Here is a 144179-nt window from a genome sequence, read left to right as displayed (position 1 = left end):
TGAAAATCCTCGATTGTTGTTTTAGTACAACAAGCCACGTTAAGCTTTATTTTTTACGTTAAGCATTGTTCGAACTGTCGAGTCGCTTTTACTCCATCATATTAAACAGTTTGTCTCATTGGAGGCACTTTAAAAATATCAGTGGCAAACTGGCTCAACATTTATTCAGGTGAACTTTAAAAGATGGAAGTGCAGCGTCAAGCTCCATAGGAAACAACAGCACAACAGAGCAAAAGCGGTTTTGCTGGTTCTCATGTGAAAGCACCCAAACCTCTACAACTTGACACGCCAACAAATGACATAGTATTCTGTGGTGCCCACTTCGCAGTTTGGAACCCTTTTTGTGGTGGAAACACACTGTACTGGTTCAAAATCAGGTTCACAAACCAGAACGGAGCCTGTTCCGCATCTGTGGAATAGGGGTACAATTAAAAATGTGCATCATGAATAGGACAATCAGACAGTGACAGTGGATTGTTGAACAGCTTAAGTCTTGTATCAAGCAAGAATGGGCAAGAGTACCAAAAAATTCAGCAATTAGTATCCTCAGTTCCCAAGTAATTAAAAAGTGTAACTTTTTACTTTTATTCCCCTGGAAAGAGAGTAAAATAGTTTTGTAAGGACCTTATTACACACACAAAAAAAGAAAACCTAAAGAAACATCAGAGACCTGCCATTGTGACTTTTTTACACCCACTCAGTCTGACATGGGTCAAGAACACCCAGCTCTTGCTGATTTTTAAAAGATTGTTGAGTGGTGCTTATTACACTAGGGGAAGAGAAGTCACACCTGCTGTACTCCTCAGCAGGACATGCCACAGGTGGGTTCAGATGTGGAGAATAGTCCAGCTCTAATTGGTATCAGACCTTTTTTCCCTTTCTCATAAAACGTCACCTGGAAAGCTCAAACAAGTAGCCTTATTCATTCTCTGCAACCAGACAGCATCACATGTCGCAGTGCTCTCACTATCAGTGTGTGTTGGTCTCAATCACATCATTAAAAGTGGGCCACACAAAGGCTAGAGGTCCAGTACTTTGAAAACATGCAGTAGAATAGAGAGCAGTGACTGGTTTATAAAGTCGGAACCACTGAAACTGAGCAGACACAAAGAACAGACAGACAACAAAATAAAGGACAAAAAGACAGACACTATGGAGCTACAATAATAATAGTTTAGCACCTACAGATATTGCTACCATTTGTCACTGCTTTTGGGGGTCCTTCTTCCAGCTGCTGTGTCTACTTCCAAACAGCACAGCAACAAATCATGCGACCAAATTAATCCATTAAGGCCCTATTTATACCTCCCTGCTGTGTGCCACTGTCTGTAGGGAGGCATGAAGCTATTCTTCGAATAACACAAAGTTAGAATTAAACAGATTAGCTCATTAAATTTATGTGCACGTCCCCTCTCCAAAAGCATTAAAATGTTAGAATACAGGCAGAAGCATTATGTTACTGCACTCGAGAGAACAATATGTATATTTCCTATATGTATATTTATTTAAAATATTTTGGCCGTATTGATGACATTCTATGGTAAGCCTAGTTTGGTTGATTGTAATTTATTTACAGTTAAAAATAGCTAAAATAACTTTCACAAATCACTTCAGCCCTGTCACAGGTGCAGTGGGTCTATTGCCACCCAAAAACATTAAGCACACAGAAGAAATGCACCATGGGCAATTAATTAACTCACACCTAGTGGTAATTAAGAATGGCCGTCTGCATATCTTAAGGCATTTGCTAGAAACCATTCTACCACAGGGAATAGGGCCATGAATTAAATTCAGGTTCAGAGAACCCATGTTGCTGTGCAGCACCCACTCTAGCAGTTGCATCAAAATAAAGGATGTAACAAAATTCCAAAAGAGTTGGGACAGTGGATAAACTTCAAGTAAAAATGAAAACAGTAAACAAAAACAAGATGTTAAATATTGTGTTATCAACTTCATTCATTTTTATTTTAGGCTATTTTCAGCTTTGATGCCTAGATTCTGTAATGCTGTAAATAAAATACATTTCTAAAACAGTTTAAAAGAAAAGTCTTTGCTACACAAAGTGGAAATTGGAAATGCTGCTGACTTTGCTGGACCCAACCTTATCAAAAATATATTTATATATTTTAGATAAGGTCACACTTTATTGTGTAGTAGATTTGATTATGAAGAAATATTTATACCAATCCAATCCATTGTATAAATACAATACTTTGTAGAGGCCCCTTTAGTAGCAACTACTGCCACTAAGTTTATCCCATTTTTCATCATCTTTAGTTCTCATCCCAGATGTGATAGGATTTAAGTTACATCTAAGTTCATCACATTTAAGTAGATCAAGCATTGGCTGGCCACACAAAGACATTCAGAAACTTGGCCCAAATCATCTCCAGTGTCATTTTGTCTTTGTTTTACAGAAAGGTGAACCATTATGCAAAATCAAAGCAAACTGGTTGCAACTGACCTCAAATATGACAGCAAAAGACATGAATGTTGTACTCTTGTGAATAGCAGATTCAGTTTTTAGTAAAATGATTTATGTCAATTCAAAACCAATTCCACAATACTATGTTGGCACTATGAAATGTTACCAGATCTGAATACCTTTTGTCACTGAAAACAATGGAAATCTATTTTAACTGGCTGGCTGACTGACTGGCGATAACATTGATATTTAAAACTCAGATCTTAGTGGTGCTGGGCTTGAAATAAAGATTTATAATATTATTATTTTATAATAAGAATAATAATAAAACTTCAAAACAGCAACACTATAGTTCTATAGTGAATTTGCACTTAATGTGAACAAGCTTCACAGATGAAAGATTTGTCCTATCTGGCCACAGTATTTTGTTAAGCTCAGCTTATCTAGTGTACTAGGGCATGCAAGGACAGCTTTGGGTATTAAAGGATTAATTAATTCAACTAATTAAATGTTTGTGATTGGATGTGAAGCTAGACAAAGGTTCTGATCTGACCATAAAACATTTTGCCACATGGCATTAGAATCCTCCCAGCCTTCCAGCATGTCAGTTTTTCAGGATTGGCTTCTTTCTTGCCACACTTCCAAACAGGCCAGCTTTATGTAAAGCTTGTGAGATTGTTTTCATGTGCACAAATGGACCAATCTCAGCCATACAGACTTGTAAGTTCTTTAAAGTAGGCAGTGATCTCTTGATTTTCCTGATCAATATTCTCCTGGCTTGGTTATCCAGTATGAAGGGACAGCCAGATCTTGGCAAGAAGTTGGTGGTGTCATACACTTCCCCCTTCTGCCCAGGCTTCCCCATGCCTTTCCACAAATTTAGAAGTGTGTATTGATAAGTAATCAAAACCACTACAATTTATGTTATGTGTGGGCCAATTATCCTGGTGTGTCATCTGGAAGCAAGTTAATAATGGTTACTCCAAGGGGCTAGTTACTTCTCCAAAACAGGGTATTCAACTAATAAAATAATATAATTTATCAGATATTGTAAAAGTGTAATTTTAAAATATTATGCTTCATAATGTATAAATACAGCTGGGAAAAATATAATTAATTTACACTGCTCAAAAAATAAGGGGACACTTAATCTTCACAGTATAACACCAAGTCAGTTAAACTTCAGGGATATCTGCCCAGTTAGGAAGCATAAGCGATTGTCTATCAGTTTCATCTACTTTGGCACAAACAAAAGTGACAACAGGTGCACTGAGCCAACAGCAACGCAACCCACAAAAAGAGAATGGATTTACAGGTGGTGATTACAGTTACTCTCTTCTAATCCCTTCTAAATGATTCTTCTCTAGTTCTAGTCTCCCTGTATCTGCAGCCCATTCATCTTGCTTGGCCCAGCTCCTCCAGTTGGGCACATCCATACTTGCTGTCACGAATAGATACCAGGACATGGGCCGTTACACAAGGAGAACTAGACAGGGCCGAAGAAGGGCATTAAGCCAGCAGCAGGACATGTTTCTGCTATTTTGTGTGAGGAGAAACAAGAGTGGCACTGCCAAAGCCCTAAAAATTAGCTCCAGTAGGCTACTGGTATGCATATTTCTGACCAAACTGTCAGAAACAGACCCCATGCGTGTTCATAGCCCAACACAGTGCAGCATGATCGGCATTTTCCAGAGATTATCGGAATTGCCAGGTCCGCTGTTGGCACCCCGTTCTCTTCACAGATGAGAGCAGCACCAAGCACATGACAGATGTGATGGACTCTAGAGATGCTGTGGTGAATGTTATGCTGCCTGCAACATCATCCTGGGTTCTGGCCAGTTGGACAGTGGGTCAGTAATATCCTTACCCGAAAACCTGACTGCTGTTAGTTACCAGGATAAGGTCCTTAGAGCCATTGTCGACCTTACGCTGAAGCAGTAGGCCCTAAGTTCCGCCTGGTGCAGGACAGTGCCCAGCCTCATGTGGCCAGTGTGTGTAGGAGGTTCATGGATGACAAAGGCATTGTTGCAATTCGCTGGCCCTTATGTACCCTGGACCTGAATGCAATTTTGAATCTCTGAGAAGTTATGTATCAGTGCATCTGACGCCACCAAGTAGCGCCATCGACTGTCCAGGTGCTCACTGAATGCCCGATCCAGGTCAAAGAGAAAATCCCCCAGGACACCATCTGCCATCTCACCAGCATGCCTAGATGTTGTCAGGAATGAGTACAGACACAGAGGAGGGGGGGCATTCAAACTAATGAGTCATATTGTGAGTTCTTGTGATTAAATTTATGCAAATTGGTTCATCCTGTGATTTTAAATACTTTACTTTGATTTTTGATGTGATTTAGAATTTTTATTTTTTAAGAAATAATGTGACAGATACAAGGATTTCAATAGGGTATGAAGATTTTTGTAGGAACTGTATCATGTAATCACATTTACAATTAATGTCAAAACTTTACATACACTAGTAGGGAACATGTATATAACTGTAGTCTTGGGATCTCCGTCATTTTGCAACTGTTCTTTTTCTGTAACGAAATGATTGTAACATATACAACGAGCAGGCATAACATTATGAGCACTGACAGGTGAAGTGAATAACACTAATTATCTCTTCATCACGGCATCTTTTAGTGGGTGGGATGTATTAGGCAGCAAGTGAACCTTTCTTTAGTGGTTAGTATCTATCAAAAGTGGTCCAAGGAAGGAACAGTGGTAAACCGACGACAGGGTCATGGGCGGCCAAGGCACATTGATGCACGTGGGGAGCGAAGGCTGGCCCGTGTGGTCTGATCCAACAGACGAGCTACTGTAGCTCAAATTGCTGAAGAAGTTAATGCTGGTTCTGATAGAAAGGTGTCAGAATGCACAGTGCATCACAGTTTGTTGTGTATAGGGCTGCATAGCCGCAGACCAGTCAGGGTGCCCATGCTGACCCCTGTCCATCGCCGAAAGCGCTAACAATAAGCATGTGAGCATCGGAACTGGAAGAAGGTGGCCTGGTCTGATAAATCACATTTTCTTTTACATCATGTGGGTGGCTGGGTGCGTGTGCGGCGCTTGGCCTCCAGATTCCCCAGATCTCAATCCAATCGAGCATCTGTGGGATGTGCTGGACAAACAAGTCCGATCCGTGGAGGCCCCACCTCGCAACTTACAGAAATTAAAGAATCTGCTGCTAACATCTTGGTGCCAGATACCACAGCACACCTTCAGGGGTCTAGTGGAGTCCATGCCTTGCTGGGTCAGGGCTGTTTTGGCAGCAAAAGAGGGACCAACACAATATGAGGAAGGTGGTCATAATGTTATGCTTCAACAGTGTACATGTTTTGTTCAAAATAAATATCCCACACTCAAAACTTTTTATTATGTGTTATGTGGATTTTCTCAATTAAGAGTATACACACAACATTTTCTACCTTTTTATGTTATTAAACTCACAATTACACATTTTTACATTTGTATAGGAAAGCCACAAAAGGAAGAAATTAAAATATAATAAATTTAATTAAAAAATTTAAATTAAATCTCACAAAAGCCTTCAATTTCACACTAAAAGATGCTCCTTGTTAAACAGATTATTGCAAATATCATTGTTACACAGCAGAAAATAATGAAGCTGATACAATTATATCTCGTAAGGAGAAATGGTCAGTAATGGCACATAAAGTCAGTAAAAGAGTACTGGAATTTAAAGCGAATTCCAAACTAAAAACATAAGAGGCTATGGACAAAGCCACAGCAGTCAGTGTTGACTAGCAGCATCATTAAAACTACGTGTCTGACCAGAACTCTAGACAATTAAGCCGTATTTATTTTTAAGATTGGACTCTGTAAAGTCTCACTCAAAATTGTAAGTAGTGCATTGATTTTTATATTTTAGTTGAGAAATTTGGCCTTGTGTCATTCTGAAAGGGCAGCTTTTATTTAGAGCTCTAGACAGAAGGTCACTGCACAGCAGCATGGCTCTACAGCCAATCTGTTTTTCTGCTTTCACAGCTGGACTCCAAAACTGAGATACAGGGAGTGGGAGCAGAGGGACTCAATCTAGGGACTCAATCACCCTGCATCTGACCTTTGGGCCATTGTGATCTCAGGATGCTATATTGATTTTTCTGTTTCGACTTCACACATAAATGGGGAAAGTGTAAAAAGCTTTTTCTCTATCTAAACTTTTTTTTTCAAGAACCTGTTAGAAGATTTCAGAGGCTGATAGCTTGAAAGATTCTGTTAAAATTGTGTGTAAAAGTGTAAAGAAATCCAAAGTGTTTACAGTGATTATAACTGTGTGTCAGGTACACAATATAAAATTCACTGGTTTCACAAAAAAATATTGTAGATTTACATTTAAGATTAGCAGCATTTTACAGTTACACAAGTCACGAGTGAAGTCACGAGTCTGTAGGCTAGAGTCCGCGTCAAGTCACGAGTCAATATAATAAACACAAAACATACTTCGTATAAATGTCAGATTGTAGGTTAAAATTTCTCCATCAGCAAACATTGTGAGTGTGTTTTGACCCTTTGGGGCTTCCATAGTGCATGGAATAGCATGCTTGGCTAACGGTATGACTCTAGCTGTTTGCTATTCGGTACCGTAACAGAAGAAGTAATAAAGTGTTCTGCTCCCGACAATTTGTGAATATAGCGTGTATTTATTTCTTTATTAAGCAAGTGCATCACTACAATGCTCGGTTACATTATGTTAACAAACCACAAATGAAACAAACGGTGGCAAGTCCGACGTTAAAACGTTGGTGCACGGTCAAGTCTCAACATGAACTACGGATGACTCGCAGGGCCAAATAGAATTTGCGTTAACGGCACAATTTTTTTTAATCGCGTTAAATTGAGATTGCGTTAATGCGTTATTATCGCGTTAACTTCGACAGCCCTAATATATATATATATATATATCAGTGGCGGCTGCTGGTCTTTCAAAGAGGGGAAGCTCATTGTCGGCTTACATCATAAAATTTGTCAATTTATTTACACATAAATTCTGCCCTCTGTTCCTTTTATAAGAAAATGGCCTGAAATGGGTTGCAGTTTGTCTTTCGACTTCACTCGCAAAATCCGCGATGGGACTGAAGCTCCTAGTGATTAAGTGACTAATGAAGTGTATTGCTTTGGCAATACGAATGTCCCTATTTGTCATGCCAATAAAGCTTCTTTTGAGTTTGAGTTTGAGAAGTGACGGTGTAGCGCTCAAACGAGCTGTCAATCAAAACGGGATTCAGCCTTTCCACTGACCCTCCAATCATCTTGCAGAAGCTCAGCGTCTACACAAAATCGAGGCATTTATTCAATGACCGGCGAGTTTCGGAGCATTAAAAAAAAAAAACTCAACGCAGTCCCATAGAAGTGAAGAGACGCTCAGCTTCTGCAGGCAAATGCATTGACGCTACGGGAATGTATAAGTTAAGTTAAGAAAATCGAGTCGATTTGTGATAATTAGCTGATTCTGAACGAACTCGTCTTCGAGATATACGTGTTCTAACGCATTTGTAGTCAATGAAATGTTAACACAACTGTACATATTTGACCATTTAATTTTGGACATTTTAGGGGAAGCTGAGCTTCCCTTGCAGTCTTAGAGAAATCGCCACTGATATATATACAGTGTATCACAAAAGTGAGTACACCCCTCACATTTCTGCAAATATTTTATTATATCTTTTCATGGGAAAACACTATAGAAATAAAACTTGGATATAACTTAGAGGAGTCAGTGTACAACTTGTATAGCAGTGTAGATTTACTGTCTTCTGAAAATAACTCAACACACAGCCATTAATGTCTAAATGGCTGGCAACATAAGTGAGTACACCCCACAGTGAACATGTCCAAATTGTGCCCAAAGTGTCAATATTTTGTGTGACCACCATTATTATCCAGCACTGCCTTAACCCTCCTGGGCATGGAATTCACCAGAGCTGCACAGGTTGCTACTGGAATCCTCTTCCACTCCTCCATGATGACATCACGGAGCTGGTGGATGTTAGACACCTTGAACTCCTCCACCTTCCACTTGAGGATGCGCCACAGGTGCTCAATTGGGTTTAGTCCATCACCTTTACCTTCAGCTTCCTCAGCGAGGCAGTTGTCATCTTGGAGGTTGTGTTTGGGGTCGTTATCCTGTTGGAAAACTGCCATGAGGCCCAGTTTTCGAAGGGAGGGGATCATGCTTGTCACAGTACATGTTGGAATTCATGTTTCCCTCAATGAACTGCAGCTCTCCAGTGCCAGCAACACTCATGCAGCCCAAGACCATGATGCTACCACCACCATGCTTGACTGTAGGCAAGATACAGTTGTCTTGGTACTTCTCACCAGGGCGCCGCCACACATGCTGGACACCATCTGAGCCAAACAAGTTTATCTTGGTCTCGTCAGACCACAGGGCATTCCAGTAATCCATGTTCTTGGACTGCTTGTCTTCAGCAAACTGTTTGCGGGCTTTCTTGTGCGTCAGCTTCCTTCTGGGAGACCGAGTTGATGTAGTGTGCGGCGTATGGTCTGAGCACTGACAGGCTGACCTCCCACATCTTCAAACTCTGCAGCAATGCTGGCAGCACTCATGTGTCTATTTTTTAAAGCCAACCTCTGGATATGACGCCGAACACGTGGACTCAACTTCTTTGGTCGACCCTGGCGAAGCCTGTTCCGAGTGAAACCTGTCCTGGAAAACTGCTGTATGACCTTGGCCACCATGCTGTAGCTCAGTTTCAGGGTGTTAGCAATCTTCTTATAGCCCAGGCCATCTTTGTGGAGAGCAACAATTCTATTTCTCACATCCTCAGAGAGTTCTTTGCCATGAGGTGCCATGTTGAATATCCAGTGGCCAGTATGAGAGAATTGTACCCAAAACACCAAATTTAACAGCCCTGCTCCCCATTTACACCTGGGACCTTGACACATGACACCAGGGAGGGACAACGACACATTTGGGCACAATTTGGACATGTTCACTGTGGGGTGTACTCACTTATGTTGCCAGCTATTTAGACATTAATGGCTGTGTGTTGAGTTATTTTCAGAAGACAGTAAATCTACACTGCTATACAAGCTGTACACTGACTACTCTAAGTTATATCCAAGTTTCATGTCTATAGTGTTGTCCCATGAAAAGATATAATGAAATATTTGCAGAAATGTGAGGGGTGTACTCACTTTTGTGATACACTGTATAATTGTCACACGTAACTAATGTTGCTGACTTTTGTTGTCCATGAGTCATTTTTTGCGAGTCACGAGTCGAGTCCGAGTCATTTGAAATGAGTCCGAGTTGCGTCTGAAGTCGCTGTGTGTGCGACTCGAGTCCCCATCTCTGGTATAGACGCATGCCAGGGACGCTGTCCATCTATAAGGGCACCTGTATGGCATCCCTTTAACACATCAAACCCCTCTCCTAATGCAATAGTTAGACTTACCTACCTGTAGAGGAGGGGTAAATACAAAGATTAGCTAACAAAATAGCAGCTGCCAGAAAATATTTCAAAAAGGCTGAAAACCCTCTGGTGCCCAGATAAAAACAAAGAATAAGACAAAAGATGAAAAAAGACAGAGGTAATGTAATGTGATGAATGAATAGTTTATCTGTTACATAATATTAGTTACGGTCAGATGCTTAGAGCAAAGTTACTAGCTAGCTAGCTAATGTTAGCTAATGTAATGAATACCTACACAGACAGCATCAGAAAGTCGCAACTGTTGCAGATCATATTTCAAAGAAGATTCAAAGAAAGATCCTCACACTGTATAAACATTAATAATGCCTGGTTGCAGCCTACTGTGTTTTTGTGTCTGGCATTTACTGGTCAGACATCCTTCAGAGTCAAGACTCAAATATAAACTGCATGTAAAGTTCATACTACAAAATGAGTGTTTTTGGTGGCAGAGAATGTCGGTCATATGGTTTGGTTGTACTTGGTATGGAGAGGGGAAATTTAACTAAATCAAAATTCCACATGGACATGTACTCTGATCAGCCATAACATTAAAACCACCTCCTTGTTTCTACACTCACTGTCCATTTTATCAGCTCCACTTACCATATAGAAGCACTTTAAAGTTCCACAATTACTGGCTGTAGTCCATCTGTTACTCTGCATGCTTTTGTAGCCTGCTTTTACCCTATTCTTTAATAATCAGGACCCCCACAGGACCACCACAGAGCAGGTATTATTTAGGTGGTGGATCATTCTCAGCACTGCAGTGACACTGACATGGTGGTGGTGTGTTAGTGTGTGTTGTGTTGGTATGAGTGGATCAGACACAGCAATGCTGATGGAGTTTTTAAACACCTCACTGTTACTGCTGGACTGAGAATAGTCCACCAACCAAAAATATCCAGCCAACAGCGCCCCGTGGGCGGTGTCCTGTGACCACTAATGAAGGTCTAGAAGATGACCAACTCAAACAGCAGCAATAGAGGAGTGATCGTCTCTGACTTACAAAGTCAATGACCTTTACCATTAACAACTTTAATGAATTAACATTCATGACTCAGATGTCATTTGTGGGATACACTATGCCATTAAGCACAATCGAGCTAAATGAAAAATGAATAGAGGCTAATGCTAACTCGTGACGCAGTGTTTTTATAATACCTCCATTAAGAGCACTCTATTCATATACCCATGCATATTTCCTGATTTTTTGCAACCTTATTGCTTCAGCAACATATATTTCATAAACAAAATTGCTAATGATAAGATTAAATTTTTTCTTTCAGTCACAGTACTTCCAATAAAGGGGAGCTTTTGTTAATATTTTGAATGAAAGATAAGTAGGAAAAGCAACCAATGCTGTTTTTGAGGGGTCCCAATATTTCTGAATTGGACCAAACGTGGTTTTTTGCGTCAGGAGCATATTATAGCCGCAGATTGGTCAACACTACACCGATCAGCCATAACATTAAAACCACCTCCTTTTTTTCTACACTCACTGTCCATTTTATCAGCTCCACTTACCATATAGAAGCACTTTATAGTTCTACAATTACTGAATGTAGTCCATTTGTTTCTCTGCATGCTTTGTTAGCCCCCTTTCATGCTGTTCTTTAATGGTCAGAACTCTCACAGGACCACCACAGAGTAGGTATTATTTAGGTAGTGGATAATTCTCAGCACTGCTTTGACACTGACATGGTGTTGCTGTGTTAGTGTGTGTTGTGCTGGTATGAGTGGATCAGACACAGCAATGCTGATGGAGTTTTTAAACACCTCACTGTTACTGCTGGACTGAGAATAGTCCACCAACCAAAAATATCCAGCCAACAGCGCCCCGTGGGCGGTGTCCTGTGACCACTAATGAAGGTCTAGAAGATGACCAACTCAAACAGCAGCAATAGAGGAGTGATCGTCTCTGACTTTACATCTACAGGGTGGACCAACTAGGTAGGAGTGTCTAACAGAGTGGACAGTGAGTAGACATGGTATTTAAAAACTCCAGCAGCGCTGCTGTGTCGGATCTACTCGTACCAGCACAACACACACAAACACACCACCACCATGTCAGTGTCACTGCAGTGCTGAGAATGATCCACCACCTAAATAATACCTGCTCTGTGGTGGTCCTGTGGGGGTCCTGACCATTGAAGAACAGGGTGAAAGCAGGCTAAAAGGTATGTAGAGAAATAGATGGACTACGGTCAGTAATTGTAGAACTACAAAGTGCTTCTATATGGTAAGTGGAGCTGTTAATACAGACAGTGAGTGTAGAAACAAGGAGGTGGTTTTAATGTTATGGCTAATCGGTGTATTTTAATAGCCATGGTTTAGTAATCAGGTGTCCATCCACCTCATGGGCAATTGCAACTTAACATGGGCAACTTAAGTGTACACACTTTTGTATATATAGTGTACATCTGTTGTGTTATGTTTTTATTTTTTACTTTTATTTTATTTTTTACTTCCTAATATTAATGTATTTTTTAATGCTGACATGTCAGTACCAAGAAAAAAAAATGATATGCATATCTTTATTTTCAGTTTGATTTACACATTATTTACAGCTAAAGCGATCGTCAGGTCCACTGTGATCCTCTGTCGCCCTCTGGTGTATGATTTGAAAATTGCAAATATTGGTAAATCTCTTTTTTCACAATTTTAAAGGCGAGTGCAGTAGATACATTGAGCTTACAAGGTCTTAATTTGCTAACAGTAAATAGTTGTGTGGTGTAAAGAGCTTTGAAGAGAGATTTTGTGTCTATAACAGAATTGACAACAGAAATGTCAACAGGCAGCGCAGACCCGTGTTTTCAATGCACCTTAAATCCACCTCCTTGACATCTCCACCTCCTTGATGACACTGCACAAGTAAGTGAACTGCTCTACTTCCTTCAGTCGTGGCATTGACGTGTATGATATTTGACTTCTTGGCACTTAGCATCTTCCTCGAGCAGGGCGATGTCATCAGCAAAGTCCAAGTAACCGAGGCAGTCTCAGTCAGACTCTGTCATAGAAGTCATTGAAGATGTTAATAAAGCCCTACAACTTGAGTGTTCTTTAAAGAGACTCCTTGAATGCCTTCTTGAAGTAAACAGAGTTGATGGATAGTGGTTGCTGATATTTGAAGCACTGCTCTATGATTTTATAGTACGAAAAGATTTGTTTAAAAAATAAGAAAAATACTTTATCAATGATGCAGAGAAACGTATCCATGCATTTCTAACTTTAAGGTTATACACCGATTAGGCATAACATTATGACCACCTTCCTAATATTGTGTTGTTCCCCCTTTCGCTGTCCCATACGCAACAAACTGTGATGCACTGTGTATTCTGACACCTTTCTATCAGAACCAGCATTAACTTCTTCAGCAATTTGAGCTACAGTAGCTCGTCTGTTGGATCGGACCACACGGGCCAGCCTTCACTCCCCACGTGCATCAATGAGCCTTGGCCGCCCATGACCCTGTCACCAGTTTACCACTGTTCCTATCTTGGACCAATTTTGATAAGATACTGAACACTGACCACTTTTCCACACATCAACTTTGTGGATAGAATGTTCACTTGCTGCCTAATATATCCTACTCACTAACAGGTGCCGTGATGAAGGGATAATCAGTGTTATTCACTTCACCGGTCAGTGGTCATAATGTTATGCCTAGTCGGTGTATTATTGTAGTAGATGCTCTGGTAGTCCCACAAACAAGCTCCAACTGGTTCAAAATGCAGCAGTATGAGTGCTAACTAGAACTACGTAGACGAGTCGCTGGCTAAAAGCACTGCGAACCTGAATTCCAGCAGCGTTGGGGAAGTATAATAGATTGCTGCTCCACCTGAGCACCCGACCACAAACTTATGAAAGTTTTGAAACTTCTTCAAGACAGTTGAAGAAATCATTGAAATCCAAATAGTACATTAAGATTGTGGAGCTTAAGATGACATTCACATGGACACTTTTGGCATCTTTTAGAAAACTCATTGGTGTGTTTTGCTGGTGAGTTTATTCTCCCACCTTACAAGGAAACTGGTGACTCAGACCACCTACAGCATTAACACAGTAAGAACAGAGTGCTCAGAGGGCGCAGTGGTCAAACACACTAGCACACCACTGTGGACATTTACACTCAGACGTATGAATCTTAACAGAGCTAACAGCCTGGCCCGGGAGTACAAAAGTAAATGGCCGTTTAAGGGAGAGAAGGTCGGCTGGGATCTCTTCCCACTGCCACTGCGATATGCGATCTCTGGGGCCAATTCAGGCCCCTGCGCAAGTGGGAGGGGAGTCACACAAAGCTTAGCAAGGCTCTTCGTATGTGCTACAGCTCCGTAAGGGAACCTAAAATGCTGCAGCAGATTGGACACGTGTCAGAGGGTGTGTGTGGTTATTTGGCGATCCTTGCTCAAATTAGGGGTTGTGTAAACAGCAGCGGATTCACAGTCGGAAACAGGAAATAACCAAATTGGCTGATGAAGGGGGAAAAAATCCAGAAAAAGACAATCAGAAAGCTAATGGTGCTGTACTAATTTGCCCTGTATTTTTTTTAACAAATTAATTAAGACATTAATGCTTGTAAGCAGATGTTCTAATCAAGTTTGGTTTGCACATACTGTAGATGTGAGTTTGTTTATTACGATTTTAACGTCATGTGTTACACTTTGGTTACATTCATGACAGAAACGGTAGTTACTCGATACACAAAGTACATCAGTTCACATGTTTTAACGCCAAACACAGTCATGGACAATTTTGTATCTCCAATTCATCTCACTTGCATGTCTTTGGACTGTGGGAGGAAACCGGAGCTCCCGGAGGAAACCCACACAGACACTGGGAGATGCAAACTCCACACCCAGACAGCCCCACCTGGGGATCGAACCCAGGACCTTCTTGCTGTGAGGCGACACTGAGCTACCCACTGAGCCACCATGCCGTAGATGTGAGTGTGTGTGTGTTTATGTGACACCCTGTCCAGAGTGTGTTCCTGTCTTGTGCCTAGTTTTTTAAAGGTGGTCTGGACTGCAGTCTAAATGAAACCGATCTGTTCAAGGTCTCACCCAAATAACAGAATTACCAAAAAGGTGCTGATTCAGAAATTTAATCTTGTATCTGCAGAAGATTTAGAAATTAAATGCAGTTTTTCTAAATATCTTAAATAAACTTTTTTTTAGACTGTTTAGACTGTAATGTACATAGGCAATAACTTCAACATCAACAAGTGTTTTGAACATAAATTCTGGTTGTCCATGGGAAAACTCCATTTATTTGGTAACTAGTTCTAAAAGTGCAACGTCTTGAAAAGAAAACTCAAGTAAATCAAAGAAAAAGTATTTAAGATGTTTACTGAACACAAAGAGTCACTATTCATCCCTTCAGGTCTTTCTCCAAGTGAGTGCGCCGGTGCACTTTAAGCACATACGCCTGTCTAAATTTTTTGCCACACTCGGCGCACTCGTGAGGCTTGTAATCAGTATGGATCTGCATGTGCCGCTTGAGTCGGCACGAAGTGAAGAAGCTTTTGCTGCACTGCGGGCACATGTAGGGCCGCACTCCCGTGTGGTACCTGGTGTGCAGCTGCAGATAGCAGGCCTGTGTAAAGCTCTTGTCACAGTATGAGCACTGAAACGGTTTTTCTCCGGTGTGAAAGCGCTGGTGCTTCATCAGCTCCCCGAATGAAAAGAAGGTTTTCCCGCAGTCCGAGCAGAGATACGGCCTCTCGCCAGTGTGTGTCAGCACGTGCCTGGCCCAGCTGGCTTTATACGCGAACGTTTTGTCGCATACGGAGCACTTGAAGATTTTTTCCTCGGTGTGGCCTGCTACATGCGCACGGAGGATCCTCTCTCTTTTAAAACTCTTGCCGCAGTGTGGACAGAGGTACGGCTTCTCCTGCGAGTGCGTCCTCTCGTGCTTTCTCAGCTCTCCGGGGTAGAAAAAGCATTTGTTGCAGTGAGAACACTGGTAAGACTTTTCGGCTGTGTGAATGCGCTGGTGCGACAGCAGTGCGCCTTTATAAGTGAAGCCCTTCCCGCAGCTGCAGCGGTACGGCCTCTCGGGCTGATGTGTGAGCGCATGGCGCTTGAAACTGGTGGTGCACGAGAAACTGGAGTTGCACAGTGGGCATATGTGTGGCTGCTCAATTTGGGTCGGCTCATTATGCCCTCGCTTGTGCCTGATCAGAGCCGCCTGGCAGCTAAGGATCTTCCCGCAGTCACTGCAGCGCTTCAGCTCCTCCTCAGGGTGGGATTTGTAGTGCTCGCAGCGGGCTGTGAGTGAGCTGAAGCTCTCACTGCAGTACAGGCAGTTGTAAACCCGGGGCTCGTTGTTCTGAGGCCGCTCCTTCGTTTCGAGCTCAGCCTGCTGAAGGGCTTCGTCAGGTTTTTTCCTCAACGATTTCTTGGGATTGTGAACCAGGCGATGGCGGCGCAGTGCCTGCATGTAGGAAAAGCGCCGGCCGCAGCGGGAGGCCATACACTGGAACGGCTGCTCACCGGTATGTCTGCGCTGGTGTGACTTCAACATGCCTGGGTAGCGGAAGCCTTTGCCACACACCTTGCACACGTGAGGCTCGTTGTCACTCGGCTCTACTACAGGGTGGATCTTTTTTAAGTGACTTTTTACATAGCGCTCTTGAACGTGCGTGAATGAGCACTGGGGGCAGGAGAATTTTTTTGAGGAGGTATCTGGAAAACAGCAAAACAGTAGGGATGGTATACATTAGTGATGCTTAAATAGGGATTCTAGATCCTCATAAGGTTTATTAACATGCTATATTATATATTACACTGATCAGCCATAACATTAAAACCACCTCCTTGTTTCTACATTTACTGTCCATTTTATCAGCTTCACTTACCATATAGAAGCACTTTGTAGATCTACAATTACTGACTGTAGTCCATCTGTTCTCTGCATGCTTTTTTAACCTGCTTTCACCCTGTTCTTTAATGGTCAGGACCCCCACAGGACCACCACAGAGCAGGTATTATTTGGGTGGTGGATCATTCTCAGCACTGCAGTAACACTGACATGGTGGTGTGTTAGTGTGTGTTGTGCTGGTATGAGTGGATAAGACACAGCAATGCTGATGGAGTCTTTAAACACCTCACTGTCACTGAGAATAGTCCACCAACCAAATATATCCAGCCAACAGGTATTTAAAAACTGTGCTGTGTCTGATCCACTCATACCAGCACAACACAACACCAACATGTCATTGTCACTGCAGTGCTGAGAATGATCCCAAATAATACCTGCTCTGTGGTGGTCCTGATCTTTGAAGAACAGCATGCAAGGGGGCAAAAAAAGTATGTAAAGAAACAGATGGACTACAGTCAGTAATTGTAGAACTACAAACACGGAGGTGGTTTTAATGTTATGGCTGATCGGTGTATATATACACATGTATATTACTATATACTATATACTGTATATAGCTATTATTATTATGACAGTTTCAAAACTAATGTAAGTAACTGTCGCCCTACATACTAACACATCAAATTATTCCCTCATTTTTATTAAGTGCCCTAAAAAAGAAATAAAATACGATCACACATTTAGTTCTGTAGCTAAATAGCTTTGTGAACCTCTGTTCTAGATGATAATTACAATGAATTAAATATAAAATGAAACATTTTATTAGCAGAATAAAACTGGTACCTGCATTTCCATCACTTGTGAGAATACTAGGAGATGCAGACAGTTCTGAGGAATCCCTTTAAAACAAAAAACACATAAGAACACAAACAGTTATGGACAACAAGTAAATTACTTTTGTTGATTGTGTTGTAGTTATGATCTTAATATGAAATCTCTTATTCACAAAAGTTTATAGACCCTTTTCTGTGCCACTTCATATAGTGGCTGGTACATCCTGTTAACTATCCTTGAGATATGTCTAAAACTCACTTGTCGTTCACCTGTTGACATCTGAATTGAGTGAACATACTTTGGAAATGCACACACCTCTGTCTATAAGAATAACTATTTACACACATTGTCCAGACAAAAAACAAGCAATGACATCCAGAAAACTGTCTGTGAATCCCTGCAATAACATGTGACAGGGCATAGATCAGGGCAAGGATATGAAACAATATTCAAGGCCAGGATAAAATTTGCCAAGACCACACTGCCCTTAATCATTTTAAAAGGCCCTAGTCAGGGAGGTAAGGCAAAACTCAAACATCACTCTAAAAGTGCTGCACAAATCCTGCGCAGAGATAAGAGAGTCTGTTGGACAGACAACCATCTCTGCAGCCCTTCATAAATCAGGTGGTGGGAGCATCATGCTATGTGCGTACTTCAGTGGCAGCAACAGACAGGCTGGTAATAATTGAGGGACGGATGAATGCAGCCAAACACAGGAACATTCTTGAAAAATGTTCTCCCCCTTGTGCCAAAAGTTCACCTATCAATGGCCAACACAATACTGATACACCGCCATGCCATCACAGATGATGTTTTTTGCACTTTTCATTGATAACAGTGCGGATGGTCCTCTTCAACTTTGGCAATTGGCATTTAGAATCCTTTTTCACTTTTTCCCAAAAATGTGGACTCGTCTGACCACATTTGAGATGACTTCGAGCCAGCAATGAGTTTTGTCAGTTAAAACGTCAAAAAAATTCTCTGTACTTTAATCAGTTAATTAAGAGTTTAACCAAATTAAGTTTAAAAATACATTTTTATTTTTATTGCATTTAAGAGTCCTAAATTTTAAATTCCAAAACAAATGTGATTTCCCACAACTCTGAATAAATCTCCTGAATTAGGGATGTCCCGATCCGATCTCACAGATCGGGATCGGGCCGATCAAGGCATTTTTAACTGATCGGAAATCGGCTTTACTAATGCCGATCATAACCCGATCTTTTGTTTTACGTCAGCATGTCCGCTGTCCAACAGCGGTGTAATGTCTGCAATGCGAGTGTGAGGCGGTAGGAGCAGAGCTGCGTTCATTACTGTAGAATTTTACTGTTTATATGGTGTGTGAGTCGAGGATCACTACGGTTTACAAAACAATAACTTTTAATCCGAGTATGAAAACTTCAGGACCATAACATACAGCTTTTACGAGTTTACGTGTTACAAGACTGAACGACATCTCAGTATCAAGCACTCTGATTGGCTTAGTTATGTAACCGAGCGTCGTAGTGATGCACTCGCTTAATAAAGAAATAAAATACACGGTATATTCACAAATTGTCGGGAGCAAAACACTTTATTAACTTATTCTGTTCCGAATAGCGGACAGCCAGAGCCGAGCACGCTATCCCATGCACTATGGAAGCCCCAAAGGGTCAAAACACACTCACTTTGCATAGACCCGTCCATCAAACCATTGTCACAATACAAGCACTTTAAGAACTGGCTTTCCTTCATAACAAAAGAGTGACTTTCCATTTTATTTTGGTATTCAGGTTTTACTGTAATGCTGTTAAGTAACTTATTTGTTTTTTTATATTCAAGTTAAGCTGCTACACCACTTGTGAGTGGAGATTTTTGTTCATTTTTAGTGTATCACTGCATTAAACAGAATGATGTTCTTTGAATATAAAGTTCAAAGTGAAACTGTAATTATCTCACTTCATTTTTACTACAATGCTGCACTAGGTTTGTTTACTTTTATTTTGTAAAAGAACATTAAGCAATAGCTTGGATGCAGGCAATTTTTTTCCTACAGCACTGCAGAGCTATTCAGTTGTTAAACATGTACATTGGATTAATTTGAATAACTGTAATGTACTTGAAGTGTGCACTGTGTAAACAGTGTTATCTAGTTCTTATCTAGACAATATCTAGAAAATACAAGTATCGGTTTGAGAATCGGTATCGGATCGGGATCAAAATTAAAGATCGGGATCGGGATCGGGAACCAAAAAACGTGATCGGGACATCCCTATCCTGAATAAGTACTCAAGGAAAAAAATCATTGTGTATACCTTTCATTTAAAGTAAGAGCTTCTTCATCTTCATCTGTGATAGTTCCCGAATTTCTGGTTGGTGCAATAGGCCCTCTTTCCCGTTTCTGGCTGTTCCCCACTTTAGACGCAACAGTTTTTCTTTTCTGCTTCTGGAGGTTTACCAATTTGATCTTCCATGTCTTCTTAGATTTTCGAGCTGATCTGCGGGTTGCAATAGGAATAGCAATATTTGCAGGTTCCTTAGCAGCACCAGCAGAAACAATGAGTTTAGACCGAGTGGACGAATTGTTGGGGGCATGTCTCTTCTCTTGATGACAATAAAGCTGTTTAGGTTCTGCAATCTCAGGACACAGATTCTCATCTTCCCTGGATTGTTTCGAGTCATCACTGGGGTGATCGTCTTCTTTATGGTTCAGTGGCGATTCCTCCAAATAACCCTCCATATTACTGTCCTTGTCACTCCTGAGTTGACTTTTCTCAATGCTTTCACTAGACTGGGACTCCTTCTGTTCAGATTCAGAAAGATGTGGAGGGTTACCACTATCCTCACTAGGTTCCTCTACAACATGGTTGCTTTCTAATTCAATCTCCGACCATTCGGACATGACCACTACAGTCTCGACGTCAGTGCCGTCCATAACACAAACAGGGATCTCGGTGGAAACTGAGTTTTCAGGTGGATCGAGTTCATCTGTGCTCATCTGATCCACTTTGTCTTTGTTGCCAGACAGTGCGGACAGGATGCAGTCACCAGTGCTTAGTGACATTGATGAGGCTGAGAAGAAAAGTTAGAAAGAGTCAGAGTTTTGCATTTTTAAAATCTGCCAAAACAGTTAATTGACATTCTCATTTTAAACCATTCACCAGATTTTAGTACCCCAACAGAGAGCTAATTATTGCGCACCACAATTGTTGAGATGTCCAAGGCACTTATGGTGATGGAGCAGTGATCTCAAATTATCCGGGTTACTGATGGATTCCTCACAGTCTTTTAAAGCAGAAGAATCAGAGGTTAGCCAACCCACAGTCTGAAACCAAAAAGGGTACAGAGAAATTTAATTAATGTTTAATCCGTTTTGGCAGTTCAGAATTGAACAAAAGGGCCAAAATGACAAAAAATACCGAATTAAATATGACGGTTCTTCAAAAAGTTTCCGCACTTTTTTAAACTCTATTTATTAAGAATGTTAAAAACAAATGACATCACTTTTCTACACAGTCACCTTCCAATGCATTTTTCCCAGCATCATACCATTTAATGCCATCAGCAAAAAACATTTTTGGTTGAGCACGTAGTCACTGATGCACCACTGCTTTCACATCATCATCACATGAAAATCTTCTTCCCTTTAAAGCTTCTTTGAGCGGTCCAAAAAGGTGGAAATCAGATGGCACTAAATCCAGACTATAAGGTCTCTCTCAGTCTCTCAGACACGACCAATTACTACTCCTCCCGCCCTCACCGTTTCCTACCAAAATATAAGTGCTGCAACTTTTTGAAAATCCCTTGTACATACAACTAAAGTTGGTTGCTAATATTGAATGAAGCCAGAGTCCAGATGACAAAATGCTTTAAGATCCTCACCTGCAGGAGATCAGGGACTGGCAAGAACTGCTCGAGTCTAAACAAGAAGTCCCACATGAGTGTCTGAATAGAAGAATCAAAACTGGGACCAAACTCCACTGGAAAAACATTCTACAGAAAGACAAACAGAGCATGCACACTCAACATGTGATTGGGTAGAAAAAAAACTATATGCCAGTTTTCTAGTTATTTTTTTATTTTAGTTTTTATGAACAGTGACAAAAATACTGACCTAAAATACTGTTAAAATGTCATCATAAGGTTTTGAAAATATTTAGCAATTTTAGGGTGTTTGGGTGGTGCTGCATTCTAATGCAAAAACCCAGGCTTACTCAACCGAGGTTTATATTCTTATGTTATTGACAAAATTAAATACATAAAAATTCCAAAAAATAGTGTGGCCAAGATGTTGAACTTGAGTTTGAATCTCTGATATCGGCCAGCCGGATGCCTACACAGACATGATTAGGTAATTGGATATGACTAGATAGGGAGAAAAAAAGAAAAATGTTAAAATAGAATAAAAAATTACCAAATATGGATAGTTAAAAAAATTGCCGTCAAAATTTGTTATATGTTTCTTTTTTCTCCATATTACAATGTAAGCACTGGGGTCTGCATATGACTATGTAAAGGCTGACATAAATAGCCAAACACTGTATTTTATTCCACAAACACAACAGTGAAGGACTAGAAAAGTAAGAATTTTGTTGTACAATGTTTGGGAAAAAGAATAATCAGTATGAAATTCAGGACTTTGTTTCCTTTATTTTTCTTCTATTTGTAAAAAAAAAAAAAAAAAAACTGTTGTATACAAGCAATAGAACACTCAATGTTTGTGTATGATCTATAGGGTTTAGTTCAAATATGCATCAAGAAAAGTAGAAAATTGGCACAATGCATTTTAAAGATGTTGTATTTACAAAAATTGGAATCACTGTCATTTCAATCAAGACGCTGTGTCTGACCTGGTGGAAGTGCTCTCTCTGATTAGTGTCTTTCATGAGTGTATGGACCAGCTCAGCAAAGTGAACTCCTGTCTCTTCAACCTCCATGTTGTCCCCCTGTATGACCACAAGCACATTTGTAAAGAAAAGATCTACCAGCATATGTGTACAATTATAGTTCTAATGATTTACATGACTTACATATTTCACAAGAGGAAGAGACAGCTGAATGCTGTTGAGATGGGGCTGGATTGCTTGTATATCCACTGGATCATTGCTGCGGCACAATTCCAAAATTAGCTGAGGAAAGAAAATTAAAGGTTTAAATTTAATCGAATACAAACAGGACTTTCAGGTGATGCAGCAGCATAACATGTTAGCCCACCACTGCAGAAAGTTTGAGCTCTTAAGATCGCCAGGCTGTGCAAGAATATGTTATTTACAAAATATTTGTTTAATTGTGATTAGCAGACTGTACCACACTGCTGGGATACCATCACTAGGGCAGTGATAGCTCAATGGTTAAGGTAGTGGACTAGTAATCAAGAGGTTGCCGGTTTAAGCCCCACCACTGCCAAGTTGCCACTGTTGGGCCCCTGAGCAAGGCCCTCAACCCTGATCAGAACAGCATCTGACATTGTCTCATCTTTTTTAAGGATTTTCTTTCAGTTGAAAGAGAGAGAAATAAAATTTCCCCTTTTTAAAAGACATTATCAGATTTAGAATATGGACTTAAGTACTGTTTATGAAGATTAAACAGGGTCAATCTATTTTGTGTCCAGGGCCTCACCTTCGCTCGCAGTCCTAGAATAAGCTTGACTCCACACGAAGAGCTAAAGAGCTCTGGAACAGCTTCAGTAACCAGTGACACAAAGTCCGCCAGCATCCCGTACTGCAACACATCTCGATGCTGTATGATACGCCACATCACAGCAGACATGACTCGTATTGGTGGGACCAGCAGACGCAGAGAAGGCCAAAGCAAAGAATCTGAAACAGATTTAAAGTGGTGCACATGCCTCAATGAATAAAAAGATATGACATTGATTTTATTTTTGTGATACAATACTTAACAATGTAGAAAATAACATTTTTCATTCATTTCATTTTAATCATTCATTTAATCAAGCTCAGGGTTGTGGCAGGTCTGAACAGAAGCAGAGAATCCTGGGCAGGGGCCCAATCTATCACAAAGCTTTGACTAGACAGAAGATTAAAACTAAAACCTCTGTTTTTCACATATACATTATACACAGGCACTGTACTAAAGAACATTTATGCTGACCCAACTGTACAGTTTTTTACCTTCAATTATAAATGCATTACAGAAAACTAGTTTGTTAGTGTAAAATTTATGTTTATTGTGCAGTTTATATATCACATAATACTGTCTTTCCATTGAACACATTACATTGTTCATTTTGTATTTTTAGGATTCAAATGTTGTAACCTTGTAGCTCACAGGGCCCCCACTCAGTGGATCTTATTTAGGTAGTGGATCATTCTCAACACTGCAATGGCAATAACGCAAAAATGATATGGTAGTGTTGTAACTGAATAAATGTAGGAAGTGCAGTAGTGTTTTGTGTGAGATTATCGAACACATCAAATTCAATGCTGAGAGAATATTGCTCCAACCAAAAATATAAGAGCAACAGGGTCCTGTGATCAGAAAATGTCCACTGAAAATGACAGGAGAACAATTAACACACCATGCATTAAATAAAGAAAATAACCTGTAAACCTATGATTAAGTTAAGTTAAAAGTGTGTTTACAAATCCTAACAACATTGCCGATCTTACCAAAACAGCACACTACCCTGTCATTACCATGTTAGTGTCATTGCAGTGCTGAGAAAATACTTTCTGGTAAATGAGGGTCCTATGTGGTGCCTCTTAAAAAATGGGGGGGCACTGTCGCCTCACAGCAAGAAGGTCCTGGGTTCGATCCCCAGCTTGGGTGGTCCAGGTCCTTTCTGTGTGGAGTTTGCATGTTCTCCCCGTGTCTGCGTGGGTTTCCTCCGGAAGCTCCAGTTTCCTCCCACGGTCCAAAGACATGCAAGTGAGGTGAATTGGAGATACTAAATTGTCAATGACTGTGTTCGATATAACCTTGTGAACTGATGAATCTTGTGTAATGAATAACTACCGTTCCTGTCATAAATGTAACCAAAGTGTAAAACATGACGTTAAAATCCTAATAAACAAACAAACAAAAAATGGGGTACATGTCTATTGACCTAAAATGCCTTCAAGTAAAATCCCAAGACGCCATAACTCTAATCATACCCAAGTATATTTAAACCTTTGCCCCTAATATATCCTCGGATAAGTACAAATTAAAATAATCTGATACACTGATTATGGCTCTGTCCAAATCTGTAAACTACGTTAAACAGTGTGCCTACATAGTGAATGTAGGTGATTTGGGCTCAGCCCATAAACAACTGTAGTTTCCACCTCAGGTTGTAGTGATACATTTCAGAAGTCCTGTAAACCTGAACACTGTAAACCTCCTGCATTAATAACGCTACTTATATAGTTATAAATAAAAGGTTGGAGCTATTATACATTGGATGCATATTAAGTGTAAGTCTGTACATTTCAAAAGTGCGCTTGTGTTTATTCAAAGACAACATTTACCCGCGTCATCCTGCTTTGAGCCTTCCATCATTATTGCTCTGCTAGCTGTTAGCCGATTAGCTGAATAGTCCCCAAACAAACTTGAAGCTTTATTTTAAGGCTCGTCCTTACAGAACGGCAGGTCCGTGTTTAAACAAGGCATAAAAATAATAAATAGATTTACAATGTGAGTTTCAAGTCAAGTTGGATATTTAAACAACATCCTCAAGTGAACCGAAGCAGCAGAAATGTACGGAGCTGTTGAACAGAGCAAAAGCCCGGAACCCTCTAGACCTTTCTCACAGTTTCTCACAGCGCCACTACACGTAAAGATGACCAAACTACTGCTTCTGCTTTATTTTCTTTATTGCTTTTTGCGCACTACGTTTTAATTCTCATTTTAAGTATATATTAAATATACTAAGTCAACTTTAATATTAAATGTTTTATATATTTGATTGTACTAAAACAAATAAAAATAGACCTAAAATAGGGCCAGTGATAGCTCAGTGGTTAAGGTACTGGACTAGTAAACAGAAGGTTGCCACTGTTGGGTCCCTGAGCAAGGCCCTTAACTCTCAGTTGAAAATGTAAATGTACCTGAGTACTAACAGTTACTATTTATTTGAGCAATTAATCTATCTTTGACAGTGTTGTGTAAACTGGGGCGGCACAGTGGCTAAGTGGGTAGCACTGTCGCCTCACAGCAAGAAGGTCATGGGTTTGATCCCCAGGTGGGGCGGTCCGGGTCCTTTCTGTGCAGAGTTTGCATGTTCTCCCCGTGTCCACGTTGATTTCCTCCGGGTGCTCCGGTTTCCTCCCACAGTCCAAAAACATGCCACCAGGCTAACTGGAAACACTGAATTGTCCTATAGATACCTAGCTGCTAGATGCACAAACCAGTGCATTGTCGTGCCCGTCCCAAGCCCGGATAAATAGGGAGGGTTGTGTCAGGAAGGGCATCCGGCTTAAAAACTTTGCCAAATCCCGCCGGCGACCCCTAACAGGAAGAAGCCGGAAATGCCGACCCCATAATCGAAAAACGGGATAATGGCTGAGGAACAAGAAGACAGTGTTGTGTAAACTAAGATCTTGCAAATTTCACTCACCAGTTTATAATTCTAAAGAGAAGATTATTATACTTATTTAAATTAAAATGCTTTCTGGTAAATGAGGGTCCTATGTGGTGCCTCTCAATAAATGGGTGGGGGGGGGGGGGGGGGCGTTATGGTGGCTAAGTGGGTAGCACTGTCGCCTCTCAGCAAGAAGGTCCGGGGTCCTTTCTGTGTGGAGTTTGCATGTTCTCTCCGTGTCTGCGTGGGTTTCCTCCGGGTGCTCCAGTTTCCTCCCACAGTCCAAAGACATGCAAGTGAGGTGAATTGGAGATACAAAATTGTCCATGACTGTGTTCGATATAACCTTGTGAACTAATGAACCATGTAAAGATGACCAAACTACTGCTTCTTTATTTTCTTTATTGCTTTTGGCACACTACGTTTTAATTCTCCTTTTAAGTATATATTAAATATACTAAATGAAACATTAAACAAACTAATTTAAATTAAACATACACGCTTCCCTCTGAACTCATTTTCCCAGCTCACCTAAAATCTTCTCCATTCGCTAGTTTTCATGTCTAGGTTTTATTTATTTGGAGCCGCCATGTTTATGCAAAAGCTCAGGAACGTTAATGTAGGTGTAACATTAATGTTTTGAGTTGGGGGAAAGAAGATTGGGAGCATTTTAGATTTGTTTTATGAGATAGCGACACAGAGTTCAAAAAGTTCAAGCAGTTTTTTAAACATGCTTAATAGCGGGCCAGTTTTATCTCGAAAATACCTCGCAAGGCATTAAAAAACTGGTAACGGGACACACATGGCCTGCGGGCCGTAGTTTGGACATTCGTTTCACATAATTCAGTACCAGGAACCTACCTAGTACTAGTTTGGATCCACTGCTGAACTGATCCTCCTGTGATTCTGTGTTACCTCTTAAGCATTCAACATTTTTAAGAGAATCTGCACTAATAAGAAAATGCTGTTGTGTGTTTAATCTCAGACAAACACATTTTTTGCACCAAGGATGAGTTTTAAAACTTTATTTGATGAAATATACAAAAAATAAATGAAGCAGATTACTGCCTGAAAACCAGTGAGATCATTCTCTGGCTGGCACTCTGAAACACATCTGGTACAACCAAGTGCTTGGTAATGTGGCTTGTGAATATAATCATTTTAACACCTCTAGCTAGATTATTAAAATGGACATAACTTGGTGAGATTTTTCAGAGAAGCAGGTATGGTCTTCCTGAGTCTTCTTGGTGTTTTTCTCCAGAATAGTCACCATGGAATTCTGCAGATGTTCTGGGATGTTAGAGGATTTTCTCGCCCCTTTTGAAGGTAAATGAATTCTCTAGAACAACAGTGCTGTTAACAATGCTGAACAGGTACATGTTATGTTATTTTACTCTTCAGCAACCAACAGTACTCGGAAAGACCAGGAACCACAGAGGCTGGTACAGTAAATAGTACCAAGCCAAGATGATATCAAGTAAGACTAAAAAACAACAGAAGTACCATATACGTAGCTCTTTCCTGAAAGCCAAAGTGGAGAAAAGAACAAGACTGACCACTCCTGTTAATCAAAAGTGACCAACATGGCCGGATAAAAGTTGGATGGCAAAGTAGGAAGGCAGCCTTATACTGACAAAAGCCTAACAACAGTGTCTTCATGGTGGAAAGTGGCTCCCCAAGGTTCTCTGAAAGTTGACCCAAGAAATGTCTCTGATAATGACCTACCTAAGAAGTGTATAACCTTGCTCAGCTTGGGTGGTGTTACAATAAATGATGGAAAATGAGCCTTTTAGCATGTTTTGTTTGGAAACAGTGAGGGCAGGAGAAGTAGTAATTGGTTGTGTCTAAGAAACTGAGAGAGCGCTCATAGTCCGAATTTAGCGCCATCTGATTTCCACCTTTTTGGCCGCTCAAAGAAGCTTCAAGGGGAAGAAGATGATGTGAAAGCAACGGTGCATCAGAGATGGGGACTCGAGTCTCGAGCACACACAGCAACTTTAGACTCGACTCTGACTCGTTTCAAATGACTCAGACTCGACTTGTGACTCGCAAAAACTGACTTGTGGACAACAAAAGTCAGCAACATTAGTTACGTGTGACAATTTTATATATATATATATACAGTGTATCACAAAAGTGAGTACACCCCTCACATTTCTGCAAATATTTCATTATATCTTTTCATGGGACAACACTATAGACATGAAACTTGGATATAACTTAGAGTAGTCAGTGTACAACTTGTATAGCAGTGTAGATTTACTGTCTTCTGAAAATAACTCAACACACAGCCATTAATGTCTAAATAGCTGGCAACATAAGTGAGTACACCCCACAGTGAACATGTCCAAATTGTGCCCAAATGTGTCGTTGTCCCTCCCTGGTGTCATGTGTCAAGGTCTCAGGTGTAAATGGGGAGCAGGGCTGTTAAATTTGGTGTTTTGGGTACAATTCTCTCATACTGGCCACTGGATATTCAACATGGCACCTCATGGCAAATAACTCTCTGAGGATGTGAGAAATAGAATTGTTGCTCTCCACAAAGATGGCCTGGGCTATAAGAAGATTGCTAACACCCTGAAACTGAGCTACAGCATGGTGGCCAAATTTCATACAGCGGTTTTCCAGGACAGGTTCCACTCGGAACAGGCTTCGCCAGGGTCGACCAAAGAAGTTGAGTCCACGTGTTCGGCGTCATATCCAGAGGTTGGCTTTAAAAAATAGACACATGAGTGCTGCCAGCATTGCTGCAGAGGTTGAAGACGTGGGAGGTCAGCCTGTCAGTGCTCAGACCATACGCCGCACACTGCATCAACTCGGTCTGCATGGTCGTCATCCCAGAAGGAAGCTGACGCACAAGAAAGCCCGCAAACAGTTTGCTGAAGACAAGCAGTCCAAGAACATGGATTACTGGAATGCCCTGTGGTCTGACGAGACCAAGATAAACTTGTTTGGCTCAGATGGTGTCCAGCATGTGTGGCGGCGCCCTGGTGAGAAGTACCAAGACAACTGTATCTTGCCTACAGTCAAGCATGGTGGTGGTAGCATCATGGTCTTGGGCTGCATGAGTGTTGCTGGCACTGGGGAGCTGCAGTTCATTGAGGGAAACATGAATTCCAACATGTACTGTGACATTTTGAAACAGAGCATGATCCCCTCCTTTCGAAAACCCTATCCAACAGGATAACGACCCCAAACACAACCTCCAAGATGACAACTGCCTTGCTGAGGAAGCTGAAGGTAAAGGTGATGGACTAAACCCAATTGAGCACCTGTGGCGCATCCTCAAGTGGAAGGTGGAGGAGTTCAAGGTGTCTAACATCCACCAGCTCCGTGATGTCATCATGGAGGAGTGGAAGAGGATTCCAGTAGCAACCTGTGCAGCTCTGGTGAATTCCATGCCCAGGAGGGTTAAGGCAGTGCTGGATAATAATGGTGGTCACACAACATATTGACACTTTGGGCACAATTTGGACATGTTCACTGTGGGGTGTACTCACTTATGTTGCCAGCCATTTAGACATTAATGGCTGTGTGTTGAGTTATTTTCAGAAGACAGTAAATCTACACTGCTATACAAGTTGTACACTGACTAAGTTATATCCAAGTTTTATTTCTATAGTGTTATCCCATGAAAAGATATAATAAAATATTTGCAGAAATGTGAGGGGTGTACTCACTTTTGTGATACACTGTATATATGTGTGTGTGTGTGTGATTCAACATCATTCTGATCGTGTCATTTTCTGCTCTCTAATAACACTCCGGCCGTCTTAACCCGCAACGCACGCAACGTTCCAGCCAGCTTCCAGTGTAGTGATGAAGCGTCGCTCCCTACTCCCTACTTTGAATATAAATCTCACTTAAAATGGTGGAATATGTAACAGATAATGTGAATGGAACGCTCCTACAGAATTGGCGCTAATGATTGTACAAAACGCTTTCTGAACCAATCAGACCTTCTGTTTTTAATTTTTAGTAAGAAATGCTGTTATTTGCATGTATTTAGTTTGCAGCGTCGCACAGATGATCGTCAATGAAACGCTTGATTGGCTTTCTAACTAATTCGTGTTTTACTTCACAACCGGGAAAAGTTTGAAGGTTTTTAATTATAAGCACATTTGCAAAATAATGGATTATATTCCTAATGGGACACACGGTTATAAATTTAATAGCATCTGGAAGAACATAAGCTAAGGTAAGCCGTGGTTATGGATATTTTGCTGTGTTTTGGATTTTGGTCGCCGTGCCGTAATTTGCAATGAAAACAAAACATCAGTTTAAGCTTTTAACTGGTACCTAGGAAAGTAAAGGCACTAAGTAAAACAGCAAAATACAGTCGCTAATCTGTTGTTTTTTATCTGAACTTACAGATTATTTGTTTATTTCTACGCTACATTTGCAATATATGTTTTGTGTATATTATATTGACTCGTGACTTGACTCGGACTCTAGCCTACAGACTCGTGACTTGACTCGGACTCGTATTTTGTGACTTGTGAACATCTACGGTGCATCAGTGGCTACACGCTCAACCAAAAATGTTTTTTTTGCTGATGGCATTAAAAAGTTGGAAAAAATGCATTGAAAAGTCACTTTGTAGAAAAGTGATGTAATTTATTTTTGAAATTCTTAATAAACAGAGTTTTACAAAGTGCGGAAACGTTTTGAAGAACCCTCGTACAAACTAATCTGGTTTTTTTTTCTTTTGGATTACTCATGCAACTAAGAATCACACATCACAACCAGCCCACTCATCTTTATTTACAACTCTGCAGCCAAAATAAATGAATTAGAAAATACATCATTTGTAAGTAAGGAAACAACTCATTGTATATTCCACAAAAATGTTAATGAACAGATGAGGACTATCAGTATGAGTAGTAACGCTTCAACAATGCCCACATGTAGGTTTGTCATGACAAGCTTAGAGTTATTTCTCCTTCACTCAGTGTGGAAGCTGGCACTTCTACTACATGACTAATCTCAACAGGGCACTTGGAGCAGTCCTCCCCTGTGTGGATTAGCAAATGTTTTTTTAGTTTGTATGTGGTTGTGTATGTTTTGGGACAGAAACTGCAGCTGTATGCTTTTCGCTGGCCATGTGTGAGCCTGTGACGGCCCAGTTCTGAGGAACTCCGAAACTTACAATGGCACTCTGAGCAGCTATAGGGCCGCTCACCTGTGTGCACACGTTCGTGCAAGGCCAGCTCCGCCGACGTCAGGAAGGTCTTCTCGCAGTACGAGCATGAAAAAGGCCTTTCACCCGTATGCAGCAAGTGGTGTCTGTGTAAGGGAAAAAGCTTAGTGAACATCTTGCCGCAGTATTTGCACGAATATGGACGTAGGCCACTGTGGCTGACGGTGTGCACTTGGAGCGCCTGCTTGGACTTGAAGCTCTTATGACACTGACTGCATGAGTGCGGCTTGACGTCCGTGTGCAGCTTGTCGTGCTTGGCGAGTTCGCCCAGCGACAGGAAGCGCTTGCCGCACTGCGAACACAGGTAGGGCCGCTCGCCCGTGTGCATACGCTCGTGCCGTCGAAAGATCGAGAGCAGGTTGAAATTCTTTGGACAGTGCTGGCACTGAAAAGGTTTCTCGCCTGTGTGGATGAGCTGGTGCTTCTGAAGGCTGGAGCGAAGTGTGAACCTTTTCCCACAAAGGCTGCACTGATGTGGCCGCTCGCCCGTATGGCTCAGCATATGCCGCTTGACGTCAGACCGCCGGGAGTATGTCTTGTCACACTGTGGGCATGTAAACTTGCCCTGAATGCGATGGCTCTGTCGGTGGATTGAGCGCTGTAGCAGGGTGTCAAAACCCTCACCGCATTGTTCACAGCGGTACTGATGAGTAACGCTGTGCATTTTTCGGTGCTCTATCAGTGCGGCTAGGTTGGGACTGGCCTGGCCACAGATGGAGCAGTAATGGGGCAGATCACTAGCATGGTTTTTTTTGTGGTGAGCAGTCAGGGCCCGCAGGTTGATAAATTGGCCGGAACAAAGGCTGCAAGAGAACGTAGCCTCGCCATGGAACTTGCGACAGTGCTTGGTCAGATCCCAAGAGTGCTGAAACGTCTTCTCGCAGTGAGTACAGCGAAACGGCCTCTCGCCAGTGTGAGTAAGCTGGTGGCGGCGCACGTCAGATGTGCGAGTGAACTTGCGGCCACACGTGTTGCACAGGTAGCGGGCGCGAGGATTGTCTGAAGTTTCATGCTTGAAGGTTAATGGTGGGCTTGTATCACGAGCAGAAGGCATTGAGTCCACATCAGTCTGTTCTGTCTCAAGATTTTTGGCCTCCTTGTCTAAACAGAGAAGCACAGTGCATAGTACAGATAAGGTAAATTTATACTTTATAAGACATGAAGTATATTACACAAGACATTTATAAGACAAATCTTGGAATTTTTTTTATTTCCAGAAATTGTGTTTTTATTTTTTTCCCCATTTCATTTTTACGTTTCCCACCACTTTATCTTGGTCAGGATTGTGGTGGGTCCGCCTTCCTTGGAATTACTGGGTGCAATCCATTGCGAAGCTGCCCTTGACATAGCCAATTATGTCTGTGTGTAGATGTTTGTTTGTTTATTAGGATTTTAACGTCATGTTTTACACTTTGGTTACATTCATGACAGGAACGGTAGTTACTCATTACACAAGGTTCATCATTCCACAAGGTTATTTTGAACACAGTCATGTACAATTTAGTGTCTCCAATTCACCTCACTTGCATGTCTTTGGACTGTGGGAGGAAACCGGAGCACCCGGAGGAAACCCACGCGGACACGGGGAGAACATGCAAATTCCATACAGAAAGGACCCGGACCGCCCCACCTGGGGATCGAACCCAGGACCTTCTTGCTGTGAGGCGACAGTGCTACCCACTTAGCCACCGTGCCGCCCTTGTGGTGGGTCAAGCTTCTGTGGAATTACTGGGTGCAATCCATTGCAAAGCTGCCCTTGACATAGCCGATCATGTCTGTATCTAGATGCCCAGCCAGCCGATAGCACCAGTGGGGATTCGAACCCTAGATCCCAGCAGTAGTGGCTGTCTTTTTGGCTTGCCTGGTATAAAATTACAGTCTAATCTTACACCTTAATTGTATTCTCACACACAAACAAATGCTATATTTATATGTAAAAAAAATGTATGCAAATTTTAAACTGATTTGACAGCTTTACACCACATCATAATGCTAAACAGACAAATGCCAAAACAGAACTCCTGTTAGTTGGGTCAAAAAATCTCATTAAGAAAATGCATAATTTTGTCATTGACATTGACAATGTCCCGAGAAAGCCCTCACCCACTGTTAGGAACCTCTGAGTTATGTTTGATTCCCATCTCTCCTTTAAATCTCACATCAGTTCCTTAACCAAATCTAAATTATTTAATCTCTTGTATCATCTAAAATCATCAACAAGCTGCAATACATTCAAAACTCTGTGGCGAGAGTTCTCACCCAGAACAAAAAATTCGTGCACATCACCCCCATTCCAATCACATCACGCATTAAATTCAAAATTCTGCTTTTTACTTTTAAAGCTCGCCATGAGAGCTCCTACACCCTTACATTCCCTCTCGCTCCTTAATGTTCTCCGGTGGAAGGTTTCTCTCTACGTCTCGGACTAAACTGTCTTAATGGGTGGCAGATCTTTTAGTGTAGTTGCTTCTAAGCTCCGGAACTCTCTGCCTCAATCCCTGCGAGACTGCTGTTCTATTTCTTCTTTTAAGTCCCTACTGAAGACTTATCTTTTCGAAAAGTAGTTTTGTTCCCTCTCTCCTGTAAAGCGACCTTGAGACTGTGAAAGGTGCTATATAAATAAAACTTATTATTATTACCTCCAGCATGATTTACAAATAGAATAAATTGCTTATTTTATTTAAATGAAATGTGTTTTTTGAATAAAATGTTACATTTAACATTTATATTAACCATTGGTTTATTTATTAACGTTAATTATTTTGTTTATTTTTGAAAATTATTGCACACAGTGCAGCAACATTTAAAAAAAAAGTAAGTAGCAAGTTCTAGAGATTTCTGTAGGTCTTTTGAATTTTCCACATTTTCAGCATTACATGTGATCTAGATTTGATATCAGGACGCCGACTCCTAAGGACACTACATTTGTAGACAATATGTATTATTGTGAATTGAACATGAACAAGTGTTTATATTCAATAAATTATGAGCTAACCACTTTTATGGAAAAATCAACATAGGAATAAATATAATTCAGGGTTTACAAAATTTCTTGAAAATGTATGCTAGCAATTTATTTTGGTATGTACCTGTTTTTTCTCCAGTGTCTTCAGTTGTCCTGTAAAACAACAAAGAACAGAAAGCAACATGTTAAACTCTTATTTATTCTGACATCTTTACTTTATAAATTATTTATAAATTATAACAAAGAAACACGATATGCATCGGCAATTAAACAACGGCAATGAAACCTTGTTGACCACCCTCCTTCTGACACAGTCAGTTGTGTCTCTTGGATGTCTGGACATGTTGACGGAGCAGCTGAGATTTATTACGTTACATTATCAGCATTTAGCAGACAATTTTATCCAACAGTATACAGTCTAAGCAATTGAGGGTTAAGGTCCTTGCTCAAGGGCCCAACAGTGACAATCTGGCAGTGGTGGGGTTTGAACCAGCAACCTTCTGATTACTAGTCCAGTACCTTAACCGCTAGGCTACAACTGCCCAGTCATACATCTACATTTTCAGCATTTAGCAGATGCTTTTATCCAAAGCGACTTACAGTTTACAGTCTAAGCAATTCAGGATTAAGGGCCTTGCTCAAGGTCCCAACAGTGGCAACCTGGCAGTGGTGGGGCTTGAACCAGCAACCTTCTGATTACTAGTCAGTACCTTAACCGCCCAGTCATACATTTACATTTTCAGCATTTAGCAGACACTTTTATCCAAAGTGACTTACAGTATACAGTCTAAGCAAATCAGGATTAAGGGCCTTTCTCAAGGGCTCAACAATGGCAACCAGTACCCTAAGTAGTCCAGTACCCTAACCGCTAGGCAACAACTGCTTCAAACAAGATTCAAACCTGCAAGTTCGAGATCTCATCAGTGGTTAGCTAGCATATTAGACCGCTGTGCCATTTAAGTGCCAGGCGAATATTTTTGGGTGAAAAAGTATTGGCTCCTTGAATCCAAATCTGCAATAACAGAAGGGTTAAATATTCATAGCACTGTATGGACGAACATTTCTTACTCTTTCTCTGCATCATTGTCCACTTGGAGTGACGGAGGCCGCCCCCTTTGTCTTCCATTTTGCACCACCTTTCGTGCTACAGCAGTTTTCCTCGGCCTTCCACGTCTCCGTCTTATCGGTGCTACCTGGTACTCTTCTGCTGCAGTTAAGCTGTTAGCTTCCACTGGAGAAAACTCAGGTTGGTTATCATCCTTCTGACTGACAGAATGGGTGATTTCATCTTCCTCTTTCTGCTCTAAAACCACATTCTCACTTTCTTCATCAGGTTCATTTTCATTCATGTTTGCTGTTTTATCAACGGCTGGAGCTCTTTGATCGTTATGGCTTGTTAATCCAGGTTCATCTCTGATGTCACACTGTGTAGCTTTCTCACTAAAACTCTTCTCTTCCTCACTGTTCGTGTTGCCCTCTGGGGCTTTGTGAAGTTCAACATGCTCGCTCATGGTAATAATGTCCTCCTCTTCTCCAGCACTGTCATCAGTTAGGACTGGTATGACTGAGCTGCTCTTGTTGTTCACACCCCTTTCCACCGACTCTTCAGCCACTTCATTACTGCTCAGCTCCACCTCTGTGTAGTCGGTCACAATGATGGCCTCGGAGCTCAACTGACCTGGAGCATGCTGGCTCAGGATGGTCACGGTGGTCGGCTGGATGTGGTAGACCAAGGGCTCAGTGGTGATTGCCATGTGCGTTGATGGAGGGATGGAAAGGGAGGAAAGGATACGGTCACCTGAGGTGGTGGATCGATTCCCTGCAGATTTAAGTAAAAAAAAAAGACCACATTTGACTGAATTGTGTCCTACAGTATACATTGTTCAACATTTCCACACAAATCGATGTTTACATTGCAGCATAATATGAAATTTTCAATTAATCAATCTCACCTAATGGGAAACCTTTGATCCCATACTGAATGTCCACACTGCTGATGACTTTATGGTGTTGTAAAAGTAGTTGGAAGAATTTTGGTTCAGAGATGTATTCTTCCAGGCCAGGAGGGGCTGGTGTGAGCCAAGACAATGTCTGTAAAACAATTACCTTGATCTTTCTATTGGTATTAAATAGACTTAAAAACCCTCTGTTTTAAGAAAAACCTTCAAAACCTTCAAAACAACCTACAAAACAAACAATTTATGTAGTGCAGTAGTAGTTAGTAGACAACACTACATATTTTTTACATATCTTTTGTACTACATTTTTTTTTTTTTACTATTTATTTATGCATTTACTCCTTTTTGCTCCCGATCTAGCGTAGCCAATTAGTCTTACACTGCTGGGAACCCTGATTGCGTCCGAGGAGGGTATATTTGCCTGCTCCACGCCCCTTCCGACGCGTGTGCAGTCTCTTAACCCCTTCTTTTTCACCTGTGCTTTCGGTGGATTCACACACGAGGCTCATTCACTTCTGCAGATGCCTCGGTCTGCTAGCCAGGGTCCTTGCACAACGTTTTGAAGACCCCACCCACTTAATCCAACTTTTTCCCACACAGCAGACTTGGTGGCCAATTTTGTCTTCTGCAGGCACTGCCAATTGTGCCCGCCTGATCGCGCCCAGCCAACCGGTAGCAGAGCCAAGTTTCAAACCGCGGTGTCCAGAATCTCAGCACTGGTGTGCTAGCGGAATATCCCACTGCCCCACCTGGGCGCCATCTTCTATCAATTTTATGTCAAATGTCAAAATCATTTGTAAGGATTAAAAAGTGCAGGGCACTTAAGTGGCGCAGCGGTCTGGCCAATCGTCCACACAATAATGAACTCACAGGAAAATAAATACATTAAAGGTAATAGACAGATGATTATTCCTGCTGACTCAGAACTGTGCCACATGTTTGGTGTTTCCTATGTTTGTAAATGTGTATTTTATTTATTTTGCTTAGATTTTCTATATTTTTATTGTACAGTGTCCTTGGGTGTCATGAAAGGCGCTTTTCAAATAAAATTTTTATTATTTTTTTTTTTTTTTTTATTATTATGCATTGATTGACCATGCAATTTTCTTCGGGATTAATAAAGTATCTATCTATCTGATAGTGTATATCTTTTAACTGAGCATTTTCTAATTATGCCAGGTTTAAAGAGTCTGAATAGTGAAAGCAAAGACTAAACACACTTAAATATATAATCAAATAACTTATATTGCTAACAAATCAGTAACACCATACTAAGCATGCCAACTGTGTCACCAATATTACACCCCTTAGCCTGCTTTTTAAAACAGTAAGGTTGAGAAGTGTTCTAACCATGCTATATTTGTGATAAAAGTACCACTTTTTGCACACCAAAACTGTATCACAGAAGGCATGTGCTGTAGATCATCACATTATTCACAATAACACCTCTATTGCTTAATTACAAAATCTTAAAAACAAAATTACAAAAGACACACCACCACGCATGTACCTTTTTAAAGTCTGGAACAGGAAACAACTTTTCCAGAGAGGACAACAGCTCCCACATGAGCTCCTTTAATGCTGTGTCATACTGTGTGCCATACTGCACAGGAAACACCGCCTTCAAAAGAAACACAATTAAATCCATTTACATTTAGCTCTTGATTACACTAGGGATGTAAATGATTAATCGAAAAACCAACAAAGAAGTCATTGTTTGATAAATGTTTTCATTTACATTTATTTATTTTGACCTGAGCTACATGAGCACTAAAGGGTGCTAAAATCTGACCTGCCTTAACCCACCCTCAGTACGCATTTACATGTTCTGTTTACAGTAGTGAGTGTGCTGCAGTTCTAACCTGGATAGGGCAATCCTGAACAACAGAACTACTACGCATTTTGGTCACCAGCTAAGACATGTGGTAAAAAAGTTCTTCGAAGTACACACGGAAAAAGTGGTGTTGAATCAGGATGAAACTTTATTACAATTAACAAAACTGAGATGTGGTCCATGGAGCAACTCCCACCCAACCAAAGTATAGACATTTTTAAGCTTCTTGTCAGAGTACACCATCTACTTATGTAAATAAACTATACACTTTAGCAGTCTGTCACTATTCATTCATACAACATGTTTCACCACATATTTGTACACCATCTAAACCATTTCTGGCACAAAGGGTGTATGTCTCTGCTTAAAAGGCTGAAGATGAAGAGGAATGTTACCTTTCAGCACAACAACAACCCAAAGCATACATCCGCATCAAAAAATTAATGGCTTCATCAAAAGAATATCAAAGTTTTGAAATGACCCAGCTAGGGCCCAAATTGAAAATCAGTGGGGTGACCTGAAGAGGGCTGTGAACAGGAGATGCCCTCACAATCTGGCATATTTGGAGCATTTTTAATAATTTACTATAATTACTTGTCACACTGAAGGTAAAAAAGGGCTGAAATGATGAATCTTGGTTTGATTTTTTTTACATCACAAAAACTGACATTTTAACAGGGGTGTGTAAACTTTTTATATCTACTGCACAATTTTCTCAATAGATGCTGTTTTGCATCTGTGGGTCGGTGTCTTATTTTGTTCACAAAAATGATTTGAATATTTTGCATCATGCCCCAAAATATACATAAAAATCTAATGTAAAACTCTAATTACAAAGAGCTGTAATATACTGGCAGAACCTTAATTTATTATTAAAGTAACTGCCAAGTACACTAGGCTTTGGCTGTTGTTTTATTTAATAAGCTGTAAAGCCCTGGTTATATGAAACTATGTGAAGTGTTTTAATATTGTGATGAGGCGCTATAAGCTTGATGGTTGGATTTAACCACAAAGTAATGACAATTAAAAGAAATTTGCATATCTAGTTCACACTAAATATGACAAAGGAAACCAGACAAAATGTGTTTATACCTTACCTGAAAGAAATAGGCTTTTTCTGCTGGGTCCTTTAACAGTGCAAGGACAAGTGCTTTGAAGTTCGACACAGCCACCTCCAAATCTGAGTCTATGTCCTGAGTAGATTAACAAAGATGAATGTTATTTATTTATTTTGATTACAATCATGACAGGGCAGGTAATTACTGGTTACACAAGATTCATCAGTTTTTTTTTCCAATGTCAAACACAGTCATGAACAATTTTGTATCTCCAATTCGCCTCACTTGCATGTCTTTGGACTGTGGGAGGAAACCAGAGCTCCCAGAGGAAACCCACACAGACACAGAGAGAACATGCAAATTCCACACAGAAAGGACCTGGACCGCTCCACCGCCCGGACCGCTCCTTCTTGCTGTGAGGCTACAGTGCTACCCACCAAGCCCCAAGATGAATGTTAATTACAAGCAATAATGGGTCGTGTTTGAGGAAGGGAAGGTCAGACTGGATCTCTTCCCACTGCAATATGTGATTACTGTGACTTGTCCGTGTACTTTTTATGCCAATCCTGCCCACATGAGATGTTTGACCACACCATCCACATCCCATCACAATCATCCGATACTAGATAGGGTGATGCAGGGCTCGAGCCTAAACCTACTACATTATTGGCATCAATTGCATTTATAAAACATTTACTTACCACTGGACATCCAACTGGAATAGCAGGAAGTAACATTTTGTCCAAGTGTCTCTTGATTATTTTCACATCCGTTGAGCCTTGTAAAAATTCTAGAACCATCTTAGACAAAAACAAGCAATGTACAATCAAAAGTATGCTTTTATATTTAAAGTTTTGTAACATGCATTTTTTTCAGTGTACTGTACATGTAGAAATGCAAATACTACACTGCAAAATAGTAATAGAACAAAATGACCAAAAGAAAGAAGAGTTTTTTGCTTGTATACAACTGTTTTTTGTAGTCTGGCTAAATTTTTCATAGGTCAGTGAACAGTGCTAAACAATATGATATGACTTCTTAGAAGTGAGCAAATATGGTTGTTGAATAGTTGAATCTGCAGAGCGTAGAATTGTTTTTCTATTGCTCAAAGATCCAGATTTTTTCACTTTACTGGTGAACACGTAATTCAAACACACACTATATGGCCTCTTTGTAATTTTATTAATTTCCTCATGTTGCTTCAAAATAAAAATAAAAAAATCAATAAAGCTTGAAAACATCTGTCAGCACATTTTATTCGGATGTTTACTGTGTTTATAGCTGTGATTTTGTCCCCTTTTGTTCACCTCTATGAGGTGCCTATAAAAGCATACTTACCCTTGCTTTCAGCCCCAAAATGAGCTGTGCTCTTTGTCTGTATCTAAGCAGGTGTGGAACAGTCTCTGTCACTAAAGAGACAAACTCTTCCAGTTTCCCATAGTGCACCACATTCTTTTGCTGCAGCACCTGCCACATAAAGGCAGACATCAAGTGCATAGGAGGAACCAGCAGGCGCAAAGAGGACAAAGGAAGTTTAAATCCTGCAACAGAAAAACACAGCAATAGCATATTCTATTAATAAACAAATAAATACAGCAAGTACATTTCCCTACATTTCAACATATCAATTATATGGTAAATATCCTAACGAAGAAAAAGAGTCTTTATTAGAGAAACAGTCGATATTAGACAAACAGACAGACAGATTGATTCAACTTTGTCATTGCTTAGTACAAGTACAAGGCAACAAAATGCATTTGGCATTTACCATGTATATCTATGATTAATATGATAATTAAATTTATATACAAATGGTATTATGTCTATATTCATATAAGCATATATACACCGATCAGCAAAACATTAAAACCACCTCCTTGTTTCTACACACATTGTGCATTTTATCGGCTTCCCTTACCATATACAAGCACTTTGTAGTTCTACAATTACTGACTGTAGTCCATCTGTTTCTCTGCATACTTTGTTAGCACCCTTTCATGCTTTTCTTCAATGGTCAGGACTCTACCAGGACCACCACAGAGCAGGTATTATTTGGGTGGTGGATCATTCTCAGCACTGCTTTGACACTGACATGGTGGTGGTGTGTTAGTGTGTGTTGTGCTGATATGAGTGGATAAGACACAGCAGCTCTGCTGGAGTTTTTAAACACCTCACTGTCACTGATGGACAGAGAATAGTCCACCAACTAAAAATATATCCAGCCAACAGCATCCTGTGGGCAGCGTCCTGAAGGTCTAGAAGATGACCAACTCAAACAGCAGCAATAGATGAGCGATCGTCTCTGACTTTACATCTACAGGGTGGACCAACTAGGTAGGAGTGTCTAATAGAGTGGACAGTGAGTGGACACGATATTTTAAAAACTCCAGCAGCGCTGCTGTGTCTGATCCACTCATACCGGCACAACACACACTAACACACCACCACCAGGTAATTGCCACTGCAGTGCTGAGAATGCTCCAACACCTAAATAATACCTGCTCTGTGGTGGTCCTGTGGGGGTCCTAGCCATTGAAGAACAAGGTGAAAGCAGGCTAAAAAGGTATGTAGAGAAACAGATGGACTACAGTCAGTAACTACAAAGTGCTTCTATATGGTAAGTGTAAATAAGTATAGCTAGAAATGGATAATACAAAAATAGTACTTCTATTATTAAATGTAAATATATACAAATTTTTGTTTAGTGTATATAATGTTTAGTGGGAATAATATGTGCAAATATATATGAGGTGTATACGTTTTATGTAAAGTGCAGATGCATATGTTAAATAAAAAAATGAGTCCAAAGTGTAGTCATTGGTGTTAATGTTGTAGTGTGGAGTTCAGCAAAGTGACTGACACAGAAAAAGTACTACAGTTACCCTGACAGCCCTAGTGGAAGGATGATGATTTGGGTATGTTTTGTAAAAAACAAGATCTTGACATGAAGGTAACCATACACTCATTGTTAAAGCAAATCATTCTGGGACTGTCTGTCCCAACAGTAATGTAGACCTACTAGATCATGCAGCAGAACAATGATTACACGAACGCAACCAAATATACAAATATATGCTGTAGCAGGACTTAAACAGATTTATGCATAGAGAAATGTTCTAAAGCATTAGACGTTAGTTATAAATAATTATATAAATATTATTTTGAGAACAAGCCAACAGGAAACAGCTTCAGCCTTTTAAGAGTTCTTCCTTTAAAGCCACTGCATCCACACAAAACAGTATAAAATTGATTGAATAGACAGAGATAGTCAGTTATATTTGTTGTTTTTATCCTTCTGGCTCTATATATATTTTTGAGGTTGGGTTGTTTTTCCCTGACCATATATTGTAAGTTTTGAGTAGGTAACAACTTTGTCAGACATTTAATAAGAATATAAGAATAAGAGCATTATGAGTCGTTAAGATTCAAAGAGTTATACAGTTATGCACAAAATATTTCTATTGCTGAAAGAATTTTTCGTGTTAAATGGTGTTCTAAAGGCTACAAAACTGTGTTTTACATACTAATTAATATTAATAAACAAATAATAACTCGATGGAATCTGTTATGTAACATATTAAAAAAGTAGATAAAGGTAGCACTTGCTGTTCCCATCACTGCATTTAACATTCATTTACTGTTTATTAAGGCTGCAGTCTGCCTCTCGTGTATCTCATTTTACGAAAAAATGACTGATCAACTACCATTGTAAAATAAGAAAACAGCTGCTTTACTTTATTGTTAGTATTTAATCCGTTTAAAAAATAAGCCTGCCAGGTTCTTCTCTTTCTAACAGCAGCTCAACTCCAGATGCCTAGCTAACATGATTCAAATGTAAAAATGAAAGAATCTACACTGATTAAAAGCAATAAATGACATATATACCGTGTCCTTCTGTTCTTGGTAATTGTAGTTTACTCATTGCAGCGGTTCTAATTCCTCAGTAAGTGAATTGTGACATTTGTGTTAAACATTTAGCAGTTAGCACAGTTTACTGCAGTGCAGTGCAACAACATTAACTTCCTGTGTGCACGTTTCAAAATACTAGCACCACATTCATCTGTCACCACTGTTATTGGTACTGCTGATCACGGTTCAGTCCTCTTCGATTTCAGGTGGTTGACATACTATTCTAAACATACATTTTTAATGTCATTTTTTTAATTACATTTTTTATTTCATTTTTAAATCACGCCTGTTTGTTTTACTACTATAAACATGAATTTAGGTATTATATGTTTTATATGTTTATAGTTCAAATTTGCTACAAAAAGTGTTTCCAAATCTTACACAATCAGGTATTTTAAAAACATGATAAGTCTGTGGGTCATATTAACAAACAATGAGTTAAACAGATTAGATATTATTTTTCAGTTGCATTTTCATGTTAATACAAATTGATCAATTATTTACACTAAAAACACTAAAAGAAGTATGCAATTCAATCAATTTCCTCAGCTTCTTCCCGTTAGGACTCGCCGGCGGATCATAATCCGCATTATTGATTTGGCACAGTTTTTACGCCGGGCTTGGGACCGGCACTACAATGCACTGGTTTGTGCATTTAAACGGCTAGGTAACTATAGGTCAATTCAGTGTCTCCTATTATTCTAGCTGCATGTTTTTGGACTGTGGAAACCAGAGCACCCAGAGGAAACCCACGTAGACATGGGGAGAACATCCAAACTCCAAAAGAAGTATGCAATTATTTGGTTATTTTTAAAAGTCAGATGTTCCACAGTATGAGACTTAAGATGTGTGGCTTCAGGTTCATAAAAATAGCATGTATTACCGAGACAAAGACCTAAGTGACCTTGAGTTGTTATGACCAGATAACTGGGTTGAATTATCTCTGAAACAGCAAACACTATAATGTATTTTGTTGTTGTTTTTAATGTAAACAAAAATATCTTTATGAGCATAAATAAGGACATAGTCTGAAAAACTAAACTGCTATGAAAATGTTTTAAATCTTTAAACAAAAAAACATTCTATATTAAATACAGCACTGGACCTTAGTTCTATCCCAGTGGCGGTTCTGACAACCAGCTAATTTTTGTGTTTTCACCAGGTACTTTTGTGACCTCCTACACTTAAAACATTTAAAAAGTGGACTAGCTAAATTACCTTGATGTGAACAACAATAAACAGTAAAGTGGTGTCTTCCTGGGTGTGTTCCTGCTTTTTGCTTATTGTTTCAAGGTGGTGCTGCCCACCGTCCCAGCTAACACAGAACGTTCCCGTAACGTTAGATTTTGGTTCCCCTATGGTTATTTTTAGGGAACCATCCCATAACGTTATGGGAACGTTCTATTTTCGTTAGAAAAATCAGCGCTGTTCCCGGAACGTTCCGGGAACTATGAAACCTAACGTTCTCTCATGGTTTTATGAAAACTAACAGAGAACGTTATCTAAAAGTTGCCTTAAGGTTTTCTTTCTTATGTGTTTAAAGTAACGTTCCAGTAACGTTCCCGGAAGGTTTTCTTATGAGCAGCCTTTTGCTTGAGACGGTCCATGTAGATCAACCTTTACTTACAAGTACCAACTATAAAACTATGAAACCTAACGTTCTCTCATGGTTTTATGAGAACTAACAGAGAACGTTAGTTAAAGCTTGTATAAGGTTTTATTTCTTATGTGTATAAAGTATCGTTCCAGTAACGTTCCCGGAAGGTTTTCTCATGATCCAGTGAGAGAAATTAGCTCTACACTGCAAAAAAGGATTTTTTGACTTAGTAAATAGAGTGAAGATTTTTAAAGTACTTTATACAAGAATATATTCTTGTATAAAGTACTTTAAAAATCTTCACTCTATTTACTAAGTCAAAAAATCCTTTTTTGCAGTGTAGAGCTAAAATTTACTAATGTATTTGATAACAAATAATTACAAAGAAACACCAAGTAACACACTAAATTATATGTGACATTCTTAAGTAGCAAGACTGTACTAGAATATATTCTAGTACAGTCTTGCTACTTAAGAATGTCACATATAATTTAGTGTGTTACTTGGTGTTTCTTTGTAATTATTTGTTATCAAATACATTAGTAAATTTTATTCTAAATACCAAGTAAAATTAACTATGTTTTTTATTTCTTGGATTGAAGCAAAGCAAAACTCTGGTAAATATTACTTTATGTTCCACGCATGCGCATTGTCTGGCAAGTTCGGAGTGCAAAACGAGCTGCCGAGACTTTTGAATCTTCTCAAGTCTTCTCACCACAAAGTTTTTCGGTTGTTGAGGACATACTTTGGCCAAAGGGGACTGTTTTATGGTAAGTTGTCATTTTTTAAGAAATTATATTACCGTGCCAGTTAATATTATAAATATTTAAAATTTGTTTAACTTTCTACACTATTGACTCCAAATTAGCATCCGTTAGCATGGCAGAATGAATGTTATGTAGTTATATTAATCGGGATAACTTGTTCCGTTTAATGTATGTGGGCTTAAAACGTTGGTTCTAAAATAGTTCTTTTGTCTAATGATTATGAAAGCCTGTTTTGCTACTTAAAAATAAATCTGTCTGAGGCTGTATAGTCCCGGGTCTTTCAAATACAAATGTGCATTATTAGGCGACCTGTGAGCAAACCTTGACAAAGTAAAATTGAATTATAATATGTAACATAACATTTTTGAGGTCTACATAAACTTTATAATTACTAACTTATGTTATTTTTTTAATCTTTGTCTTAGTTGAAAGATGAGTTCAGGAGGATAACTACAGTCAGTCCACCTGGAGCGAGTGTTTCTGACAAACTTTTACTTGCATCTGTTTTTATTTTTTACTGCAAGTTTTCAGAAAAATGTTTGAAAGATTGATATCATTTATTTTGTCCTTACACTGTGACACTTTTATAGTTTGTTTTCCATTTACAGTTTTTACTTTTGTGTAGTGAGTGAGACTTTAGAAAACACGCTGTTTGAAAGACATTTTGTCCACTGAACTGTAAGTAAAAAATGCATTTCCATTAATTGAGCAAAACAAATAAAGTTTGACAAAAAATTTTGTCTGCTGTAGTGGTTTTTGTATATGGTAATCATTGATGTTGAATTGAATAATGTAAAATTATTTTGCATTTTATAATATAGCATTTTAATAATATATAGCATTTTAATAATATATAATATAGCATTTTAATAATATATAGCATTTTAATAATATATAATATAGCATTTTAATAATATATAGCATTTTAATAATATATAATATAGCATTTTATAAGCCATGTTTTAATGCTTTTAGTGCTGCAATGTTTAAGTAAAATCTACTAAGATACAGCTATTAAAATATACTTGAAGCAGTGTGTAGCAAAGTAACTTTTACTGAAGAATTTCTGGTAAAATCCAGATAGAATTGTGAGTAACTTTTACTTGAATATATGGTCTGTTAAATTTACTAGCAGTTTGTACGTGGAAAAACGTTCCTAAGTTTTTTTAAGTAAATCTTACTCCACATTTTTTTTGCAGTGCACGTTCTGTATATAGCAAGCAGAACTCTCCATTAGCACAACTAGAAAGTGAGGTTTTCTTGTCTAAAGTTTTCAATAATTTAAAGGTTAGTACAAGGTTCCCTTAAAGGTTTCAATAATTTTAAGGTTACGGGAACGTTAGGGGAACGTTCCCAGAACTATAATGCACAACCAAACGGAAACGTTCTATTTCCGTAAAGAAAACTTTCCTGGGGAACCAAAGGGCAACCAAAATGATCCGTTCCCAGAACGTTCTGGGAACCAAAAACTAACATTCCCAGAACATTCTGGGAACCAAAAATTGTTAGCTGGGGTGACACTAATAATGTATTTATTTATTCACATGTATTGTTAAGTGGAATAGTAGAGTAAGATTTTATTAAACAGTCGCATTTAAAAAAAACCGATGAGATGGTCAAGGATCAGGGTCCAAATATCGCTGATTGAAGCTGCTGAACAATGAATCGTTTGGTAGCTGAATGAGTCGGCTCCTACATGTGAGTCGAACTATTTGAACTGACCAACTGAAAATGAGCTCGGAATCAGATTAGATTACCAAATGAACAATTTTTCTGTCCAAAATAACATAAACTGAGTTTGTTACGTTTTTTTTCTCCTTGCTCAGTAATTGTAATAGCGATGTTGAATTAAATTATTTTATCACTCGTGTCTTGTAGTTTAGACATATTGACAGATATAAATCAGATTTACAAAGCAGCAGATTGCACAACACAAGCACTAAATTTGTCTGACTGAACTGGTGCGGTTTATGAAATGTAAGATTAGAAGGACGCTGCTGGATTACTTTTACATCTAAAATATTTTCATAATCTGCACACGCAAACATTAATATTTCCAGGTCTACTGGTGTAAAATATGACGCTCTACTCCCACTTTCCGTGGTAACATACACAGGTTACCATTTGAGAACGTGTAAAACACAAAAGCGCTAAGCGGAACGCTTTCCTTCGCGTATGAGCATGGAAACTGAATCACTGAGTTAATGAGTCAGAAACGACTCTTTTCAGACGAATTATTCATTGGAATCGAATCAGAAAACTGTGCTCTTATCTATGGTAAAGATTCATTCGTTTTGCTCACTCTGTGGGCAAAACAACTCCGGTTCAAGAGATTCAGATTTATAAAACGGATAGTTCCGGTCCTAAAATCTGATTGGCTGAGCCGCGTTCGAAGCCGTTGTATAATTAAGCAATAGAACATGAGAGGGAGTGTGTTATCGCGAATAACATCATGGCTGTGATTCGGTCGCAGGCACGAGCCGAAGGCAGGTTATATAGTAACCTGTGCCCAGCTAACAATTTTTGATTCTGGGAACGTTAGTGTTTGGTTCCCAGAACGTTCTGGTAACAGATCATTTTGGTTGCCCTTTGGTTCCCCAGGAAAGTTTTCTTTACGGAAATAGAACGTTCCCGTTTGGTTGTGCATTATAGTTCTGGGAACGTTCCCCTAACGTTCCCGTAACCTTAAAATTATTGAAACCTTTAAGGGAACCTTGTACTAACCTTTAAATTATTGAAAACTTTGGACAAGAAAACCTCACTTTCTAGTTGTGCTAATGGAGAGTTCTGCTTGCTATATACGAGCTAATTTCTCTCACTGGATCATGAGAAAACCTTCCAGGAACGTTACTGGAACACTACTTTATACACATAAGAAATAAAACCTTATACAAGCTTTAACTAACGTTCTCTGTTAGTTCTCATAAAACCATGAGAGAACGTTAGGTTTCATAGTTTTATAGTTGGTACTTGTAAGTAAAGGTTGATCTACATGGACCGTCTCAAGCAAAAGGCTGTTTCTTTGGTAAATTCCTACTAAAAAACTTTAAAGATCATAAGAAAACCTTCCGGGAACGTTACGTTAAACACATAAGAAAGAAAACCTTAAGGCAACTTTTAGATAACGTTCTCTGTTAGTTTTCATAAAAACATGAGAGAACGTTAGGTTTCATAGTTCCCGGAACGTTCCGGGAACAGCGCTAATTTTTTTAACAAAAATAGAACGTTACCGTAACGTTATGGGATGGTTCCCTAAAAATAACCATAGGGGAACCAAAATCTAACGTTACGGGAACGTTCTGTGTTAGCTGGGTGATTACTATATAAAAACTTCTCTTTTTGTACAGTGTATGTGGTATACTAAATGTATTGTTTATGTTAGATGTAGATAAAAAGAAAGAAAAAGACTGTGATTACTATTTAAAAACTTCTCTTTTTGTACAGTGTATGTGGTATACTAAATGTATTGTTTGTTAGATGTAGATAAAGAGAAAGAAAAAGACTGTGATTACTATTTAAAAACTTCTCTTTTTGTACAGTGTATGTGGTATACTAAATGTATTGTTTGTTAGATGTAGATAAAGAGAAAGAAAAAGACTGTGATTACTATTGAAAAACTTCTCTTTTTGTACAGTGTATGTGGTATACTAAATGTATTGTTTATGTTAGATGTAGATAAAGAAAAAGACTGGGTTGCACCGTCTTGCCCAGGCTGCACTGCAGCGTCTATTCACAGGCGCGATCCCACTACTGATCGGCACGGGGGCTTTGACCTGCTCTGTTCCCAGCCTGGACCGGTTGACCCCTCCTTAGGCGACCTGGTGGTCCCGAGCTCCCTCAGGAGCACCATATCGATACCGAACTTAGTGCGGACACCCGATCGACATAGTCCACTGCAGCCCAGAACCCCTGAACTCAAGCACTCCGCCAGCCTAAGCCTCCCAGTAACTTGGATTACAGGCGCGCGCCACCGCGCCCGGCGAGAACAGCGAGGAGTTTAAGTGCAGTTCAACATAAAGCCTGTGTGAGTGAAACAGCGACATCTAGTGTCTGAAATCACAAACACTCACAAAACACATCCGTTTCATTCACGCAGTATTAGAACGGCTTTTAAAAATATTACACTTTGACACTTGGTGTTACTTCATTAGATCCATTACTTTAACATATCATAAGACACTATCCTGGCTTCCATTAGTTACAAATGACTGTCCAGTAACAGGCGAAGCCACGACTTGACTGACTGCCAGTCGTTTTTCTTCGTCGTGATATTAGACAGACGGACAAATGCATTTAGGATTTACCTCATATATCTATAATTAACATAATTACATTTATATACAAATGTGGTATTATGTCTATATTCATATAAACATATATAAATGAGAATAGCTAGATTTGTATTTTACAAAAATAGTACTACTTAAATTTAATATTAATATATACAAATAAATACATTTGTGTTTAGTGTAAGTAGGTATTACATGTGCAAATATGTATGAGGCATATAAGTTTGATGTAAAATGCGAATGTTAAATAAATAATTCCAAAGTGTAGTTATTGGTGTTAACAGTGTGGAGTTCAGCAAAGTGACTGAAGCAGGAAAGTACTAATGTTACTCTGACAGTCCTAGTGGAAGGATGAGGATTTAGGCATCTTTTGTAAATAACAAGATCTTGACATGAAGGTAACCATACACTAATTGTTGGAGCTAATTATTCTGAGGGCAGTCTGTCCCAACAGTCAAATGTTGAGAATGCAGAAATCAGGTTTGTGAAACAGCCAAACTAAATGCATCAGGCTGCTGTAGCATGAAATAAACAGATTTATGCATAGAGAAATGTTCTAAAACATAATAATAATGTTAGTTATTTTAGGAGGAATTTAGAGTGTAATTTTTATCTGCTTCTGATAGGAGGCATGCAAAACCACTAATCACTTGACGTATAACCACTGACTGAATGAACGACAGATTTTAAAAATAATTAAAACAGCAAAAAATACAAATGCAATATTTTCAAACAAATACAACAGAGATTTAAATGCACTGTCAGTTTGTTAATTAGTGTTATAATAGTTATCTAATTAAAATTTAAGTTTTAAGTCTTATAATGCATTTATGACAAAATACTGTGATGTTAAATGCTTAAGAGGACATGTACATAAAAAATTAAATTATACAAATAATAATAATGTTGATATAAAGTATATGATCACATTTATTGTATAGCCACAAATCAACATGTAATTTGACATGATTATGAACTTAAATTGATTTTTGTAATAGTAACACTCTTAACTGTAAAAAAAAACCCTGTGATTACTATTTATAAACGTCTCTGCTTTATGTTAGCTGTATATAAAAAGAAAGAAAAAGACTGTGATTACTATTTAAAAACTTCTCTTTTTGTACAGTGTATGTGGTATACTAAATGTATTGTTTATGTTAGATGTAGATAAAGAGAAAGAAAAAGACTGTGATTACTATTGAAAAACTTCTCTTTTTGTACAGTGTATGTGGTATACTAAATGTATTGTTTATGTTAGATGTAGATAAAGAGAAAGAAAAAGACTGTGATTACTATTGAAAAACTTCTCTTTTTGTACAGTGTATGTGGTATACTAAATGTATTGTTTGTTAGATGTAGATAAAGAGAAAGAAAAAGACTGTGATTACTATTGAAAAACTTCTCTTTTTGTACAGTGTATGTGGTATACTAAATGTATTGTTTATGTTAGATGTAGAGAAAGAAAAAGACTGGGTCTTGCCCAGGCTGCACTGCAGCGTCTATTCACAGGCGCGATCCCACTACTGATCGGCACGGGGGCTTTGACCTGCTCTGTTCCCAGCCTGGACCGGTTGACCCCTCCTTAGGCGACCTGGTGGTCCCGAGCTCCCTCAGGAGCACCATATCGATACCGAACTTAGTGCGGACACCCGATCGACATAGTCCACTGCAGCCCAGAACCCCTGAGCTCAAGCACTCCGCCAGCCTAAGCCTCCCAGTAACTTGGATTACAGGCGCGCGCCACCGCGCCCGGCGAGAACAGCGAGGAGTTTAAGTGCAGTTCAACATAAAGCCTGTGTGAGTGAAACAGCGACATCTAGTGTCTGAAATCACAAACACTCACAAAACACATCCGTTTTATTCACGCAGTCCAAGCATGCATAAAGCTCTATTAGAACGGCTTTTAAAAATATTACACTTTGACACTTGGTGTTACTTCATTAGATCCATTACTTTAACATATCATAAGACACTATCCTGGCTTCCATTAGTTACAAATGACTGTCCAGTAACAGGCGAAGCCACGACTTGACTGACTGCCAGTCGTTTTTCTTCGTCGTGATATTAGACAGACGGACAAATGCATTTAGGATTTACCTCATATATCTATAATTAACATAATTACATTTATATACAAATGTGGTATTATGTCTATATTCATATAAACATATATAAATGAGAATAGCTAGATTTGTAGTTTACAAAAATAGTACTACTTAAATTTAATATTAATATATACAAATAAATACATTTGTGTTTAGTGTAAGTAGGTATTACATGTGCAAATATGTATGAGGCATATAAGTTTGATGTAAAATGCAAATGTTAAATAAATAATTCCAAAGTGTAGTTATTGGTGTTAACAGTGTGGAGTTCAGCAAAGTGACTGAAGCAGGAAAGTACTAATGTTACCCTGACAGTCCTAGTGGAAGGATGAGGATTTAGGCATCTTTTGTAAATAACAAGATCTTGACATGAAGGTAACCATACACTAATTGTTGGAGCTAATTATTCTGAGGGCAGTCTGTCCCAACAGTCAAATGTTGAGAATGCAGAAATCAGGTTTGTGAAACAGCCAAACTAAATGCATCAGGCTGCTGTAGCATGAAATAAACAGATTTATGCATAGAGAAAGGTTCTAAAACATAATAATAATGTTAGTTATTTTAGGAGGAATTTAGAGTGTAATTTTTATCTGCTTCTGATAGGAGGCATGCAAAACCACTAATCACTTGACGTATAACCACTGACTGAATGAACGACAGATTTTAAAAATAATTAAAACAGCAAAAAATACAAATGCAATATTTTCAAACAAATACAACAGAGATTTAAATGCACTGTCAGTTTGTTAATTAGTGTTATAATAGTTATCTAATTAAAATTTTAGTTTTAAGTCTTATAATGCATTTATGACAAAATACTGTGATGTTAAATGCTTAAGAGAACATGTACATAAAAAATTAAATTATACAAATAATAATAATGTTGATATAAAGTATATGATCACATTTATTGTATAGCCACAAATCAACATGTAATTTGACATGATTATGAACTTAAATTGATTTTTGTAATAGTAACACTCTTAACTGTAAAAAAAACCCCTGTGATTACTATTTATAAACGTCTCTGCTTTATGTTAGCTGTATATAAAAAGAAAGAAAAAGACTGTGATTACTATTGAAAAACTTCTCTTTTTGTACAGTGTATGTGGTATACTAAATGTATTGTTTATGTTAGATGTAGATAAAGAGAAAGAAAAAGACTGTGATTACTATTGAAAAACTTCTCTTTTTGTACAGTGTATGTGGTATACTAAATGTATTGTTTATGTTAGATGTAGATAAAGAGAAAGAAAAAGACTGTGATTACTATTGAAAAACTTCTCTTTTTGTACAGTGTATGTGGTATACTAAATGTATTGTTTATGTTAGCTGTAGAGAAAGAAAAAGACTGGGTTGCACCGTCTTGCCCAGGCTGCACTGCAGCGTCTATTCACAGGCGCGATCCCACTGCTGATCGGCACGGGGGCTTTGACCTGCTCTGTTCCCAGCCTGGACCGGTTGACCCCTCCTTAGGCGACCTGGTGGTCCCGAGCTCCCTCAGGAGCACCATATCGATACCGAACTTAGTGCGGACACCCGATCGACATAGTCCACTGCAGCCCAGAACCCCTGAACTCAAGCACTCCGCCAGCCTAAGCCTCCCAGTAACTTGGATTACAGGCGCGCGCCACCGCGCCCGGCGAGAACAGCGAGGAGTTTAAGTGCAGTTCAACATAAAGCCTGTGTGAGTGAAACAGCGACATCTAGTGTCTGAAATCACAAACACTCACAAAACACATCCGTTTTATTCACGCAGTCCAAGCATGCATAAAGCTCTATTAGAACGGCTTTTAAAAATATTACACTTTGACACTTGGTGTTACTTCATTAGATCCATTACTTTAACATATCATAAGACACTATCCTGGCTTCCATTAGTTACAAATGACTGTCCAGTAACAGGCGAAGCCACGACTTGACTGACTGCCAGTCGTTTTTCTTCGTCGTGATATTAGACAGACGGACAAATGCATTTAGGATTTACCTCATATATCTATAATTAACATAATTACATTTATATACAAATGTGGTATTATGTCTATATTCATATAAACATATATAAATGAGAATAGCTAGATTTGTAGTTTACAAAAATAGTACTACTTAAATTTAATATTAATATATACAAATAAATACATTTGTGTTTAGTGTAAGTAGGTATTACATGTGCAAATATGTATGAGGCATATAAGTTTGATGTAAAATGCAAATGTTAAATAAATAATTCCAAAGTGTAGTTATTGGTGTTAACAGTGTGGAGTTCAGCAAAGTGACTGAAGCAGGAAAGTACTAATGTTACCCTGACAGTCCTAGTGGAAGGATGAGGATTTAGGCATCTTTTGTAAATAACAAGATCTTGACATGAAGGTAACCATACACTAATTGTTGGAGCTAATTATTCTGAGGGCAGTCTGTCCCAACAGTCAAATGTTGAGAATGCAGAAATCAGGTTTGTGAAACAGCCAAACTAAATGCATCAGGCTGCTGTAGCATGAAATAAACAGATTTATGCATAGAGAAAGGTTCTAAAACATAATAATAATGTTAGTTATTTTAGGAGGAATTTAGAGTGTAATTTTTATCTGCTTCTGATAGGAGGCATGCAAAACCACTAATCACTTGACGTATAACCACTGACTGAATGAACGACAGATTTTAAAAATAATTAAAACAGCAAAAAATACAAATGCAATATTTTCAAACAAATACAACAGAGATTTAAATGCACTGTCAGTTTGTTAATTAGTGTTATAATAGTTATCTAATTAAAATTTAAGTTTTAAGTCTTATAATGCATTTATGACAAAATACTGTGATGTTAAATGCTTAAGAGAACATGTACATAAAAAATTAAATTATACAAATAATAATAATGTTGATATAAAGTATATGATCACATTTATTGTATAGCCACAAATCAACATGTAATTTGACATGATTATGAACTTAAATTGATTTTTGTAATAGTAACACTCTTAACTGTAAAAAAAACCCCTGTGATTACTATTTATAAACGTCTCTGCTTTATGTTAGCTGTATATAAAAAGAAAGAAAAAGACTGTGATTACTATTTAAAAACTTCTCTTTTTGTACAGTGTATGTGGTATACTAAATGTATTGTTTATGTTAGATGTAGATAAAGAGAAAGAAAAAGACTGTGATTACTATTTAAAAACTTCTCTTTTTGTACAGTGTATGTGGTATACTAAATGTATTGTTTATGTTAGATGTAGATAAAGAGAAAGAAAAAGACTGTGATTACTATTTAAAAACTTCTCTTTTTGTACAGTGTATGTGGTATACTAAATGTATTGTTTATGTTAGATGTAGATAAAGAGAAAGAAAAAGACTGTGATTACTATTTAAAAACTTCTCTTTTTGTACAGTGTATGTGGTATACTAAATGTATTGTTTATGTTAGATGTAGATAAAGAGAAAGAAAAAGACTGTGATAACTATTGAAAAACTTCTCTTTTTGTACAGTGTATGTGGTATACTAAATGTATTGTTTATGTTAGATGTAGATAAAGAAAAAGACTGTGATTACTATTGAAAAACTTCTCTTTTTGTACAGTGTATGTGGTATACTAAATGTATTGTTTGTTAGATGTAGATAAAGAGAAAGAAAAAGACTGTGATTACTATTTAAAAACTTCTCTTTTTGTACAGTGTATGTGGTATACTAAATGTATTGTTTGTTAGATGTAGATAAAGAGAAAGAAAAAGACTGTGATTACTATTTAAAAACTTCTCTTTTTGTACAGTGTATGTGGTATACTAAATGTATTGTTTATGTTAGATGTAGATAAAGAGAAAGAAAAAGACTGTGATTACTATTTAAAAACTTCTCTTTTTGTACAGTGTATGTGGTATACTAAATGTATTGTTTATGTTAGATGTAGATAAAGAGAAAGAAAAAGACTGTGATAACTATTGAAAAACTTCTCTTTTTGTACAGTGTATGTGGTATACTAAATGTATTGTTTATGTTAGATGTAGATAAAGAAAAAGACTGTGATTACTATTGAAAAACTTCTCTTTTTGTACAGTGTATGTGGTATACTAAATGTATTGTTTATGTTAGATGTAGATAAAGAGAAAGAAAAAGACTGGGTTGCACCATCTTGCCCAGGCTGCACTGCAGCGTCTATTCACAGGCGCGATCCCACTACTGATCGGCACGGGGGCTTTGACCTGCTCTGTTCCCAGCCTGGACCGGTTGACCCCTCCTTAGGTGACCTGATAGTCCCGAGCTCCCTCAGGAGCACCATATCGATACCGAACTTAGTGCGGACACCCGATCGACATAGTCCACTGCAGCCCAGAACCCCTGAACTCAAGCACTCCGCCAGCCTAAGCCTCCCAGTAACTTGGATTACAGGCGCGCGCCACCGCGCCCCGCGAAAACAGCGAGGAGTTTAAGTGCAGTTCAACATAAAGCCTGTGTGAGTGAAACAGCGACATCTAGTGTCTGAAATCACAAACACTCACAAATCACATCCGTTTCATTCACGCAGTCCAAGCATGCATAAAGCTCTATTAGAACGGCTTTTAAAAATATTACACTTTGACACTCGGTGTTACTTCATTACATCCATTACTTTAACATATCATAAGACACTATCCTGGCTTCCATTAGTTACAAATGACTGTCCAGTAACAGGCGAAGCCACGACTTGACTGACTGCCAGTCGTTTTTCTTCGTCGTGATATTAGACAGACGGACAAATGCATTTAGGATTTACCTCATATATCTATAATTAACATAATTACATTTATATACAAATGTGGTATTATGTCTATATTCATATAAGCATATATAAATGAGAATAGCTAGATTTGTATTTTACAAAAATAGTACTACTTAAATTTAATATTAATATATACAAATAAATACATTTGTGTTTAGTGTAAGTAGGTATTACATGTGCAAATATGTATGAGGCATATAAGTTTGATGTAAAATGCAAATGTTAAATAAATAATTCCAAAGTGTAGTTATTGGTGTTAACAGTGTGGAGTTCAGCAAAGTGACTGAAGCAGGAAAGTACTAATGTTACCCTGACAGTCCTAGTGGAAGGATGAGGATTTAGGCATCTTTTGTAAATAACAAGATCTTGACATGAAGGTAACCATACACTAATTGTTGGAGCTAATTATTCTGAGGGCAGTCTGTCCCAACAGTCAAATGTTGAGAATGCAGAAATCAGGTTTGTGAAACAGCCAAACTAAATGCATCAGGCTGCTGTAGCATGAAATAAACAGATTTATGCATAGAGAAATGTTCTAAAACATAATAATAATGTTAGTTATTTTAGGAGGAATTTAGAGTGTAATTTTTATCTGCTTCTGATAGGAGGCATGCAAAACCACTAATCACTTGACGTATAACCACTGACTGAATGAACGACAGATTTTAAAAATAATTAAAACAGCAAAAAATACAAATGCAATATTTTCAAACAAATACAACAGAGATTTAAATGCACTGTCAGTTTGTTAATTAGTGTTATAATAGTTATCTAATTAAAATTTAAGTTTTAAGTCTTATAATGCATTTATGACAAAATACTGTGATGTTAAATGCTTAAGAGAACATGTACATAAAAAATTAAATTATACAAATAATAATAATGTTGATATAAAGTATATGATCACATTTATTGTATAGCCACAAATCAACATGTAATTTGACATGATTATGAACTTAAATTGATTTTTGTAATAGTAACACTCTTAACTGTAAAAAAAACCCCTGTGATTACTATTTATAAACGTCTCTGCTTTATGTTAGCTGTATATAAAAAGAAAGAAAAAGACTGTGATTACTATTTAAAAACTTCTCTTTTTGTACAGTGTATGTGGTATACTAAATGTATTGTTTATGTTAGATGTAGATAAAGAGAAAGAAAAAGACTGTGATTACTATTGAAAAACTTCTCTTTTTGTACAGTGTATGTGGTATACTAAATGTATTGTTTATGTTAGATGTAGATAAAGAGAAAGAAAAAGACTGTGATTACTATTTAAAAACTTCTCTTTTTGTACAGTGTATGTGGTATACTAAATGTATTGTTTATGTTAGATGTAGATAAAGAGAAAGAAAAAGACTGTGATTACTATTTAAAAACTTCTCTTTTTGTACAGTGTATGTGGTATACTAAATGTATTGTTTGTTAGATGTAGATAAAGAGAAAGAAAAAGACTGTGATTACTATTTAAAAACTTCTCTTTTTGTACAGTGTATGTGGTATACTAAATGTATTGTTTGTTAGATGTAGATAAAGAGAAAGAAAAAGACTGTGATTACTATTTAAAAACTTCTCTTTTTGTACAGTGTATGTGGTATACTAAATGTATTGTTTATGTTAGATGTAGATAAAGAGAAAGAAAAAGACTGTGATTACTATTTAAAAACTTCTCTTTTTGTACAGTGTATGTGGTATACTAAATGTATTGTTTATGTTAGATGTAGATAAAGAGAAAGAAAAAGACTGTGATAACTATTGAAAAACTTCTCTTTTTGTACAGTGTATGTGGTATACTAAATGTATTGTTTATGTTAGATGTAGATAAAGAAAAAGACTGTGATTACTATTGAAAAACTTCTCTTTTTGTACAGTGTATGTGGTATACTAAATGTATTGTTTATGTTAGATGTAGATAAAGAAAAAGACTGTGATTACTATTGAAAAACTTCTCTTTTTGTACAGTGTATGTGGTATACTAAATGTATTGTTTATGTTAGATGTAGATAAAGAAAAAGACTGTGATTACTATTGAAAAACTTCTCTTTTTGTACAGTGTATGTGGTATACTAAATGTATTGTTTATGTTAGATGTAGATAAAGAAAAAGACTGTGATTACTATTGAAAAACTTCTCTTTTTGTACAGTGTATGTGGTATACTAAATGTATTGTTTATGTTAGATGTAGATAAAGAAAAAGACTGTGATTACTATTGAAAAACTTCTCTTTTTGTACAGTGTATGTGGTATACTAAATGTATTGTTTATGTTAGATGTAGATAAAGAAAAAGACTGTGATTACTATTGAAAAACTTCTCTTTTTGTACAGTGTATGTGGTATACTAAATGTATTGTTTATGTTAGATGTAGATAAAGAGAAAGAAAAAGACTGGGTTGCACCGTCTTGCCCAGGCTGCACTGCAGCGTCTATTCACAGGCGCGATCCCACTACTGATCGGCACGGGGGCTTTGACCTGCTCTGTTCCCAGCCTGGACCGGTTGACCCCTCCTTAGGCGACCTGGTGGTCCCGAGCTCCCTCAGGAGCACCATATCGATATCGAACTTAGTGCGGACACCCGATCGACATAGTCCACTGCAGCCCAGAACCCCTGAGCTCAAGCACTCCGCCAGCCTAAGCCTCCCAGTAACTTGGATTACAGGCGCGCGCCACCGCGCCCGGCGAGAACAGCGAGGAGTTTAAGTGCAGTTCAACATAAAGCCTGTGTGAGTGAAACAGCGACATCTAGTGTCTGAAATCACAAACACTCACAAAACACATCCGTTTCATTCACGCAGTCCAAGCATGCATAAAGCTCTATTAGAACGGCTTTTAAAAATATTACACTTTGACACTCGGTGTTACTTCATTAGATCCATTACTTTAACATATCATAAGACACTATCCTGGCTTCCATTAGTTACAAATGACTGTCCAGTAACAGGCGAAGCCACGACTTGACTGACTGCCAGTCGTTTTTCTTCGTCGTGATATTAGACAGACGGACAAATGCATTTAGGATTTACCTCATATATCTATAATTAACATAATTACATTTATATACAAATGTGGTATTATGTCTATATTCATATAAGCATATATAAATGAGAATAGCTAGATTTGTATTTTACAAAAATAGTACTACTTAAATTTAATATTAATATATACAAATAAATACATTTGTGTTTAGTGTAAGTAGGTATTACATGTGCAAATATGTATGAGGCATATAAGTTTGATGTAAAATGCAAATGTTAAATAAATAATTCCAAAGTGTAGTTATTGGTGTTAACAGTGTGGAGTTCAGCAAAGTGACTGAAGCAGGAAAGTACTAATGTTACCCTGACAGTCCTAGTGGAAGGATAAGGATTTAGGCATCTTTTGTAAATAACAAGATCTTGACATGAAGGTAACCATACACTAATTGTTGGAGCTAATTATTCTGAGGGCAGTCTGTCCCAACAGTCAAATGTTGAGAATGCAGAAATCAGGTTTGTGAAACAGCCAAACTAAATGCATCAGGCTGCTGTAGCATGAAATAAACAGATTTATGCATAGAGAAATGTTCTAAAACATAATAATAATGTTAGTTATTTTAGGAGGAATTTAGAGTGTAATTTTTATCTGCTTCTGATAGGAGGCATGCAAAACCACTAATCACTTGACGTATAACCACTGACTGAATGAACGACAGATTTTAAAAATAATTAAAACAGCAAAAAATACAAATGCAATATTTTCAAACAAATACAACAGAGATTTAAATGCACTGTCAGTTTGTTAATTAGTGTTATAATAGTTATCTAATTAAAATTTAAGTTTTAAGTCTTATAATGCATTTATGACAAAATACTGTGATGTTAAATGCTTAAGAGAACATGTACATAAAAAATTAAATTATACAAATAATAATAATGTTGATATAAAGTATATGATCACATTTATTGTATAGCCACAAATCAACATGTAATTTGACATGATTATGAACTTAAATTGATTTTTGTAATAGTAACACTCTTAACTGTAAAAAAAAAAACCCCTGTGATTACTATTTATAAACGTCTCTGCTTTATGTTAGCTGTATATAAAAAGAAAGAAAAAGACTGTGATTACTATTGAAAAACTTCTCTTTTTGTACAGTGTATGTGGTATACTAAATGTATTGTTTATGTTAGATGTAGATAAAGAGAAAGAAAAAGACTGTGATTACTATTTAAAAACTTCTCTTTTTGTACAGTGTATGTGGTATACTAAATGTATTGTTTATGTTAGATGTAGATAAAGAGAAAGAAAAAGACTGTGATTACTATTTAAAAACTTATCTTTTTGTACAGTGTATGTGGTATACTAAATGTATTGTTTGTTAGATGTAGATAAAGAGAAAGAAAAAGACTGTGATTACTATTTAAAAACTTCTCTTTTTGTACAGTGTATGTGGTATACTAAATGTATTGTTTATGTTAGATGTAGATAAAGAGAAAGAAAAAGACTGATTACTATTTAAAAACTTCTCTTTTTGTACAGTGTATGTGGTATACTAAATGTATTGTTTATGTTAGATGTAGATAAAGAGAAAGAAAAAGACTGTGATTACTATTTAAAAACTTCTCTTTTTGTACAGTGTATGTGGTATACTAAATGTATTGTTTATGTTAGATGTAGATAAAGAGAAAGAAAAAGACTGTGATTACTATTTAAAAACTTCTCTTTTTGTACAGTGTATGTGGTATACTAAATGTATTGTTTATGTTAGATGTAGATAAAGAGAAAGAAAAAGACTGTGATTACTATTTAAAAACTTCTCTTTTTGTACAGTGTATGTGGTATACTAAATGTATTGTTTATGTTAGATGTAGATAAAGAGAAAGAAAAAGACTGTGATTACTATTTAAAAACTTCTCTTTTTGTACAGTGTATGTGGTATACTAAATGTATTGTTTATGTTAGATGTAGATAAAGAAAAAGACTGTGATTACTATTTAAAAACTTCTCTTTTTGTACAGTGTATGTGGTATACTAAATGTATTGTTTATGTTAGATGTAGATAAAGAAAAAGATTGTGATTACTATTGAAAAACTTCTCTTTTTGTACAGTGTATGTGGTATACTAAATGTATTGTTTATGTTAGATGTAGATAAAGAGAAAGAAAAAGACTGTGATTACTATTGAAAAACTTCTCTTTTTGTACAGTGTATGTGGTATACTAAATGTATTGTTTATGTTAGATGTAGATAAAGAAAAAGACTGTGATTACTATTTAAAAACTTCTCTTTTTGTACAGTGTATGTGGTATACTAAATGTATTGTTTATGTTAGATGTAGATAAAGAAAAAGACTGTGATTACTATTTAAAAACTTCTCTTTTTGTACAGTGTATGTGGTATACTAAATGTATTGTTTATGTTAGATGTAGATAAAGAAAAAGACTGTGATTACTATTGAAAAACTTCTCTTTTTGTACAGTGTATGTGGTATACTAAATGTATTGCTTATGTTAGATGTAGATAAAGAGAAAGAAAAAGACTGGGTTGCACCGTCTTGCCCAGGCTGCACTGCAGCGTCTATTCACAGGCGCGATCCCACTACTGATCGGCACGGGGGCTTTGACCTGCTCTGTTCCCAGCCTGGACCGGTTGACCCCTCCTTAGGCGACCTGGTGGTCCCGAGCTCCCTCAGGAGCACCATATCGATACCGAACTTAGTGCGGACACCCGATCGACATAGTCCACTGCAGCCCAGAATCCCTGAGCTCAAGCACTCCGCCAGCCTAAGCCTCCCAGTAACTTGGATTACAGGCGCGCGCCACCGCGCCCGGCGAGAACAGCGAGGAGTTTAAGTGCAGTTCAACATAAAGCCTGTGTGAGTGAAACAGCGACATCTAGTGTCTGAAATCACAAACACTCTAACAGAAAACACCAGTTTTATTCACACTGTCCATGCTTACATAGAGCTCATTTAGAACGGCTTTTAATAAATATTACACTTTAACACTTTACCACTTGGTGTTACTTCGTTAGAGCCATTACTTTAACATAACATAATCCACTATCCTGGCTTCCATCACTGCTGAACATGAACATGGTTAAAATGAAGCCCCACAACCACACATTTCAGGGTTTTAAATCCAATTTGTGTTTAATGAACATTCTCTGTATTCTTGATCATTTAGGTTACAGCAATAAAACGCGTTCTAATATAACAATTATTTTTTTTGTCTTTAAACTAACTAATTGTGGTAATGTACAGGGCAGTACAATTATCTGTGGGTTTTTAAAAGATAAAATTTATCAAAAGTAAAAAAATATATATTTTTGTAAACCTTTAAATATGTATATTAAGAAATCAAACGTTTTTAAATCATTTTAATTCAACCATTTTTAATTGATTGTGATTGGATCTCCTGCAATAGATTGTTTCTAAGTATGCCAATTCCATTGCAACCCTGACCAGAATGAAGTGGTTACTAAACACAACCCCATTTTAAAAATAATAATTCTGCTTTTTAGGAGGTTTATTGTGTAGTGTTCATGCATGTGGTTCAGTGACTGTTAAACAAAAAGAGAGATAGATGGACAGAGAGACAGATGGATAGAAAGACAGACAGATACCGTAGATAGATAGTTCTGTATACTTTATAAACAACATTAACTAACAACATTACTTAATGATTACTTAATGGAGTTTTAAGTAATGCTTTATTTTTTTTACTGCTTGATGAATTAAACTAAATGCTTTTGCTGCGCAAATTCAGAATTATAGTTAATAGTTTCACTGGTCTTGTATTTCTTTATATTTGTTGGCTCGGCGACTGGTCAGCGCTAGATTTGCCAGCTCAGGAGCAACTCGGCGTTCGCTTGGTGATCGAAACTCGGCTCTCAATCGCTATGTGTGACCTACTCAACAACTCAATCCGAGTGGCTCCGGACCGAAGAGAGAAATCTAGCTTGTCAAATATCTGGATCTGAGTCGCACAACTGGCAATGAGTGCTATGTCGAACAGCCAATGAGAACGCAAGATACGGTGTGAGGGGAAACGCAGGGGAGGCGTTGTAAAAAAGTGGGACGGAGGCATAATATAGTCTATATGAGAATACATCGGTACACACACAATTCTTACAGTATTTCTGACCTTATCGTTCACTACAAAACATAACACCAACGTTGCATTGCAAAAAATATTTATTAACCTCCAACTCACTATAGAACAAACAATCCATGCTGGTTGCGTAGCCAAATCCACTCAGATTCATTTATTTTTTCTCCTTGATTTTACGCTGCACATCAGCGCACAAAGCCTACCTTAATAGTTAATTGTAAACTAGAACATCCAGCAATGGTCTCAAATACAAACATTCTCGTCTGTGTTTTGATACACCCCCACAGAATTCGTTGGGAGTTTTCCAAACGTAGTTACCCGAGTAGTGTTTTTAGCTGCTTTAGACATCGACATGTTGGACATTTGGACTTTAATCCATTGCTAACTAAATTGCCGTACAATTGCTAGTGTAACAGACCTTTCTGCGGTGTAGTGTGCTGCTATATATATATATATATATATATATATATATATATATATATATATATATATATATATATATATACAGTGTATCACAAAAGTGAGTACACCCCTCACATTTCTGCAGATATTTAAGTATATCTTTTCATGGGACAACACTGACAAAATGACACTTTGACACAATGAAAAGTAGTCTGTGTGCAGCTTATATAACAGTGTAAATTTATTCTTCCCTCAAAATAACTCAATATACAGCCATTAATGTCTAAACCACTGGCAACAAAAGTGAGTACACCCCTAAGAGACTACACCCCTAAATGTCCAAATTGAGCACTGCTTGTCATTTTCCCTCCAAAATGTCATGTGATTTGTTAGTGTTACTAGGTCTCAGGTGTGCATAGGGAGCAGGTGTGTTCAATTTAGTAGTACAGCTCTCACACTCTCTCATACTGGTCACTGAAAGTTCCAACATGGCACCTCATGGCAAAGAACTCTCTGAGGATCTTAAAAGACGAATTGTTGCGCTACATGAAGATGGCCAAGGCTACAAGAAGATTGCCAACACCCTGAAACTGAGCTGCAGCACAGTGGCCAAGATCATCCAGCGTTTTAAAAGAGCAGGGTCCACTCAGAACAGACCTCGCGTCGGTCGTCCAAAGAAGCTGAGTGCACGTGCTCAGCGTCACATCTAACTGCTGTCTTTGAAAGATAGGCGCAGGAGTGCTGTCAGCATTGCTGCAGAGATTGAAAAGGTGGGGGGTCAGCCTGTCAGTGCTCAGACCATACGCCGCACACTACATCAAATTGGTCTGCATGGCTGTCACCCCAGAAGGAAGCCTCTTCTGAAGTCTCTACACAAGAAAGCCCGCAAACAGTTTGCTGAAGACATGTCAACAAAGGACATGGATTACTGGAACCATGTCCTATGGTCTGATGAGACCAAGATTAATTTGTTTGGTTCAGATGGTCTCAAGCATGTGTGGCGGCAATCAGGTGAGGAGTACAAAGATAAGTGTGTCATGCCTACAGTCAAGCATGGTGGTGGGAATGCCATGGTCTGGGGCTTCATGAGTGCAGCAGGTGTTGGGGAGTTACATTTCATTGAGGGACACATGAACTCCAATATGTACTGTGAAATACTGAAGCAGAGCATGATCCCCTCCCTCCGGAAACTGGGTCGCAGGGCAGTGTTCCAGCATGATAATGACCCCAAACACACCTCTAAGACGACCACTGCTTTATTGAAGAGGCTGAGGGTAAAGGTGATGGACTGGCCAAGCATGTCTCCAGACCTAAACCCAATAGAACATCTTTGGGGCATCCTCAAGCGGAAGGTGGAGGAGTGCAAAGTCTCGAATATCCGCCAGCTCCGTGATGTCGTCATGGAGGAGTGGAAAAGCATTCCAGTGGCAACCTGTGAAGCTCTGGTAAACTCCATGCCCAGGAGAGTTAAGGCAGTTCTGGGAAATAATGGTGGCCACACAAAATATTGACACTTCAGGAACTTTCACTAAGGGGTGTACTCACTTTTGTTGCCGGTGGTTTAGACATTAATGGCTGTATATTGAGTTATTTTGAGGGAAGAATAAATTTACACTGTTATTTAAGCTGCACACAGACTACTTTTCATTGTGTCAAAGTGTCATTTTGTCAGTGTTGTCCCATGAAAAGATATACTTAAATATCTGCAGAAATGTGAGGGGTGTACTCACTTTTGTGATACACTGTATATATATACTTATAAATAATTTTAAACAGCCCTTAAAATTCCAATAGTCATGACATGCATTACCCTTACAAGTGTGTAACCAGTATTTGCTTAATTTTAAGATAAATAAGATTTTTGAATATTAAATACTTTTTTTGAATATTATAGTATGTATGTTTGACACCTTTTTCTTACAGTAGTCACACAGTGTGTGGCATGTGGGGTAGCCTTCAGATTAACCCATGATAAGAATGGGGTTTGAGCATGTTTACTCACATTTACAAATGTTCCTCTGTCTGTGTGATGCTTGCAATAACTTTCTTGTCACAAATCTTTTAAACCGACTGGTTTAATTCAATCTAAAATATACATTATCCAAACTAAAAAGTACACTCAAAAACCTATGAATAAACTCATTTATAAAAACAGTTATTTCAAAACAGAAGAAGGGCACTACACCAAAGGCAACACAATCACACCTAAGGGAAATTTACAGCTGAACCCAAGGTGAAATGGTAAGAATATGACAAACACCTTAAAGACAATGACTGGCACTGGTGCTGTACAACACCCAGACAGCCAAATGCACCACTGTGCCACCCCATAGGGTTTTACTGCCTCTCAAAGTTATACACCTCATAAACAAATACAAATACAAACATTTCCTCTGCTTAAATACTGTACCTCATTTTAATAATTACAAAAGAATTCACATTATTCAAATAATTTTACAACATTTACATGATGTGGTGGTCTTGCAGGTCTCAACACCACATCAGGTATTATACACTGATCAGCCATAACATTAAAACCACCTCCATGTTTCTACACTCACTGTCCATTTTATCAGCTCCACTTACCATATAGAAGCACTTTGTAGTTCTACAATTACTGACTGTAGTCCATCTGTTTCTCTACATACATTTTTAGCCTGCTTTTACCCTGTTCTTCAATGGTTAGGACCCCCACAGGACCACCACAGAGCAGGTATTATTTGTGTGGTGGATCATTCTCAGCACTGCAGTGACAATGACATAGTGGTGGTGTGTTAGTGTGTAATATAATACCCACTCTGTAGTGGTCCTGTGGGGGTCCTGATCATTAAAGAACAGCATGAAAGGAGGCTAACAAAGCATACAGAAAAACTGCATGAGATGGACTACCGTCAGTAATTGTAAAAGTACAAAGTGCTTCTATATGGTAAGGAGCTGATAAAGAAAAGTGAGTGTAGAAACAAGGAGGTGGTTTTAATGTTATGGCTGATCGGTGTATGTATAGTTAGCTTAACATATTACAGTTACAGGCAAATTATACTTCCTTTTTTAAACCATCAGAAATTAATTGTCTGATAATTAGTGAATTTAGTACTTTAGTAGTACTTCAAGTAAAATAAATAATATAATAAAATGAATAAATAAAACACACAAACCTTCACCACAGTCAGATGAATCAAATAATGTCTAAATCTGAACAGGATTGGTTTTTCATGTTACCCCTGTAATAAGGTTTGAGAATGGCCTTCCCAACCAGCTGACGAACGTGTACTACTGTGTAAGCAGTAGCCCAGAGCAGCCGTACCTTAAATATAGAATTTAGTTAATCAGTTAAACTAATTTTAAAAAGAACTTTTCTTGTATTTAAAAGAATCTGAAAACAGTTTCCTTAATGTTATGCAATTAACTGCACAATAGTTGAACTGGAATGAAGACGAATATAATAGGCTCAGGGCATTCAGAATTTGTATGAGGGAATAAAAACATTGGAATAACTGGACTACGGATTCAAAGATTGCCAGATTCATTTAACAAATCAATATTGGTTGACATTAACCACAAACCGACAAATTTATAGTCTCATTAAAATACATCAATTAAGTTGATGTCATTGAAGCTTAAGTGCATCAGAGCAGCTGAAGACAGTAGACATGTAAGTAATGTAAAACAGGAACATGACCAGATAAATATTTACATGTTTTTTAACTAAGAACGTCAGGAGTAAACCTATATTACATGGATGGCTCAGTGGGCAGCACTGTCACCTAACAGCAAGAAGGTCCTGTGTTCGATCCCCAGGTGGGGCGGTCTTTCTGTGTGGAGTTTGCATGTTCTCCCCGTGTCTGCGTGGGTTTCCTCCAGAAGGTCCGGTTTCCACCCACAGTCCAAAGGCATGCAAGTGAGGTGAATTGGAGATACACAATTGCCCATGACTGTGTTTGATATTAAAACTTGTGAACTACCATTTCTGTCATGAATGTAACCAAAGTGTGTAAAACATGACATTAAAATCCTAATAAATTAATAAATTACATGGATGAAATTAAGTAAACATGCTAAACATGTACCAAAGAATCAAGATGCCAGTCTGCCGATTTTTCTCGCAACATTTAGTTAAGTTAAAACGAGGGATCTTCAAAAAATTTCCGCACTTTTATATTTTCGTTGGAAACGGCAAGGGCAGGAGAAGTAGTAATTGGTCGTGTCTGAGAGACTGATAAAGAGCTTACAGTCTGGATTTAGCGCCTTCTGATTTCCACCCTATTAAACCGCTAAAGAAGCTTTAAGGGGAAGAAGATTTCCATGTGGTGATGTGAAAGCAGGGGTGCATCAGTGGCTATGTGCTCAACCAAAAAAAATTTTTGCTGTTGGTACGACGCTGGGAAAAATGCATCACTTAAAAGTGTTTAAAAAAGTGCAGAAACTTTTTGAAGAACTTGTATAATGATAAGCAGACGCCAACCTTCATACTGGAGTATGATACAACATGCAACTAGAATTTATACTGATGCAAATAAGAGTCCCTGTTTATGGTTTAAAGTGATTAATAGATTATTAGATTAAATAAATGCTTATGAATTTGCCTCTGGAAGTAATTTATCTATAATGTGATCTGTCTAATAGTTTTTCTCTTTATGATTTTAATGCATGGTTGTTTAATTTAAACAAAATAAATGACAAATAATTAATAAATAAAATAATAAAACAAATTTAGATGGCATTAAACTGAGAGCATTAATTTAACAATGACTTATTTTTTAAAACAGAAATAAAATCCCAGAGATTCGAAAAGATGAAATGACCCTTGATCCCCATGTTTGTTTGTTTGTTTATTAGGATTTTATCGTCATGTTTTACACTGGTTACATTCATGACTAGTTACTCATTACACAAGATTCATCAGTTCACAAGGTTATATCGAACACATTCATGGACAATTTTGTATCTCCAATTCACCTCACTTGCATGTCTTTGGACTGTGAGAGGAAACCGGAGCTCGCAGAGGAAACCCATGCAGACACGGGGAGAACATGCAAACCACACAGAAAGGACCCGGATCGCCCCACCTGGGGATCGAACCCAGGACCTTGAGGCTGTGAGGCGACAGTGCTACCCACCGAGTGCTACCCACCGAGGTCCCCATGTAAATCTAATCCTCTGTGAATATGACTCACTACAAGTTAGCTGGGTTCTAAGTCACACAATGCAGGAACAGTTTCCTTCTGTCCTGTATGTATTCTCTGGTGAACCGTTAAGTACCACGATCTGATAAAGCCTTTGCCACACTGGTTACACTGGTAAGGCCTCTCTCCAGTATGTTGCCTTTGGTGAATTTTTAAAGACCCAGGATGAGAAAAACACTTGTCACACTGAGAGCACTGGTAAGGCTTCTCTCCAGTATGCATTCTCTGGTGAACTCGTAATCCACTGGACTGAGTAAATGTCTTCCCGCACTGTGTGCAGAGGTATGGCTTTTCTCCAGTATGGGTTCGCATATGACCCTTCAGTAAGCCCGTGTGAGAAAAACCTTTCCCGCATTCAGTGCACTGGTAAGGCTTCTCTCCGGTGTGTCCACGAACGTGAATTTTCAGAGACGTCAGATGAGAAAAACTCTTCTCACATATAGAGCAGTGGTATGGTTTCTCTCCAGTGTGGATCCTCTCGTGTACCTTCAGTGAGCTTGGATGAGAAAATTTCCTTCCGCATTCCGAGCAGCTGTACGCCGTTTCTCCATTATGCATATCCTCGTGATCTTTCAGCGAGCTCTGATGTGAAAATCTTTTCCCACACTGAGAGCAGGAAAAAGGCTTCTCTCCAGAATGCGATCGTTCATGTTTCTTTAAAAATTCCTGTCTGGAGAATCTTTTCCCACATTGAGGGCACTGGTATGGCTTTTCTCCGGTATGAATTCTCTCGTGCAGTTTTAATGAGCCTGAAAGGGTAAATCTCTTGCCACATTGAAAGCACTGGTAGGGCTTTTCTCCTGTATGTGTTCTCACATGACCAGTTAATGAAGCCTGATGAGAAAAACTCTTCCCACAATGCATGCACATGTAAGGCTTCTCTCCAGTATGGACTCTTAGGTGAGTTTTTAAAAACTGCATTCTAGGGAAAATCTTCTCACAGTGGGGGCAGTTGTAACAATTCCCATTAGTGCTGTTTTCTCTGTTAGTAGTGCTTGGCTTAGTCAAACAGACTGTACTCTCAAAGCTTTGATCAGTTATTTTCTCACTACACTCCGTGTTTTCTGCTGTTTCTTCTGACACAGTTTGATCCTCATCTTCATCTTTCAGCTGTACACCAACATCGGAAACAAAGACTGTAACATAAAGAAAAACAAAAACATTATACAGTACATATTAACAACCCCCACTTCCACCAAAGTTCAGTATTTTTTTGTATGTTTTGTGAAATGCAATATATATATATATATATACAGTGTATCACAAAAGTGAGTACACCCCTCACATTTCTGCAGATATTTAAGTATATCTTTTCATGGGACAACACTGACAAAATGACACTTTGACACAATGAAAAGTACTCTGTGTGCAGCTTATATAACAGTGTAAATTTATTCTTCCCTCAAAATAACTCAATATACAGCCATTAATGTCTAAACCACTGGCAACAAAAGTGAGTACACCCCTAAGAGACTACACCCCTAAATGTCCAAATTGAGCACTGCTTGTCATTTTCCTTCCAAAATGTCATGTGATTTGTTAGTGTTACTAGGTCTCAGGTGTGCATAGGGAGCAGGTGTGTTCAATTTAGTAGTACAGCTCTCACACTCTCTCATACTGGTCACTGAAAGTTCCAACATGGCACCTCATGGCAAAGAACTCTCTGAGGATCTTAAAAGACGAATTGTTGCGCTACATGAAGATGGCCAAGGCTACAAGAAGATTGCCAACACCCTGAAACTGAGCTGCAGCACAGTGGCCAAGATCATCCAGCGTTTTAAAAGAGCAGGGTCCACTCAGAACAGACCTCGCATTATTCGTCCAAAGAAGCTGAGTGCACGTGCTCAGCGTCACATCCAACTGCTGTCTTTGAAAGATAGGCGCAGGAGTGCTGTCAGCATTGCTGCAGAGATTGAAAAGGTGGGGGGTCAGCCTGTCAGTGCTCAGACCATACGCCGCACACTACATCAAATTGGTCTGCATGGCTGTCACCCCAGAAGGAAGCCTCTTCTGAAGTCTCTACACAAGAAAGCCCGCAAACAGTTTGCTGAAGACATGTCAACAAAGGACATGGATTACTGGAACCATGTCCTATGGTCTGATGAGACCAAGATTAATTTGTTTGGTTCAGATGGTCTCAAGCATGTGTGGCGGCAATCAGGTGAGGAGTACAAAGATAAGTGTGTCATGCCTACAGTCAAGCATGGTGGTGGGAATGCCATGGTCTGGGGCTGCATGAGTGCAGCAGGTGTTGGGGAGTTACATTTCATTGAGGGACACATGAACTCCAATATGTACTGTGAAATACTGAAGCAGAGCATGATCCCCTCCCTCTGGAATCTGGGTCGCAGGGCAGTGTTCCAGCATGATAATGACCCCAAACACACCTCTAAGACAACCACTGCTTTATTGAAGAGGCTGAGGGTAAAGGTGATGGACTGGCCAAGCATGTCTCCAGACCTAAACCCAAAAGAACATCTTTGGGGCATCCTCAAGCGGAAGGTGGAGGAGCGCAAAGTCTCGAATATCCACCAGCTCCGTGATGTCGTCATGGAGGAGTGGAAAAGCATTCCAGTGGCAACCTGTGAAGCTCTGGTAAACTCCATGCCCAGGAGAGTTAAGGCAGTTCTGGGAAATAATGGTGGCCACACAAAATATTGACACTTCAGGAACTTTCACTAAGGGGTGTACTCACTTTTGTTGCCGGTGGTTTAGACATTAATGGCTGTATATTGAGTTATTTTGAGGGAAGAATAAATTTACACTGTTATATAAGCTGCACACAGAGTACTTTTCATTGTGTCAAAGTGTCATTTTGTCAGTGTTGTCCCATGAAAAGATATACTTAAATATCTGCAGAAATGTGAGGGGTGTACTCACTTTTGTGATACACTGTATATTAGGGCTGTCAAACGATTAAAATTTTTAATCGCGATTAATCTCAGAATTTCATATAGTTAATCGCGATTAATCGCATTAAAAAAAATCTGTGTAAATGTTATAGAAAACAAGGATTTTTAAGTGAAATGTTACAATTACAATGGTGAACACATTTTATGCTAAATGTACTAATGTTAAAAACTGCTGGGACAAGAGAAAACTGTAAGGGAGTTTTATTCACTCACATACTAGGCAGTAATACTATCCAGTGGTTTAATGGACGTTTCTACACGAACTGAGTGTGTTTAGACTAGGGTGGCCAGATTCATAGTAACAAAAAAAATTCATTACACCCCAAAAAGCCGGACATCTTATTAGGAACAGGGGGACATGCTACTGCAACACACAGAATGAATCCAGAACCCATATAACAGTTTTTGACCAATTTAAGCAAGAATTATATAACAAATGACTGTTTTACTCACTAAATGTTGTGTCTTTTCATATTTAGGTCCGTTCATCGCTGCCTCAAAAGTTTACTTTTTGGCATTTTCACCGCGTTCCTGATCATGAGAGCTGAGTGATTGACTCAGGTAGCGCGGTGTTTACAAAACAGAGAGGGCGGGCGAAATTCAACCACCCAATCACAGACTAGCATTTAGAGGGCGGACCTTCTCCGATTGGCCAGTGGTAGCTCTATAAGGAGTCAAATGAGGCTGTTAAACCAATGAAATACAAAGCATTTGTTTCGACATGTACCTGAGCCAATGGTAAATAATATTGATCAAAAATGAAACCAGTTCACTCCAAAAGGAGGATTTTGAAGTGTCCGTCCTAGCGTTACGTGAATGGGGGACTGGCAGCTTCTTTATTATGCAAGTGCATTACTACGACACTACCACGCTCGGTAACATTATGTTAACAAACCGCAAATAAAAAACGGTGGCAAGTCCGACATTAAAACGTTGGTTCTACCAGTCAAGTCTCAACATGAACTAGAATTTGCGTTAACGGCACTAATTTTTATAATCGCGTTAAATTGAGATTGCGTTAATGCGTTATTATCGCGTTAACTTCGACAGCCCTAATATATATATATATATATATGTATATATATATATATATATATATATATATATATATATATATATACACGTGTATATATATATATATATATATATATATATATACAGTGTATCACAAAAGTGAGTACACCCCTCACATTTCTGCAGATATTTAAGTATATCTTTTCATGGGACAACACTGACAAAATGACACTTTGACACAATGAAAAGTAGTCTGTGTGCAGCTTATATAACAGTGTAAATTTATTCTTCCCTCAAAATAACTCAATATACAGCCATTAATGTCTAAACCACCGGCAACAAAAGTGAGTACACCCCTAAGAGACTACACCCCTAAATGTCCAAATTGAGCACTGCTTGTCATTTTCCCTCCAAAATGTCATGTGATTTGTTAGTGTTACTAGGTCTCAGGTGTGCATAGGGAGCAGGTGTGTTCAAATTAGTAGTATAGCTCTCACACTCTCTCATACTGGTCACTGAAAGTTCCAACATGGCACCTCATGGCAAAGAACTCTCTGAGGATCTTAAAAGACGAATTGTTGCGCTACATGAAGATGGCCAAGGCTACAAGAAGATTGCCAACACCCTGAAACTGAGCTGCAGCACAGTGGCCAAGATCATCCAGCGTTTTAAAAGAGCAGGGTCCACTCAGAACAGACCTCGCGTTGGTCGTCCAAAGAAGCTGAGTGCACGTGCTCAGCGTCACAGCCAACTGCTGTCTTTGAAAGATAGGCGCAGGAGTGCTGTCAGCATTGCTGCAGAGATTGAAAAGGTGGGGGGTCAGCCTGTCAGTGCTCAGACCATACGCCGCACACTACATCAAATCGGTCTGCATGGCTGTCACCCCAGAAGGAAGCCTCTTCTGAAGTCTCTACACAAGAAAGCCCGCAAACAGTTTGCTGAAGACATGTCAACAAAGGACATGGATTACTGGAACCATGTCCTATGGTCTGATGAGACCAAGATTAATTTGTTTGGTTCAGATGGTCTCAAGCATGTGTGGCAGCAATCAGGTGAGGAGTAAAAAGATAAGTGTGTCATGCCTACAGTCAAGCATGGTGGTGGGAATGCCATGGTCTGGGGCTGCATGAGTGCAGCAGGTGTTGGGGAGTTACATTTCATTGAGGGACACATGAACTCCAATATGTACTGTGAAATACTGAAGCAGAGCATGATCCCCTCCCTCCGGAAACTGGGTCGCAGGGCAGTGTTCCAGCATGATAATGACCCCAAACACACCTCTAAGACGACCACTGCTTTATTGAAGAGGCTGAGGGTAAAGGTGATGGACTGGCCAAGCATGTCTCCAGACCTAAACCCAATAGAACATCTTTGGGGCATCCTCAAGCGGAAGGTGGAGGAGCGCAAAGTCTTGAATATCCGCCAGCTCCGTGATGTCGTCATGGAGGAGTGGAAAAGCATTCCAGTGGCAACCTGTGAAGCTCTGGTAAACTCCATGCCCAGGAGAGTTAAGGCAGTTCTGGGAAATAATGGTGGCCACACAAAATATTGACACTTCAGGAACTTTCACTAAGGGGTCACTTTTGTTGCTGGTGGTTTAGACATTAATGGCTGTATATTGAGTTATTTTGAGGGAGGAATAAATTTACACTGTTATATAAGCTGCACACAGACTACTTTTCATTGTGTCAAAGTGTCATTTTGTCAGTGTTGTCCCATGAAAAGATGTACTTAAATATCTGCAGAAATGTGAGGGGTGTACTCACTTTTGTGATACACTGTATATATAAAACTGATCAGCCATAACAGTAATACCACCTCCTTATTTCTACACTCACTGTCCATTTTAGCAGCTCCACTTACCATATAGAAGCACTTTGTAGTTCTACAATTACTGACTACAATTACTGACTCCATAGTCCATCTTTTACTCTGCATACTTTTTTTTATCCTGCTTTTATGCTGTTCTTCAATGGTTTAGGACCACCACAAATTTACACTGTTATATAAGCTGCACACAGACTACTTTTCATTGTGTCAAAGTGTCATTTTGTCAGTGTTGTCCCATGAAAAGATGTACTTAAATATCTGCAGAAATGTGAGGGGTGTACTCACTTTTGTGATACACTGTATATATAAAACTGATCAGCCATAACAGTAATACCACCTCCTTATTTCTACACTCACTGTCCATTTTAGCAGCTCCACTTACCATATAGAAGCACTTTGTAGTTCTACAATTACTGACTACAATTACTGACTCCATAGTCCATCTTTTACTCTGCATACTTTTTTTTATCCTGCTTTTATGCTGTTCTTCAATGGTTTAGGACCACCACAGAGCAGGTATTATTTAGGTGGTGGATCATTCTCAGCACTGCAGTGACACTGACATGGTGGTGATGTGTTAGTGTGTGTTGTGCTGGTATGAGTGGATCAGACACAGCAGCGCTGCTGAAGTTTTTAAATACGGTGTCCACTCACTGTCCACTCTATTAGACACTCCTACCTACTTGGTCCACCTTGTAGAGGTAAAGTCAGAGACGATTGCTCATCTATTGCTGCTGTTGGAGTTGGTCAACTTCTAGACCTTCATCAGTGGACAAAGGACGCTGCCCACAGGGCACTGTTGGATGGATTTTTTTTGGTTGGTGGACTATTCTCAGTCCAGCAGTGACAGTGATGTGTTTCAAAACTCCATCAGCATTGCTGTGCCTTATCCACTTATACCAGCACAACACACACTAACACACCACCACCACGTCAGTGTCACTGCAGTGCTAAGAATGATCCACCACCCAAATAATACCTACTCTGTGGTGGTCCTGATCATTAAGGAGCAGGGTGAAAGCAGGATAAAGTATGCAGAGAAACAGATGGACTACAGTCAGTAATTGTAGAACTACAAAGTGCTTCTATATGGTCAGTGGAGCTGATAAAATGGACAGTGAGAGTAGAAACAAGGAGGTGGTTTTAATGTCATGGTTGTTTGGTGTATATAAGAACAAAATTATGTTCTGGCTGATTAACTTAAAAGTATTTTGTAAATGTAAACAAACGGGACAGTGAAAGCCTAGTGGGTAGAGCTTTGGGCTATCAATTGAAAGGTTGAGAGTTTAAATCCCAGCTCGATCATGCAGCCACTGTTGGGCCCTTGAGCAAGGCCCTTAATACTCTCGCATCCGGGGGCACCGTACGATGGCTGACCCTGCACTCTGACCCCAGCTTCCTAACAAGCTGGGAAATGCGAAAGAAAGTCATTGTACTGTACACCTGTATATGTATATATGATAAATAAAGACATTCAAATGTATAATTTAAAGCCTGCATATTGAGAATATTTAAATGTTTTAATCAAAAGGTTGCAAAATAGCAGGTCATGGTTCAGCTAAGGATCCAGGACTGATTCTCTAATTTCTCATAAATTAATAAATAATTAATTAATAAACATTAATTAGTAAATATAATTACTAATATATCGTTTATTTTCCTACTTTTAATGAAGACACAAATGCCTGGTATAATTTCTTTTATATGCTACTCCATTAATAAGACTAAAAGAAGATGACAAATACAGTAAAAGTGATTTTTATTTATTTATTAATCTTAGTTATTTATAATTATATGGTCAGGACAAAGCAGCGCTCTGACCATAAGCTTGTTGGACATCCGATTCCAAAACCATGGGCATGAACATGGAGCTGGCCAGCCACTTTGAAGCTATAATGACTTCCACTCTTTGACCTCCAAAATTTGGAGTGTGCCTGTAAAAATATGTGCCCATTTAGTCAAAATTGCATTTGTGAGATCAGGCACTATTGTGCACTAGAAGGCCACACCCATTTCTAAAAGGTGTATTAAATCAATGATACAAGGGCGCTCAGGTGGCACAGCGGTAAAACACGCTAGCACACCAGAGCTGACATTTCGAACTTGTCTGCCTTCCAGCTGGGTGCCTACATGAGCAACAATTGGCCTGTTGTTCATACAGGGTGGGAGCTGGACAGGTAATGCCTCATAACTGATGCAAATACGACCTCTGCTGGCTGATTGATGGCGCCTGCACAGAGTTGAGGAATAATGCGTTCATCATGGTGTGGCTCTCCGTACACGAAGCTGATCCGCATATGTACTCGCCTCGTGCAGGTAAAAAGATGCAGTCAGCTACTGCACACGTGTCAGTCTTGCTCTCCTCAATCAGGGCGGGGATCGGCATCAGTAGAGAGGAAGCATAATGCAATTGGGGTAATTAGATGCGCTAAAAGTCGGACGAAAAAAGGGAAAAAAAATGCAACAAAAATATAATAATAAAAAAAACAATTATATAAAATTATTTTTTGCTTTACATTTTGTGTCCATTTAGTCAAAATTGCAGTCTATGTTCCAATTTATTCCATAAGTATTAAATGGGATTGAGGTCAGGGCTTTGTGCAACCCACTGGATTTCTGTACAGGGAGATGATCAATCTGTATCAGAAAAAGGTCTTTCCCAAACTGTTGGCACAAAATTAGAAGCAAAGACTTATTTCATATCATTGATTTATTACACCTGGGTGTGGGTGTGGCTGATATACCTGAAAATAATATTTTTGGGTGTTCACATACATTTGTATGACGGCATATTAGGGCAACTGTAAAAAATATTTTGATTTCAAGAATAAAGTCGTATAAGTTTCGATTTCGAGATTAAAGTCAAAATATTATGAGAATAAAGTCGAAATTATTTCGAGATTAAAGTCGAAATATTATGAGAATAAAGTCGAAATATTATGAGAAAAGTCGAAATTATTTCAAGATTAAAGTCGAAATATTATGAGAAAAGTCGAAATTATTTCGAGATTAAAGTCGAAATATTATGAGAATAAAGTCGAAATTATTTCGTGATTAAAGTCGAAATATTATGAGAATAAAGTCGAAATATTATGAAAACAAAGTCAAAATTATTTCGAGATTAAAATCGAAATATTATGAGAATAAAGTCGAAATATTATGAAAACAAAGTCGAAATTATTTCGAGATTAAAGTCGAAATATTATGAGAATAAAGTCGAAATATTATGAGAAAAGTCGAAATTATTTCAAGATTAAAGTCGAAATATTATGAGAAAAGTCGAAATTATTTCGAGATTAAAGTCGAAATATTATGAGAATAAAGTCGAAATTATTTCGTGATTAAAGTCGAAATATTATGAGAATAAAGTCGAAATATTATGAAAACAAAGTCAAAATTATTTCGAGATTAAAATCGAAATATTATGAGAATAAAGTCGAAATATTATGAAAACAAAGTCGAAATTATTTCGAGATTAAAATCGAAATATTATGAGAATAAAGTCGAAATATTATGAGAATAAAGTCGAAATATTATGGCCAAAGAATGTGCAGCCGTCATAGGCTTGTCAGTTCAGAGAAGCACGGATCTCAGTACCTGGATCGGCATGCAAACGCCGAGGGCAGCCTCCACTGCGTGTTACTGTGGTTATCCAATAACCTGCGATTATTTTTGGGTGGCTGTTTGTATTGTGCATCTCCATCCACATGACATGATGACTAAACATAACAATGCAACCATTTATAGCGATGCCATACGGCTTTAGTTTATCGTACAAGTCCATAAGGCTCGACTGAAGTACTGCTGACGACGCAGACCCGGTGTCGCACGTTCTTCTAAATAAACCCAGTTTATTGCAAAGCCATTTCATTGTCCTTCCACTAATAACAAACTGGTGCTGATGTGCAGGAGATTGGGGATTTCCTTATTTGTGAAACTGATATGAAAGTACAAATCTAATGCTATGGCCATAATATTTCGTCTTTAATCTCATAATTATTTTGACTTTAATCTCGTAAATATTTTAACTTTAATCTCGTATTTATTTCGACTTTAATCTCGTAATTATTTTAACTTTAATCTCGTAATTATTTTGACTTTAATCTCGTAATTATTTTACATTTAATCTTGTAATTATTTCGACGTTAATCTCATAATTATTTTAACTTCAATCTCGTAATTATTTTGACTTTAATCTCGTAATTATTTTAAATTTAATCTCGTAATTATTTTAAATTTAATCTCGTAATTATTTTGACTTATCTCGTAATTATTTAAAATTTAATCTTGTAATTATTTCGATGTTAATCTCGTAATTATTTTAACTTTAATCTCGTAATTATTTTTGACTTTAATCTCGTAATATTTTGACTTTAATCTCGTAATTATTTTACCTTTAATCTCATAATATTTTGACTTTAATCTCGAAATCGAAATTTATATGACTTTATCCTCAAAATCAAAACTTAAAAATATATTTTTCTTTAAAGTGGCCCTAATACGCAGTCATACATTTGACCAAGCAGTGTGTGTATTTTTAAGGGTTGATTACACATTTTGTTAATTCAAATCACTAAATGTAAAAATCAACCCTATAACAATATTAACAAACTTAAAATCAGCCAGTTTTTGAAGTGCATTTAAAATGAAGCTGTTACTACTGCCATCACATCATTCCTTCACCCTTCATAACCACTTCATCTTAATGCAGACTGACTAGGCTTTATCAGTCTTAGATTTAATTAGTATAGTACAACAACCCACAGTCAAGCTGGTAAATAATAGGTACTGTTAGGTACTGAAGGTTAAGTTTAGTCCGAGTACCGAGGTGATTATTTCACACTCTATATTTGAAACATGAGTCTCCATAGTTGGGACTATACTGTCGCAAACTGTACAAAGGGATGAGCTTTCAGTGCAGTTTAGGCTTGGAATAACAGCTGGACTGAAGACTAATGAAGCTCGTCTGAAACTCACCCTTGTTTGTGTTATCGATGCTGGTTTCATATTCCTCCTTTTTAACCACACACTGCACTATAGTACCGTCCTCACACTCCTCTTTCATTGCTGCTGCACTCACACCACCATCATAAAATTAAAGAATTACGCACTCTTCAAACACTAATAAACCATTTATACACTTAGCACAATGCTGTCATGTTCCAAATCAAACCTTCTTCTGCAGGACAGTACATTACAAAAGAAAACACCATCTACTGCCCTCTGCTGTATGTATACTTCAAGAGGAAAAGTCTGCTACTTCCATTAAGGCAGGGTTTTTCAAACTCTGGGTCGCGACCCTTGGATGGGTTGCCCGAAAATAAATAAATAATTAAATAAATAATTAAAATATATTTTAAAGGATTTTTAACAGGTTCACATAAACAATATATATATATATATATAGTTGGCCTATTCAGCTCCGATATACAGTATATATATATACATATATATATATACAGTGTATCACAAAAGTGAGTACACCCCTCACATTTCTGCAGATATTTTATTATATCTTTTCATGGGACAACACTATAGAAATAAAACTTGGATATAACTTAGAGTAGTCAGTGTACAACTTGTATAGCAGTGTAGATTTACTGTCTTCTGAAAATAACTCAACACACAGCCATTAATGTCTAAATAGCTGGCAACATAAGTGAGTACACCCCACAGTGAACATGTCCAAATTGTGCCCAAAGTGTCAATATTTTGTGTGACCACCATTATTATCCAGCACTGCCTTAACCCTCCTGGGCATGGAATTCACCAGAGCTGCACAGGTTGCTACTGGAATCCTCTTCCACTCCTCCATGATGACATCACGGAGCTGGTGGATGTTAGACACCTTGAACTCCTCCACCTTCCACTTGAGGATGCGCCACAGGTGCTCAATTGGGTTTAGTCCATCACCTTTACCTTCAGCTTCCTCAGCAAGGCAGTTGTCATCTTGGAGGTTGTGTTTGGGGTCGTTATCCTGTTGGAAAACTGCCATGAGGCCCAGTTTTCGAAGGGAGGGGATCATGCTCTGTTTCAGAATGTCACAGTACATGTTGGAATTCATGTTTCCCTCAATGAACTGCAGTTCCCCAGTGCCAGCAACACTCATGCAGCCCAAGACCATGATGCTACCACCACCATGCTTGACTGTAGGCAAGATACAGTTGTCTTGGTACTTCTCACCAGGGCGCCGCCACACATGCTGGACACCATCTGAGCCAAACAAGTTTATCTTGGTCTCGTCAGACCACAGGGCATTCCAGTAATCCATGTTCTTGGACTGCTTGTCTTCAGCAAACTGTTTGCGGGCTTTCTTGTGCGTCAGCTTCCTTCTGGGATGACGACCATGCAGACCGAGTTGATGCAGTGTGCGGCGTATGGTCTGAGCACTGACAGGCTGACCTCCCACGTCTTCAACCTCTGCAGCAATGCTGGCAGCACTCATGTGTCTATTTTTTAAAGCCAACCTCTGGATATGACGGCGAACACGTGGACTCAACTTCTTTGGTCGACCCTGGCGAAGCCTGTTCCGAGTGGAACCTGTCCTGGAAAACCGCTGTATGACCTTGGCCACCATGCTGTAGCTCAGTTTCAGGGTGTTAGCAATCTTCTTATAGCCCAGGCCATCTTTGTGGAGAGCAACAATTCTATTTCTCACATCCTCAGAGAGTTCTTTGCCATGAGGTGCCATGTTGAATATCCAGTGGCCAGTATGAGAGAATTGTACACCAAATTTAACAGCCCTGCTCCCCATTTACACCTGGGACCTTGACACATGACACCAGGGAGGGACAACGACACATTTGGGCACAATTTGGACATGTTTACTGTGGGGTGTACTCACTTATGTTGCCAGCCATTTAGACATTAATGGCTGTGTGTTGAGTTATTTTCAGAAGACAGTAAATCTACACTGCTATACAAGCTGTACACTGACTACTCTAAGTTATATCCAAGTTTCATGTCTATAGTGTTGTCCCATGAAAAGATATAATGAAATATTTGCAGAAATGTGAGGGGTGTACTCACTTTTGTGATACACTGTATATATACAGTTTAGGCCAAAAGTTTGGACACACCAGCCAAAAGTTTGGACACACCTTCTCTTCAATGTTTTTTCTTGATTATTTTTATTTTCTACATTGTAGATTAATACTGAAGACATCCAAACTATGAAGAATTATGTAGTGAACCAAAAAGTGTTAAACAAACCAGAATATGTTTTATATTTTACTAACTCTACCTCTACACAACCCAACTGATGGTCTCAAACACATTAAAAAAGCAACAAATTCCAAAAATTCACTCTAGACAAGGCACAAACATTCATTGAAAACCATTCCAGGTGGAAACCTAATAAAGCTGGTTGAGAAAATTTCAAAGAGTGTGCAAATCTGTCATTAAAGCAAAAGATGGCTACTTTGAAGAATCTAAAATATAAAACATATTCTGGTTTGTTTAACACTTTTTTGTTTACTACATAATTCCATATGTGTTCCTTCATAGTTTGGATGTCTTTAGTATTAATCTACAATGTAGAAAATTTAAAAACATTAAGAGAAACCACAGGAATGAGAAGGTGTGTCCAAACTTTTGGCCTGTACTGTATATATATATATATATATATATATATATATATATATACTGTATATCGGAGCTGAATAGGCCAACTGCCAGTAGCATTGAAAGGTTCTTTTCAAGTAAACAACTTCGAATCAAAACCCAGTCTTTCTACATGTTTTCCAAAATGAACAAGCACATCGAGGAAACGTGTGTTTCAAAGAAAGTGGTTGCTGACCTGACACACCTTATTAAAGCACATCTGGAAGGACTGGCACAGAATTTCATGCACTACTTTCCACCTGGGAAGTTTGATGATCTGTACAATAAGCGGTGGGTGAAAAATCCTTTCGAATTTGAAACCCCAGAATCAATAGCATCATTAAATCTAACCCCCCTGGAGGAGTCAGAAATGCTTCAGTTGACCTGTGACAGTACACTGAAAACACTCTACAAAAATTAAAAATTATCAAAATTCTTGATTGGCCTCTCAGGTGACTACCCACTGCTGAGCAGAACAAGTGTTTTATTACTACTGCCTTTCACAACAACGTATTTGTGCGAAGTGGGATTCTCCGTTCTAACTCGGATGCAGACAAAGCTGAGAAACCGACTGAAAGCTAGTGCTGATATGCGTGTTGCCCTCTCTTCTTGTGAACCACAATGGGACCAGATCATACATAGCAAACAGGCCCATCCTTCTCATTAAATAAGTGAATTTTGTTTTGAGTTTTAGTAAACATTTATAGAAATATATATATTTTTATGTTGCCTGGGTCACGTGAAAACACCATGAACAAAATGTGGGTCACCAGAAAAAAAGTTTGAAAAACGCTGCATTAAGGCAACTTCTTTCCAGGAGGTAAATTATTATTTTATTAAGACAATGACAGGTATTGACTTCACTGAGTCAAAATGATACCTGGGGAGGCCTAGAAGCCACAGTGTCTTGCATCCACTGTGAAATTTGGTGGAGGATCAGAGCTGATCTGGGAGTGCTTCAGCAAGGCTGTAATCATTAAGATTTGTCTTTATGAAGGACGAATGAATCACACCAAGTGATTCAAGATTATCCTTAAAGAAAATTTCTTCCTTCTGCTCTAACAATTTCCCCAATTCTGAGGATTGGTTCTTCTATGCCAGAAAGCCATGTCAATCCAGGTGTGGATGGAAGACAACCAGATCAAGAAAATCTCAGGGATGGATAAAGCTATCAAACAAGGCTGCGCTTGCTTGAATTTTTGTACCTAAAGTGGCATACTGTCACCCAACAGCAATGTGAAAGACTGGTAAAAAACGTGTCAGGACTTATGAAAGCCATGATCGAAATTCAAGGTTATTACACCAAATTCCAAAACATTAGTATTCTTTAAATATGAATATGACCTTGTTTTTCAATGACAAACTTAATTCTATTTGTTAAATATAAACAAATTGATGTCTGCAACACACTCAAACAGAGTTGCATAGACATGTATACCACTGGGTTACATCACCTTTTCTTTTAATTATACTTTTTGATTGTTTGGGAATTAAATGTTGAAGTGGTTGTTGAAGTTTTACAGTGGAATTATTGGCCATTTATGCTGTATACAGGACTTGAGCTGCTCAACAGTCCGTGGTCGGCATTGACTGATTCTCCTCTTCATGATGTGCCATACATTTTAAATAGGAGATGGTATCTGAGTGATATCTGGACTGCAGGAAGGGTGGTTAAGCACACACACTCTAATGTCGACAAAGCCACGTTGTTGTAACTCCTGCAGAATGAGGCCAAGCCTCGTCCTGCTGAAATAGACCCTTTTTGGGGGAAAAAACATCATCTTGCTGACAACATATGTCAAATATCAATATACGCCTTAGCATCAATGGTACCTTCACATATATGCAGACACTGTGGGCATTGATACACCTCAATGTTATCACAGATGCTGTTTTTTGTAGTTTTTGTTGGTCTGGATGTTTTTTTTATTTCTTTGGACTTTGGACCCAAAAACAAGCTGAAACATGGCCTTTTCTGACCACAGAACACATTCCCACTGTCTTTCGACCCATCTCAAATGAGTTCAGAGGACTGGCCAACATTTCTGCACAAAATTAATATATAAAGAGGAATAAATATTATATAATCCTTTTTGCGAAATAAAGTTTCAGGTTGCATTTCTTGATGCAGCATAAGACTGTGCTAAGTGACAATGATTTTCCAAAGACCCATTTGACCATGTCCATCATAATACAAATGTATTGATGGTTGATCTTAAACTATTCTTATCTTAAGGATTTAATATTTCAAATGTACCCAATACTTTACCATTATTAGCACCCCTAGTAATTCTAAAGCTTAAACAAAATGTAACTGAAGCATGTTGCTATTTATATTTTACTTTTCAATATTTACCAGAGTCTTTGGGAACTCTTAAGTAGTCATCCAGAGCTTTTTACATTCTGCATTGACAAGCGGTTTTAGAATTTTTAAGCTGTTGGAAAAGACTTATTGCTGTTAAGCTGGCAAAGAGAAATTGCACTATAGGTACCTAATGCAGGGCTGCCAATAATTCTTACAAGTGGTTGCTGTATAGCATGTTCATTCATTCATTGTTTGTAATTTTATCCTATTCGGGGTCGTGGTGGGTCCAATTCACTGGGCAAAAGACATCAAAACACCCCAGACAAATTATCAGTCCATCGAGGGCGGCGCAAGAAGGTCCTGGGTTCGATCCCCAGGTGGGGCGGTCCGGGTCCATTCTGTGTGGAGTTTGCATGTTCTCCCCGTGTCTGCGTGGGTTTCCTCTGGGAGCTCCGGTTTTCTCCCACAGTCCAAAGACATGCAAGTGAGGTTAATTTGAGATGCAAAATTGTCCATGACTGTGTTTGACATTAAACTTGTGAACTGATGAATCTTGTGTGATGAGTAACTACCGTTCCTGTCATGAATGTAACCAAAGTGTAAAACATGACGTTAAAATCCTAATAAATAAATAAAGTATCAGTCCATCACAGGGCTACCACACACTTACTCATACGTAGGAGGACTTAATTAAATATCTCCAATTAACCTGACTGCACTACACTCTTTGGAGTGTGTGAGGAAACCAGAGCACTTGGAGTAAACCCACACAGCCATGGGGAGAACATGCAAACTCCACACAGAAAAGGACCCAAGCCGCTTTACCAGGGACATGAACCCAGGACCTTCTTACTGTCAGGCAACATTGCTGTAACCTTCACAGAGTGTTTTTAATTCTAAAGCTTTATGTAGAATAAACAGTTCAAAATAACTTAATAATTTGCCTTAAGTAACTTTTTTAACTTATTTAGCTAGTAAGTACCAAAGTGCCAGTAAAATCACACAAAGGCTGCACATACTAATTGAATACTTTTGTAATACGGTATTTTACAAATCTGAAAAGTAAATATGGGCTCAAGTTGATTCTATCCAAGCCCTGATTTAAAAAACTTCTAAACATGCTAACTGAGAGGAGCTTCTGAATGTAGCATTTCCCGCCCCTCTTCGCGCCTCCAAATGCGGAACTTGAGATAAAGTGCTTCCACCCGGTCAGTCTGCCGCTACCACACCACTTTACTAACACGTTGCTAATAACCAGCTTTTATTTCAGCTCATCTAATCGGAAGTTTAACCAATCGATATGCACATTAAAACAGGTAAGATCATCCTTTTATTTGGTAAGTGCGTTTCATAAGGTTTTGTAGGTCGGTTTGTAAACACATAGCTATTAAATAATAGGAAAGTTTAACGTGATCAAGTCAACATCACGGTTGGTCTTGCGAAACTTTATTACGAAAGCGTGTGATTGTTGTACCATTTAACATCTGATCAGAATGAAATGTACAAACGCATTCATTTACCTGATTATCTTTGGTAGTTTTCTTCATCTTTCAGCCTAATATAGTAAACGTTACCCCGCCGTTTTTGATTTTATGACCCAACGCTACAGTTACATCACAAGTCAGTATACATTTACTCGGCTAACTTTTTAATATCATAGTAAAATTGTTTCAGAATTAATTCCACATTATATTTTTACTCACATTGACCGCTAATTATTCAGCTAATTTGCTGAATGTGTGATGTTAGCATGGTTGACTAGCTTCTGCTCTGCGTTTCTCTTAAACTTTGCTTGCTAATGCAGCTAGTTAGTTAGCCGGGGTAAATATGTACATACTGACAACTTAATTCGACGTTACCAAATTCTAAATGTTACTTCGAAAATATACATCCTTTATTAGGCATAAAATGACCGAATTTTAGTTACCTGTCTTTAGTAAATGTGACTACATTTAATGCTGTTTAGAAATTACTAGCTAAGCAGCGCGCATGCGCGCTGACCATCACGCGCCCTAATCAAACATGTCACTATTGAGCAGTGTTGTATACTGTGTTCAAAATTCATATATAAGTAAAAGTAACAAACCCTCTGTAATATTACTTTAATATATTAAGTAAACACTGAAGAATCTTCTCAAGAGGAAGTATTACTTGGGAACAGTCATATTTGGCCGTTTTGTTGTATTAAAAATGGTTGTGTAATACCAGAGCTGTAAAAATAATACCAGTCAATTTTCCTTTAATAATAAGAATGTCACTGTATCTGTATCAAGTGTGATATTAGCTCTCAACACTATTTCAATTAGTTTTTGGCTGATATGGGTTTTAAGAGCTTATATTTAACATGTATGTAAACAGTGTAAAAGTGTTTAATTTGACTGTTTTAAAATTCAGGTCTGTAATGTTGTGGTTTTATCAGAAAATGTAGTGGAGGAAGTCAAAAGAAAAGTGTGAAATTAGATCTCAACACTGGTGTGGTGGTTTAATTCGATACCTAATGCCAAGTTCACACTACACGACTTCAAGTCGTCCGGTCGCTGTACAGTTCACACTACACAGCTGGATCTCTTGTAATCGGGAGTCTTTCAAGTCGGTGTGGTTTTCACACTACACGACTGATCAGCGATAGGGGGTTTCACACTACACCATCTATCACCAACTGGAATCGCAGGCGAGCTTCTCTGGTCTCTCGAACTACGTTTTGTCACAAAAACAAACGCGAGAAGTGGGTAGCACTGTCACCTCACAGCAAGAACTGTTCGATCCTGGGTTCGATCCTTAGGTGGGGCAGTCCGGGTCCATTCTGTGTGGAGTTTGCATGTTCTCCCCGTGTCTGCGTGGGTTTCCTCTGGGGGCTCCGGTTTTCTCCCACAGTCCAAAGACATGCAAGTGAGGTTAATTTGAGATGCAAAATTGTCCATGACTGTGTTTGACATTAAACTTGTGAACTGATGAACCTTGTGTAACCAGTAACTACCGTTTCTGTCATGAATGTGACCAAAATGTGTGAAACATGACGTCCCAATAAATAAATAATCAGTCCATCACAGGGCTAACACACACTTACTCATATGTAGGAGGACTTAAATATCTCCAATTAACCAAGGGGTTTTATGATACCATGTCCAAAATGCATGCCAACAAGTAGCGAGCGATCAAAGTTTGTGCACTGATGGGCAGCGTAAAAGCAAGTAGGAAAAAAAAAATGAATCTAAGTGGATTTGGCTTAGATTGTTCTATAGTGAGTTGGAGGTTAATAAATATTTTTGCAATGCAACGTTGGTGTTATGTTTTGTAGAGAATGATAAGGTCAGAAATACTGTAAAACTTGTATGTGTGCGCCGATGTATTCTGATATGAACTATATTATGCCCCTGCCCCAACTTCTTACAACTTCTCCTCTGCGTTTCTCCTCACACCATGTCTTGTGTTCTCATTGGCTTTGTGACATAGCACTCATTGACATGCTAGATATATTTCAGTCGCTGAGCACTCGGCGAGCCGCTCGGATCGAGTTGTTGAGCAGTTCACACGTAGCAATTGAGAGCTGAGTTTTGATCGCTGAGTAAACGCAGAGTTGCTCCCAAGTGTTAATTTATCTCTGTTTTAAAATTTAGGTCTGTAATGTTGTGGTTTGATCAGATACCAAATCTAAGAGAAAATTTACTACATTTTCAGTTTAGGAATATCCCTCACTCTGTGATACCTGCAGAATACCTGTTTCTATTAAACACATGATGACTGACTGTACTAACTAAATACTCACAGGACTGACGAGCTTAAGCAATACCAAAGAGTTTGACAAAAATCATTAACCAAGCCAAAATGAAAACAATCCTTCAGGGACAGTGGTAGCCTAGTGTGTAGAGCTCTGGTCTATCAACCGGAAGATTGGCGGTTCAAATCCAGGCTCAGCTATGCAGCCATTGTTGGGTCCTTGAGCAAGGCCCTTAACCCAGTCTGCTCCAGGGGCGCCGTACAATAGCTGACCCTGCACTCTGACCCCAGCTTCCAAACAAGCTGGGATATGCGAAGAAAGAATTTAATTGTACTCTACAACCGTATATGTATATATGACAAATAAAGTATATCTTCTTCCTCTTCTTCTTCTTCTTTCTTAAAAATTTTTATAAAGGTGCTCAGGTGGTGCAGCAGTAAAACATGCTAGCGCACCAGAGCTGACATTTCAAACTCGTTGGTTCGAAACTTGGCTCTGCCATTCGGCAGGCTGGGCACCTGCACGAACTTTGATTGGGTGCCAGAGGGGACAAAGTCTCTGTGCAAGCAAAGATGGGTCATGGCTTAACACTTGTGTGCCAAACTTCATGAGAAAATTGTCTATCGGTTTTAAAAGAACTTGCATTGTCAGTGCAAGATTGTTAATAATTTAGTTATCTTGCCATGTAATGCTGTAGACAAATTCTGGGAATCCAAAGAAATGAGAAACAATTGTGCTACTGTGATAAATATAGCCTTGTGGGCTCTGGAGTACTTCATGATCCAGCTGTCACTTAACACAGTTCACCACAGCATTAAGATATGAAACTATATTACACAGAGGAAAGCCTTAAATCAATTCTATACAGAATTAAAGTGTACTGCTTCACAATGGTTGATTTACCGCTTTGCTTAATGCTCCGTTGTATCATTACATTTTCAGGTACCTGGGAGGCAAATAACGCAGTTTGTGAGTCAGATGCGTTATGCGACCCTGCTGTCATCGTCTCGCCACCTCAGGCGGAGCCACACATCCGTAACCGCCGATTCTCCCCAGGCTCTGGCAGCTGTGGTGGAGGGGGTGGTGGCTGCACCGCTAAAGTGAACCTTTCTTCCCATCAGACCTCCCACAGCCATCACGAAGTATCCCCACACAGGACTGGTCACACACAACCTTTGGAAAGGGAGCAAAGGGGGCACAACAGAAGCAGAGTCTTTCGACGAGACGGAGGCAACCAGGGTGCACGTTATGCAGACAAACCTCACAGATCCACTCGGGCGCAAAAGGAGCGGTGGATGGGAGAAACGCTGTCGTCACTTAGACCCCCGCCGGCTTTCCCAGTAAAGGACAGCCCTGCCAAACTGCAACCAGCAGTGAGCTACGCCTCCAAGGTGAAGGCGGGCGGAGCATCTGTGGGCGTGGCCGACGAGCCACCTGGAATCGGAGCACTTCTGCAGAATCAGTGGGGCCTCAGCTTTATCACCGACAGTCCAGCAGTAGAGAATGTAGCTTCAGATGTTCCTCAGGAGACAGAGAGCAGTCCAGATGAGATTGATCATCCTGTTGCAGGAGAGGTGACCGCTAGAAGTTCAGCAGTCAAGCAGGAATGTGATGATTCTGCTTTGTTACTGCTTAGCTGTCGCCATCTAACGGAAGCCTTGCGGTATCACACACGAGGTATGTATCCTAGTAATCAATGACAAGAACTTTAGTATCATGACCAGAGTGATCATTTATTCAAAAAAGTTGGCCCAGCAGTCCTTTTTAAGTGTTTATTTGGGTGGCATGGTTTCTCAGTGGGTAGCACTGTTGCCTCACCGCAAGAAGGTCCTGGGTTTGATTACCAGGTGAAGTGGTCCAGGTCCTTTCTGTGTGGAGTTTGCATGTTGTCCCCGTGTCTGCGTGGGTTTCTTCTGGGTGCTCCGGTTTCCTCCCACAGTCCAAAGACTCGAACTAATGAACTACTGAAATGCAGCAGTCTAATATACTAGCTCACTACTGCGCAGTGTTCAAACTCTCAGTTTTAATTTCAGCAGTGTTACAGACCTGGCTAGGCATCGGGCAGTTGATCCCACTTCTGTGGGAACCAGTCAGTAAAAAAAAAAAAAAGTGTTTGCAGGTGTCCCGAAGGTGGGCATGCAAGTCTTGGGCTCTCCCTGGCCAGAACAGAAGTGGTGCCGGCAGAGAAATTACAGTAGCGAAATGGAAACTGTATTGGGAGAAGGGGGGGTGTGCACACCAAAATAGATTCAGCATGTCATGTGCATACTGTTTATGGTCAGACCAGCAGTTCTGTGCTAATGCAAAAGTGTCTTTGTGTAATTTAAGTAATTTGAATGTTACCATTCATGTTTTGAGTTATGTGTGTAGTAGTATGCTCTACTATAAGAGGGTTTGCCGGTAGGGGTGCAGAATTCAACATGGCACATTGTGTTGTAAAAGTACAGGTATGCTGAGGGTGTCTCAATTTTCTACACACACCTATTCTGCATGGCGCAAATTCATATAAATGACAACATTGATAGACCAATTAACCAACAAATCATTGGTTGTCTCCCCAGTTGTGATATCAGCTGGTCGCCTGTTTATGAGACATGCCACACACCCCTGTCTATCAAACTTCTGTTCATTAAATGCCCTAGATACAAACATTTACATTACATTTTCATTTTTGGCATTTAGTAGACGCCTTTGTCCAAAGCGACTTACAGTACTGTGACAGTATACTGTCTGAGCAATTAAGGGTTAAGTGCTCTGCTCAAGGGCCCAACAGCAGCAACCTGGCAGGGGTGAATTTGATTACTAGTACAGTACCTTAACTGCTAGGCTACAATTGTGTTAAAAACCAAGCACTGACAAAAAGAATAATGTATCCTGCTCTGAATACAACCTCAGTGTAACCATGGTGTTAACAACCCAAACAATAAAAAGAACAAATATACAGACATTATTGGCTTTGGGGGTGGCAGGGGATTAGCGTTGAGTTCGCAATTTACTGCATTATGTCCAGTGATTCCAGGGAAACCAGGCCAAAGCAGTGGTAAAACAATAAAAAAATAAAATAGAAGAATTAAAGATGATTGGTTTATAGTTCAAATGCCCATCTCTAATCACAGATAGCCACATTAACATTTTTACTGTTATTCATTCAATTCAACCAATTTAGGTAAATTAATATTATTATGTGTGCATGTCAGTGAACAAAATTGGTTACCAGCAATGTGCTATTTTTTACAGTACATTTTCTTTTTAAATATTGCACCTCACACTATTTACAGATCTGCTGAGATGCTGTTCAGGATTAAGTGCTTACCGAACATGAACACATTTACTTATTCATGCATGAGTAAGAACTGTTACTGAAGTACATTCGTTCATGGTTGGTTGCATGTGTAGTGCATATGAGCAGTAGAACTTCACCTATACACAGCTTTTATCCTATATAAAAAGTCTAGGTGGTGGATGGGACGCTATTTGAGATGGGTAGTAATGTAGACGGGTTAGTAAAGCCTACATAATATATTATTAATATTATTATTTTTATTTGTTATTTACATTAAATACAGTTTAATTTCCATAAAAGTAAAATGTTTAAAAAAATTAAATAACCACATTATAATCACGCTACTTACTAATCTTTAATCTTTATTTTCCTGTGTTTTAGAATGGAATGCCGTCCTGTGGAAACACAAACAAGGTGAGAAGTGACCCTCTTGTAATTATATTTTACATTAAAGATGCCCAAATAGATCAGCTTTGAAAAATAATACATTAATTAAAGACATCAAGTCCTAAAATTTTGTTCAAAAAAATTTAAGTGCAATAGTTCTATGTAGGGCTGGCACCGATCCGATACTTGGTATTGGTCCAATATTGGCCCAAATCACTGGATCGAATATCGAAAGGAAAAAACATAATCCGATCCGATACTGTTGCTTAATGTAAATAACACTTCATGTAAATAAGGCCATTGTTTGTGTGTAAAACAAATAACGCACGAAGATACGTTCTAACTGAGCGCCGTTTACTGCCACTCAGGCTTGATGACATCATTAACATGTGCCACTGATCTACAATTTATCTGCAGCAGCCATTCAGAAATTAAAACACACTGATCTATTTAAACTTTTAGCATTTTAAAAAATAATCTACTACTGCCACAACTAAAAACACTGTTTAAACACAATAAAAATCATCTACTACTGCCACATCTAAAAACACTGTTTAAACACAATAAAAATCATCTACTACTGCCACATCTAAAATCACTGTTTAAACACAATAAAAATCATCTACTACTGCCACATCTAAAAACACTGTTTAAACACAATAAAAATCATCTACTACTGCCACATCTAAAAACACTGTTTAAACACAATAAAAATCATCTACTACTGCCACATCTAAAAACACTGTTTAAACACAATAAAAATCATCTACTACTGCCACATCTAAAAACACTGTTTAAACACAATAAAAATCATCTACTACTGCCACATCTAAAAACACTGTTTAAACACAATAAAAATCATCTACTACTGCCACATCTAAAAACACTGTTTAAACACAATAAAAATCATCTACTACTGCCACATCTAAAAACACTGTTTAAACACAATAAAAATCATCTACTACTGCCACATCTAAAAACACTGTTTAAACACAATAAAAATCATCTACTACTGCCACATCTAAAAACACTGTTTAAACACAATAAAAATCATCTACTACTGCCACATCTAAAAACACTGTTTAAACACAATAAAAATCATCTACTACTGCCACATCTAAAAACACTGTTTAAACACAATAAAAATCATCTACTACTGCCACATCTAAAATCACTGTTTAAACACAATAAAAATCATCTACTACTGCCACATCTAAAAACACTGTTTAAACACAATAAAAATCATCTACTACTGCCACATCTAAAAACACTGTTTAAACACAATAAAAATCACTTTATAAATGATAAATTGCTCACCTGAGATAAAGAACCTATCTTGTCCTGGCTTGGAGATATCTCATGTCCTCGATTAATGCATTAGTGTTATGAAATAAAACAAACTGCACCGTATCCTGTTTCCCGTTTTCCTCTTCAAAATCCAGCAGGGTTTTTTTAATAAGCTCCCTTTGGTTTTTAACCCTCCTATTACCTTCAAATTTACTAACACCTTTTATCCTTGGGGTCAATTTGACCCCAGCAATTTAAACCTCCAGAAAATTATTATAATTTAAAATTTTCCCCAAGTTTATGTCACATACTTCGTTGACCACTTAAATAGCCTTTAAAAAATAAAAATACCTGTTTACCAGAATACCTGTTGTGTGACTATGGAGAAATATGCAGATCACCATAAAATCTCATTGATTTACCTAAAATTGGAAGTAGAGATCTTTTTGGTGTTTTAATGGATTTATATAATTTCTAAGTACATATTTTTGTTATCTATAACATTTGGAATGAAAAACAATTTCTGTTATCAAGAATAGTAACATGTATTATGTTTGGGGTCAACCTGACACACAGACTTTCAAAAATTTTTAAGGATTTTATTTGTAAAACACATCATCATCGGCATGTATTGTCTGAAGGGACAGCGCCAACGAAAAGCAACCAGACGTTCATCCACAGTCACGTGGGTGCCTGGATTGTAAAGAAAGGGTAATTGCTGTACCCACTTGTCCCATACATCCCATATTGCTGCAAGTTTGTCACACTCTCGTTGGCCCTGCCTTGTTTCTATGTCATGAAAGCGTATGACACGGGAGAAAACATGGAATGTGTTTAGAGACATGGTGGCTGGAAATATTGCCCTTCAAGTGTCAGCAGCCCAAAGACTTGCTGTTGCTTCGCCTTTTGACTTGTACACTCCCGCCAAAATAAGCAACCCAATGTAGGCTTGCAAGTGGGTCACATCCAAGTCTTTCCAACTGTCCCCATACATGTGCCTCCCCTCTAACTTTGTCATCTCAAGTATATCCTTTTCAATTGATGGTGTTATGAAGAGCTCAAATGCTGATATTATGTCTTGGACATGGCTGACGGCCTGGAACCATTTTGATGACATTAGCAGCACTAAGTATGCCCTGTTGTTCAAGTTGCGAGACAGACCATAATAACTTTTAATTTTTGGAAGCTAGTGTGTTTGCTGGTGGTTGAAAAAGAAGGGTCAACACTGAGGGTCTCATTCTCATCAGAGGAGAATGATTCATAATCGGGGTCCTCCTCATCATCCTCTGTCTCTATTTACGGGAACCATATTTTCCTGTCCCCACAGATTGGGAAATATCAAAAATCTCGCAAAGATGATGTTTTCCCCTCCCCCATGTTGTGTGAACTATCAGTGGTTCTCGCACTACTACAGTTATGGTTATGTGAGGTTAGGGCCTTAAAGTTTTTTGAAGATTATAAAATTGCATGTCATAGTGACCTCAATATCTTCCTAAACAACCAAAACAGATGTGTGTAAAATGTGGATATTTTTTATGTTTTATACAGCTAAAACAGCCTGAGGTCAAATTGACCCCAAAGAACACCGATGCGTACAACATGTGTACAGGACATTGAAAACATATCATCATGTTAATTTTATGTTTACCCAGTTGTCCCCATTAAATTAGGAAAAGTCATTAAATATGAAGCAAAAAAAAATTCAATCATTTATTTAAAGACGTTAAACATTGAATGGTAAAGGTAATAGGAGGGTTAATTATCTAAAAATGCGACAGATCTTTAACGGAAAATTTCAACTCGCCGTAAATTTTTATTGGTCTGTCGCATTTGATTGACATCCACAACTTATAATTGTAGACACTTTTTTTTAAACAAGCCAAAAATGCTGCTAAATGTTGTGTGTAAAAGTGAAAATAAAAACAGCAGTTTTGCATAAGTGTGATGTAGGTTCTGTATTTATTCCTTTAGAATATTTGTTTCACAGTCTGAGCATTATTATTTAGATAGCTAGTTTAACCATGGTGCATTGAGACATGTATTATTACTGCTTAGTTGTTTGAGAGGAGAAATGACATTATCGGATCGGTATCGGCAGATACTCAATTTGCAGTATTGGTATCGGACATGAAATAAAATTATTTTTTCTGCTCGGTTTGAATGGCTCTTTCTCTGAAAGTAACTGGCACGTGTGTAGAGTTCTGTAGCGTCACTCTCAGTTTAAATAAATGACCACAGATTTCATGGATTTTTAAAGAAAAGTGTCACATTTCACCTCATCACCTCATAGATCACTAAACACATTCAAGTGCCTTACGTTTACTGGTTAATTTGCACTAACATTTTTAATTTGCGTAGCAAACATTTATTTTGCGGTCCTTGGCATGATATTCACGGCCGTGAATTAGGTAGGGCCTTAGATGTAGTGTGTCTAAGCCTTGACTGAGTTGTGCTTTTTATTTATTTATTTGTTTCAGATGCTGCAAAGGTGGTCTGGTACAAGGATTCTTCATAGCAGCAGTCAGCAGCAGTCTGCAGCATAACACACACCCTCACTCAATACACACAAAGATCATACATACACCTTTTCTCTCTAGCAAACTTACACAACACTCAGGTTATTTTTCCTACACAATCTACTTATTGCACTCACCTCCACCCTAATCCCCTTCTCCTTGAAAATGAGAGAAATGATGCCTGCTTTGCATGGATGCCTTGAACGTATCATTTGGTGTGGAGACCCGCTCACACACTCATTTTTACACTTGTTGATGTTTTTATTTTACTGTAGGAGTGAACTTTTTCTTTAACTGTATGAACCCATTTTTTTTTGTCAATTATCAGGATGCCACCATCTCTCTGGACCTTCAATTTGTTTTTAGAAATGTATGTACGTCCAGCTGTCTCCACACCGACTGTGTTCTAATGTCTTTTAGTGCTGTTTTTAAAACTTTTCACCTTAACTTGAATGTAAAACCTACAATAGAAATGTTGTTATGGCACTGGAAGAGATTCAAGTGAAGTGTTGCATAATAAAAGCAAATCATGAAAATTTTGAGATGTGTTTTATATATGTACATCGATCAGCCATAACATTAAAACCACCTCCATGTTTCTACACACACTGTCCATTTTATCAGCTCCACTGATGATATAGAAGCACTTTGTAGCATGACTGTAGTCCATCTGTTTCTCTGCATGCTTTGTTAGCCCTCTTTCATGCTGTTCTTCAATGGTCAGGACTCTCCCAGGACCACTACAGAGTAGGTATTATTTGGGTGGTGGATCATTCTCAGCACAGCAGTGACACTGACATGGTGGTGGTGTGTTAGTGTGTGTTGTGCTGGTATGATGAATACTTTAAAAGCTATTGAAGTTATTAATAAAAATCAGTTTTTATTATGTAATAAAGGGTGACGTTAGTATAAGAGTTGTAGTATGTAATGTGGGTTACACCTGATAAAATACAACTTGTTTTAGAGCATTATGACGAATACTTTAAAAGCTATAGAAGTTGTTTTAGAGCAATTTGAGGAATACTTTAAAAGCTATTGAAGTTATTAAATAAAAAATTTTTTATCGTGTAATAAAGGGTGACCGTGTCAGTATAGTATGTAATGTGGGATACACTTGATAAAATACAACTTGTAGAGCAATATGATGAATACTTTAAAAGCTATTGAAGTTGTTTTAGAACAATATGACGAATACTTTAAAAGCTCTTAGTTATTAATAAAAATCTGTTTTTATTATGTAATATAGGGTGACGGTGTCAGTATAAGAGTTGTAATATGTAATGTGGGCTACACTTGATAAAATACAATTCGTTTTAGAGCAATATGACATACTTTAAAAGCTATTGAAGTTGTTTTAGAGCAATATGACGAATACTTTAAAAGCTATTGAAGTTATTAATAAAAATCTGTTTTTATTGTGTAATAAAGGGTGACGGTGTCAGTATAAGAGTTGTAGTGTGTAATGTGGGTTACACTTGATAAAATACAACTTGTTTTAGAGCAATATGACGAATACTTAAAAAAAAAAGTTGGAACAGTAAAGCACAGTTTACCACTTTATGTTGCTATTTCTTTTCACCAAACTTAAAAGACGTTTTGGCACAGAGGATACCAAGCGATTTATGCAAACACGTCCTAAGATGTGCAACAGTACTGGGTCGTCGTTGTCACATTTCCCGTTTCAAAATTCATATGCTGCTCTAAGATCTCGAAGTACTTTTCTGCATTAATGCTGCCATCACAGAAGTGTACATGACCTTTGCCAAGGGCACTGACACAACCCCATACCATGACAGACCCTGGCTTTTGGACTTGTTGCTGATAACAGTCTGGATGGTCTTTTTCATCTTTGGTCCGGAGCACACACGGCCTGAAATGCTGATTCATGTGACCACAATACATGTTTCCACTGTGTGATGGTCCATCCTAGATGCCTCCGAGCCCAGAGAAGTCGACGCCACTTCTGGACATGGTTAACATAAGGCTTCATTTTTGCACAGTGAAGTTTTAAGTGGTATTTGTGCATGTAACTCTGTATTGTAGAGCTTGACAAAGGTTTGCCAAAGTAATCCCTCACCCATGTGGTTATATCAGTTATTGTTGAGTGGCGGTTCTTGATGCAGTGCCATCTGAGGGATCGAAGATCACGGGCAATTAGCTTAAGCTTGCGCCCTTAAGCTTACGCACTGAAATTCCTTGCGATTCCTTGAATCGTTTAATGATATTATGCACAGTAGAGGAAGAAATATGCAAATCCCTTCCAATCTTTCTTTGAGGTACATTGTTTGTAAACATTTTAATCATTTTCTCACGCATTTGTTGACAAACTGGAGATCCTCTGATCATCTTTGCTCTAAAACAAGTTGTACTTTATCAGCCTTTCCTGGATGCTGCTTTTGTACCAAACCATGATTACAATCACCTGTTGACATCACCTGTTTGGAATCACATCGTTATTCAGTTGTTTTTTTTTACCTCATTACTAGCCCTAAATTGCCCCCATCCCAATTTTTTTGGAATGTGTTGCAGGCTTGAAATGTAGGGCTGGAGGTATATTAATAAATGAAATGAAGTTGAGCAGACAAAACATGAAATATTTTGGGTTCAACCTGTCTGCAATGGAATGAAAGTCAAGGTAAATATAAGGAACACTGCATTTTTAGTTTATTTGCATTTTCCATACTGTCCCAACTTTTTCTGATTTGGGGTTGTATATTTTTAAACAATTTTCAAGTCAGTTTGCATACCCACTTGTTTTTGTACTGATTTAATTTTAAAATCATTACAAATCATCAATTTTGTGCTTCCAAAATTAATGTAAGTATAAAGATGTGCTTAAAATGAATCTTCCTTTATGAATTTAGCTTTATAGGAAACACTCAACACTAATGTTATTAAAAATATGTATGTTTAAAAACACAGATTGTGAAGAAGATATATTATATAGACATGATTTATGTGCTTAGAAAATTGTAGAAATATAAAAAGCAGACATCCCAAGTTGCAAAAACTAATTTCAGGGAGGTACCCCCTCAACCACGAAGCCCAAAAAAAAAAAAAAAGCTAAAAAACCTCTCGCACACACCAAAGGATATGGGTGATAACAGAACTTTTAGGAGCTGCTAACTTAGCTACTAAGCTAACTGTTCGTGTCACAAACACATTAATGTGTACTACATAGTGCACTAGATAGTGTGAAAGATAATAGATTTATGTTCCCTACATAGTGCACTAGATTGTATATTAGAAAAGAATTTATGTTCCTTACTTAGTGCACTAGATAGTGTACTAGATAATAGACTTATGTTTCTTACATAATGCTTTAGGTAGCGTACTAGTTAACGGATTTAGGTTCCCTACATAGTGCACTAAATTGTATATCAGATAACGGATTTATGTTTCCTACATAGTGCACTAGACAGTATATCAGACAATTGATTTATGTTCCCTACACAGTGCGCTAGATTGTATATCAGATAACGGATTTAATACGCGATCGGGGAATAAAGTATGTGTCGCCTGCGTGCGCGTGTGTGTCGCTCGTTCTAGATTCCGGGAGATTTTATCTGACTTGTGGGCATCAGGGAGCCGCTATGTATATGCGAGAGACTCCCGGAACTTCCGCTACACTTGGGATGTCTAAAAAAGAATAAAGCAAATATTCTAGTGATGGGTCGGTCGCGAACGATTCGGCTCTAAGAGCCGGCTCTTTAAAGTGAACGACGAAGTGAACTGACTGGGAGCCGATTCTGGGGTTTTTTCCGGTTTTTTTTCTGTCAAAACCGCACGTGATTGGTCAAGATACGTGGTGGCGTTTGTGTGTTTATACTGAGCAGGAGGGGAGGGGTTACACACACACACACACACACAGACACAGAGACAGCGTGCACACGAACAGGAGGGAGAGAGAGACAGTCAACTGGGCCCTGACAGTCAACATTAAAAAGACAAAATCGCTTATATTTCAAAAAAGAGCCAGACATCAGAGACACACACCAATATTCACATTAGGAACACACAAAATAGAAACATGTACAGAATACAACTACCTAGGGCTAAAAATGGTCTCAACCGGAAACTTCACCCCTGCAGTCAATGAACTAACAGAAAAAGCACGTCGGGCCTTCTACGCAATCAAGCGACAAATTCCCGTTAAAATCCCCATCCGAATTTGGCTTAAGATATTCGACTCAGTCATAGAACCCATTATACTATATGGCAGTGAGGTATGGGGCCCACTCACCAACCAAAACTTTAATCAATGGGACAAACACCCAGCCGAAATTATACACACTGAATTCTGTAAAAGTACTCTTCAAGTGCACAGAAACACGACGCACAACGGCTGCAGAGCAGAACTGGGCCGATACCCGCTAATAATCAAAATCCAAAAAAGAGCCGTTAAATACTGGTTCCATTTAAAGAGCAGCGACCCCCAAACGTACCACAGCAAAGCCCTGCAATGCCAAGAGGTGAACACAGAGAAGAGTCCTCTCATCAAACTGGTCCTGAACCTCACTACACACACACAGTCTACACACACACACACACTACACAAATATACAGTACACAAACACACACATACTCTACACAAACACACACAGACACTGCACAAACACACATTACACAAGCACACACAGACTCTACACAAACACACACAGACCCTACACACACAGACACTGCACAAACACACAGTACACAAACACACACAAACACACAGTACACAAACACACACAGACACTGCACACACACATAGACTCTACACAAACACACATTACACAAACAAACACAAACTCTACACAAACACACACAGACACTACACAAACACACACAGACACTACACAAACACATACTACACAAACACACACCGATACCACACAAACACACACAGACACTACACAAACACATACTACACAAACACACACCGATACCACACAAACACACACAGACTCTACACACACACACACTACACACACAGACCCCACACACACACACATTACACACACAGACGCTACACACACACACACTACACACACAGATGCCACACAAACACACACAGACCCTACACAAGCACACACAGACTCTACACAAACACACACAGATACCACACAAACACACACAGACTCTACACACACACACAGACTCTACACACACACACACAGACTCTACACAAACACACACAGACTCTACACAAACATACGCAGACTATACACACACAGACTCTACACAAACACACACAGATACCACACAAACACACACCACACAAACACACACCACACAAACACACACAGACTCTACACAAACAGACTCTACACACACACACACAGACTCTACACAAACACACAGAGACTCTACACAAACACACACAGACTCTACACAAACACACACAGACTCTACACAAACACACACAGATACCACACAAACACACACAGACTCTACACAAACACACACAGATGCCACACAAACACACACAGACTCTACACAAACAGACTCTACACACACAGACACTACACAAACACACACAGACTCTACACAAACACACAGACTCTACACAAACACACATCACACAGACACACACAGACTCTACACGAACACACACAGACTCTACAAAAACACACACAAACTCTACACAGACTCTACAAAAACACACATCACACAGACACACACAGACTCTAAACAAACACACACAGTCACCGCACCGCATCAGGACCAGCCTCCCCTGAAATCAATCAACATTAGTAAAATTGTAGCATTTCAAAAAGAAAAGTACCTGAGTTATTGGAGAAGCCAAACACAAGCACAGAGTAAAATGCGGTGCTATTCGACCCTAAATCGACAGTACACTGTAGCTGATTACCTGAGTACAATGACTGACACCAAACTCAGAACCACACTGACAAAGTACAGACTCAACACCAACACCACAGAGACTGAGCTGCACTTCCTAACTGAGTGTCCAAAATACACTCACATACGGGAGGTGTACTACCAAAAATTCCAAAAACTTCACCCTGAATTCTGCTCCCTCACCAACACCCAGAAACTCTTCATCATGTTGGGAGAGGAGAAGAAGAGCAGCACAGTAGCAGCTCAGTATGTATCTGCCTGCCACAATCTGAGAGACACGGACTGATACAACCAAACACAGGAACAACCCTGATGGACCCACACAGAGACAATGTTTAATCTTTATTCTTCTACATCTGCCTTTATTCTAATTTCCTTTTTATGCGTCTGTTTTATTATTATCTAAAATTTTATATTTTTCCTAAAGTTATTTAGTTTTGTATAATTATATAAACATCTTTCCAGTGCCTTAGCAATACTGTAACCTCTTCAACAGTCATGCTAATAAAGCTCTTTGAATTGAATTGAATTGAGAGAGAGAGAGAGAGAGAGAGAGAGAGAGAGAGAGAGAGAGAACTCAGCGCTTTCCACAAATCAAATCAAATCACTTTATTGTCACGTCACATTAACACAGGTGTGAAAGGTGAGTGAAATGCTCAGGTGCTCAGTCCCTCCATAACAGAAAAGAGAAACAGGATCAATCCATCAAAGATGAGCTCCTTGGTTTTTCTGAATGCTAATCTTTACTAAATACTTATAAATACTGTCACCTGGGGTCCGTGTAGGTCCGTGTACCTTTGGTAATTCGTTTTTCACTTTAAATCCCAAAGTTGAAAAACAAGAAAACGGGTCGTTTTTTGTTTTTCGTTTCAAAAACCAATACTGAAAAACGGGAAAACGGGGCGTTATTCGTGTTTCGTTTTAAGATCAAAAATCAAATAACAAATAAGCAGAAATTGAAAAATGGGTCGTATTTTAATTTTCCAAAATCAACATTTTTTATCAGTTCAACCAGAAATAAAAGAGCGAGCGCGTGCACGTGCTGAGGTACACGCTTCATATAAAGTGTAAATCAGGTACAAGTGCTGAGAAGACGGAGCAAAAAGTTACAATAACGTTACACCGCGTCCCCTGTTCTGACTTTTGTGTCTGCTGTACTTTTTCCTGCCTTTGTTATTCACACAAGAACTATTTATCCTAAAAAAAAATAGGGGGCTATTCTAAGAAAAAGAATGCTGCATTATTTTTTACGTTATTATTATTATTACCGTATAGGACTCAGTTCTGTAATACAGGCATAACTAATCGTACATGTCACATAGTGGTGGTAAATTCGGTTCATTTTATGGACTCGGGTTAGTCTGAGTCACTCAGTAATGTGATTCGGTTCACTTGAGTCACTTGTACTGCCATCTTGATTGCGATTGATTTACTGCATGAAAATGCATCCAGATCTCACTTATCTTCCGTGCACTCACAGCCAGGGCCGATCAGAGGACCTATAGGATCCGGGTTCATTCAGATCTCAGACTCGTGATTCCTGATTCAGTACGAAGATTCGAATCCTTAACCGAGGCGATTCAATATTTCTTGTTCTCGGCCAATAAACATCCAAAAATTTATAAAATTGCACGAACTAACTCTGCAGTGAACAAGGAGCAACAACAATCAAATATATTTCAAAAAGTTATGTGGTAAATAATAGGCAGAACACTGATTAAAAAGAAGCATTAGATGTTGTATAGCTTCACCGTGACATGTACGAAAATCAAATAACAAATAAGCCTGTATTACGGTAATAGAACAGGGGACGCGGTGTAACGTTATTATGACTTTTTGCTCCGTCTTCTCAACACTTGTACCTGATTTACACTTTATATGAAGCGTGTACACGCACCTCAGCACGTGCACGCGCTCGCACTTTTATTTCTGGTTGAACTGATAAAAAATGTGGATTTTGGAAAATTAAAATACGACCCGTTTTTCAATTTCTGCTTATTCGTTATTTGATTTTTGATCTTAAAACGAAACACGAATAACGCCCCGTTTTCCCGTTTTTCAATATTGGTTTTTGAAACGAAAAACAAAAAACGACCCGTTTTCTTGTTTTTCAACTTTGGGATTTAAAGTGAAAAACGAATTACCAAAGGTACACGGACCGTACACGGACCTTTTTCCTGCCCTTGTAATTCACACAATAACTATTTATCCTAAACAAAATAGGGGGCTATTCTAAGAAAAAGAATGCTGCATTATTTTTTACATTATTATTATTATTACCGTATAGGACTCAGTTCTGTAATACAGGCATAACTAATCGTACATGTCACATAGTGGTGGTAAATTCGGTTCATTTTATGGACTCGGGTTAGTCTGAGTCACTCAGTAATGTGATTCGGTTCACTTGAGTCACTTGTACTGCCATCTTGATTGCGATTGATTTACTGCATGAAAATGCATCCAGATCTCACTTATCTTCCGTGCACTCACAGCCAGGGCCGATCAGAGGACCTATAGGATCCGGGTTCATTCAGATCTCAGACTCGTGATTCCTGATTCAGTACGAAGATTCGAATCCTTAACCGAGGCGATTCAATATTTCTTGTTCTCGGCCAATAAACATCCAAAAATTTATAAAATTGCACGAACTAACTCTGCAGTGAACAAGGAGCAACAACAATCAAATATATTTCAAAAAGTTATGTGGTAAATAATAGGCAGAACACTGATTAAAAAGAAGCATTAGATGTTGTATAGCTTCACCGTGACATGTACGAAAATCAAATAACAAATAAGCCTGTATTACGGTAATAGAACAGGGGACGCGGTGTAACGTTATTATGACTTTTTGCTCCGTCTTCTCAACACTTGTACCTGATTTACACTTTATATGAAGCGTGTACACGCACCTCAGCACGTGCACGCGCTCGCTCTTTTATTTCTGATTGAACTGATGAAAAATGTTGATTTTGGAAAATTAAAATACGACCCGTTTTTCAATTTCTGCTTATTTGTTATTTGATTTTTGATCTTAAAACGAAACACGAATAACGCCCCGTTTTCCCGTTTTTCAGTATTGGTTTTTGAAACGAAAAACAAAAAATGACCCGTTTTCTTGTTTTTCAACTTTGGGATTTAAAGTGAAAAACGAATTAATTCGTTTTTCACTTTAAATCCCAAAGTTGAAAAACAAGAAAACGGGTCGTTTTTCGTTTCAAAAACCAATATTGAAAAACGGGGCGTTATTCGTTTTTCGTTTTAAGATCAAAAATCAAATAACAAATAAGCAGAAATTGAAAAACGGGTCGTATTTTAATTTTCCAAAATCAACATTTTTTATCAGTTCAACCAGAAATAAAAGTGCGAGCGCGTGCACGCGCTGATGTGCGTATACATGCATTTATACATTCATATAAAGTGTCAATCAGGTACAAGTCATAATAACGTTACGCCTCGTCCCCTGTTATATTACCGTATAGAACTCGATTCTGTAATAAGAACTAATCGTACATGTCACGGTGAAACTATTACAAATATATTTGATTGTTGTTGCTCCTTGTTTACTGCAGAGTTAGTTCGTGCAATTTTATTAATTTTTGGATGTTTATTGGCCGAGAACAAGAATAATTGAATCGCCTCGGTTAAGGATTCGAATCTTCGTACTGAATCAGGAATCACGAGTCCGAGATCTCAATTAACCCGGATCCTATGAGTCCTCTGATTGGCACTGGCTCTGAGTGCATGGAAGACAAATGAGATCTGGATGCATTTTCATGCAGTAAATCAATCCCAATCAAGATGTCAGTACAAGTGACTCAAGTGAACCGAATCACATTACTGAGTGACTCAGACTAACCCGAGTCCATAAAATGAACCGAATTTACCACCACTATGTGACATGTACGATTAGTTATGCCTATATTACAGAACTGGATCCTATACGCAGTGGCGGAGCCAGACAATTTCCATAGGGGTGGCCAGACTGAGACCATTGCTCACACAGGGGTGGCACAGAAACTGATACCTTTTTTTATGTGGTCACTCACTCATTTACCTATACAGGCAGTAAGTGCCATGTAGAATTACATCACGAAGAATAATAAGCTTTTTTTCTCTCTTCATTTTCCCTGACAAGTGAAAAACCAGAATATAACCTTAACATTATGAGGAAGAATTTCAAAGCTATTCCTTTGCAATACATTATCATTTGGCTGCCAACTTGTGTGTAATGATGACTCATTTGAACCCCAGAACATGCCAGTGTGAATGCATGGAAAACAAATTTTAATTTTCTTTCAACAATATGATACAGACTGACCAACACTATTAAGCCAAATCAGCATTGAAAATAGTCTTTACTTTTAACAGCCTTCTACAATGCTGGAGCTTCTTAAAACGGAATATATTCTTTTAAATAGAAGTGTTATTTAACTGCTATTAAATTGTTTTCAAACAAAATCCGCCCAATTAGGCGGATAACCGCCCAATCTGGCAACACTGGAACGCGCAGAGCCCGGTTGCGCCTTTATTCGTAGCTCGCCACAAATACTACTAAATAGTAATAGTAGCACTATGTAGTACTGCTTCTGTAATTGTGTTGGTGGTTGACCTTTATGTCGTGTATTACTGCACGGTTTTGGGGGAGAACTACTTCTTTGAGGTGCGCTGTGGAATTGCGTCCCTGTGAGAACACCTGCGTGCAGAAATGCTTCCGCAAAAAAAGTTGCTGGCAAAGCGGTGATGGGGGGGCCGGAGGGGTGGCCGAAGATTCATTTATGGTGGCCATGGCCACCACTGGCCACCCCCTGGCTCCGCCCCTGCCTATACGGTAATAATAATAATAATGTAAAAAATAATGCAGCATTCTTTTTTCTTAGAATAGCCCCCTATTTTTTTTTAGGATAAATAGTTCTTGTGTGAATTACAAGGGCAGGAAAAAGTACGACAGACACAAAAGTCAGAACAGGGGACGCGGCGTAACGTTATTATGACTTTGTGCTCCGTCTTCTCAACACTTGTACCTGATTTACACTTTATATGAATGTATAAATGCATGTATACGCACTTCAGCGCGTGCACGCGCTCGCACTTTTATTTCTGGTTGAACTGATAAAAAATGTGGATTTTGGAAAATTAAAATACGACCCGTTTTTCAATTTCTGCTTATTCGTTATTTGATTTTTGATCTTAAAACGAAACACGAATAACGCCCCGTTTTCCCGTTTTTCAATATTGGTTTTTGAAACGAAAAACAAAAAACGACCCGTTTTCTTGTTTTTCAACTTTGGGATTTAAAGTGAAAAACGAATTACCAAAGGTACACGGACCGTACACGGACCTTTTTCCTGCCCTTGTAATTCACACAATAACTATTTATCCTAAACAAAATAGGGGGCTATTCTAAGAAAAAGAATGCTGCATTATTTTTTACATTATTATTATTATTACCGTATAGGACTCAGTTCTGTAATACAGGCATAACTAATCGTACATGTCACATAGTGGTGGTAAATTCGGTTCATTTTATGGACTCGGGTTAGTCTGAGTCACTCAGTAATGTGATTCGGTTCACTTGAGTCACTTGTCCTGACATCTTGATTGCGATTGATTTACTGCATGAAAATGCATCCAAATATCACTTATCTTCCGTGCACTCAGAGCCAGTGCCGATCAGAGGACTCATAGGATCCGGGTTCATTGAGATCTCGGACTCGTGATTCCTGATTCAGTACGAAGATTCGAATCCTTAACCGAGGCGATTCAATATTTCTTGTTCTCGGCCAATAAACATCCAAAAAATTATAAAATTGCACGAACTAACTCTGCAGTAAACAAGGAGCAACAACAATCAAATATATTTCAAAAAGTTATTTGGTAAATAATAAGCAGAACACTGATTAAAAAGAAGCATTAGATGTTGTAATAGTTTCACCGTGACATGTACGATTAGTTATGCCTGTATTACAGAATTGAGTCCTATACGGTAATAGAACAGGGGACGCGGTGTAACGTTATTATGACTTTGTGCTCCGTCTTCTCAACACTTGTACCTGATTTACACTTTATATGAAGCATGTATACTCACCTCAGCACGTGCACGCGCTCGCACTTTTATTTCTGGTTGAACTGATAAAAAATGTTGATTTTGGAAAATTAAAATACAACCCGTTTTTCAATTTCTGCTTATTTGTTATTTGATTTTTGATCTTAAAACGAAAAACGAATAACGCTCCGTTTTCTTGTTTTTCAACTTTGGGATTTAAAGTGAAAAACGAATTACCAAAGGTACACGGACCCACCTGGATGCTGATTTTTTCTTTTTGTTTTGCACATTTTCATTTATCTTTTGTTGAGTGTGAGTGATGCTTCGTTGATGTTGTGTTGTTTCACTCTAGATGCTTGTTTATTTTGTTTTGTTTATTAGGATTTTAACGTCACGTTTTACCCTTTGGTTACATTCATGACAGGAACATTCACCTCACTTGCATGTCTTTGGACTGTGGGAGGAAACCGGAGCACCCGGAGGAAACCCACGCAGACACCAGGAGAACATGCAAACTCCACACAGAAAGGACCCGGGCTCTTCACCTGGGGATCGAACCCAGGACCTTCTTGCCGTGCTACAGTGCCGCTCCACTCTAGATGCAAATTTACAAATAATATACACAATCAGATCTTTTTGTCTAATTGAGATGGGTCTTTGTTTTTGTATTTTATAATTTATTATTGGAGCACTCTGTTCCATGTTGAGTATATAAATAAAGCAACTTAAATAATAAACATTTGATACAATGTTTTTTTACATTAGTAATTAATTTTACATGTAATTTGGTAATAAATTAATTTAAGCAACAAAAAAATCTAAGGAGCCACTTGGGAGCCGAAAGAGCCGGCTCTTTTTAGTGAGCCGAGCCAAAAGAACCGGCTCTCTAAAAGGAGCCGAAATTCCCATCACTAAAATATTCGTGTATTAATCGTGCAGGAATGTGAATTCACCAACAGGTGGCGCGTTTATCTCAGGACACGTGGTTGCTCTTCTAGTGTTCCGTTAGATTACGTCATTACGGTGCGGCTCTGCATAAAGAAGGAAGTGCTACAGGCTCATCTCAGCTGCATTTTAAAAAGAGCCACTTTGTAATTAATAATGCTTACGATTGGTCTAACACTCGTCCGACAGTAAGTGTGTTTTATACTGCTGGATTACTGCATGCCTATAACTGGTCTAGTGTTCCTGTTGTCCATGTTTGTAACTGTTTTAGTATGAGTGAATAATAATTATGCTTTCACTTTATATATTACCATGACAGTAGTTGTACATAGCTTTACAATACCACGATACTTTTAATAATGTACCCTAATATCCTGTGTACCCTAATATCCTGTGTGCCCAATTGCATGTAGTGCACTAAATAACTGTAATAACTATGTGGACACCCCTTTCAGTAGTTATGTTTATCTGTTTTTAACCACATCCATTGATAACAGGTGTATAAAATCAATTATGTAACATTAAACATATGCTTTCAACAACACCCAAATATATGCTTGACAACACCCAGTCTAATTATTACATTTATTTGTTTCATATGCAACATTCAATTACAGCTGTAATAAATCACTTATATAAAGGAAATGATATGCTTTTAACTTTGCAGCAACAGTTTAGGAAAGGTCTTTTCTTATCCCGACATGACTGTGGTCCCTGTGTACCAGAGATGTTCACAAGTCACAAAATACGAGTCCGAGTCAAGTCACGAGTATTTAGGCAAGAGTCAGAGTCAAGTCACGAGTATTTAGGCAAGAGTCAGAGTCAAGTCACGAGTCTTTAGGCTAGAGTCAGTCAAGTCACGAGTCTTTAGGCTAGAGTCCGAGTCAAGTCACGAGTCTTTAGGCTAGAGTCCGAGTCAAGTCACGAGTCTTTAGGCTAGAGTCTGAGTCAAGTCACGAGTCTTTAGGCTAGAGTCCGAGTCAAGTCACGAGTCTTTAGACTAGAGTCCGAGTCAAGTCACAAGTCTTTAGGCTAGAGTCCGAGTCAAGTCACGAGTCTTTAGGCTAGAGTCAGAGTCAAGTCACGAGTCTTTAGGCTAGAGTCTGAGTCAAGTCACGAGTCTTTAGGCTAGAGTCCAAGTCAAGTCACGAGTCTTTAGACTAGAGTCCGAGTCAAGTCACAAGTCTTTAGGCTAGAGTCAGAGTCAAGTCACGAGTCTTTAGGCTAGAGTCCGAGTCAGGTCACGAGTCTTTAAGCAAGAGTCCGAGTCAAGTGACGAGTCTTTAAGCTAGAGTCCGAGTCAAGTCACGAGTCTTTAGGCTAGAATCCGAGTCAAGTCACGAGTCAATATAATAAACACAAAGCATATATTGGAAATGTAGCGTAGAAATAAACAAAAAATATCTAAGTTTAGATAAAAAACAACAACAGATCAGCAACTGTATTTTGCCGTTTTACTTAGTGCCTTACTTTCCTAGTCATTGTGCAAATGAATGTAATTTCCGTAACATTCCGTAAAAATTAAAATCAGAAGGTCTGATTGGTTCAGAAAGCGGTCTTTCAACCATTAGCGCCAATTCCGTAGGAGCGTTTTATTCACCCAGTTGTTCCTGTGAAGTGCACTACGTAGGGTATTCCACCATTTTAAGTGAGATTCCAATCCAAAGGTAACGAAAATGTTCAAATGAAGTGAACTTAAAACTGTGTAGGGAATAGGGAGCGACGCTTCATTACTACACCGGAAGCTGGCTGTAACATTTAACCATTGCGTGCGTTGCGGGTTAAGATGGCCGGAACGTTATTAGATAGCAGAATATTTATAATAATAATAATTATAATTATATATATATTTATTATTAAAATGACTCATAAACAAACGAGTTTATGTATACAGTGTATCACAAAAGTGAGTACACCCCTCACATTTCTGCAAATATTTCATTATATCTTTTCATGGGACAACACTATAGACATGAAACTTGGAGATAACTTAGAGTAGTCAGTGTACAGCTTGTATAGCAGTGTAGATTTACTGTCTTCTGAAAATAACTCAACACACAGCCATTAATGTCTAAATAGCTGGCAACATAAGTGAGTACACCCCACAGTGAACATGTCCAAATTGTGCCCAAAGTGTCAATATTTTGTGTGACCACCATTATTATCCAGCACTGCCTTAACCCTCCTGGGCATGGAATTCACCAGAGCTGCACAGGTTGCTACTGGAATCCTCTTCCACTCCTCCATGATGACATCACGGAGCTGGTGGATGTTAGACACCTTGAACTCCTCCACCTTCCACTTGAGGATGCGCCACAGGTGCTCAATTGGGTTTAGTCCATCACCTTTACCTTCAGCTTCCTCAGCAAGGCAGTTGTCATCTTGGAGGTTGTGTTTGGGGTCGTTATCCTGTTGGAAAACTGCCATGAGGCCCAGTTTTTGAAGGGAGGGGATCATGCTCTGTTTCAGAATGTCACAGTACATGTTGGAATTCATGTTTCCCTCAATGAACCGCAGCTCCCCAGTGCCAGCAACACTCATGCAGCCCAAGACCATGATGCTACCACCACCATGCTTGACTGTAGGCAAGATACAGTTGTCTTGGTACTTCTCACCAGGGCGCCGCCACACATGCTGGACACCATCTGAGCCAAACAAGTTTATCTTGGTCTCGTCAGACAACAGGGCATTCCAGTAATCCATGTTCTTGGACTGCTTGTCTTCAGCAAACTGTTTGCTGGCTTTCTTGTGCGTCAGCTTCCTTCTGGGATGACGACCATGCAGACCGAGTTGATGCAGTGTGCGGCGTATGGTCTGAGCACTGACAGGCTGACCTCCCACGTCTTCAACCTCTGCAGCAATGCTGGAGAGGTTGCCAAACAAGTTTATCTTGGTCTCGTCAGACAACAGGGCATTCCAGTAATCCATGTTCTTGGACTGCTTGTCTTCAGCAAACTGTTTGCTGGCTTTCTTGTGCGTCAGCTTCCTTCTGGGATGACGACCATGCAGACCGAGTTGATGCAGTGTGCGGCGTATGGTCTGAGCACTGACAGGCTGACCTCCCACGTCTTCAACCTCTGCAGCAATGCTGGCAGCGTTCATGTGTTTATTTTTTAAAGCCAACCTCTGGATATGACGCCGAACACGTGGACTCAACTTCTTTGGTCGACCCTGGCGAAGCCTGTTCCGAGTGGAACCTGTCCTGGAAAACCGCTGTATGACCTTGGCCACCATGCTGTAGCTCAGTTTCAGGGTGTTAGCAATCTTCTTATAGCCCAGGCCATCTTTGTGAAGAGCAACAATTCTATTTCTCACATCCTCAGAGAGTTCTTTGCCATGAGGTGCCATGTTGAATATCCAGTGGCCAGTATGAGAGAATTGTACCCAAAACACCAAATTTAACAGCCCTGCTCCCCATTTACACCTGTGACCTTGACACATGACACCAGGGAGGGACAACGACACATTTGGGCACAATTTGGACATGTTCACTGTGGGGTGTACTCACTTATGTTGCCAGCTATTTAGACATTAATGGCTGTGTGTTGAGTTATTTTCAGAAGACAGTAAATCTACACTGCTATACAAGCTGTACACTGACTACTCTAAGTTATATCCAAGTTTCATGTCTATAGTGTTGTCCCATGAAAAGATATAATGAAATATTTGCAAAAAAGTGTGAGGGGTGTACTCATTTTTGTGATACACTGTGTATATATATATATATATATATATATATATATATATATATATATATATATATATATATATATATATATACAGTGTATCACAAAAGTGAGTACACCCCTCACATTTCTGCAGATTTTTAAGTATATCTTTTCATGGGACAACACTGACAAAATGACACTTTGACACAATGAAAAGTAGTCTGTGTGCAGCTTATATAACAGTGTAAATTTATTCTTCCCTCAAAATAACTCAATATACAGCCATTAATGTCTAAACCACCGGCAACAAAAGTGAGTACACCCCTTAGTGAAAGTTCCTGAAGTGTCAATATTTTGTGTGGCCACCATTATTTCCCAGAACTGCCTTAACTCTCCTGTGCATGGAGTTTACCAGAGCTTCACAGGTTGCCACTGGAATGCTTTTCCACTCCTCCATGACGACATCACGGAGCTGGCGGATATTCGAGACTTTGCGCTCCTCCACCTTCCGCTTGAGGATGCCCCAAAGATGTTCTATTGGGTTTAGGTCTGGAGACATGCTTGGCCAGTCCATTACCTTTACCCTCAGCCTCTTCAATAAAGCAGTGGTCGTCTTAGAGGTGTGTTTGGGGTCATTATCATGCTGGAACACTGCCCTGCGACCCATTTTCCGGAGGGAGGGGATCATGCTCTGCTTCAGTATTTCACAGTACTTATTGGAGTTCATGTGTCCCTCAATGAAATGTAACTCCCCAACACCTGCTGCACTCATGCAGCCCCAGACCATGGCATTCCCACCACCATGCTTGACTGTAGGCATGACACACTTATCTTTGTACTCCTCACCTGATTGCCGCCACACATGCTTGAGACCATCTGAACCAAACAAATTAATCTTGGTCTCATCAGACCATTGGACATGGTTCCAGTAATCCATGTCCTTTGTTGACATGTCTTCAGCAAACTGTTTGCGGGCTTTCTTGTGTAGAGACTTCAGAAGAGGCTTCCTTCTGGGGTGACAGCCATGCAGACCAATTTGATGTAGTGTGCGGCGTATGGTCTGAGCACTGACAGGCTGACCCCCCACCTTTTCAATCTCTGCAGCAATGCTGACAGCACTCCTTCGCCTATCTTTCAAAGACAGCAGTTGGATGTGACGCTGAGCACGTGCACTCAGCTTCTTTGGACGACCAACGCGAGGTCTGTTCTGAGTGGACCCTGCTCTTTTAAAATGCTGGATGATCTTGGCCACTGTGCTGCAGCTCAGTTTCAGGGTGTTGGCAATCTTCTTGTAGCCTTGGCCATCTTCATGTAGCGCAACAATTCGTCTTTTAAGATCCTCAGAGAGTTCTTTGCCATGAGGTGCCATGTTGGAACTTTCAGTGACCAGTATGAGAGAGTGTGAGAGCTGTACTACTAAATTGAACACACCTGCTCCCTATGCACACCTGAGACCTAGTAACACTAACAAATCACATGACATTTTGGAGGGAAAATGACAAGCAGTGCTCAATTTGGACATTTAGGGGTGTAGTCTCTTAGGGGTGTACTCACTTTTGTTGCCGGTGGTTTAGACATTAATGGCTGTATATTGAGTTATTTTGAGGGAAGAATAAATTTACACTGTTATATAAGCTGCACACAGACTACTTTTCATTATGTCAAAGTGTCATTTTGTCAGTGTTGTCCCATGAAAAGATATACTTAAATATCTGCAGAAATGTGAGGGGTGTACTCACTTTTGTGATACACTGTGTATATATATATATATATAATTACATATATATAATTGTCACACGTAACTAATGTTAACACATGCTGATGCTAGGGACTCGTTTGTTTACGAGTCATTTTTTTGCAAGTCATGAGTCAAGTCCGAGTCATTTGAAACGAGTCCGAGTTGAGTCTGAAGTCGAGTCTGAAGTCACAGCATCTCTGCTGTGTACAAAGCAAGGTCAATAAAGATATTGAGAAACGCATGGTTTAAAGAAACTCAAGTGGCCTGCACAGAGCCCTGACCTCAGGCCCTTTCCAGCTTTAGCATAAACTAAAACATCAGCTGAAGCTTTTTTGACCAACATCAGACAATGTTTAATACAAACCAATCTAGTTGTATCCAATTACCCGACTGTATTACACTTCCTCTTTACTGATGCTGATCTCCACTTCTGATTGAGGAGAGCTGAGACTGACACACACCCCCTCCGACACGTGTTCAGTAGCCGACTGCATCTTTTCACCAGCACGAGGCGAGTTCATATGTGGATCAGCTTTGTGTATGGAGAGAGACACCCTGATCAAGGCATTATTCCTTGACTCTGTGCAGGCACCATCAACCAGCCAGCAGAGGTCGTAATTGCATCAGTTATGAGTCCCTATCCGGCTCCCACCCTGTATGTACAACAATCATTGTTCATGCAGCCACCCAGCCCAGCTGGATGCAGAGCTGAGTTTCGAACCGACGAGTTTGAAATGTCAGCTCTGGTGTGCCAGCATGTTTTTCAATACAAATGCTTTATGATTAAATGAGCACAAATTCCCACAGACACAGCCTTGTGAGAAGTCTTCTCAGAGGACTGGCTGCTGTTATAGCTAAAAAAAAAAAAATCACATCGAGATTACTATATTGTAATTCCGATTGTTTTTTTAAATAGAATGTCCAACAAGCTCATGGTCAAGCATCCACATACATACTTTAATCTTTTATATGTTTTAGGTTTGCTGACTTGCTGAATGGAACAGTTAGTTTAACACTAATCCATACAGAGCAGATGCCATCATTGTAATCTTTTTTTATATATATTTATTTTGTTTTTGCATTTTCTCCCCTTTTTCTCTCGACTTTTTAGCCCACTGATTTGAGTAGAACAAAGCTAACCCACGCCCCCTCCAGCCGTATGCATTTTGTCACCTACACTAGGCGAGTGCATATATGCGAATTAGCCTTGTGTACGGAGAGACACACCCTGATCCGCACTCTTACCCCGCCTCTGTGCAGGCGCCATCAATCAGCCAGCAGAGGTCGTAGTTGCATCAGTTGCGAGGAGTCCCTATCTGGCTTAATACCCCACCCCTATATAAACAACAGGCAAATCGTTGTTCATGTGGCCGCTCAGCCCAGCCGGATGGCAGAGCCAAGATTCGATACGATGTATTCGAGATCTCAGCTCTGGTGCGCTAGCTTGTGTTTTTACCGCTGCGCCACCTGAGCGGAATCATTGTAATCTTTAAACCCTTTTTGTGAATCAATATTTCAAAAGGTGTCCACCAGCAACATCAATAAATCAGCATTAAGAAAATAAATACAACCAAAAATAGTGTTCCATCCCTTTAAACAGATGCAAATACTTTTAATATCTAATAAAGATACATTGAACCTGTACTGGTGATCCAAAACATTACTAACTAGGAACAGGAGTCTTAGTGTGTTCTCCAGAGTTTTCTAATGTGTCCTCTACTTTCTTATAGTGGTGAAACACAGTACAACAAAGACAAACTGCTGCAAGGTAAATATGTAAACATGAAATATCTTACATTGGCCATATAAGCTACAGATATGTGGATAAATTGTGTGTGTGTGTGTGTAGGTCAGGGTGTTGACACTCCACTCTCAGAAGTGGGGCTGAGGCAGGCAGAAGCTGTAGGCCACTACTTGAAAGACCTTTACTTCACCAATGCTTTCAGCAGCAATCTACAGAGAGCCAAAAAGGTGTGTTTAGAATGTACACTCAACTGCCAGTTTCTTTGATTAATTATAATAATACATTTAAACAAAGGGTTTGAATTAATAATCTGAATAGTTTGGTGAATTTAAGCTTTTAGTTTTAGATTTCAAACAAAGTTTCAAGAAATACATTTCATGTATTATTATACAACCCCAAATCAGAAAAAGTTGGGACAGTATGGAAAATGCTAATAAAAAAATGCAGTGTTCCTTAAATTTACTTTTATTTGATTGCAGACAGTTTGAACCCAAGATATTTCATGTTTTATCTGCTCAACTTAATTTCATTTATTAATATACCTCCATTCCTGCATTTCAGGCCATGCACATTCAAAAAAAAAGTTGGGACAGGGGCAATTTAGGGCTAGTAATGAGGCAAAACAACTAAATAATGATGTGATTCCAAACAGGTGATGTCAACAGGTGATTGTAATCATGGTTTGGTACAAAAGCAGCATCCAGGAAAGGTTGAGTCTTTGATGAGCAAAGATGATCAGAGGATCTCCAGTTTGTCAACACGTGAGAAAATGATTAAAATGTTTGAAAACAATGAACCTCTATAAAAGATTAGAGGGGATTTGCATATTTCTCCCTCTACAGTGCATAATATCATTAAATGATTTAAGACATGAGGGGGAATTTCAGTGTGTAAAGGCCAAGGGCGCAAGCTTAAGCTGAACACCCATGATCTTCAATCCCTCAGGTGGCACAGCATCAAGAACCGCCTCTCAACAATAGCTGATATAACCACATGGGTGAGAGATTACTTCGGCAAACCTTTGTCAAGCACTACAATACAGAGTTACATGCACAAATGCCACTTACAACTTTACTGTGCAAAAAAGAAGCCTTATGTTAACCCTTTCCAGAAGCAGCGTTGACTTCTCTGAGCTTTGAGACATCTAGGATGGACCATCACACAGTGGAAACTTGTATTGTGGTCAGATGAATCAGCATTCCAGATCTTTTTTTGGAAAAAAATGGATGCCGTGTGCTCCGAACCAAAGACGAAAAGGACCATCCACACTGTTATTAGCAACAAGTCCAAAAGCCAGGGTGTGTCAAGATATGGGGCTGTGTCAGTGCCCTTGGCAAAGGTCATTTACACTTCTGTGATGGCAGCATTAATGCAGAAAAGTACATTGAGATCTTAGAGCAACATATGCTGCCTTCAAGACGTCATCTTTTCCAGGGACGTCCATGCATTTTTCAACAAGACAATACAAAACCACATGCTGCTCACATTACAAAGACATGGCTGCAGAAGAAGAGGGTACGGGTACTGGACTGGCCTGCCTGCAGTCCTGACCTGTCCCCAATAGAGAATTTTGAAATGAAAAATGTGACAACGACGACCCCGTACTGTTGCACATCTTAAGACGTGTTTGCAGGAAGAATGGGACAAAATAAAAGCTGAAACACTAAATTACTTGGTATCCTCGGTGCCAAAACGTCTTTTAAGTGTGGTGAAAAGGAATGGCAACATTACTAAGTAATAAATGCTTTACTGTCCCAACTTTTTTTGGAATGTGTTGCAGGCCTGAAATGCAGGAATGGATGTTTATTAATAAATGAAATGAAGTTGAGCAGAAAAAACATTAAATATCTCAGGTTCATCCTGTCTGCAATGAAATAAAAGTCAAAGTAAATGTAAGAAACTCTGTGTTTTTTATTATTTGCATTTTCCATGCTGTCCCAACTTTTTCTGATTTGGGGTTGTAGGTGAGTAAGTGTAGATTAATGAGAAATGGCAGTTATATTTATACAACACCATACAAACAGTAAAGTGCACAAAAACCAAAGAGTTCTGAATACTAACAGAATTCACTGTAGACTACAAATACATTTTATATCCTAAAAAATATTTTATTTAGCTAGAGATTAATGTAGTACCTTCCTTTCTTAGACTGCTGAGATCATTCTAAAACACAACATCCAGTCCTCTGACATTGCTATTGTTATGGATCCTTTACTCAGAGAGAGGGTGAGTTTGCAATCAGAGTTTGTTTGGTGTGATTTCCAAACTACCTGTACACATTTCTATGTAATAATTCTCACCATGCAATGCATTTGGCAGGGCTTTGGGGTGGCAGAGGGCCGTCCCAAAGAAGACCTAAAGAACATGGCCAATGCAGCAGGGATGGCCTGCAGAGATTTCACACCACCTGGAGGAGAGACATTGGAGCAGGTAAACTAAAAGTTTACTCTCTTAACATCCACTATTATTCCAACCATTTTATCAGCTCCACTTACCATATAGAAGCACTTTGAAGTTTTACAATTACTGACTGTAGTCCATCTGTTTCTCTACATACCTTTTTAGCCTGCTTTCACCTGTTCTTCAATGGTCAGGACCCCCACAGAACAACCAAAGAGCAGGTATTATTTAGGTTTTGAATCATTCTCAGCCCATTCTCAGGTGGATTATTCTCAGTCCAGCAGTGACACTGAGGTGTTTAAAAACTCCATCAGTGCTGCTGTGTCTTATCCACTCATACCAGCACAACACACACTAACACACCACCACCATGTCAGTGTCACTGCAGTGCTGAGAATGATCCACCACCCAAATAATACCTACTCTGTAGTGGTCCTGTGGGGGTCCTGACCATTGAAGAACAGGGTGAAAGGGGGCTAACAAAGCATGCAGAGAAACAGATGGACTACAGTCAGTAATTGTAGAACTACAAAGTGCTTCTATATGGTAAGTGGAGCTGATAAAATGGGCAGTGAGTGCAGAAACAAAGAGGTGGTTTTAATGTTATGACTGATCGGTGTATATCATATTGTGCATGGTGTCGCAATCAGCACAGCATCATTTTGTCATATTACTAGTCTCTATTAAATACTACCTTTCACTGGATAAACCAAGAGGATGGTGCTGTTAAACTTTCTGTACAATAATGCTAGCATTCAGTAAAGAGGTTGTAAGCATGTAGTTAATGCAGTAAAAAGGTGGGATATCAGCTTAAGGTGTAGACATGTGTGTGTGTGTCCAGGTGAAGACACGCTTCTGCAAGTTTCTCAAGTCTATGTTCCAGCGGATGCAGGATGAACACGCTCCCAGCGCATGTCCCAATCCTAGCCCAGTTCTTCCCAAATTCATGATTGCAGGACTTGCTAATGATGGAGTTGAAAACTTACATGCCCACACGCTAGTGGTGAGCCATGGCGCCTTCATCCGGGTAGCAGTACGTCACTTTGTGGAGAGTTTGCACTGCATCCTGCCAGAGGGGCTGAAGATGAATCAGGTGTACTCAGCCTGCCCCAATACCGGCATCTGCAGGTTCATCATTACATTGCAAGTGGAAGAAAGCATACCAAGGCCAGTTGCATTCCACTGCATCTTTATTAACAGGAGAAATCACCTGGCCAGCGTTAAAGACTCACTGTAAAGACTTTGTATGGGATTAAACTTCCTAAATGCAACTGTGTAGTTTCAAGCAGAAGAGGTTTCTGTCAGGAATTCTGCACAATACCTACGGTTTTACCTACAATACAATACCTACAATAGTATCTGTGTTATCTGTAATTGTTATTTATGGTCCTAAGAAATTTGTGGATATCATTTCAAGCTGTTTTAAATTTAAAGTGTGTGAATGGAAAAGGAATACACTTGTGCAATACCTATGTCATATGTATTATTATGGATTATGAAAGCTTAATTCAAGTCCGTTTGACTGACTAGATGTATTTTACAATGCACTTTTTTGTGAAACACTAATATGTGTATAATTTGCTTTACTAAATAAAGTTAATGTATAATTAAATGTGCCATGTGAAAAATACAAACCCTATTTCTGAAAAAGTTGGGACAGAGTTTATAGAAAACTCAAATGTATAGAATATTCATTTTTAAACATACCACAATAAGCAGTTGTGCTAAACTTTGTGAGGATTAGTCAATAAGTTTAAAAACATTTGTGAGCACAAGATTGCAAACCAACTGCTTGTATATACAGTATATATATATAAAACTTGATCGGATATTGGAATGAAAAAAACATGTAATCCCATCCGTAACAAGGTGCATTTTGATGACATCATTAACATGTGTCACTGATCTACAACTTATCTACAACAGCCATTCAGAAATTAAAACACACTGATGTACTTTTAGCATTTAAAAAAATCATCTACTACTGCCACATCTAAAAACACTGTTTAAACACAATCAAAATCATCTACTACTGCTACATCTAAAAACACTGTTTAAACACAATCAAAATCATCTACTACTGCCACATCTAAAACACTGTTTAAACAATCAAAATCATCTACTACTGCTACATCTAAAAACACTGTTTAAACACAATCAAAATCATCTACTACTGCTACATCTAAAAACACTGTTTAAACACAATCAAAATCATCTACTACTGCTACATCTAAAAACACTGTTTAAACACAATAAAAATCATCTACTACTGCCACATCTAAAACACTGTTTAAACACAATCAAAATCATCTACTACTGCTACATCTAAAAACACTGTTTAAACACAATCAAAATCATCTACTACTGCTACATCTAAAAACACTGTTTAAACACAATCAAAATCATCTACTACTGCTACATCTAAAACCACTGTTTAAACACAATCAAAATCATCTACTACTGCTACATCTAAAACCACTGTTTAAACACAATCAAAATCATCTACTACTGCTACATCTAAAAACACTGTTTAAACACAATCAAAATCATCTACTACTGCTACATCTAAAAACACTGTTTAAACACAATCAAAATCATCTACTACTGCTACATCTAAAAACACTGTTTAAACACAATCAAAATCATCTACTACTGCTACATCTAAAAACACTGTTTAAACACAATCAAAATCATCTACTACTGCCACATCTAAAACACTGTTTAAACACAATCAAAATCATCTACTACTGCTACATCTAAAAACACTGTTTAAACACAATCAAAATCATCTACTACTGCTACATCTAAAAACACTGTTTAAACACAATCAAAATCATCTACTACTGCTACATCTAAAAACACTGTTTAAACACAATCAAAATCATCTACTACTGCCACATCTAAAACACTGTTTAAACACAATAAAAATAATCTACTACTGCCACATCTAAAAACACTGTTTAAACACAATCAAAATCATCTACTACTGCCACATCTAAAAACACTGTTTAAACACAATAAAAATCACTTTATAAATGATAAATCGCTCACCTGAGATAAAGAACCTATCTTGTCCCGGCTTGGAGATATCTCACATTCTCAACGATTAATTAATTAGTGTTATGAAATAAACAAACTACACCGTTTCCCGTTTAGCCACAAATACAGCAGGGTTTTTTAGTAAGAGTGCTTTGGTTTTTAATAATCTAAAAACGTGACAGAACTTTAACCGAAAATCTCAATCAAACTCTCCGTCAATTCTAATTGGTCCATCACGTTTGACTGACATCCACATCTTTCAATTGTAGACACTTTGGATGACACGCCGTAAAGTGAGATGTGTCACGTGAACAACAGCTTGAACGTAAGTGAAACCAAAAATGCTGCTAAATGTTTGTGTAAAAGTGAAAATAAAAACAGCAGTTTTGCATAAGCGTGATGATGTTAAAAAGTAGCTGTAGATGTATGCATACACTTTGTGGTTGGGGTGTGTAAGAACTGATGATCACCACATGAGCCAGAGTTTAATTATAAACAAATACAGTTTATATCTATATTGTTAGTGTAGAACTTACCCTGCTTAAAGGGTTCGTTTTAATTCAGATTTGTCCAGAAGGTGGCATTGTGCAGCTGAATCAAGACTGAAGGACGGAAGGACGGAAGGAAGTAAGACACGTCCCCACCACTGTCGCCCACGTCCCAGCCACAAACAATCCTGGCCTCTACCCTTCATTTTCGTCCCTTATTGGAAGCGATCTTCAGAAGCCTGTCATTTTGCCGTCGGTAAGTAGGCTGTGGTCAGGTCTTGTTTGTGACACTTAGACAACCTGGACCGTTCCATAATCCTCCTGTCCAAAGAGTCTGCGGCCTAACATTCCTCCTATCCCATGCAACCTCCCACTGCTCCAAAAATATCAAGTTTAGACTAAATCCCAGTTCATGCACATCACACTTAACCCACGTCACAAGGAAAGTTTCTTATTTGCTAGTTATTAGCTGCAGCTAAACTCAGGGACTCAGGTAAGTCTGTATATTGCAGGAATGAGTCAATGATTTGGCTTAACTACATGTCTACATCATCAGTGTGTATAATTATATGCACTGCCCTGGACCAGAAGTACCACTGTTGACTGTCCAACACTTGTTGAAAATGTCTGTACTGCACTACAGAAACCCAAACAAATACATGTGGGCTGAATGTTTTGGCATGTAGATGTGGCAGCTTTTCAGGCATTTTGTGATTCTCATTCACCCTGAAGAATATAGTAAACAATGTTATGATGAAAAAACATTTTAACAAATGTGGTAACGGACACACACACAGTATACCAACAAAAATCATGTTTTATTATATTAATTTTAAAATATTAATATATTTAATTTTATTAAATTTGTTTAAGACCACTTTTTATTTTAGACATTTTTACCATATTTTTAGACATTTTTATTCTTATTTTTAGACATTAGAGTTTCTTACATTTACTTTGACTTTTATTTGATTGCAGACAGGATGAACCTGAGATATTTCATGTTTTATCTGCTCAACTTCATTTCATTTATTAATAAACATCCATTTCTGCATTTCAGACCTGCAACACATTCCAAAAAAAGTTGGGACAGTAAAGCATTTACCACTTTGTAATGTTGCCATTCCTTTTCACCACACTTAAAAGCCATTTTGGCACCGAGGATACCAAGTGATTTAGTGTTTCAGCTTTTATTTTGTCCCCTTCTTCCTGCAAACATGTCTTAAGATGTGCAACAGTACAGGGTCGTCATTGTTGCATTTTTCGTTTCAAAATTCTCCACACATTCTCTATTGGGGACAGGTCAGGACTGCAGGCAGGCCAGTCCAGTACCCGTACCCTCTTCTTCCGCAGCCATGCCTTTGTAATGTGTGCAGCATGTGGTTTTGCATTGTCTTGTTGAAAAATGCATGAACGTCCTTGGAAAAGATGACGTCTTGAAGGCAGCATATGTTGCTCCAAGATCTTAATGTACTTTTCTGCATTAATGCTGCCACCACAGAAGTGTAAATTACCTTTGCCAAAGGCACTGACACAGCCCCATACCATGACAGACCCTGGCTTTTGGACTTGTTGCTGATAACAGTCCGGATGGTCCTTTTCATCTTTGGTCCGGAGCACATGGTGTCCATTTTTTTCCAAAAAAGACCTGAAATGCTGATTCATCTGACCACAATACACTTTTCCACTGTGTGATGGTCCATCCTAGATACCTTCGAGCCCAGAAAAGTCTATGCTGCTTCTGGACATGGTTAACATAAGGCTTCTTTTTTGCACAGTAAAGTTTTAAGTGACTTTTGTGCAACCAACTCTGTATTGTAGTGCTTGACAAAGGTTTGCCAAAGTAATCCCTCACCCATGTGGTTATATCAGCTATTGTTGAGTGGCGGTTCTTGATGCAGTGCCGTCTGAGGGATTGAAGATCATGGGCGTTCAGCTTAAGCTTGCGCCCTTGGCCTTTACACACTGAAATTCCTCCTTATTCCTTGAATCGTTGAATGATACTATGCACTGTAGAGGGAGAAAAATGCAAATCCCCTCTAATCTTTCTTTGAGGTACATTGTTCTTAAACATTTCAATCATTTTCTCACTCATTTGTTGACAAACTGGAGATCCTTTGGTCATCTTTGCTCATTAATAAAGACTCAGCCTTTCCTGGATGCTGCTTTTGTACCAAACCATGATTACAATCACCTGTTGACATCACCTGTTTGGAATCACATAATTATTTAGTTTTTTTCACCTCATTACTAGCCCTAAATTGCGCCTGTCCCAACTTTTTTTGGAATGTGTTGCAGGCCTGAAATGCAGGAATGGAGGTATATTAACGAATGAAATGAAGTTGAGCAGACAAAACATGAAATATATTGGGTTCAAACTGTCTGCAATCAAATAAAAGTCAAAGTAAGGAACACTGTGTTTTAATTGTATTTGCATTTTTCATACTGTCCCAACTTTTTCTGATTTGGGCTTGTATTTCAGAGGACAGTGGAAGGCCAAAAAATTTAAAAAACGCTTGGCTAAAAAACCCATGGTTTTGGCTATTTGACTGCCTTAGACCCTGGGTAGTTTGCCTTCAGGTGACAAAGAAATTATAATTGTAAAAAGAAGGAAAACTGAATTGGTTAATAAAATAATGAATTCCAAGTAATAAACAATAAACAGAATGGTGTTTAAAAAGAACATTTTTAGATTTTAACCCAGTAGAGATTGTGTGGCATGATTTAAAGAAGGACGGTTCTTTAAAAAACTGCTTTTAAATAAAGGTGAATAGTCTAACACGTCTCAAAATCACAATGTTAGCAACGCTATTGTTGTTAAAGAAGATGTTGTTAGTTATTTAATACAATAATTCGCATGCCTTTTTTTAACATGGACTGGAAAAGAAATAAAAACGTGTTGCTAGTTCAGACAAAATGTCTTTATTATTATGATCTGGGACATATAAGACTTACTTGTTTGTGTGTGTGTGTGTGTGTGTGTGTGTGTTTGTTTTGCTCTCAGGCATTAGTGTGAGAAGTGGACATTTAATTTAGTGTGTTGTAACATGATGACTCTGCTGAATGCTTGTAGTCCCTAGAGCTTAAAGACATCGATACTGTCTTCTAAGAGAAGCATTAATCATGCACAGGTTCTCTTGTCTAAATACAGGACACCTAAATAAGCCTCGGCAAATCATTATAGCTATTTTAATAAACTATGTGGGTGATTTATGAGACTGCTTCTGTATATTAAGTGCCAAAATGAATTCAGATTATGTGAAGTATAAAAAACAAATGAGTCGATAACATACTCACTAAAGGTGGTCATGTGCCATTGGTTATATGCATGGAAATAAAGTATATTTACCAGCCACATTATTAGGAACAATATACTATCTCATTAATCATGTACCAGCAGCTCTATTCATGAAATTGTACATTACCTGTACATACCAGTCTTTAGAGTTTACAAAAACATGGTTTACAAACCATTGCAGCTGACAATTTGCAAGTATGGTGCAAAAACATGCAGTGTGTAAATGTCATGTTGGTGTAAGCTCAGGAGAGATCTCTGTACAACCTCAGTGAGACAAAGGGCATCTCAGAATGCACTAAACATAGCAGCATGGGCTTGGGAGCACTTTGGAAAAATGTTGTCTCGTAACGCAGTCCACCACAGCATCTTTGCTGCAACAGAAATCTATACATCAATTCTAGGAAAAAAAAGTAGACAGGTGATGTAACTCAGTGGTAAACATGCCGTGAGTGTGTTCCAGTCATCAAATTCAAAATAAGTTGCTTTGTAAAAACATTTGAAATAGTTTATACTTAAATAAAAAAATAAAGAGAATTAACTCCTAACAGATAATTTTATTTTTTATTTTATTTTAATTTTATTGCATTTTACAAAATGTTCCAACTTTTCCAGAAATGGTTTGCAATTAATCTTAATTTCTGCTGTCACATGCAGAAGGTAGGTTTAAAATTTAATGCAAACGGCATGCATCCACAGATCCAGTCTGCTTCGTGTCAACCTTTCATGAGGGTACTGGTGGGGTAATAGTGTAAAGTGTTCTGAGCACACATTGGACGCCCTTATACCCACTGACCATCTTTGACCATTGTTTGAATGCTTGAATGGTGACCATGTACAACCCCGAATCAGAAAAAGTTGGGACAGTATGGAAAATGCAAATAAAATAAAAATGCAGTGTTCCTTACATTTACTTTGACTTTTATTTAATTGCAGACAGTTTGAACCCAAGATATTTCATGTTTTGTCTGCTCAACCTTATTTCATTTGTTAATATACCTCCGTTCCTGCATTTCAGGCCTGCAACACATTCCAAAAAAGTCGGGACAGAGGCAATTTAGGACTAGTAATGAGGTTAAAAAACTAAATAATGATGTGATGCCAAACAGGTGATGTCAACAGGTGATTGTACTCATGGTTTTGTACAAAAGCAGCATCCAGGAAAGGCTGAGTCTTTGATGAGCAAAGATGGCCAGAGGATCTCCAGTTTGTCAACAAATGCATGAGAAAATGATTGAAATGTTTTCAAAAATGTTCAAGGAATCGGGTGGAATTTCAGTGTGTAAAGGCCAAACCTTTGTGAAGCACTGCAGTACAGAGTTACATGCATAAATGCCACTTAAAACTTTACGGTGCAAAAAAGAAGCCTTATGTTAACCATGTTTAAAATTGGCGTCAACTTCTCTGGGCTTGGAGGCATCTAGGATGGACCATCACACAGTGGGAACGTGTATTGTGGTTAGATAAATTAGCAACAAGTCAAAAAGCAAGGGTCTGTCATGGTACGGGACTCTGTCAGTGCCCTTTGGCAAAGGTAATTTGCCAAAACATGAAATATCTCAGGTCTGTCTGCAATGAAATAAAAGTCAAAGTAAATGTAAGAAACATTTTCCATGCTGTCCCAACTTTTTCTGATTTGGGGTTTGTACATATTTTTACACATTACCCATCTTACATGGCTACTACTTGCATGATAAATCAACTTGGTTTCAACAGATGTACAGAATAAATACTGTATGCAGATGACAAATCTGCAGCAGGTATATGATGCAATCATGTTAACTTGGAAGACTTGTTTCCGATATCTATCTTATAAGTATTAAATATTAATTAGAATCAGATACATTATTAATGTTTTTATTTTAAATAATTAAAATACAAGTTGAAAACATACATACAGTCTTTTTTATTTTTGCATACTTATAACCTCACCTACTTATATCATCACTGCAAAAAGTAAAACTAGGTCATTATCTTTATATTACCTCTTGTCTAAATATCTGAAACAATTAATTAAGAAAAATAAAAAAAAACAGAAGAAATTGAGGGGGCACATACTTTTTCACAGCACTGTAATTGAAAGGATATGGATAACTTCCGGAATGATCTAACATTTTTGTGGTTGAAAAGTATATTTACAGAGGTACTCTCCCTTTCTAATGATGTCCAATTATCCAGAACCTCTACCTTCAATTAGTGGTTTACTGATTACACTTCCCTTGTCTTCTATATAAGGACATTTTCGGATATCCGGTCGCAAAGGCTGCGTAGCTTGGTGATCTTCTGACTTTCTGGGCCACCGGGGTCAGGTTTCTTCCAGGCTCAAAGCAGATCTAGACTGAATTTTGACCACATCGGCTATTGCTACTGCCTTTGTGGGGCCTGAGTGGGAAGCAATGAGCATGTATGGACATTGTGTTTTCCGGAGTTTGTTTTTACCCCCCTGAACTTCTTTACATAAGTGCACACTTTCGAGGCAATGTGGTTTAGAGAAGCTGGTGGGCTAATTGTTGCAGGGGGCGGGGGAATGAAACTCGAGAAAGAGCTTGTTTACTACCACATTTTTAACCACTGCTTTACCCCTTTCACCTCTGTTCTGGTGGCAGAGGTTCTGAGGAACAGGGTATCTTTTTAGCAATGCCATGCCAGTCAAAGGCAAACTGAGTATAATGAGTATAATGAACGTTTTACTGTATATTCTGTCCTCTAACACTTTATTTTTACAGCAGTTGAAACAGGGATTAATGGGATTAATATTAGCATATTGAATACTTACACTGATTAGCCATAACATTAAAACCACCTCCTTGTTTTTACACTCACTGTCCAATTTATCAGCTCCACTTACCATATAGAAGCACTTTGTAGTTCTACAATTACTGACTGTAGTCCATCTATTTCTCTACATATGGTTTTAGTCTGCTTTCACTCTGTTCTTCAATGTTCAGGACCACCACAAGACCACCACAGAGCAGGTATTATTATTATTATATATACAGCAGTGACAATGACATGGTGGTGGTGTGTTAGTGTGTGTTGTGCTGGTATGAGTGGATCAGACACAGCAGTGCTGCTGGAGTTTTTAAAAACCGTGTCCACTCACTGTCCACTCTGTTAGAAACTCCTACCTAGTTGGTCCACCTTGTAGATGTAAAGTCAGAGACAATCACTCATCTATTGCTGCTGTTAGAGTTGGTCATCTTCTAGACCTTCATCAGTGGTCAAAGGACACTGCCCACAAGGCACTGTTGACTGGATACTTTTGGTTGGTGAACTATTCTCAGTCCAGCAGTGACACTGAGGTGTTTACAAACTCCATCAGCATTGCTGTGTCTTATCCACTCATACCAGCACAACACACACTAACACACCACCACCATGTCAGTGTCACTGCAGTGCTGAGAATGATCCACCATCCAAATAATACCTGCTCTGTGGTGGTCCTGGGAGAGTCCTAACCATTGAAGAACAGCATGAAAGGGGGCTAACAAAGCATGCAGGGAAACAGATGGACTACAGTCAGTAATTGTAGAACTACAAAGTTCTTCTATATGGTAAGTGGAGCTGATAAAATGGACAATGTGTGTAGAAACAAGGAGGTGGTTTTAATGTTATGGCTGATTGGTGTATATAATCTTGGTTAAAACAATTAGAATACAATAAATAATTAATCAGCTTAAAGAGTGATGGGAAGTATGTTTTCACAATGTCTATTTACTTTGTACTTACAAATTTGAACAAATAGTTTGCTTTTATGGTCATCATAAAAAAGCAGTCAGTAATTGTAGAACTACAAAGTGCTTCTATATGGTAAGCGGAGCTGATAAAATGGGCAGTGTGTGTAGAAACAAGGAGGTGGTTTTAATGTTATGGTTGATCGGACACAAATTCCCAGAGACAAAGACAAACTTTAATTTTTGTAAGAAGTCTTCTCAGAGAAGTGGCTGATGTTATAACTGAAGAGATCACATAGAGGTCACTCTAATCCCATTTGTTTTTGTAATGGGACGTCCACCAAGCTCATGGTCAGTTGCGTTTCAGTCCTGCATTTCAGCCCAGCAAGACATTTAAAAAAAGCTGGGACAGTAACATTTAAAGCTAGTAATGAGGTATGAAAACAAAATAATAAAGTCATTTTAAACAGGTGATGTCAACAGGTAATTGTAATAATGTATCTATGAAAGTCTTTGAGGAGCGAAGATGGGCAGAGGATCTCTAATTAGTCAACAAGGAATTTACATATTTCTCCCTCTACAGTGCATAATATCATTAAACAACTTAAGAAATCTGGAGGAATTTCAGTGCATAAAGGGCAAGGGCAAAGGCGCCCGTGATCTTCGGTCCCTCAGACGGCACTGCATCAAGAACCACCACTCAACAATAGTTGATATAACCACATGGGTGAGGGATTACTTTGGCAAATCTTTGTCAAGCACCACAATACAGAGTAACATGCACAAATGCCACTTAAAACTTTACTGTGCAAAAAAGAAGCCTTATGTTAACCATGTTCATAAGTGGCGTCAAGCCACTTCTGCCATCACAGAAGTCTAAATGACCTTTGACAAGAGCACGGACACAGCCCCATACCATGACAGACCCTGGCTTTTGGACTTGTTGCTGATAACAGTCTGGATTCGTATTTGGTCTGGATCACAAGGCGTTCATTTTTTCCAAAAAAGACTTGGAATGCTGATTCATCTGACCGCAATACATGTTTCCACTGTGTGATGTCCCATCCAAGATGCCTCTGAGCCCAGAGAAGTCGACACCGCTTCTGGACATGGTTAACATAAGGCTTCTTTTTTGCACAGTAAAGTTTTAAGTGGCATTTGTGCATGTATCTCTGTATTGTAGTGCTTGACAAAGGTTTGTTAAAGTAATCCCTCACCCATGTGGTTATATCAGCTATTGTTGAGTGGCAGTTCTTGATGCAGTGTCGTTTGAGGGATCGAAGATCTCGGGCGTTCAGCTTAAGCTTGCACCCTTGGCTTTTGGATTTCTTGGATTCCTTGAATGGTTTAATGATATGATGCACTGTAGAGGGAGAAATATGCAAATCCCTTCCAATCTTTTTTTGAGGTACATCGTTTGTAAACATTTCAATCATTTGTTGACAAACTGGAGATTCTCTGGCCATCTTTGCTCATTAAAGACTCAGCCTTTCCTGGATGCTGCTTTTGTACCAAACCATGAGTACAATCACCTGTTGACATCACCTGTTTGGCATCACATCATTATTTAGTTTTTTCACCTCATTACTAGCCCTTAATTGCCCCCGTCCCAACTTTTTTTGGAATGTGTTGCAGACCTGAATGCAGGAATGAAGGTATATTAATAAATGAAATAAGGTTGAGCAGATAAAACATGAAATATCTCAGGTTCAAACTGTCTGCAATCAAATAAAAGTCAAAGTAAATGTAAGAAACTCAGCATTTTTATTTTATTTGCATTTTCCATACTGTCCCAACTTTTTCTGATTTGGGGTTGTATTTTATAAATGGGATTATTAGTTTTAAGGGTGGTACTGGTGGTGTATTGGCTGCCACAAGTGTTCCGGGGGTTGTATAATTATTAAATATATGAAGTTTGGCATGCTTTTCACATGTTTGCAGAGGCACTCAGGTTTTCCTCCACCTCCCAAAAAGTTGTAATGGATACCCCAAATTACCCTTAGTTTAAGTAAGTGGGTAAATTTGTATACGATGAACTAGCACCCTGTCCAGGGTGTATTTTTGCATTGCACCCAGTGTTTTGCTGTGGCAACAGATGATGTTCTTATTAAAATGAAGTTAACAATCACCACGTTTCACCATGTAGTTGTGTAATCACATATAAATTCTGTGCCGGAGTATTTACAGAAGTTAACAGAAATTTTCAATTAGATAGCGTTATTATAAAAATATTGCCATGGCCATTTACATTCAGTTGTAAATAAGACAACTGCCCATGGAGTCCATCAGTCCATTGGTCAAACCGTTGCAGCTGACCAAAATGCAAAGACTTTCACTGAAATGAAAATGTTGAAATGCATTTGAAACATTTTATTTGACACAAAGGTTATAAATGCACTTATTCCCACCCGCGCCGAGATTCTGAACTCCTCGGTTCCAAACTCGGCGTTGCCACTGGTCGGTTGGGTGCCATCTAGTGGGCATAATTGGCAGTGCCTGCAGCAGACACGTTTCTGCTAGGGCAGGATGACCGGGCTATGTGGGTGGGGTCTTCAAACGCTGTGTAAGGACCCTGATTGGCAGATAGAGAGGCGCCTGTGCAGAGTGCATGAGTGAAAAAGGGTTCCGCAATATACCCACCTCGACTGCAATCAGGGATCTCCCAGCAGCAGAAGACAAATTGACTACACTAAATTGGGAGAAAATGGGAGAAAATGCATAAATAAAATTATGCATTTATTAAGGTTTTAAAAGGGAAATTGGCCACTCAGGTGGCGCAGCGGTAAAAACTCATGAAGGAACCAGAGCTGGGATCTCGAATACATCGTATCGAGTCTCAGCTCTGCCTGCCGGCTGGGCCGAGCAGCCACATGAACAATGATTGGCCTGTTGTTTCAGATATGGGTGGGATATTAAAAGCCGGATAGGGTCTCTCTCATAACTAATGCAATTGCGACCTCTGCTGGCTGATTGATGACGCCTGCACAGAGACGGGAAAAAGAGTGCTGTCAGGGTGTGTCTCTCCATACACAGTGCTGATCCGCATTGCACTCGTCAAAGTGTTGGTGACAGGGTGCATATGGCTGCTGCCGGAGGGCGTGTGGGTTAGTTTCGTTCTCCTCAATCTGTGTGGGGGGATCGGCATTGGTGGAGAGGAAGCTTGACGTAATCGGGCATCTGGACGCGCTAAAAGGGAGAGAAAGGGGATAAAATGCATAAACTATATATATATATATATATATATATATATATATATATATATATATATATATATATATATATATATACAGTACACCCTTGAGTTACAAACGGTTTACCATACGAACATTTCGGGTTACGAGCAATCTTTTACAACTTGACGTACAAACAAATTTCGGATTAGGAACAGAAATTCGCAAAACACGTGACATCACGAACAAGTTGGCTCCGAACATCTCTCTCTCTCTCTCTCTCTCTCTCTCTCTATATATATATATACAGTGTATCACAAAAGTGAGTACACCCCTCACATTTCTGCAGATATTTAAGTATATCTTTTCATGGGACAACACTGACAAAATGACACTTTGACACAATGAAAAGTAGTCTGTGTGCAGCTTATATAACAGTGTAAATTTATTCTTCCCTCAAAATAACTCAATATACAGCCATTAATGTCTAAACCACCGGCAACAAAAGTGAGTACACCCCTTAGTGAAAGTTCCTGAAGTGTCAATATTTTGTGTGGCCACCATTATTTCCCAGAACTGCCTTAACTCTCCTGGGCATGGAGTTTACCAGAACTTCACAGGTTGCCACTGGAATGCTTTTCCACTCCTCCATGACGACATCACGGAGCTGGCGGATATTCGAGACTTTGCGCTCCTCCACCTTCCGCTTGAGGATGCCCCAAAGATGTTCTATTGGGTTTAGGTCTGGAGACATGCTTGGCCAGTCCATCACCTTTACCCTCAGCCTCTTCAATAAAGCAGTGGTCGTCTTAGAGGTGTGTTTGGGGTCATTATCATGCTGGAACACTGCCCTGCGACCCAGTTTCCGGAGGGAGGGGATCATGCTCTGCTTCAGTATTTCACAGTACATATTGGAGTTCATGTGTACCTCAATGAAATGTAACTCCCAAACACCTGCTGCACTCATGCAGCCCCAGACCATGGCATTCCCACCACCATGCTTGACTGTAGGCATGACACACTTATCTTTGTACTTCTCACCTGATTGCTGCCACACATGCTTGAGACCATCTGAACCAAACAAATTAATCTTGGTCTCATCAGACCATAGGACATGGTTCCAGTAATCCATGTCCTTTGTTGACATGTCTTCAGCAAACTGTTTGCGGGCTTTCTTGTGTAGAGACTTCAGAAGAGGCTTCCTTCTGGGGTAACAGCCATGCAGACCAATTTGATGTAGTGTGCGGCGTATGGTCTGAGCACTGACAGGCTGACCCCCCCACCTTTTCAATCTCTGCAGCAATGCTGACAGCACTCCTGCGCCTATGTTTCAAAGACAGCAGTTGGATGTGACGCTGAGCACGTGCACTCAGCTTCTTTGGACGACCAACACGAGGTCTGTTCTGAGTGGACCCTGCTCTTTTAAAACGCTGGATGATCTTGGCCACTGTGCTGCAGCTCAGTTTCAGGGTGTTGGCAATCTTCTTGTAGCCTTGGCCATCTTCATGTAGCGCAACAATTCGTCTTTTAAGATCCTCAGAGAGTTCTTTGCCATGAGGTGCCATGTTGGAACTTTCAGTGACCAGTATGAGAGAGTGTGAGAGCTGTACTACTAAATTGAACACACCTGCTCCCTATGCACACCTGAGACCTAGTAACACTAACGAGTCACATGACATTTTGGAGGGAAAATTACAAGCAGTGCTCAATTTGGACATTTAGGGGTGTAGTCTCTTAGGGGTGTACTCACTTTTGTTGCCGGTGGTTTAGACATTAATGGTTGTATATTGAGTTATTTTGAGGGAAAAATAAATTTACACTGTTATATAAGCTGCACACAGACTACTTTTCATTGTGTCAAAGTGTCATTTTGTCAGTGTTGTCCCATGAAAAGATATACTTAAATATCTGCAGAAATGTGAGGGGTGTACTCACTTTTGTGATACACTGTATATATATATATATATATATATACAGTGTATCACAAAAGTGAGTACACCCCTCACATTTCTGCAGATATTTAAGTATATCTTTTCATGGGACAACACTGACAAAATGACACTTTGACACAATGAAAAGTAGTCTGTGTGCAGCTTATATAACAGTGTAAATTTATTCTTCCCTCAAAATAACTCAATATACAGCCATTAATGTCTAAACCACCGGCAACAAAAGTGAGTACACCCCTAAGAGACTACACCCCTAAATGTCCAAATTGAGCACTGCTTGTAATTTTCCCTCCAAAATGTCATGTGATTTGTTAGTGTTACTAGGTCTCAGGTGTGCATAGGGAGCAGGTGTGTTCAATTTAGTAGTACAGCTCTCACACTCTCTCATACTGGTCACTGAAAGTTCCAACATGGCACCTCATGGCAAAGAACTCTCTGAGGATCTTAAAAGACGAATTGTTGTGCTACATGAAGATGGCCAAGGCTACAAGAAGATTGCCAACACCCTGAAACTGAGCTGCAGCACAGTGGCCAAGATCATCCAGTGTTTTAAAAGAGCAGGGTCCACTCAGAACAGACCTCACGTTGGTCGTCCAAAGAAGCTGAGTGCACGTGCTCAGCGTCACATCCAACTGCTGTCTTTGAAAGATAGGCGCAGGAGTGCTGTCAGCATTGCTGCAGAGATTGAAAAGGTGGGGGGTCAGCCTGTCAGTGCTCAGACCATACGCCGCACACTACATCAAATTGGTCTGCATGGCTGTCACCCCAGAAGGAAGCCTCTTCTGAAGTCTCTACACAAGAAAGCCCGCAAACAGTTTGCTGAAGACATGTCAACAAAGGACATGGATTACTGGAACCATGTCCTATGGTCTGATGAGACCAAGATTAATTTATTTGGTTCAGATGGTCTCAAGCATGTGTGGCGGCGATCAGGTGAGGAGTACAAAGATAAGTGTGTCATGCCTACAGTCAAGCATGGTGGTGGGAATGCCATGGTCTGGGGCTGCATGAGTGCAGCAGGTGTTGGGGAGTTACATTTCATTGAGGGACACATGAACTCCAATATGTACTGTGAAATACTGAAGCAGAGCATGATCCCCTCCCTCCGGAAACTGGGTCGCAGGGCAGTGTTCCAGCATGATAATGACCCCAAACACACCTCTAAGACGACCACTGCTTTATTGAAGAGGCTGAGGGTAAAGGTGATGGACTGGCCAAGCATGTCTCCAGACCTAAACCCAATAGAACATCTTTGAGGCATCCTCAAGCGGAAGGTGGAGGAGCGCAAAGTCTCGAATATCCGCCAGCTCCGTGATGTCGTCATGGAGGAGTGGAAAAGCATTCCAGTGGCAACCTGTGAAGCTCTGGTAAACTCCATGCCCAGGAGAGTTAAGGCAGTTCTGGGAAATAATGGTGGCCACACAAAATATTGACACTTCAGGAACTTTCACTAAGGGGTGTACTCACTTTTGTTGCCGGTGGTTTAGACATTAATGGCTGTATATTGAGTTATTTTGAGGGAAGAATAAATTTACACTGTAATATAAGCTGCACACAGACTACTTTTCATTGTGTCAAAGTGTCATTTTGTCAGTATTGTCCCATGAAAATATATACTTAAATATCTGCAGAAATGTGAGGGGTGTACTCACTTTTGTGATACACTGTATATATATATATACTGTATATACAGTGAGCGGACAGCGGACGGTGTTTTTCCGGTGTTTTCTTTATATTTTGTAAAATTCAATATTAAAACGTCCCCAAAGAAGGTACAGATGAAGTGCAGTGGTGAGAAAATGAAAAAAATCATCTAATTTGTTGTGTTGTATAATTACTCCTGCCAGTAGCTGTCACTGTGTATCAGACAGCGGGGACAGTGAGTGAGAGAGAAGAAGGGGTAAAGTATTCATTCTTCCATGCAATTACACCTACAAAATACAACACTATTGAAATAAAGAAGGAAATAATAGAGAAATATGAGAGTTATTGTTGTTTATGTGCAGTACTACTGTGTATTGTTGTTTATTATTGTTTTTTACAGGAATGTCTATTCTATAATTTAAGATTTAATGGAAAATATACTTGTATTTATGACAAAAAAGACAATTTAAGACATTAGAAAGGTTAGGATGAATTGTATTTACATTATTTCTTATGGGAAAAATAGGTTTAACTAACGAACATTTTGACTTAAGAACAGCCCTTTGGAACCAATTAAATTAGGTCAAGGGTCTACTATATATAAGGGAAATTCACCTGGTCACAGCTAGATAAATCATTCTGGTTTATTTTAAGACAGGAATCAATATGCCAATGACAAACTGTATTAATGCTGCAATGCAGTGATCCAGCCAGTGCATGGGATGGTCCAGCAGAGGGCAAAAACTAAAAGAACATACTTTTTTAAAAGGGAAACTTTTTCAGAAGGAGAGTTTTTTTTGTCTGTTTGCTGTCCCGAAAGCTCTATCAACCAGTCTTGTATTAGTCTGGAACAAGAAGAACTCATCTTTTTATTAATAATCAGTTACAGGGACAGGATCTGCTTACTTTGCTTGGGTCTGCACTAATAGTGCATGGTTTCTTTCTTTTTTTTTTTTTTTAATTTAGTGGCATTGCTGAATAAGCTTTTTAATTGAATACAGAGATAGTTAAAAGTCTACTAGTCTAATAAATAGATACATTTAATACACACTGTCCACATAATGATGGCACTATGTAAAGCATTTTGCTCCCTGCCAATGCAGCATTAGCTGGCAAAGGGACAGAATCAGTACCTGATGGATGACTCACTGTGACTGCAGTTCTCTCTTTCCGTGTGTGTGTGTGTGTGTGTGTGTGTGCATGCTCCCCTTTCATGGCTTTTTGCCCCCACCAACACTTCAAGCATGTGTGTTCTACTGTCACTTTAGTCAACCAGGGGGAAAGGTGGTCACACTCTCACACCCACTTTAAGAGAGCCGCCAACGCACTTGACGCCTGAAAGGGTGAGAACGTATGAAGTGGCACAAATGTCTGATAGAATGTCTTTCATTCCTGTGCTGGGCAGTGAGCTCTGTGGCCTGGAGTTGGATTCCAGGGGGAGATGGTAGAACTGGGGTGCTGACTCATCACTTTACACTAATTTAAAGTCTTCTGCATATTCGCTCTCCAAACTACAACACTAAATTAGAAAAACAGAAAATGGGATAGTGAGGAAATATGCAAATAAAACAGTTTTTTACATTTACTTTGACTTTTATTTAATTGCAGACAGTATGAACCCAAGGTATTTCATACCTTTTGTCTGATCTTAATTTACAACCCCAAATCAGAAATATTTGGGACACTATGGAAAATGAAAATAAATTAAAAATGCAGAGTTTCTTACATTTACTTATTTTTATTTGATTGCAGACTGTTTGAACCCAAGATATTTCATGTTTTGTCTGCTCAACTTCATTGCATTTGTTAATATACCATTCCTGCATATCAGGCCTGCAACACATTCCAAAAAAGTTGGAACGGGGGCATTTTAGGGCTAGTAATAAGGTGAAAAAACTAAATGATGTGATTCCAAACAGGTGATGTCAACAGGTGATTGGTACAAAAGCAGCATCCAGGAAAGGCTGAGTCTTTGATGAGCAAAGATGGTCAGAGGATCTCCAGTTTGTCAACAAATGTGTGAGAAAATTACTGAAATGTTTAAAAACAATGTACCTTAAAGAAAGATTGGAAGGGGTTTGTATATTTCTTCCTCTATGAATAATATCATTAAACAGTTTAAGGAATCAGGAGGAATTTCAGTGCGTAAAGGCCAAGGGCTCAAGCTTAAGCTGGTCGCCTGTGATCTTTGATCCCTCAGATGACACTGCATCAAGAACTGCCACTCAACAATAGCTGATGGTCAAGGGATTACTTTGGCAAACCTTTGTCAAGCACTACAATACAGAGTAACATGCACAAATGCCACTTAAAACTTTACTGTGACCATGTCTATGTATTATTTGCATTTTCCATGCTGTCCCAACTTTTTCTGATTTGGGGTTGTACATCCATTCCTGAACTTCAGGCCTGCAACACACTTTTTTGGCACTGAAGATACCAAGTGATGAAGTGTTTCGGATTTTGTCCCATTCTTCTGTCCTATTGTTGCATTTTTTGTTTCAAAACTCTCTACACATTTTCTAATGTAGACAAGTCAGGTACCTGTACCCTCATGTTTCTCTAAAATCTCAATGTACTTTTCTGTATTGATGCTGTTATCACAAGTGTACAGGTAAGTTACTTTCAGTAAGCACTGAAACAACCCTGGCATTTGGACTTGTTGCTGATAACAGTCTGGGTGGTCCTATTTGTCTTTGGTCCAGAGCACACAGCGTGTACCGTCTCACCACAATACACGTTTCCACTGGGACGGTCCATCCCGGATGCCTTTAAGCTTAGAGAACTCGATGCTGCTTCTGGACATGGTTAACATAAGGCTTCTGTTTTCACAGTAAAGTTTTAAGAGGCACTTGTGCATGTAACGCCTTATTGTAGTGCTTGACAAACAATTGCAAAAGTAATCCATTGCCCTTGTGGTTATATTAGCTATTGACAAATGATGGTTCTTGGTGCAGTGACATCTGAGGAATCAGAGATCACGGGTGTTCAGCTTAGGCTTGCACTCTTGACTCAGAACTGCAATTAGTTCCCATGTAGACTTCGGAACACGTAAATGAAAAACTGCTGTCTTGTGTTTTTCTGCTTTTTTTTTTTTTTACAAACTACAAAAATACACTTTAAACAAGGAGTGTAAAGTGATATGTAATAATTTAACAAGAGGGTTAATTAATAACCTTCTGCATGTTTTTGGAAGTGGGAGGATATTCTAAATAACTAAATAAAATCAGTGTGGACACAGAAGACCACACAGACATAGGCATCTGTTCAAGCAATTTAAATTTAAACTCTAAATACACATTATAGTTTTGATTCTTGATTCTACATCAAAAAATAGAGAATCACTTAAATCTCTTTCAAAATATCTACTGAACAATGCACAAAAACTCACTGTCCATTTTATCACCTCCACTTACCAGAAGCACTTTGTAGTTCTACAATTACTGACTGTAGTCCATCTGTTTCTCTGCATGCTTTGTTAGCCCCCTTTCATGCTGTTCTTCAATGGTCAGGACTCCTCCAGGACCACTACAAAGTAGGTATTATTTAGTTGATGGATCATTCTCAGCACTGCAATGACACTGACATGGTGGTGTGTTAGTGTGTGTTGTGCTGGTATGAGTGGATCAGACACAGCAATGCTGATGGAGTTTTTAAACACCTCACTGTCACTGCTGGACTGAGAATAGTCCACCAACCAAAAATAAATCCAGCCAACAGCGCCCCATGGGCAGCGTCCTGTGACCATTGATAAAGCTCCAGAAGATGACCAACTCAAACAGCATCAATAGATGAGCGATCGTCTCTGACTTTACATCTACAAGGTGGACCAAGTAGGTAGGAGTGTCTAATAGAGTGGACAGTAAGTGGACAACGTATTTAAAAATCCCAGCAGCGCTGCTGTGTCTGATCCACTCATACCAGCACAACACACACTAACACCATGTCAGTGTCACTGCAGTGCTGAGAATGATCCACCTTAATAATACCTGCTCTGTGGTGGTCCTGTGGGGGTCCTGACCATTGAAAAACAGCAGGCTAAAACCGTATGTAGAGAAACAGATGGACTACAGTCAGTAATTGTAGAACTACAAAGTGCTTCTATATGGTAAGTGGAGCTGATAAAATGGACAGTGAGTGTAGAAACAAGGAGGTGGTTTTAATGTTATGGCTGATCAGTGTAAGCTGGCACTTTATTAAGATAATGACCGAATAATAAATGACCCAATTTTTAATCCAAGGCAGCAGTGAAAAGGGTGACCTCTAGACCCCAAAGTTGGCAACATTTATTCTCTACTGCACTTGAGTACAAAGAATCCACAAACTCTTGGTAGGGGTGCAAAACCCCTCTGCTCCTGTCAGCTACACATATTCAGCAATGCTTTAAATAAATAATTTGGTATATGTATGTATAGGAACCAGAGGAATGTGGTTTGGTATATGTATGCATAGTACACATTGTATAATATTTTACATATTGTACGTATAATAACACTGAGGCAATCACAAAGCTAAATGGTTGGAATGAGTTATTAATTTTGGATGTCCTGAAAGGTCTTTGGAAATTATTGTTGAATGGTGAATTACAAAGCTGATCTAATCTGTTTTTAACAAACTAATAAGTGGGATTAAAGTTTTATTAATGATGTTAGCTTTTTAAAAAATGGGGTAAAGCAAAACAGAACAAATGCATTTTGTCTAGTGAAGAGTCAGGGCATACTAAATGTTTAATAGACCGCCATGGTCCTTATGTCATGCTTGAGCAATTTCTTCTATGCTGTTATGAGCTCTTCTCAGCTGTTGTATATACAGTATACTATCTGGCCCTGCTTTCATAAAAACCTCATTTAAAAGGCTTGGATGTGTAGATCCAGTTACTTACACCACTGCACCCCTTTAGTGTATAAATCCTATTGGTATGGCCATGTTAGTCCCTACAATTTGTATTAGGGGGTGTAATGTGTGCTGCAGTGTGTTTACACTGATCAGCCATAACATTTAAACCACCTCCTTGTTTCTACACACACTGTCCATTTTATCAGCTCCACTTACCATATAGAAGCACTTTGAAGTTCTACAATTACTGACTATAGTCCATCTGTTTCTCTACATACCTTTTTAACCTGCTTTTACTCTGTTCTTCAATGGTCAGGACCCCCAGAGGGCCACCACAGAGCAGGTATTATTTAGGTGGTGGATCATTCTCAGCACTGCAGTGACACTGACATGGCTGGTGTTGATGTGTTAGTGTGTATTGTGCTGGTATGAGTGGATCAGACACAGCAGCGCTGCTGGAGTTTTTAAATATGTTTTCCACTTACTGTCCACTCTATTAGACACTCCTACCTAGTTGGTCCACCTTGTAGATGTAAAGTCAGAGACGATCGCTCATTTATTGCTGCTGTTTGAGTTGGTCATCTTCTAGACCTTCATCAGTGGTCACAGGACACTGCCCACAGGGAGCTGTTGGCTGGATCTATTTTTGGTTGGTGGACTATTCTCAGTCCAGCAGTGACAGTGAGGTGTTTAAAAACTCCATCAGCATTGCTGTGTCTGATCCACTCATACCAGCACAACACACACTAACACACCACCACCATGTCAGTGTTACTGCAGTGCTGAGAATGATCCACCACCTAAATAATACCTGCTCTGTGGTGGTCCTGTGGGGGTCCTGACCATTGAAGAACAGGGTGAAAGTAGTCTAAAAAAATAAGCAGAGGAACAGATGGACAGTAATTGTAGAACTACAAAGTGCTTCTATATGGTAAGTGGAGCTGATAAAATGGACAGTGAGTGTTGAAACAAGGAGGTGGTTTTAATGTTATGGCTGATCGGTGTATGCTGCTTTGTAGGAGAGTCATAACAATGTTTATATAAACCATCCTTAACTAGGAAATTATGCTTTTGAGTAGGAAAAATAATGTATTTTTGACATTTTTAGCCAACATTTTTAGGAACTTTTTATATTAGTTCTGGGAAAGGAAATTATCAAAAGTTCATATTAAGTGTTGATTTGTTAATGTTCTAACTAAAGATTAAATTTGCCATGATTGTTAAGACGGCAGCAAAACCATGGGCCAAAACTCCAATTAAAACCTTTATAGCTCTGCAAAAACACAGATGATGGCATAAGGTGTTAAAAACGTCAAGTTTGCAAACCAGCTAGATCACTCAGCAGAATCCAGGGTGTTCCACACTTTTGCTTTTTAACTATTGATCTAAAGGCTTAATCTTACTATTGCACTGTCATTATTTTCCCCTTGAGATTCCCATCAAGTCTAAGACTGCTGATGGTATCCAAATTCAAACCAACACCTTAAAGCTTGACTGAGGTTTGTTGCTGATCTAATAGACAAAAAGGATTCTGATGAAGAGCTTGGTTTTGTGGTCAGATGAAACAAGTTGGGGGGTTTTTTATAGCCACAGTAACAACAAGTGTGTTTAGTGAAATAATGATGTGTTCAGTGACCCAAAATACAAGTAAAAACTGGGTGAATAGCTAAATAGAATAGAAATAGAAATAGAATTAATCCTTGAAAAAGTCCCAATACTGCAATTTATATTATGTGCTATGAAAAGTGTTTGTGTAAATGTTTTAGATCTAACTAGAACTAATTGCAACATAAGATAATGACAACACAAGTAAACACAAAATGCAGCTTTTAAATGGTTATTCCATTCATTAAAAATTTTATTTAAAACCTATTTCACCAGTGTGAAAAAATAATTGCCCTTCTAAACCTAATAAATGATTGTGCCACCCTTGGCAGTAATAACTGCAATCAAACATTTGTGAGTCTTTGACATTGCTTTGGAGAAATTTTGGTCCACTTTTCTTTGCAGTGTTGTTTTAATTTGTCTACATTGAAGGGTTGAACTGCCCATTTAAGGACTTAAAATGAAAAAAATATTTCGTCCCTTCCCAGTTTCATCTATTTTACATATGGATCGTTTTTGTCAGCAGTTGTTTGCCATTTTTGCCTAGTCTTTTTTACAACCCCAAATCAGAAAAAGCATGGAAAAGCCAAATAATAAAAAAACACAGAGTTTCTTACATTTACTTTGACTTTTATTTGATTGCAGACAGGATGGAACTGGGATATTTCATGTTTTGTCTGCTCAGCTTCATTTCATTTATTAATAAACATTCATTCCTGCATTTCAGACCTGCAACACATTCCAAAAAAAGTTGAAACAGTTGCCATTCCTTTTCACCACACTTAAAAGACGTTTTGGCACCAAGGATACCAAGTAATTTAGTGTTTCAGCTTTTATTTTGTCCCATTCTTCCTGCAAACATGTCTTAAGATGTGCAACAGTATGGGGTCGTCATTGTCGCAATTTTTGTTTCAAAATTCACTATTGGGGACAGGTCAGGACTGCAGGCAGGCAGGCCAGTCCAGTATCCGTACCCTCTTCTTTCGCAGCCATGCCTTTGTAATGTGTGCAGCATGTGGTTTTGCATTGTCTTGTTGAAAAATGCTGGACGTCCTTGGAAAAGATGACGTCTTGAAGGCAGCATATGTTGCTCTAACATCTTAATGTACTTTTCTGCATTAATGCTGCCATCACAGAAGTGTAAATGACCTTTGCCAAGAGCACTGACACAGCCCCATACCATGACAGACTCCAGATCTTTTTTGGAAAATGCTGATTCATCTGACCACAATACATGTTTTTCACTGAGTGATGGTCCATCCTAGATGCCTCTGAGCCCAGAGAAGTCAACGCCGCTTCTGGACATGGTTAACATAAGGCTTCATTTTGTAATACATCCAAGTATGCAAAAGCTGTTCAGCACTTCAACATCTTCTCAATCAATGGTAAAATTAGTGCTCTTTTAATATTTTCATTTTTATCTTAGTTCCCCCTATCTTGTATAGCTCAGCTACCTATTTTATGTCATTATTTCTTTCCAGAAAAAGTTGTAAATGTTTTTGACCCATTAGAATTGTCATCAAGTATCAATTGTTAACATAAATTCTCTTAACTCTTTAAACCTTGTGTGACACAAAATAATGGGCAAAATAATAAAGGCAAGAAGACCAACAAACTGCCAGCCAGTTTTGCATTGGTATCAAAGAACCAGCAAGAAAGTTTAGCAACATGGGAGTGGTGGTGAATTGCTCTACTGAGCAATCATTCCTGCACAAACATGATCTGTGTGCCTCAGGTAACAAGGCATGGGTCAATGGAGAAATGGATTTTACTAAATATTATAAATATTATGTGATATAGTCATTACAAAAACTTAAGCTGGAAAAACAGAACCAAAATTCACCACGAAATATTAAAAATTAAAGCTGATGGTTTTTACATGGCGCTCAGTCTCATAAATCATTGAAAATCTGGGGAAACATTTTGCTGTATGAGCAAGTCTTACATTGAATGTGTTAGAAAAAGAAAAACACTTCTGATACATGAATAGAAGACTCCTATCTGGCTACATAAGGGTTTGCAAGCTGTACGGTCAGCCAAAGTGGTCATTACTAATTTTTGACCTACAACCCCAAATCAGAAA

The 144179-nt window shown here is 38.7% G+C and overlaps 5 protein-coding genes and 1 long non-coding RNA gene across 6 annotated transcripts; 2 read left to right on the top strand and 4 right to left on the bottom strand.

Moving 5' to 3' along the window:
- Nucleotides 1-14568: 14568 nt before the first annotated feature.
- On the bottom strand, nucleotides 14569-25255 carry si:dkey-14k9.3 (C2H2-type zinc finger protein). The gene is made up of 9 exons (XM_062994703.1): nucleotides 24992-25255; nucleotides 23139-23338; nucleotides 22550-22648; nucleotides 22370-22465; nucleotides 21402-21512; nucleotides 20721-20844; nucleotides 19835-20591; nucleotides 17550-17605; nucleotides 14569-16570 (listed from the first exon to the last, which is right to left on the bottom strand). The coding sequence occupies exons 1-9, from the start codon at nucleotides 25020-25022 to the stop codon at nucleotides 15255-15257; spliced, it is 2790 nt and encodes a 929-aa protein (XP_062850773.1). The 5' UTR covers nucleotides 25023-25255; the 3' UTR covers nucleotides 14569-15254.
- A 5431-nt stretch (nucleotides 25256-30686) lies between these two features.
- si:zfos-932h1.3 (zinc finger protein 271) lies at nucleotides 30687-42980 on the bottom strand. Its single transcript, XM_063007027.1, has 8 exons — nucleotides 42977-42980; nucleotides 40397-40599; nucleotides 39098-39193; nucleotides 37677-37787; nucleotides 36161-36299; nucleotides 35277-36027; nucleotides 34333-34361; nucleotides 30687-32344 (listed from the first exon to the last, which is right to left on the bottom strand). Exons 1-8 carry the CDS (start codon nucleotides 42978-42980, stop codon nucleotides 30960-30962), a joined length of 2718 nt encoding a protein of 905 aa, XP_062863097.1. The 3' UTR covers nucleotides 30687-30959.
- Nucleotides 42981-68757: 25777 nt separating this feature from the next.
- LOC134323417 (zinc finger protein 239-like) lies at nucleotides 68758-69860 on the bottom strand. Its single transcript, XM_063004948.1, has one exon. It carries the CDS (start codon nucleotides 69713-69715, stop codon nucleotides 69155-69157), a length of 561 nt encoding a protein of 186 aa, XP_062861018.1. The 5' UTR covers nucleotides 69716-69860; the 3' UTR covers nucleotides 68758-69154.
- A 6806-nt stretch (nucleotides 69861-76666) lies between these two features.
- On the bottom strand, nucleotides 76667-86516 carry LOC134313788 (uncharacterized). The gene is made up of 3 exons (XR_010012347.1): nucleotides 86341-86516; nucleotides 79891-79983; nucleotides 76667-77341 (listed from the first exon to the last, which is right to left on the bottom strand). It is a non-coding gene; the product is annotated as an uncharacterized LOC134313788 (long non-coding RNA).
- si:ch211-214j24.10 (uncharacterized protein LOC558894 homolog) lies at nucleotides 86038-96553 on the top strand. The gene is made up of 4 exons (XM_063004938.1): nucleotides 86038-86136; nucleotides 89481-90215; nucleotides 92203-92235; nucleotides 95973-96553. The coding sequence occupies exons 1-4, from the start codon at nucleotides 86121-86123 to the stop codon at nucleotides 96008-96010; spliced, it is 822 nt and encodes a 273-aa protein (XP_062861008.1). The 5' UTR covers nucleotides 86038-86120; the 3' UTR covers nucleotides 96011-96553.
- A 12396-nt stretch (nucleotides 96554-108949) lies between these two features.
- Nucleotides 108950-119963, top strand: tigarb (TP53 induced glycolysis regulatory phosphatase b). Its single transcript, XM_063004926.1, has 6 exons — nucleotides 108950-109034; nucleotides 115983-116020; nucleotides 116102-116223; nucleotides 118145-118222; nucleotides 118316-118426; nucleotides 119238-119963. Exons 1-6 carry the CDS (start codon nucleotides 109003-109005, stop codon nucleotides 119631-119633), a joined length of 777 nt encoding a protein of 258 aa, XP_062860996.1. The 5' UTR covers nucleotides 108950-109002; the 3' UTR covers nucleotides 119634-119963.
- Nucleotides 119964-144179: the final 24216 nt, after the last annotated feature.

Source organism: Trichomycterus rosablanca, chromosome 1 (genome assembly GCF_030014385.1).
Source record: "Trichomycterus rosablanca isolate fTriRos1 chromosome 1, fTriRos1.hap1, whole genome shotgun sequence".
NCBI lineage: Eukaryota > Metazoa > Chordata > Actinopteri > Siluriformes > Trichomycteridae > Trichomycterus > Trichomycterus rosablanca.
This window is presented reverse-complemented; position numbering and strand designations above follow the sequence as displayed.

Excerpts from the sequence above, each read along its gene's own strand:
- si:ch211-214j24.10 (XM_063004938.1), top strand. Across the intron at positions 90,216-92,202 it reads CTTGCGGTATCACACACGAG|AATGGAATGCCGTCCTGTGG; the intron begins GTATGTATCCTA and ends CCTGTGTTTTAG. Across the intron at positions 92,236-95,972 it reads CCTGTGGAAACACAAACAAG|ATGCTGCAAAGGTGGTCTGG; the intron begins GTGAGAAGTGAC and ends TATTTGTTTCAG.
- LOC134323417 (XM_063004948.1), bottom strand. The coding sequence starts at position 69,715 with ATGCATAATGGAGAAACGGCGTACAGCTGCTCGGAATGCGGAAGGAAA.
- si:zfos-932h1.3 (XM_063007027.1), bottom strand. Across the intron at positions 39,194-40,396 it reads TTTTGGGGCTGAAAGCAAGG|GACATAGACTCAGATTTGGA; the intron begins GTAAGTATGCTT and ends TAATCTACTCAG. Across the intron at positions 36,300-37,676 it reads CTGTTCCAGACTTTAAAAAG|ACATTGTCTTGGCTCACACC; the intron begins GTACATGCGTGG and ends ATTGTTTTACAG.
- si:dkey-14k9.3 (XM_062994703.1), bottom strand. The coding sequence starts at position 25,022 with ATGATGGAAGGCTCAAAGCAGGATGACGCGG. Across the intron at positions 17,606-19,834 it reads GCTCTTACTTTAAATGAAAG|GGATTCCTCAGAACTGTCTG; the intron begins GTATACACAATG and ends TTTGTTTTAAAG. Across the intron at positions 16,571-17,549 it reads CACAAGTGATGGAAATGCAG|ATACCTCCTCAAAAAAATTC; the intron begins GTACCAGTTTTA and ends GCTGTTTTCCAG.
- tigarb (XM_063004926.1), top strand. The coding sequence starts at position 109,003 with ATGCTTACGATTGGTCTAACACTCGTCCGACA. Across the intron at positions 116,224-118,144 it reads ATCTACAGAGAGCCAAAAAG|ACTGCTGAGATCATTCTAAA; the intron begins GTGTGTTTAGAA and ends TTCCTTTCTTAG. Across the intron at positions 118,427-119,237 it reads GAGGAGAGACATTGGAGCAG|GTGAAGACACGCTTCTGCAA; the intron begins GTAAACTAAAAG and ends GTGTGTGTCCAG.